General features: G+C 38.0%; 4 protein-coding genes and 2 pseudogenes across 6 annotated transcripts; 4 read left to right on the forward strand and 2 right to left on the reverse strand.

Moving 5' to 3' along the window:
* The first annotated feature begins 3,611 nt into the window (after positions 1 to 3,611).
* LOC137025224 (putative nuclease HARBI1) lies at positions 3,612 to 11,446 on the forward strand. The gene is made up of 2 exons (XM_067393249.1): positions 3,612 to 3,641; positions 10,400 to 11,446. Exons 1-2 carry the CDS (start codon positions 3,612 to 3,614, stop codon positions 11,444 to 11,446), a joined length of 1,077 nt encoding a protein of 358 aa, XP_067249350.1.
* A 14,387-nt stretch (positions 11,447 to 25,833) lies between these two features.
* On the forward strand, positions 25,834 to 37,448 carry LOC137024894 (tripartite motif-containing protein 16-like). The gene is made up of 6 exons (XM_067392847.1): positions 25,834 to 26,406; positions 28,661 to 28,756; positions 28,843 to 29,076; positions 29,976 to 30,135; positions 30,289 to 30,336; positions 34,715 to 37,448. The coding sequence occupies exons 1-6, from the start codon at positions 25,840 to 25,842 to the stop codon at positions 35,230 to 35,232; spliced, it is 1,623 nt and encodes a 540-aa protein (XP_067248948.1). The 5' UTR covers positions 25,834 to 25,839; the 3' UTR covers positions 35,233 to 37,448.
* A 25,795-nt stretch (positions 37,449 to 63,243) lies between these two features.
* Positions 63,244 to 75,180, reverse strand: LOC137024880 (tripartite motif-containing protein 16-like; annotated as a pseudogene).
* Positions 75,181 to 77,901: 2,721 nt separating this feature from the next.
* On the reverse strand, positions 77,902 to 82,112 carry LOC137024887 (tripartite motif-containing protein 16-like). The gene is made up of 4 exons (XM_067392831.1): positions 81,481 to 82,112; positions 79,809 to 79,890; positions 79,608 to 79,655; positions 77,902 to 79,392 (listed from the first exon to the last, which is right to left on the reverse strand). Exons 1-4 carry the CDS (start codon positions 82,051 to 82,053, stop codon positions 78,857 to 78,859), a joined length of 1,239 nt encoding a protein of 412 aa, XP_067248932.1. The 5' UTR covers positions 82,054 to 82,112; the 3' UTR covers positions 77,902 to 78,856.
* An 11,774-nt stretch (positions 82,113 to 93,886) lies between these two features.
* Positions 93,887 to 117,711, forward strand: LOC137024877 (tripartite motif-containing protein 16-like). 3 transcript variants are annotated; one of them, XM_067392817.1, is made up of 6 exons: positions 93,887 to 94,506; positions 96,920 to 97,015; positions 97,102 to 97,335; positions 98,951 to 99,110; positions 99,264 to 99,311; positions 116,579 to 117,711. In XM_067392817.1, exons 1-6 carry the CDS (start codon positions 93,934 to 93,936, stop codon positions 117,103 to 117,105), a joined length of 1,638 nt encoding a protein of 545 aa, XP_067248918.1. In that variant the 5' UTR covers positions 93,887 to 93,933; the 3' UTR covers positions 117,106 to 117,711. The 3 variants fall into 3 exon arrangements, with proteins under 3 accessions (XP_067248918.1, XP_067248916.1, XP_067248917.1); XM_067392815.1 differs by lacking the exon at positions 116,579 to 117,711 and adding an exon at positions 103,160 to 104,422; XM_067392816.1 differs by lacking the exon at positions 116,579 to 117,711 and adding an exon at positions 103,160 to 104,422 and having other exon boundaries at positions 97,114 to 97,335.
* An 8,924-nt stretch (positions 117,712 to 126,635) lies between these two features.
* On the forward strand, positions 126,636 to 137,196 carry LOC137024876 (tripartite motif-containing protein 16-like; annotated as a pseudogene).
* Positions 137,197 to 144,179: the final 6,983 nt, after the last annotated feature.

Raw genomic sequence — 144,179 nt, forward strand, 5'->3', positions numbered from 1 at the left:
GTCTGTCAAATCAAGCAGGGCGTTTGAGAAGAGGGCAAAACAGATTGAGTTTGATAGTACCCTATGCTGTGGCTAACTGGGCTAAAGCTAACATTACACACTGAGATTTATAAAGAATGAAGTTGTGTTTATGCATTATACAGACTGCAAGTGTTTAATAATGAAAATAACGACGGCTCTTGCCTCCATGAATACAGTAAGAAACAATGGTAACTTTAACCACATTTAACAGTACATTAGGAACATGCTAACGAAACATTTAGAAAGACAATTTACAAATATCACTAAAAATATCATGTTATCATGGATCATGTCAGTTATTATTGCTCCATCTACCATTTTTCGCTATTTTCTTTGCTTGCTTACCTGCATAAAGTCTGTTGATTCGGCTGTGCACATCCAGACGTTAATACTGGCTTGTCTAATGCCTTGAACATGGGCTGGTATATTCTAAAGTTGGGGGCGTACATATTAATGATCCCGACTGTTACGTAACCACTGTTACGTGTTATGTTGAGATTCGCCTGTTCTTCAGAGATCTTTTAAACAAATGAGATTTATATAAGAAGGAGGAAACAATGGTGTTTGAGACTCACTGTATGTCATTTCCATGTACAGAACTGTAATTATTCAACTATGCCGAGTAGTGTTGTCACGGTACCAAAATTCCAGTAGTCGGTACCAATACCATGAAAATTTTACAGTTCTCGGTACCAATTTCGGTACCACAGCAAAATCTGTTGGAACTATTTTATTATTTTATATAGCCTATTTTAAAAACATTAAATATGATTTGGAGCGTGTGTGTATGTTTGTGTGTGAATATATATATATAGGCTGCCTCAATGAAATAAATATTGAAATATAAAAAAAATAAATAAATGCTCAAACATCCATTTTGTACTGTTGGAAAAAAACAGCATATGCTGGTAAAGTAGGTTTTGAAGCTGGTATGCTGGTTTGAGCTGGTCCTATGCAGGTCCATGCTGGTCCTAAGCATATGCTGTTTTTTTCAACAGGGGTAACAGATGTGCGTGTTTATTTTAGCTATTCCGTCAGTGAAACAACACACTACAGCTTGTAAAACTAAGAAATAAATATCGGTAAATAATGGTAACCTAAATAATAAGAAAGTTAAATATTATTTAAAAAAACATTCGTTTTTTATTTCCACACAAAGATGCGTCATATAGCCTACCGCTCTGCGCTTTGAGAAGGATGTGGGACACGAGCAGGAAAGAGACCATTTCTCTTTAATAATATCTTCATGTTTTCTCCTGATGTTACAAGCAACTGACACTTGTTGTAAAAGGTCTGAAGAGCGAGTTTTATCTTCAGACATTCAGGCTATGTTTGATTTTGCGCTGCCAGAGAAAGCAAAATTAAAAATCACCAGCACGTGTGAAACGCGCTATATACAAATAAACTTGACGTGTCTTATAAAGTCTAATAACAAGCACAAACTGTATTAAATAGAAATTGACGTGCAAGCAAAAAGGTTTCTGTCCTACGGTGTTTTTTCTACTTTACCACAGTAAAGAATGCGAATAGCTTATAATAGGCCTAAATGCGAACGAAAGAAAGAAACGTTTATAATACCCTGCATGAGTGAAGATTTGGGAAAAGAAACTGGGATTTCATGTTCAGTGGAATAACTAATGGAATATTTTAATTTTAATTTTAATTCTCTGCTAATTGGGTGACCAGATCGCGATTCGCAAAACAGAATACAACACTTAAATTTATGGACTCACGTACCTCTGTCATTCGGCATGAACTAAAATGTTTCCATGGCTGTAATGTCACATTTAATTGCTAAGCTATTATTTCTTGAAGTGAAGCTTTGTGCTTCACTTGCTTCACGGTTCTACAGAAATGCGGGTATCATCACATTATTAAAATTTCAGTACCGACGTGGTACCGAAGTACCGGTACTTTTGACGACACTAATGCCGAGGTAAATTCAATTTTCAATTCTAGGGCACCTTTAAAAAAATAATTAATCCAGATCCAACTCCTCCCACTCATATACTTCGCTTCACCAGATGAACCAGCATATGAGAAGCATCTCGCTGCAGCCTGCGGTGGACATCTAAGTGTGATGTCAGAAACTTCTTAAGATTTCATTGGTCATGTCATTCACAGTACTGATTGCCTACACCAACATTGATCCCTAAACCTACCTTTATCCACCTCCTAGATCAGGATCCAACCTCGCCCCTGGATCTCATGTACTGCAGTGAAGAGCTACTGAATCTAACAGGTCCAGTCTCTTCCCGATGGGCCGACGCACTTTGGGGCCGATAACAGGTTTTTTTTTTTGTTTTGTTTTTTTTTTGCCAAGGACTGGCCCATCACGCAGGGACAGCGGCCCATTGGTTTGTCTTCTGAACTGACAGGCCAAAGTGAGAGAGACCTCCCCCTCCCGCGCTGTTTTTTGTTTTTAATTGGAGCGCATGAGAAACTGCAAAAGGCAAATATACCCGCTCACCACTGCTGCCCTATGAAGTAATAAACAGCACAAGTCGCTTGATGCCTTGATCCTTTCAGATTTGTCTCAGAATTTTGTTTAGAACAGTCGTGTGATATGGGAACATTACAGGTTCGGTGGTGAATCTAGCTGAAAACAGCCGCAACCATGTAAAGACATGACGAGGTAAATTGGAAAACGCCAATAAACACAACTACAAGCTTGTCAATCCAACACCACCACCACCTTTATAGTAATTTACCTTGCAGCTACTAACAGTGAAGAAATATGGTGTTTTGGCAAAAATGTATTTATTAAAAATGCTGCTATTATTAGACCTACTTATGTTTAATATTGCGGAATATAAATCACTTTCTTTCATAAAGAATGTTTTCGTGTTTACTATGCTTACAATATTTTATTACACAATCTATAGTCAGGGTTGGGAAGGTTACTTTTAGAATGTATTTCACTACAGATTACAAAATACATGCTTTAAAAAGTAATCGGTAACGTATTTCGTTACATTACTCAACTTTAGTAACTTAATCTAAATACTTTGGAATACCGTATTTTCCGGACTATAAGTCGCACTTTTTTTCATAGTTTGGCTGGTCCTGCGACTTATAGTCAGGTGCGACTTATTTATCAATTTATTTGACATGAACTGAGAGAAATGAACCGAGAGAAATGAACCAAGAGAAATGAACCAATAGAAAACATTACCGTCTCCAGCCGCGAGAGGGCGCTCTATGCTGCTCAGTGCTCCTGTAGTCTACCACTGAAAACAACTGAAAACTGTTAACTGAAATATTAACTTAAAGACAACTGAGAAAGACTGAATGCAAATAAAATGCCCCCAAAAAGAAAATCCTATTCTGCAGATTACAAACTGCAGATAGTAAAATATGCAGCCGAAAACGGTAATCGAGCAGCAGAAAGAAAGTTTGGAGTGAGTGAGAAACTTGTGAGGGACTGGCGTAAAACAGAGGTTACTCTAACTCAAATGAAGAAAACAAAAAAAGCTAACCGCGGGCTGAAAGCAAGATAGCCAGAGCTGGAGGAACGAGTCCACAGATGGGTGCTTGAACAACGCGCTGCCGGGAGAGGCTTGTCAACAGTGCAGTTGCGTCTCCACGCCATGGTAGTAGCCAAGGAGATGAATATACCGGTAAATGATTTTGCTGGCGGGCCTTCTTGGTGTTACCGCTTCATGCAACGCAACCGCCTCTCTATCAGAGCACGGACAACATTGTGTCAGAAACTGCCAGCAGACTTCCAAGCTAAGGTCGACAGTTTCCGTGAGTTCGTTAAAAAATTAAAAAATTAAGTTAATAAAAATTAAGTTAATATTTCAGTTAACAGTTTTCAGTTGTTTTCAGTGGTAGACTACAGGAGCACTGAGCAGCATAGAGCGCCCTCTCGTGGCTGTAGACGGTAATGTTTTCTCTTGTTTCTTGGTTCTAAATAAATGCGACTTATAGTCCGGTGCGACTTATATATGTTTTTTTCCTCGTCATGACGTATTTTTGGACTGATGCGACTTATACTCAGGTGCGACTTATAGTCCGAAAAATACGGTACTTTGAAATACTTCACACAAAGGACCATATTAACTTGATGTTCTGTTTTAAGTTTACAACCTGTAATTAAAAATGACCTCTGCCCATCAGGATTTGGTTTTCCACTAAATTCTATTTTTAACATCAGTTACAAAATATATATCTGCAATTTATTAGACATAACCTATGTGATCGTAAAGAATTTCAATATCTTGATAAACAAATTAAGAAAATATTTGTTTCTTTTAACATCACATCCATATATAATTACTATTGATATATATATATATATATAGATAGATATATATCATTCCTAAATTATATTTTTATATTTGTAAAGATGTGTATCAGAAGGATTACAAAATATTAAATAACAATAAAATATTGTTAATAATATAGGTTGTTTTATAGGTGTATAAAGTCGAATTGACACAGTGGTTTAAATTCTTTAACAAAGTTTGTTTGTAACATTTAGAATGTTTATAAAGAAAATGAAATGAAATGATATACCCAATAATCTCGAGAGAAGGCCTATATTCAAAGCTGTCTCACCTACAGTTTCTCAACAGTTTTTTTGCATCTCTCCACCACCACATTTTACAGGTTTGGAAAAAAAAATATGATCATTTTGTGTGAACTATCCCTAGTATAAATATGTTTATACTAATATTTAACCTTAGTGCACTGATAGCTGCATTAATATTAACCATATAAACAACAAACAGCAAAGAAAAAAACTATTTTTTAAAAAATAATCCTTTATTTAATTTTTTAAATTATTATTAGTGATGAACCTATTTTGATTTTTCATAGCCAACAGAAGCAAACTGGCTGATTCTGATACTGGTTGCAGATTTTTTTTAAAGCAAATTTATTTGTTGTTTATTTGTTCAAAAAATATATGTAGCTCTTTGATATTAGAGGCAAACTCTGCATTTTTTTCACAATCCCAACAAAGATGTTATGAACATGAGCATGATCAGTTGTTTTTCATTTAAATTATTATATAATATCAAGATTAACAGCAAAAACAGCATGGTCTGACTTTAGCTTTGTGAAATTATGCTACATAAGACACCTGCATGAAATGTAAATTCACTCTCTGACAGTAGGTGGCGCTTAAGGAACAGCAGTGATATAGCGTTTCCATGGTTACCACTATATACAAAGCAGCGCTGGAGATAAGAGGAAAAGCCATCAAAACCTTTCTGAAGACAGTTCCCTTCAGAGATACATTCATATCAACCCCAATTTAATATTTATATTATTTTTCCTATATTTGGCGAACAGTGAGCTTGTGCATGGTGCAGTATTTCCTCTGCGGCGCATCTGTTCTCCTCTTTGTGTCCGTTTTCAGCTTGTGCCTGTGTTAACATCCTGTTGACAGGCTTACTAAATATTTCCTGAAATTTTGGGAAATTATTACAAAGCAGTTTGTTTGCAAGCTCGGAATAAAGATCAAAATAAAACTAAAAAACCTTTGGATTTATGACCAGTGGACTACTGCATCTCTATTTTGACCATGAACTCGAGCGCGCCATAAAGGCCTAAGTTACCTAAACATTTGGAATGAATGAATTATTAAGATTTAAAGTTTGTCTGTAAAGTACACCAAGAAATTGGCTTTATAAAACATTATTTAATGCATGATTAAGTGGATGTTAATTCTATGAGGATTTTGTGTTATTTTTTCAAAGACCTAATAAATTCTTATAAATATTATACGTAGGCTAATGATAACCATACAAAGCTCAACGTACAAGTAAATAGGAAAATAAGGAGTAAATAAGGAAAATAACATTTTCAAAGACCAAGAACAGCTTAGGCCTACCTCAGGATGCTTTAGATGTTGATTGAAGCCGATGGAAGTTTTGTTGCAGGTAAACATAGCTTGCATTGCACTATGATGTTACTGTACGTCCTTTTTCATGTTTATAAGTAAAATGTTTTTCAATTTCTATTAGAGAGATGCATTATGCCCTGTTTTCCCATCCATTTTTTGTGTGTGATCTCATGTCTGCGCTCTGCTGGTTGCTAATATCTGAACAGGCTGCGCACGTTTTTTTTTTTTTTACAGACATCAACATTGGCTCGTTGGTTAAAAATCTTCAAACAGCTAGAGTGCCTCAGGGATGACGCGTTTTTGTATGCCAAACCAGAAGTTAGCGGCGCACGGGTTCCCTCGATTGAAAGCCTATGCATTTTTCCCATAGACTTTTTGAAAATCGCAGAAAATAAGCTCTGTGTTTAACAAAGGGTTATGACACTTACACGTTTTGTCTATCAAGACAATCTTTACAAGTTAACACAACATTTATAGATTTTGAAGCCTAAATAAAGTGGTCAGATATAAAAGGCTAACAGTAGGCTATAAACGGACTACAGCACACCATGGTCGCGGATCAACGTCGTTACCACCAAGCGTCCTCAAACTTTATTTAGAAAACAACTCTATTTATAAACATGCTCACTGATTATGATCTGTGCTGTGTATGAATACTTATCCACTTTTTCATGAGAAATGCTGTCCAAATGTCCCGTTTTTAATGATGACGTCTAAAGTCCCCGCCAAAGGAAGTAGTCCCTTTTAGCAATTTGTTAGCAACTGTCGATTTTAAGACACAGTAATAGTTTAAAAAATCACAAGTGGGTTAATAACTGGTGTGTTTTATATCATAGATCAAAACGTGAAAGTATTTAGAGGCTTTGTTAACCACAGACCTTATTTCAGGCGATTTAGCAAAAACCCATTCAAAAAACCCATAGACTTTATGGCGTTGGAACCGGAAGTCCTAAAATACTAACTCACTTCCAACAAAAATGCGTCATCCCTGAGGCACTCTATAGCCTATTAAATTAAATAAAAATTCAAAGTAATCCCTTTGGTAATCTAAAATACTTTTTGAATGTAACTGTAATTTGATTACCATCTATTTAAAATGTAACTGTAAAGAAATACAGTTACTCAAATTTTGTATTTTAAATACGTCGTTACATGTATTTCGTTACTCCCCAGCCCTGTCTATAGTTTATTATTTATTTTAGAAACCATATACCAAAGGTAATAAGAAGCATGGTTTTACCTGTGCTCTGTCTACCATGATCTTACAGTTAAACCATAGTAAAGGGCAATTAAAGGATAATTTAACAAAACAGCTGTAAAGCCTGTATCCCATGGGATAAGGACAAAGCTTTATTTTTTATTTCTTTAAATATGTTTTATGACATTTTTAATAGTTCTTATGAATTTTAATTGAAGTAAAATGTTATTTCAATGAGAGCATCATGAAAGATAGATATCAGTGTCTTACATAAATTAGGTGTTAACTCTTTAAAAATGTTATTGTTTTAAAGGAGTAGTTCAACCCAAAATGTCTTAATTTACTCACCCTAATGTCATTACAAACATGAATTACTTTCTTTCTGTGTAACATAAAAAAGAAAATAATTGGAGTCAAGGGTAGCTTAACCAAAATGGTTTGGTTAACAACATTCTTCAGAATATCTTCTTTTGTGTTTTACAGAAGAGAAAAAGTCATACAGGTTTGGAACAATATGAGAGTGAGTAAATGATGACAGGATTTGATAGCATTAAATTTACTTAACGGCATGAAAATCAGTGCTTTACTGCCAAAGTGAATTTCTATGTGACAAAAGTGCAGTATTAAATTTGTTGACTGCATTTGTAGTAAATTCAATAATATCCATCATTATTTGTCACTGTCCTTGTTTTATTTATTCATTTATTTACTCCAATTTAAGGCCCTAACCAAAGCAAAAACATTCACAGGGGAACTCATGGGCCGCATGGGCTGGGTTTGTCCAGGGCCAAATTTTAGCCTCAGTCCAGCCCTGGATTGAATGATGTTAGTAATGGTGATTTATTATTTCATAATGTAGCGTATGCACACGTATCAGGATAATCAATAAACTTTGGAATGTTCAGAACGCTTTTAGCATGCTGGACTGGGTTGTAAAACCATCCCGGCTCTGAACAGATCTGCCAAAGATGAGCCCACTTCACACTTTTGTGGACCTGCGAGGGTAAACAGAAAGTGCAACTTCCTCACTTTGGTGACTTCAAAAGGAGCACCCCCCCCAGAGACTGACCAGATCCACATTCCAACACCCCACACACACAGGGACACACAAAAACACACACACAGACACATATAGAAACACACAATCATACATTTTTGACTGTATATGTAAATTACAACTATGCTGAAATATATCCATCACGTAGTATTTTAGGGCCTATGCATGTTTCCTAGTGTTTAAATGAGTGTATTTGTGCTAGTGTGCATTTTAACGATATAATTTTGTCTGTAAACCATAACTTCTCTCCTATGCCTTTCTGACCTATCGAGTTTGGTCTCTCCGTAAAGCTCCGGACACGAGCTATTCACTGAGATATGTCACACAGCTGACAAATGCATTTTTCTATGTGTTTAATGATACTGTGAAGAACGCACTCCATTTCGAAATCTGATCTGGTAGTCATAAATCATTGGATTAAGTCGTGAGGCCAAACAAAGGGAAAGCTTTCCCGCCAACTTTGCACCCATGTTATTGGCTACCCCACCTCAAGGAGGTGTGTCGGCTTATCTGTCATAAAAGCAAAGACGCACAATTTCTTGTGTGTTCTCCCCCGATTGTCTCACGAGCATCTCGTGCACGTTTTTCCCGGACATCTCCGGTGACCACGCGCTGCCATCGCGCTCAGCTTCGGGACCGCCATCTTCCAGCGAAACTCACTCTCAAGTCCTCAGTTTAAACCTTCCCGCGGAACGGAGGAAGCCAACGAACTGCACCAGCGCTAACCTGAAATTCGACACACACAACCAATGCAAGTATACTGCCGTTTCTCAATCTTAGATGATGAAACTGATTTCCGTGCTGGCTTAGGACTGGTTGTGAGTTTGCTACTTGCCTTCTCTCTTTCCTTCTCTACTTCCACTCTTGTACATAGGTGTGTATTTCCTTGTATATATATATTTAGATGTATAACCTCTGTATTCGTAGTTTGCATATATTAAAACGTTATTCACGCTCGATTGTTCTGTTTGTTCTTTCAGCGGAAAACCAAGTCACTTTAACGTTTTTCGATCGCTTTATGCTTTGAGTTATTTTCATGGCCAGAGAATAACTCTGTTTATAATATTCTGTGAGGGACTTAGTTTGCTGGACAAACGAACAGTTTCTCTAAATAATCATTAAACCAGAACTAATCATATATGTAATTGATTATAATTCGTTGTAATTGATTCACAATATATGTTTAATTCCCCGTTGGGTCGATATATGAATCATAATTTATTCATAACCTTATGAATTATTATATTCATATTTCATCCATAAATTGATTCATAACCGCTACATTCGTTACAATAATCATTTGATAATAACAGTGTGGCTACTCCATAAAAGTTAACACTTAAGTTATTTAGGGTACTTTGTACTATAAATATAAAAAAGGTAGCTTATAAATGTTATAAAATCTTCCATCAGTGAGGGGAAAATATGGTAATATGCATCAGAATTCTGTACCTGCTAAACTCATTTGACTCAAGTGCAGAATGAATTAAGGGTTTATTAACACACAAGACACTGTGGCTGCGTCCGAAACCGCCTACTCAATGAGTAGGTACTTAATTTCATTAAGTACTTACTTAACGAGCACTAAAAGAGTAGGTACTTAACAGCCAAATCTCGTTGAGTATGCGAGATCCGGATATAATCCGCCATGTTGACGTTATCATGTGACCTACGACGTTATCACAAGCGCAACAATTTAAAAGATATGACCGACAGGTGCACTAACACCTGATTGATTTCATCAGTAGCTGGACAACAATAAAAAACCTTGTACGTTTTCTGCAACATCTGCCAAAATGTTTGCACTTAAAATGTTTAAAACAAGGAGACGTCGGGCAGCCGCTCGAAGATCTTGCCTTTGGAGAACACTGATTTTGTACTCTAAAAGTGTAAGTACGAATTGCTAAAATTAACATTAGCCCTGAATGATTGCACTATAATATTGATAAATGCTGACCAATACTTAATTACATTGCATATTTTCTTACTGAAATTATATATTTGTGTAAAATAAGCAAAATGTAAACTTAATTGTCATGACATTTTATGCATGAATAGTACACACATGCAGCCAATGTGAATACATCAATTTTCAGTTAAAAAAATGAATCAAATATAATTATTTTAATTCATGCATTAACTGACAACAAGATGAACATAAACAAAAATGAGTAAACAAATGAATAAAACAAATAAATACAAGTCAACAACACATGAAACAAATCTGTATTCAAATTTATTATTCTAACAAGCTATATCATATTTACAGGCGGACAACCCCACATCCTACTGCCATCTCAACAGAGCTGTGCCAATACTGCAGCTTTATTTCAATGAAGCAGCTGACCACCGTGCCCACCTTCGCCTGTCTTTGCCATCCATCATGTCCCTCATTGGTGCACTCAGGCTGGAATCTGACCATGGATGGGAGAGGGACATCGAGGTGCTTGTCTTCCTCTACTGGCTTGCCCATGCAGCATCCTACAGGGTGGTCTCACAGACCTTTGATATCCCCAAGTCCTCTGTGCATGACATTGTGCACAGAGTGAGCCAGGCAATCATGGGAATTTTGAGGAGGGTGATTTGCTTTCCGACCGGAGATGACCTGGAGGCAGTGGGAGCAGGATTTGCACAGCTGGCTGGGTCACCAGCTTTCAGCAGAGCCGTTGGTGCTATAGACGGCTGTCAAGTCCTGATTAAACCTCCAGCAAATGACTCCCACTTCTACTACAACAGGAAGCTGTTTCATTCCATCCAGCTCCAGGCCATCACTGATCACCGGGGGAAATTCCTTGATGTCTTCGTGGGATATCCTGGGTCTGTGCACGATGCCAGGGTCCTGAGGAACAGCCCTGTCTTCACTGGGAGCCTTTATCCACCACCAGGCAAGTGCATCCTCGGGGATGGTGGCTATCTTTGCCTGAGTGCACCCATCTGCCTCATCACGCCTCACAGAGAACCTGTACAGAACCCTGTGCAGGCTCGTTTCAACAACAAGCACTCCCGTGCCCGGAACATCGTCAAGAGAGCTTTTGGGATGCTGAAGACACGGTGGCGCAGTATTTTCTTCAAGGCCTTAGAGGTAAACCCTGCCTTCGTGCCTGAGGTGGTTGCGTGCTGTGCTGTTCTTCACAATCTCGCTCTTCTCAATGGTGACATCGTTGAGGCAGAAAATGAGGAAGACCATGATGACAGGCCCCCGGAACCACATAACTTAGAAGCAAGAGTGGGAGAAGATGTGCGGGACAATCTGGCTGCTGCAGTGTCTGCACCAAACATCCGTGTGCCTGCTCTCCATGAGCACGACTACCTGTAAAACAGTAAAGATTTACAATTCATGTCAGCATTCTGTTTGTTTACAGCTTCTTGTTAACAATTACATGCTAATTTTTGTTGTAGCTTTATTACTTTTGTGTTGTAGTGGGCTCAACTACTGAACTGGTAAGCAGAAGGTTGCAGGTCGATCTCTGCAGCCATCACCACCAGTGTGTCTTTATGCAAGCCACTTTACTCCAGGGGCATTGTCCCTGTAATAAATGCACTGTAAGTTGTTTTGGATAAAAGCATCTGCCAAATGCATAAAAGTAAATAAATGTACTTGAATTTTGTAAAGCCTTATTTAAATTGTCTTGAATAAATGCTTAAAGCTGCTTAGTTCTTATTTTATTCGAGATACTACTATAATACAAAATGCATACATTTACTATTTGTATTAGCTGGGTTAAAAAAAAACAGAGGGATCAACAACATAAAGGCGAGTAAATATTGACTGAATTTGTATGTTTGGGTGCAATAACACTTCAGCCACTATTTTACTGTGTGTAGTTAATGCAAAACTCTTAGGTCATTCAGGGCCATTGTCCTTCAGAGTTTTTCCTATCCTAATTCTACACACCTGAACAATCTAGTTAAACCAATTAATGACTAATTGAAAATGACTGACAGGTGTGTTGGAACTGAACCCTGCAGGGCAGTAGCCCTCCATGACCTGCCCTGAATATCCCTGCATGTGCTCTGTATGCATTTATAAGTCACATTATATACACAACAATAAAACTATTGTTTGAAGGCGTTTTTGTACATTACACCACACATATTCACAAAATATTCAGCACTTCATAAATATTTAATTTATGAATATTAGCATTATTTCAAAGTTATAACTTATTATCTAGAAGTCTATAATATATTGTGATTGCCTAGAAATGATTGGTTTATATACCTAGTATTGTGCAAAAGTCGTAAGTCACCATTTGGTATTGTTACCAAATTACCAATTACCTTTACACTTGAGCAACAGAAGAACCCTGGCTTTCTTAAACTTAAATGGAAAAGGACTGGAAACCCAAGAAAGGCCAAGAAAACTTCTGATTAGAAGTAATATGATAAGCTTCACAGAGTTTCTTGTTTGACATGTTTGTTACTGATGTTTGCCTAAACAAGCCATTTTGTACAGATTTTTTTTTTAATTCACATTTTATATATTTTTAATTGTAATGTTCATATTTTCTGTTTTTATCTTAATAAAGAGAAGAAAATATGGATGGTCCTTAAAGCATTGCTAAAACAACAAAGCTGGTTGTGCCTTATGATTTTTGCACAGTATTGTATGCTTTTATTTAATTCTATTTAAAAAATGTGTTTGTTCATATTACACAAACCCAAATGTGTAAATGATCAGAAGATGCTTTTGTGTTATCATTTATTTTTTAGCAAGGATTTCAAGGAGGGAAAGGAACCTTTCGTCCCTTTCCTTAGTCTCCCTATCTCTCCTTTCCTCTCTCTCTCTCTCTCTCTCACTTCTCGTTGCCATCTCTCTTCTCTATCCCTTGCATCTCTTTCTTGCCTTTCCTCTCTCACTTGTTGCTCTCTTTCTCTTCTGTCCTCCTTCTCCTCCATTTCTCTCCACCATCTCAGCAGCTTCCCGCTCTCTCTCCGCTTCCCTCTCCTCCATCTGTTTGAGTAGGTCTTGGAGGTCATCTGGCCTTTTTCTTTTAGCCCTCATTGGCTCTGGGCTCACTGAGGATGAAGAACTCACAGCAACAACTGGGCCAGATGAGGCAATAAGGGCAGGTGGAGTGATGGAGGGTCTCCCCCCAATTGCCTCATCCATAGCACTGAACCATTTCCAGGATGCTGCTGTGGGTTCTCCATCCTCAGTGCTCACACCGGTCTGTGGAGATTTCAGATCCTACAAAAATGCACAAACATAATACAAAAGCTGTCGTTTTAATAGCACAATATCATTTGATTTCTGTATTAGAAGTAACAAAATGATCTTCCTTTATATTTTTGTTTGAGGTTTTCCCATTTTTTTTTTTTTTTTTTTTACAAATGCTGCTGTCACTCTGCCTTGCAGGTCCTGCTCGGCCACAAAAGATCTGCAGCAAATAACAGAAATCAAGAATCAGAAAAGTGCTGTAAGGACTGTTTGAAATTACAATAATTGAAATAAACTACAAGTTACAATTTAAATAGACTTTTTATTGACTTTTGTAGTATACTCACTCAAAGCCTTTGATGGAAGCATTCCGCTTTTTGGTGAAGAGGGCTTCATTAGCTGCTCTCCACCGGATAAGCAGATGTGTGTGCTCATCTATCCCTGTAACATCCATACAAGAATCAAGTTATCTCTGAGATTTGTTTGCTCAATACTACATTTAAATGTTGAGGTAGTTGTTGATGTGTTAAGTAACTTTTTATCCAACACAAATGTTCCTAAATTTTTCAACAGAACTAGAGGACAAATAAAATAGATTACTTATATTTAGTTACTTTATGGAAATGTATTTACATTACTTTCATTCATCTATTGCAAACTGTGCTGACAACAGTGAATTGTACTAAGTTACACAATAGCATGTACATCACTCAGATGTCTACTTCATATCTAGGACCTAATAGACATACTCATGAAATTCATATGGACGATTTTCCTACAAGATATTAAATAGTCATTTAGTAATCGTATTTAAGATGAACATTACTGGAGCTCCCCTGTTAGCTATACATAATAAACCGTGTTTAACAGCAAAATCACAATAATACTATACCATTTAGCGCCTTTAGTTTCAACAATTTGCTATACTGTAATTCAACAAATGTGAATTTAAAACAAGGAACCGTGTTTTTGGTTTGTAATACTCACATTTGAAAACGCCCGCATCTATCTTTTCAGCCATCCTTCTTCTTCTTCTTGCTTTACGGTGGATCGCAGACATTTAAGTGCATTACCGCCACCTATCGCACAAAACGTATCCTCTTCTTCTTCTTCTTTATGATCCTCTCCCGTGGCCTCCTGGGATAGAAAAGTATCTATCGGATGACCACTCAAAAATCTAGGCGGAAGCAGTAGGCCATCTGGGAACTTCTCGACTACTTATTTATGATTACTTTGGTTTCTGGCATACTTATTTGCTCGCCTACTGCTTTTCCCCTATTATAGCGTTGGTAAGTAGGCGGTTTCGGACGCACTTTAAGTAGGCGCACGGCCGAATCTCACAAGAATTATTACGTCACCCAGGTAATTTTCGCCTACTCTTTTTGCTTCTGATATACTTATTCGCTCACCTACTGCTTTTCCCCTACTAAATAGTAGAGAAGTAGGCGGTTTCGGACGCAGCCAATGTCTTGTGAAGAGGTGATGTCCGATTCAAATGTCGCTGATAAGTATATCACCATGTGAGATTCAAATTATACATTGTCAGCAGAGCTGTAATTTAAGTAAAACAATATCCTAATTAAAACGAGTCCCACCATTAGACCTACTAGCAACAATTTTAAAGATGAACACAAATATAATTATAATCCAGCAATATAATCTGAAATGTGCCATTCTGCACTTTTACTCTTGGTATTTTATGTAAATTGTGATGCTAATATTTTTGTTTTACTTAAAAGGATGGTTCCCCCAATCAAGAAATGTCTGTTATCATACTAATCTCATTCATGTCTTTCCAAACATAGATGATTTACTTTCTTCTGTGGAACATGTCATTTTGAGACTTTTTATTAATGACTTTTCCATGTCCCTGAACAATGCGATTTTTGGCTTCCTTATGATAAACACAATGACTCATTTCACTGATTTACTCAAGTAAAGTCAACACCAACTAATATTGTTACACACCAACTACAATTGTTGTGGAAATGTGAATGTACAGGGAGCGGCCTACGAACTCTTTGTGAGACTTGAAGCTGGCTTCTGCTGATGAAACTGCAAACTATTCTTCATTAAATTTTTCTTCAATTTATTAATTTTTTTTTAAACTCTGACTCTGGTCTTTATTCAACATATCTAGTTTCAAGGGTCCTAAACTGTTTATCCTCAACAGTTTATGGTGGAGGAAGCACGAGCAATCATTCTTTGGTGACATCCCGGGCTAAACAACAAACAAGGTAGGAAGCTGTTTTATTATTTGGTTAGGGCTGTCTGAGTGGAAGAGATTGGGGCAGGAGAGCGGAAGAGCCTCACTCAGACGTGAGTGAGGAGTACCATGGAACCGGATTTGGAGGCCGGGGAGGTACACTAATTATACTAGCTTTATGATATCGATTATCATTGAATTTGATAGTATAAGAAGTCGCTGAAGCCACGTAACGGCAGGCAGCGCATCGAACGCACTCCAATACAGGGACACAAGTGATTAATACACGGCGTGGTGTACAGAGGTACCCCTACAGGGAGTGTAAGGCACTGGATTGAGAAGATCCAGTGGCACCGTGAACCTAACTCTGTCTCTTCCACATCAGATAGGGGTACCCCGAACTTAGTGATTCAGACAGTTAGGGACTAAAACTATTAGTTAATTACAAAATAAAAAATTAAATAGATATAGGGTTTCTTGTTTGCCTGGGATGCATCTGGAACGATTCCGAGAAAAGTAAAAACTTTGTGACCCTAATTGGCTTGGACCAGTATGTAACTGTGATTTTGGAGTATACTTTGCAGTTTCATCAAGCAGAAGCCAAAGCTGTGTTTTTCAAAGATGGCCGCCTCCATCTCTTTCAGGTGAGTATTAACTTTCAATTATGGCTGACAAATTGAGTAACTTGATCCGTAAACTTGATCAGTCCTGATACAGATAATGAGATGGAAGAGAGCAAAATGCTGTAAGCAGCTCTGCTCTGAAGCTCTCACTTCAAAGACAGAGATTATTAAAAAAAAAAAAAAAATGGTTAGTCAGGGTTTTCATTCTGATTGGAAAGTTAAACAACAACCAGACTGGCTACAAACAAAAGAAGGAAAAGAAACAAACAAACAAACAGAAAAAGAGACTTCCACTCTGTCTGAGAGCTTGTGAAATTGAGGAAAAACAAGAGATAACAACAAGGTCAAAAGATTGTAGTCTTAAGGAATTCCTTTTGAAGGGAAATCTATAATAATAAGTTATATTTGAAAAAATATTTGAACCGTCTGAAGTATTTTTTTTGTTTATGTGATGAGCGCATCGCTATCACAGGACCTTACATTTCTAAATGTTTGATTTATGATGGTCAAAGTGACATAGAGGGTTTAAATGGCAAAAATGAGACTGCCAGTGTCACAGAGACTCAACCTGATCTGAACGTTGTAATGCCTAAGTTCCCTGATATATGGGTGAAAGACAAATATAAAAATTCTGTTTATTTGAAAACGAATGTCAATTCTGGCAAAGTATTAGGCTGGGCCAGAGTTAAAAGACAGTAAGTAAAGTTTGATGTTAAAAGTTATAAAAAGGCAGTGTACCAGTCCTGAAATCCTCAGAGTCTCTCTCACTCAAAGTCAGCTAAATGCTGCTATCTGAGCTTGTGTCATAAGTGATAACAAACTATTTATAGTGAAGCACAATGTCTCAGCTGAAAATCATGACAGAGATGTTGAAAAAAATGATTGCCATAAAGAGGTTAAGTTGTTAAATTAGTTAAATTTGTTGTTAAATTTGTCAAAGGAAAACTCAATGAGTAGAAAGAGGTCTCTAAAATTGTAACACAGACCTTGAATGATATAAGTGACTATTTTGATGAATTTTTTCTATGACCAATAACTTTATGTCTGATCTTTGTCACCACCATGTGCAGGGCCGATGGCTCCGGTTACAGATGTAGCAGAACATTACACTGAATGGACAGTTGTGAGAATTAAATTCACAGAGTATAATCGCAGCACTGATATGTTGCTGCTGAGAGAATGCACAGTCTAATGATTTCAGTGATTAAATACTGCTGTCATTAACCTGTCTCAATGTTTTAACACTATTAGGCAGTCCAATGGCTCTGGTGGCTCTTGAATGCAACTTCCCGAAGCTGCAGAAAACACCTAATTATGTTTGAAGAAAACTATCAAAGATTTCATGATGGGAAAGAGCGGTAACCAGTGTGCACAAGGTGATTTCTCAATGACGGGTAAGATCCTCTTTGGCCAGACAGACGACAATCTAAGACAGGGGGTTGCCGTCGCCACTGGGCATCTACCCTGATGGGAGGTGTTTATGTGAGATGGGTATAAGAGTGGAGCAGATGTCTGTGAGGCCAGCAGCATCATTAAGGTGGGAAGACCTGTGAAAGGTACAGCAGTCTGACCCAAAAATGCTCCTCTATACCACTCACCAGAAACCGCATTCCCGAGAGGGCTTGTTTTTCATTGTGACAAGCAACTATGCCAGGGGACAAGACCCTGAGGAAAAAGATTATTGATAAGAGCTGGTGGGAATGAGCTTTCAAGAGCCGACTGAGACCATGAGGTGATTGTCCGTAATTTCTGGGGAGACCAGAGTAAAATTTAGTAACATAATGTTGGTTGCCCTATTGGCAAGAACTGTATAGAAGTTTCAGATTCAACAGTACTACGAATCCCTAAATCAATGAGGCTGTGTTGATTTTGAACTAATGTGTCTGTATTATAGTTTTTACTCCTGCAGGTCATTGGACATGGCAGAGGATAATTCGTAGACATGGTGGTGGTTAAAGATAAAGACTGATTTTGAAGATTCAAGAGACAGAAAAGTGCATTCAGCATTTAAAGTAAGATAACCTCAAAAATGGCTACTAGCATAACATATTTTAAATGGTGGAAATGGTTTTTATTTGAAAGATTAAACATTTACATTTTAACCTTTGCGAAAAACAAAGGGTTCTATATAAAAAAATAATCTGTCCTCAGTGTGTATATGTCATTAACCTCTGGAATGAGTGTTTTATCATTACAGATTAAGTGAAATGACAAATTTTGACAAGCTGATATTTCAGATTGAATCTTATGAAGAGACGATACAGAACATGGGACGAGCTTTAAGTGGATTGGATATCCAGCTCTGTCTGCTAATGGTAATTATGACTTTTGTCATTTATGATGTTGATTTTAATTATTATCTGGATTAGTATTCTTAAGAACATTTATATAAATTGGAATTGAAGATTGCTGTCCATGGGTTAAAAACCCTTGTCTAAATTCAACTGAGGGTCTAAATTTAAACACTGTTTTCTTTGTTTGATCAGAATGATAAACTTAGATGTTATAAGATTTGACGGCAGAGACAAAGTGACATATTGGCTAAGTCACTGGTAAATTATCCAGAGAAACCCCTCAAACTGAAGTTATATTAAAAAAAAAAAAAGTTTTTATTTTCCATCCATTAAATGGATGCATGACATTAGATGTCTAGAGAAATATAATTTATGTAATAAGGGTTGAAGGTGAAAGAAGCTATAAGGCTGTCTGTGTAAACCTAGGGATTTGAGATTTGAGAAAAACAATAATTTGGTTTCTGCAAAACAATAGAGATAAGTGGGACTGAGACAGTAACGATAATATATTTTTAGATCTGCAGGCTAACAATTTGATGGGATAGAGTGACAAAATTATAAGCAGTTGAAATTATTGTGATGAAAAAAAGTGAAACTGTTACAAAAACAGCTTTAAAGAAATTGATAATGTCTTATAGTACAAATTTGTATAATTTATAAGTGTTATGGAAGATTATATTTAAAAAAGAAAAAAAAAAAGAAAAAGAAAATCTATGTTTGACAATTTTGGTGCAGTGAGTAATGATGAAAAAGATCCCTGCCAAAGAAGAGGGTTAAGATTTTGGTCAGCCTATGCAATTATAATTGACAAGAAACTTGAGTTTAAAACTGACTTTAAAGGAAGTCTTAATTATTATTAAATTATTTTGAATGCTGTACTTTTGACAGTCTCAATACTGTGAAATGTTGTGAAAATTGAGTTTCAGATTAATAATAATTAGGTATTGAGTATTATTAACAGTGAATGTCATGATAAAGATATCAGTCAAGACAAAGAAATTGTTACTCTAACTAAATTTATATGTTTTGATTATTTCAGATTGATGAAAGGTTTTTAACGAAATGTTTTAAAATTTAACAGTTTAGGTTTATGTTTATTTATTTATTTTTTATTTTTTAGTGGGCTATAATGGATCTGATGTGAAAAGAAATCTTAACAAAGGGTTATTACATAAAAGTAACAATTCTATGTTTTATTGAAAAGGATAATTGAAATGGTTATGGTCATGTAAATTTGTTTTCTTTTATTTCTATTTTTAAAGGTGTTTAAAAAAAGAGATTTAAAAGATGTTCTGCAATTAAGGTGGTACATGATATGTCTATAGACTGTAAACTGAACAATGATTTAAGAAACTTAAAATACCTAGATGGATTATGAGGGGTCTTATTTATTTATTTATTTATTTGGTTGTTGTTTATTTTGAGTTAGACCACAATTTTGTTTTTAATCTTAAAAATTATCTATAAGGGTATAGTGAAAGGAGTGGATTTACGATCCATCACCTTGCAATATATAATGAATTGGAAATTATATTTTTTCTAAAAACCAGTGTATATATCCTGGTGTTTATGATTACAGGCAATGTCTGTATTTAGTATCTGAGGAGTGACTGAGGGTCTGGCCCATGCCAGGAATGCAGTAACAGTGTTTACTCGTTTAACCCGGCTTCCAGAGAATAAATATGTATTTGCTTTGTAGTCAAGGAATTTGATGATAAACCAAATAACAAAGATTGATGTAAAGACAACCATGTGTAAGGACTGAAGGTCAATAATGCACTATGTGCTCCGTAGGATCTTCTGTTCTAGTTAAGTCCTTTGAGGGAAAACCTATTGTCTATTTTATACCATTTTAACCTGCCAGGGGAACATAGGTCAGCAATATTAAAAATTTTAAAGCGGCCTACGAACTCCTTGTGAGACTTGAAGCTGGCTTCTGCTGATGAAACTGCAAACTATTCTTCATTAAATTTTTCTTCAATTTATTAATTTTTTTTAAACTCTTTCTTTTTTCTGTCTTTATTCAACATATCTGGTTTCAAGGGTCCTAAACTGTTTATCCCCAACAGTTTATGGTGGAGGAAGCGCAAGCAATCATTCAGCCCGTCTTGTAGAGGGGGAATTTGTTAGAGCTGCCCTGGAAGACTGAATAACGAAAGGATGATTTGGACTGCAGTACCTATTTCGACCACTGGGTGTCATTCCTACATAGAGCCCCTTTAACAAATCAGAGATTCTTGATTTTACTGCATTTTACACAATGTCCCAACTTTTCTGGAAATGGGGTTTGTACTTCTCATCTATACGTTGATGCTGTGTTTTGGGGATCATGTTTGTTCCACTCCTGTGTGCATATATATGTAATGTGAAAAAAGTCAAAATTTAAAAATGAACTGAAATGAAGGGAAACATGTTTTTTAACAATAGAGGGTATACATAGATGTCACTTTCCCGCCAGAATGCGCTCCCTCAGCTGGACTGAGTGGCTAAAGAAGCTGCTGCATGACTGGATTTAATAGGGGAAACTGCGAAAATGCGAGTAGAACAAACGATTACACTAAAGGTTGGGCTCGAAAGTGTTTCTTATGACCTGTCAAAGAAACCTAATCCATGGATATTGACATGCAGCAAGGAATCGTGTTTCCTTACATTTATATGTGCCTGATTTCGATGCCGGGGAAATACATAAAGCAAATCTGCCAATGAAAGCCTTATATAACTAAAATATAGGTAAGTTAGGTCTAAATCGGAGTGATCACTTGTATCAATATTATATCGTCATATCATCCAGCCCTAAAATTTGTGCAGTTTGTGTCAGTGTTTATATATATATATATATATATATATATATATATAAGATAGTAAATATTTAGTATAGTAGTATAGTAAATATTGATGAGTTGTCAACACAATATATAACAATACAGTATATAGGGTATGATTTTACCCCAAAATCCAACATTTTGACACAAAATGATAACTGCAAAACATGTTTCTCTGCCTGGAGTCCAGCTGTTTCTGTTAACTGCAGTGATCTATTTGCTTCTTTTTTCTGTAGCTTTCAGCAGTCTGTAAAAATATACCTCAGATTTTGTGTCAAAGCTATTTGTACAGTCAGTCGCAAAGCTCTTTCACGTTTTGGATGTGTTTTGTGTGTTTTTCGTGGCTGAAAACTAATGCTGCCACTCAGTCGTTTGCCACTCAATGGGCGTAACCACAGTCTTAACAGTCAACAGTGACGTCACGTGCATACCCTCTATAGAAACAGTCAAACGCGCGCCTCAGAAATGAGGCACAAGAGACACGCATTTAGGTCTGCGCATGCGCATTAGCTTGATACAGCTACATTTTTTTTTTTTTTTTTTGTCATGATTTGAGTGTTTGGAAAAAAAATTATGAGACAGTTGTCAGATTTTATTGGTGTTACAAATATGAAATTTAATCGAAAGCTTGGCAAACAGCTTTGGAGAATTTGATGTTTCCCTGTTCAAAGAGATATGAGTTGCACTTGCAAGCCAGAGAGGCGTTTCAAAGATGGCCACCGAGTGAACTGACTTGTCTTAAAGGGACTTTGAACATATCCACCTCGCTATGATCAGATCAGACGCTTTCTTACTATATTTTCTTTTTCACATAGGCATAATTTGCGGGTCTTCTCTTGGAGAACGTGTCTTCACATGGACACGTGCTTCAATCTATCGCGCTGTTGCGGTGACTCTCAATTCGTTCTGATGAAATCACAAAACAAAATGCACATTAACATGTCCCTGCTCTTGATATACACTCACTGATGAACATTTTTGGTTTTAATGAGAAAAAAATAAAATAAATGATACGAGGGTGGATTAGAACCCAGAACCTCTAGGACACTGAACAAAAACTCTACCCCTAGTCCACCAGGACATTCAAATGGAACTAGTGGATCCACTTATTTATTGACCAATGTAAATACTCTTGAGACTGACAATATCTTGTATTAAAGTAGATGTAAGGATGAAACTATCATATTAAGCATGGTGTCTACGTCAGTAAATGTCAATAAATCTGAAATAGGTGCTTTGCCTTGTTGCGGATGTCACAGAGGGTGGAAACCTGGTCGAAAGATTTTTTTAACCATTAAATTAAGCGCATGTGCAATGCAGATTGTGTGCCTCACTTGTAGAATCTTCGCACAAGCAATCATATTTGCTGCAGCTATGACAAGGCATCCCTTCATTTCCCACTCCTCCATAACCTTGTTTTTTACAAGGGTTATATTTTCAGCTGTGTGGTTATCTGGAAACAAGACAGTGGTCAGCTTAACATTTTCATCAATGCATTGGCAGGTTATGGAAAGGTATGCATTCATGTTAAGCGATGTCCACATATCTGAGGTTAAAGACACAGCCCTAACATTCTCTATTTCAGCCCTGGCCTTGCTCCTGGATCCAGGTCAACATTTTCTTCAAGGCCTAAATGTGCAACAATAAAATAAATGTAAAAGAAAGGTTATCTAGATATTATCCAGTGTAAATTTTATTTAATTATTTGTACACACACCTGTCTGTTTGGCAGTACATGGGAAGGATCCAGAGCATGGATGAGATCCCTGAACCCTTCATCCTCCACCACTGAAAATGTCTGAGAATCTTTGATGATCATGTTCTCCAGCGCCTCATCAACCATCTGCTTTCGAGAAGCTGAAGAAAAGAGCATTATGTTTTAATAACAAATACAAGTCATAGGTAAACTTCATAGTGAAATTATGATAATGCCTAAATGACACGTTTCAGGGAAGGTAATAGCCACACATAGTGTGTATAGGACTGGTCACATGCAGAGCTCGAAAGTGTCTGAGCATGGAGGAAGTATTATTTGAATACATGAACCTTGTGTTTCTCTTGTGTTTGGTCTCTCGATTTTTGCTGTTTTTGCAGATGCTTCTGTTCCCTGTGCTCTTGGTGTTCCTTTTGTTTTTAAGTTTGTTTCTTCAATAAACCCTTTGCACATAGATCCACCTCGCTTGCCATATTTTCAGCTCCAGCATCAATACATTCAGTATGAATTTTAATATTGTTTAAATTGTGTAATAATTGTTAAGTTGATTATGTACGTCTACATTTCTTTGTGAGTGCCGTCAAGATTCATCTCTGGCACTCCGAGAGCCCGCCCACATGCTTTCTGATTGGCTGTGGTTTTTGATTGATTTTGTCACATCTCTTAGTCATGTCACGTGTGGTGTGGACAGACAATTTGCTTGTCGCTGGAATCTTATTGCATCACGTCACACTTTATACAGGTGCTGGTCATATAATTAGAATATCGTGAAAAAGTTCATTTTTTTATTGTAAATTATTTTAAAAAATAAAACTTTCATATATTCTAGATTCCCTGCATGTAAAGTAAAACATTTCAAAAGTTTTTTTTTTTTTTTTTTTAATTTGTTGATTAGAGCGTACAGCTCATGAAAGTCCAAAATCCAGTATCTCAAAATATTAGTATATTTACATTTGAGTTTCATTAAATGACCATCCCTACAGTATAAATTCCGGGTATCTCTTGTTCTTTGAAACCACACTAATGGGGAAGACTTCTGACATGGCAATGGTCCAGGAGACAATCATTGACAGCCTCCACAAAGAGAGTAAGTCACAGAAGGTCATTACTGAATGGGGTGGCTGTTTACAGAGTGAAATATCAAAGCATATTAAATGCAAAGTTGACTGAAAGGAAGAAATTGAGTAGGCAAAGGTGCACAAGCAACAGGGATGACCGCAAGCTTGAGAATACTGTCAAGTAAAGCCGATTCAAACACTTGGGAGAGCTTCACAATGAGTAGAATGAAGCCGGAGTCAGCGCATCAAGAGTCACCACACTCAGACATCTTCAGGAAAAGGACTACCAAGCCACTTCTGAACCGTCTGCTGGTGTTGGTCCATTGTGTTTTATCAAGTGCAAAGTCAATGCAGCCATCTTCCAGGAGATTTTGGAGCACTTTATGCTTCCATCTGCTGACAAGCTTTATGGAGATGCTGATTTCCTTTTCCAGCAGGACTTTAGCACCTGCCCACAGTGCAAAAACCACTTCCAAGTGGTTTGCTGACCATGATATTACTGTGCTTTATTGGCCAGCCAACATGCCTGACCTGAATCTATGGGATATTTTCAAGAGAAAGATGAGAAACAGTCGATCCAACAATATACAGATGATCTGAAGGCTCAATAGTGCCTCAGCAGTGCCACAGGCTGATCACTTCCATGCCACACTTCACTGATGCTGTAATTTGTGCTAGGAGCAAGTCATTTGCTGTAATATGTGCTGCCGACCAAGTATTGAGTGCACAAACTCAACTTTAAAGAACATACTTTAAAGAACTTGAACTTTTCTGTTTTGCAAATCCATTTTTTGATTGATCTTAGGAAATATTCTAATATTTTGAGATACTGGATTTTGGACTTTCATGAGCTGTACGCTCTAATCATCAAAATTAAAAAAAAAAAAAAAACTTTTGAAATGTTTTACTTTACATGTAGGGAATCTAGAATATATGAAAGTTTCCTTTTTAAAAATAATTTACAATAAAAAAATGAACTTTTTGATGATATTCTAATTATATGACCAGAACCTGTATATCTCGACCCTGACATGATGTACAAACTTAACTCCTGACTTTCAGACAAAGACAGACACTCTCAACAAACATACGGCTTCTAAAGTTGAAGCTGTTGGTGTACATTTCTGAAAATAATAAATATTTCAGGAGGTATTAATGTCAGCATGATATACAAGGTACGATACACTGGGCAGGGCTTGATTTTGTCCATGGGGAATTGATTGGATGATCGTGGTTTGCTATTGGTGGATCTAATGTGAGTGACAGGTTGCCCCGTCCTAATCATGATCAGAGAAGAGAAGAGATGTCACTGCAAGAGGGAGGGGAAGTTATTTTGATTAAAGATTACGAGAGCACATGAATTTAACAAATAATGATATGCATGAATAAATCAGTCATAATAAATTCTGCAGTATTATATCAATATATAAGATATAAAAGAAAAAAAATAAGATTTTGATTTCATGGTGACTTTAAGGAACAGTAATTCAAGACACAGTTTTCAGTCCTGCAGTACCAGTGTAGTATTTAGGACAGAGATTTACTGAACTTTTAGGGTGTTGTCTTGCTTCTCTCTAACTTTTATTTTTTGAGTGTGTGTCTGAGACTGAGTAAACACAATGTGTGTGGGAACACCCACAGAAGCTAAACGCTTATCAGGAAAGAGGCTCTTCAGGATCAGGAATGAGGAAGCTGCTTTACAGACATGCCTGTTTTACACACGACACTCAAACACAGAACCAGGAAACTGGAATCACATGACTTCAGAGAAACTGAAACTGAAGTGTAGTTGAGCTGTTGTGTGTTTGTGTCTCTGTATTCATGCAGTAAAATGGCAGAAGCCAGAATTTCTCAGGATGAGTTTATGTGTCCAGTGTGTCTGGATCTCCTGAAGGATCCAGTGGCCATTCCCTGTGGACACAGTTACTGTAAGATCTGTATTACAGGCTGCTGGGATCAGGAGGATCAGACGGGAGTCTACAGCTGCCCTCAGTGCAGACAGACCTTCAGTCCAAGACCTGCTTTAGCTAAAAACACCATTCTGGCTGAAATGGTGGAGAAACTGAAGAAGATTAAACTTCCTGCTGACTGTTACTCTGAAGAAGTGCAGTGTGATGTCTGTATTGGAAGAAAACACAAAGCCGTCAAGTCCTGTCTGGTGTGTCTGAACTCTTACTGTCAGAATCACCTTGAACAACATGAGACCTTCTTTAAAGGAAAGAGACACAATCTGACTGAAGCCACTGGACGACTGCAGGAGATGATCTGCCCGAAACATGACAAGATCCTTGAGGTTTTCTGCTGCACTGATCAGAAGTGTATATGTGTGCTGTGTATGATGGATGAACATAAAAACCACGACACTGTATCAGCTGCAGCACAGAGGACAGAGAAACAGGTATGAACTTAAAGGGTCCCATTATGATCATTTACAGGTTCATAATTTAATGTCTGTTTTAATGGAGACAATGGAGGTGGTAAATGCCTTTAGAGTGACTTTGTAACTTTACAGAGATTTTTCATGCACAAACAGTCACACACTAAAGAAAGATGAACATGGGAAAAAAAGCATAATAGACCAGCAGTTCACCCCAAAAATGAACATTCATTATTTAGGAATACTATGTTATTCCGAAACTGGTATTACTTTCTTTTCTCTGAGGACCATAAAAGAAGGTATTTTAGGGAATGTCTCTGTCCGTATATTAAAAATCAGTAGGGTCCAAAAGTTTCAATCTTCAAAAAGAACATTAAGGTAGCTTCACAAGTTCGCCTGCCCATTCAGTCTGAATGGTAAATGGAGCTTCAAGTTAAACCCCCCTATAACAGTACTGCGTAGAGGGAGAATAAGAGAAATAGAGGAGGAGATGGGGAGGACGAGGGATGCTGGAAGAATTGTCGCTGGGATGACGTAATGACTGCTGCTTATATACGTTTGTAATGTTGATTGACAGGACTGAATGTTTAGGCTCCTCCCGAACATATGTTTGGAACTACATATAAAATAAATCCATACAACTCTAAGGGGGGTAATCTAAAGGCCTGTTCACACCGGGACGAATATCGCGCGATTTTCGCCGACGTTTAATGCCTCGTGACTAAACAACGGGCGCCAATGTGAGTGTGCACACCGACGCGAAAAACGTGAGGCGTAAAAGCATCATTTTTAAAAAAACGCCTCGGGTTCGTTTTTTTGGTTTGACACGCCGCGTTAAAAAATGGCCGACCAATGAGATTGGCGCTTTTGTTCACGAGCCTGGAGCTGCTGAAGTTACAGTAAAACACCACTTGGTGGCACTCAAGCACAAAACGGTCTTGCCGAGCACACAAGACGACGAAGAGAAAGTAGACGAGGAAGAACCCTACAAACTATCCCTGCATGTCAAACAGCTCCCTAGCTTCCTAGTGTATCAGTATACCATGTAAATGAATGTGGCCGACTCCCTGATCAGTGCCCTGACTAGTGAACTAGAGAGCTGATTGAGACGCACGCTATGGGTGCTCTGCCAGTTCTTGGCCACACCAATAGATGTGTATTATTTCTGTATTTTTACTTTTTTTTTCTTTTACATTCAAGAAATATAGTTGAGAATGTCTGTTTCATAAATATGTTTATTTACACTACCGTTCACTTGCACTACTGTCATTGTGACTTATTTGCACTACCGTTTCTGACTATATATATATATATATATATATATATAATATATATATACATACATACATATATATATAAAATGGCATATGCCATTTTATAGGCCTATATGCATTTTTTTTTATCTTCTTTAACTTTATTAATATCATATGTTTATTTGCACTACCGTTAAGCACAAGCGCCACATACTGTCAGGGAGTGAATTTGCACTTTCACTCGGCGCATCGCCGGTGAAAATCGCTTGGGTGTGAACACAAAAAACGTCTCGAAAAACGCTGACGATAAACGCGTGCGATATTCGTCCCGGTGTGTACAGGCCTTAAGGCTTCATCTGAAATCCCTACTATAGAGCACCTCAAAAACATGTATGTGACACAAGAAGTATGTCTGAATTCACAGTACTCATACAAGAGTGGGCAAAAAGTTCAGAGATTCTGAAGTGTCGTTCCCATGAGGCCACAGAAGCAACACAACTGATGCTGTTAGATCACATGATAATGACAAAATGGTGAATGTAGTATGTCTAGATTACATTCATACTATATTGAACATACTTTTTTAGCAGTCACAAAATAATTACAATTTAAAATAATTACCTACTCAAGAGAGTGTGCAATTTTGGAAGCATAAAGAAGAATTGTTGGCATGTTTAGTCATGTGACATGCATGAGCCAATGGGGTTTGATGTTGTTTCTGGTCACCATATTTGATTTGGGTTCTAGAAACAGAGACATTATTCAGAATATTATACAAGAGAAAATTACACAAGTTTGGAAAGACATGAGGATGAGTAAAACAATGAAAGAATTTACATTTCTGGGTGAACTATCCCTATAAAACTAGACATTGATGAAATAATGCTGACACTTATGACTGAACCTATAACCTTATCATGCAAGATCTTTAACCGCTCAATCTCAGCACTTCACTGATACTGGATTCATATCTGTTTACTTGATTTATGTGATGTTTCTCCTGTGATTGGTTTGTCCTTTAGCACCAGCTGAAGGAGACGCAGAGGTGGTTCCAGCAGAGGATCCAGCAGAGAGAGAAAGATCTTCAGCAGCTGAGAGAGGCTGTGGAGTCTCATAAGGTGAGTCTGGAGAAGAAGAGAAGTTTGAGAAGTCTCAGTCAGGACTCACTGAAGCCACTGTGTGATTGTGATGTGTGTCCTAACAGCGCTCTGCACAGACAGCAGTGGAGGACAGTGAGAGGATCTTCACTGAGCTCATCCGCTCCATTGAGAGAAGCCACTCTGAGGCCACACAGCGGATCAGAGATCAGGAAAAGACTGCAGTGAGTCGAGCTGAAGGACGACTGGAGCGACTGGAGCAGGAGATCAATGATCTGAGGAGGAGAGACGCTGAGCTGGAGCAGCTTTCACACACACAGGATCACATCCATTTCCTGCAGGTAACAGAGATCTAGAAGAACAGGATCATAGTGGACTTGAGCAAGAGACTCACAGAGAAACATTTCATGAGAGCAGAATGAGCCGTTGACTGAAGTGTTGATCTGTGTGTTCGGTTATTATATAATCATCAGTCAGACTCTCATCTGATCTTCTTCTTTTGAAAGAGACGCACTTACAAATGCAGTTCAGCTCTGGAAATCTCTTAGGAAACATTTTTCTGAAAGATATATTGAGCTTCCAGACAACAACAGCTCAAAATTTAATTAATATTTACTATTTTAGTTGAAGTTTCCACGAGCTAGATTTTTTTTACCCATCATCTATTTACTTATATTTTTACATTCTCTGACTTATAATTACACATTTTGGTTAATGTTTACCAAAATCATATAATCTTCAGTCCTGCTGAAACCTTGTATATTAATTTTCAGTAACACATTAATGAATTTGAAAGTGAAGTCCTCAAACAGGAAGTGAGGCCAAAAAACATTAGGATCGTGTCCTAAGAGTCCTTGTGAATTTCAGAGCCACTAACTGCTCAAAAATTATAAATAATGGTCAATCTACTCGTTGACTTTGAACTGCTTTTCCTGATCAAATCTACTCAACCCTGTCATGTGACTCCATTGATGCTCTTGATCTGTTACATTTATGTTATTGTCAGATGTTTGATCATCAAGTGTTTTCCTAGAAAGTTCACATATAGTGTAAGTGTCAAACACTAGATCTTACAGCTCTAACATGATATAATGAATATGAGAAGAATGAATCTGATGCTGTGAAAGTGCTGGATTGAGGAGAGTTACTAAAGATCAACAAGAGCTGCTCAAATCTGACAGTAGTGCAGGTTATTGGCTGAAGTGTGGAGGTGATGTACTTTGATTTCTGTTTTCTGTAGAGTTTCCAGTCTCTCTCAGCTCCTCCTGAATCCACAGATGTAAATGATGATCCCTTCAGTTCTCTCTCCTCTTTTGATGTTGTGAGAGAATCTGTCCTTCAGCTGAGAGACAAACTGGAGGATTTCTGCAAAGAGGAGCTGAAGAAGATCTCTGACAGAGGTAAAGTCCTGGAGATTCATCTGCTCTCAGAAATGATCCTCCATCATCTCATATCATGTAGAAGATCATATTAGAAATGTCTTAGGAACGGATGCAGGGATCATTTTCTCTTGACATGATAATCACACTCTTCATGTCTCTTGATTTCCACAGTCACTTTCACCAACATTGTTCCCAGAACCAGGAACGACTTCCTACAATGTAAGTCACTAAGAAACAAGCAAAAAAACTCAAAGTGTGGTCATGTTCTTCGTGCAGAGAGTGTGGGGGGGTCGATGGAAGCAATATCTTCAATAGGGGGGTGTTGAGGTGTTCTTAGGTGGCATTTGTATATGCCAAATATTTACAAGATGAAACTTGTAATTACTTGCAAAAGAAAATGATCTGCAACATTATAACAACATTCTACTCAACGTGAACGCTTCAAATGCATTTGCATATTACTATAATTTTTATTTTATTGCACATTTTCCACATTTACAAAGAGCATAACTATAAGCCCTACTTGGCCGGTAATTGTTTCTCAGGGGGACACAAGGTATGTTCACCATTTACAGGGGGTAGTCTGTGATTTTATTGCCATCCGAATCCAGAATGTCTGTGTTTTTCTCCGACCATCCGCATAAAAATCCCCAGCTGAAATAACTACTATTTTTTGACAAATGCCAAGGTCGTGTGGTAATTTAATTGATGTCTGAATCCACATCTCTGATTTATTCTGGCAGTAACAGGTGTGCGTTAGCCAACCTTTTAAAATATGTAGCCTATTATATTACATTAAAAATATAAACCAAGCAGCTTCAACTTATTTCCACTAGATTCCCCATTTTTAAAATGACAATTTGAGATAAAATGCAAGACAAAACCAATTTAACTATTTAGTTTGTTTGTCTTAGTGCTTTTAAACAGGAGATTTAAATAATCAAATAATAAATATATTACTACATTAAATATTAATTAATTCTAATTATTCCAAGCATGTTCCATTTTATTCACAGCAGACATTCATGCAACCGACCATGTGAGCAGCACGAGCTGTCGCAAAACTTGCTCCTCCACCGTGAATATCTGAATGCATGAGTTTGATGCAAATTTATTAATCGTGACTTTAACAAAGATGTGAATCAGGACAACACTGCAGGTGATTTAACATATTCTTCAAAAACAGGATATCTTCTAAAACTAATGAATAAATATGATTATTTTTCACTGAAAGCCAATTAAAAACATCCAAGATTTAGAGGGAAAATCACAGTAGAGAAAAAAAAAAAAAAAAAAAAAAACTTTTCAAGAGTTTCAGGAAAGAACAAACTGAAACCTCCTCTGGAAAATTACAACTATGATTTTATCCCAAACAGGATTTTATCTCTTTAAAGAAAGCTAAAGTCTACAACACTGAAAATCACCAACAGTAGACCTACAATGCTTAAAAAATGTATAAATCAAATTATTACACTTACTGTTGAATCAATTTAATGGACTCTTGCTGAATTAAAGTATCAGTTTCTTTTAAAAAAAGAATCATACTGACCCTAAACATTTGAAAGGTGTAAATATAATTGGCTTTTAAATTATAATAAACACAGATGTAGCGATTTCGTACAGTTATTAATTAATTTATGAGTTGGATATATGAATATAATAAAGCTTTATGATTTATTATTATGCCTATATCGACCCAAGGGGGAATTAAACATATATTGTGAATTAATTACAGCGAATTATAATCAATTACATATATGATTAGTTCTGGTTTAATAATTATTTAGAGAAACCGTCGGTTTGTCCAGCAAACCTTTAGCTCCTCACAGAATTATCGAAAGGAAGATTTTTCTCTGGCCACGAGAAAGACTTCCTATTCTAGCATCCAAACGTAAAGCAAGGATAGGATCGAAACGTTAAAGTGACCTGGGTTTTGTTGAAATGAGCAAAAAGAAAAATCAAGCATGAATAAGGTGTTTAATATATGCAAACTACGAATACAGAGGTTATACGGCTATACACAGGATATACACATACAGGTGCTGGTCATATAATTAGAATATCATCAAAAAGTTGATTTATTTCACTAATTCCATTCAAAAAGTGATTATACACAGACTGATGTATTTCAAATGTTTATTTCTTTTAATTTTGATGATTATAACTGACAACTAAGGAAAATCCCAAATTCAGTATCTCAGAAAATTAGAATATTACTTAAGACCAATACAAAGAAAGGATTTTTAGAAATCTTGGCCAACTGAAAAATATGAACATGAAAAGTATGAGCATGTACAGCACTCAATAATTAGTTGGGGCTCCTTTTTCCTGAATTACTGCAGCAATGCGGCGTGGCATGGAGTCGATGTCTGTGGCACTGCTCAGGTGTTATGAGAGCCCAGGTTGCTCTGATAGTGGCCTTCAGCTCTTCTGCATTGTTGGGCCTGGCATATCGCATCTTCCTCTTCACAATACTGCATAGATTTTCTATGGGGTTAAGGTCAGGCGAGTTTGCTGGCCAATTAAGAACAGGGATACCATGGTCCTTAAACCAGGTACAGGTAGCTTTGGCACTGTGTGCAGGTGCCAAGTCCTGTTGGAAAATGAAATCTGCATCTCCATAAAGTTGGTCAGCAGCAGGAAGCATGAAGTGCTCTAAAACTTCCTGGTATACAGCTGCGTTGACCTTGGACCTCAGAAAACACAGTGGACCAACACCAGCAGATGACATGGCACTCCAAACCATCACTGACTGTGGAAACTTTACACTGGACCTCAAGCAACGTGGATTGTGTGCCTCTCCTCTCTTCCTCCAGACTCTGGGACCCTGATTTCCAAAGGAAATGCAAAATTTACTTTTATCAGAGAACATAACTTTGGACCACTCAGCAGCAGTCCAGTCCTTTTTGTCTTTGAGTCGCTTCTGACGCTGTCTGTTGTTCAAGAGTGGCTTGACACAAGGAATGCGACAGCTGAAACTCATGTCTTGCATACGTCTGTGCATAGTGGTTCTTGAAGCACTGACTCCAGCTGCAGTCCACTCTTTGTGAATCTCCCCCACATTTTTGAATGGGTTTTGTTTCACAATCCTCTCCAGGGTGCGGTTATCCCTATTGCTTGTACACTTTTTTCTACCACATCTTTTCCTTCCCTTCGCCTCTCTATTAATGTGCTTGGACACAGAGCTCTGTGAACAGCCAGCCTCTTTTGCAATGACCTTTTGTGTCTTGCCCTCCTTGTGCAAGGTGTCAATGGTCGTCTTTTGGACAACTGTCAAGTCAGCAGTCTTCTCCATGATTGTGTAGCCTACAGAACTAGACTGAGAGACCATTTAAAGGCCTTTGCAGGTGATTTGAGTTAATTAGCTGATTAGAGTGTGGCACCAGGTGTCTTCAATATTGAACCTTTTCACAATATTCTAATTTTCTGAGATACTGAATTTGGGATTTTCCTTAGTTGTCAGTTATAATCATCAAAATTAAAAGAAATAAACATTTGAAATATATAAGTCTGCGTGTAATGAATGAATATAATATTCAAGTTTCACTTTTTGAATGGAATTAGTGAAATAAATCAACTTTTTGATGATATTCTAATTATATGACCAGCACCTGTATATACAAAAGTGAAAGTAGAGAAAAGGAACACACCTCCTTGAGGTGGAATAGCCAATGACATAGGTGCAAAGTTGGCGGGCAAGCTTTTCCTTTGTCTTGTCTCCTAGCTGAATTTGCATAATTTATGACTATCAGATCGGATTTCGAGATGGAGTACTTTCTTCACAGTATCATTAAACAAATAGAACAATGCCTTTGACAGCCATGTGATATACATAGGTGAATGAGACGTGGAAATCGCTTTAAAAGGAATCCAAACTTGACAGATTAAAAAAAAAAGCATATAAAAGAAGTTATGTTTACAGACAAATTTATCATTAAAACTAAAACTAACTCAACTATAGTTATTTAAACTAAGTCTAAACACTAGGAAACATACATGCCTTGACATACATGACGGGTACATTTTGGCATAGTCATATTTTACACATACAGTCTTCAGTGCATGTTTGTGTGTGTGTGTGTGTGTGTGTGTGTGTGTGTGTGTGTGTGTGTGTGTGTGTGTGTCTGTGTGTGCGTGGTGTGTGGGGTGTGTGTTGGAATGTGATCTGGCACTTAGTCCACATGAGGGGCCCTTTGATGTCCCAAGAGCTAGGAAATGGGGCCCTCTGTTTTACCTCGGAGGGTAACAAAGGTGTCAGTGTCTGTTTTTTCTGGACCGGCTGGAGCCGAAGTGAGATTACAACACAGTCCAGCATGCGAGAAGCATTCTGAAGATTCCAGTTTTTATTGACGGTCCTGATAAGTGTGCATATGCTACACAGAATAATAATCAACATTAATATTCAGGGAAGACTGATTAAACTGACCCAAAAAAGGTTGAGAGCCACTGATGTAAATTATGATTTTCACAGGATATCTGATAAACTGTACTGAGACAGCCTGAGACAGACATAATGATATATTGAACATGAAGAGTTCAGAAACATTAAAAGATCAGATTCATAATTCCTGATTCAGATGTGTTTTATCTCCATCAGATTCCCATCAGCTCAACCTGGATCTGAACACTGTGAATAAATTCCTCCGTTTGTCTGAGAAGAACAGAGTGATTACTGTCACTGACACAGTCCAGCCGTATCCTGATCATCCAGACAGATTTGATGTGTTTCAGGTGTTGTGTAGAGAGAGTGTGTGTGGATGCTGTTACTGGGAGATTGAGTGGAGTGGGAGATGTGTGCATGTATCAGTGTCATATAAGAGCATCAGAAGGAAGGGATCGAGTGATGAGTGTTGGTTTGGACGTAATGATCAGTCCTGGAGTTTGTACTTCTCTTCCTCCAGTTATTCATTCATACACAATGACATAGAGACTAAACTCCCAGTAAAGTCCATCAGCAGGAGAATAGGAATGTATGTGGATCACAGTGCAGGAACTCTGTCCTTCTACAGCGTCTCTGGAGACACAATGAGCCTCATCCACACAGTCAAGACCACATTCACTCAACCGCTCTATCCTGGGTTTATTGTTAGTCCTGGATCATCAGTGAAAGTGTGATGAATCAGAATAGACTGTAGAGAGATTCTACCCATAATGCTTTGAGCTCATGATGAATCAGTAACAGTGAGATGTTATAGAGTCTCTTATTTTCTCTTTATTACATTAATACTGTAGCGAATTAACTCAAAGGGGAAATATGAATAATTATTCATAACTCATTATGATTATTAATTATGATTAATTATGAATATGTAAATCCGTTAATCAGATTAACTGGATGTAGCTACATTAAGATTAATATTACAATCAATTAACCTGTTCGTCCAGTGAACACTCAGTGTTGATTGTTTATTAATTTTAAGAAATGTTAATTTCCAGGTTATGGAAAAATAACATTCTTATTGTACCATATCTAAATCGGGATCTAAATCACTTAAGAGGCAATTTATTAGCAGACGGAGTCAGAACCAAACATGTATTGTGCACAATCTTTATTAACTAACTCACAAACACATAACTAAACTAACAAACACAAAACATACAACAAAGGTCACACACATACGTACTGTAGGTAAGGATGAGTAATGATAGGGTTGAACCGGAAGAGGTACTGTTACTAGAGCTATAGGAAAAAGTCAAAGACAATCTGGAAATGAATCATCAGTTTCTTCAGCAATAGCAAAGGTAAGTCTTACAAATCAATACTAAATCGCTGTTTAGTGTTAAAATGTACGATACTTGCAAGATGCCTTTAGGCTGAGGAGCGTCGGATCGGCAGGTTGAGGAGAGATCTTGAGGATTTTGTCTGAAGTTGTTGCCAGTCTTTTCTATGTTGGATGTTGAGCACATGGCTGGTTGGTAGGCCGAGGCCGGCATGCCTAGGCCTACAGTCCTTGGCCTGAAGAGGCCTTCAGCAAGGAGACGTCTGTTCAGTGGTCCCAGAAGCAAGGAAAAGAGAGGGAGTGGCATTTTTCGCTGGCCTTTAACCTCTGGTCAAATTCCAACCTCTTAGGAATGATGGGGCCAATGAAGATATTGTATTTCCGGGTGACAACACACCCCCTTGTCAGGGTTTTTATGACCAAGCAGATTAACTGGTTGAGTTTTTGAAGAAGAACTATTAAAGATTCTTGTAATACCAATGTGTTGCACAGGTATGGACATACCGCATACACAAGCATTTAAATATTCTCGATATGAACCCATAGACACTAAACATGGCATGATTGAAGTTACCTTAAATGTATCATAAAACATACACATACATATGTGAATACAATGATTGTAATAAAGCAACAGTAATAATGGACACCATTTCCTGGGAATGTGCATGTTCATTTATAGAACAGTCTGTCTAAACATTAATGCAAGAGAGTCTGTGTTATGTGTGGATAATGCAGGAAAGATGCACGTTTTTGTGTGTCTCTTCTCTGCTCTCTATGCGGCAGCCACATTCTTTTGGGCAATAAAACTTGTAACTAAGAACTTCTCGGGGGATGGAAGCCAGACCCCAGAGTGAGCTTAAAACTACTGGTTAACTAACAAATAATTGTGTCTGATTTGTCTCTATAGTCATTACAATACTACAGCTGAACTTCTGTCAGTGAAATAACATGTCAGAATAAATGTGTGTAATGAATCCTCATATAGACAGTGAGATCAGTGTGTGTGTGTGTGTGTGTATGTGTGTTTCATGATGACTGTGTGTATCTGTGCTTTTCTCAAACTCTATTTGTGTTGATGAAAATCAGTCATTCAGTTCTTATTATAGTGTCACATCAATCATTTTATTATTACTATCAATATTACCTTCCGTTGAAGTGATTCATTTAAATGTATCATTCAATAAAAAAAAATATTTTTTTTGCAAAATCAATACATTTATTAATAAATGTGTAATATATCAACCCAGATCATGTGATCATACTGTAAACTCTTGATCGGTGAAAGTATGAGCACAATTATTCTAATCTAAGCCAGTTTACTTGAAATAAACCTTGTTGTTGTTTTATCTTTTCTCAGAGTTGTCAGATCATTCACTTCTGTAAATTCAATCCTGTTTAGAAGGTTTGAGTCAAATCATCATCAGTTCAATCCAGATAACATGTGGTCTGAATTCATCATGTAGTGTTGTGGTGAATAATGTCAGTGTTTTCTTTCTATATCTGTCATGTGATCGTCCCGCTGCTGCTCTCTGTGCTGTAATGAACACAAATAATTCAATATATTAATATACTTCACTTTCATCAGAGCAAAGAGCCTCTTCACCACATTCTAATGTTGATTCAGATCAGTACAGATGGGTGATTGTGCTCTTCCTCCATTTTTTCACATCTTCACATCCCCACCTCATAGTACGACCCCCCCAAAATGTATGTTACTGTTGAACTGATTCATACCTTTTGACATGTCATGCATCAAATATATTCTCTGGCTCTGTAAGCATCTTACAACAGTTCCCACAGGAGCCACTTATAGATTATCATAACAGAATATGCTAATTATTGACTTTAAGATAGTAAACTCCACATCAGCTACATAAATTCATCAACTAACCATTCAGAAACATCCTGTTGCATTCTACATGTTGTCACTTCTTCTTGAGTCTCCATCATTGTCCAACTTTAGTTTGAACATAAAAGGCTGAACAGTTTCTGACATTTTCAGTGAAACTGCGTGAGGTACTGTAATGTTAATCGGAACTGCTAAGTGCTAACACAAGCTCTTGAAACTCCACCCTCTTCTTGAGAGCAGCAGCTCATTTGCATTCAGGGACACATACACAAATGTAGTGTTTTTGCTCACCCTCAAAAAGTGACAAATTTTACATGCTATAAAAATGATCTGTTGGTATTTTGAGCTAAAACTTACCGAAAAGGATTAAAGCTGCAGTAGGGAGTTTTTAGAAAACGTTGACTTAGCCTGAAAATTTGAACAAGCACAACTCACAGGTCACTCCCCCTTGCTCTCTGCTGCGCTACAGCCCTCCCTCCACAGCTCCTCCGCCATCACAACGGAGCCTGCCGTGAACGCGCAGGCTAGTAAGCAAGCAGGGCCACCGATGACGGCAGATAAACAATTATGGCACATTCACTGGTATGGACGAAACATCAACAATATGATTTACATTGACTATGGCCTGCCCATACTTTGACTACAAACTTGGTCCTCAAAACATTACGTATTTTGCAATACATGTAATGTAACTATATGACGTTGCACTATTTCTATAAGTAATAAATAGCTAGTATGATAATATAATGGTAACTAACGTTACAGTATGCAAGTAATTATTCTATCGATATGTAATGCTAAATAAGGTTTGCTAGTACATTATTTCAGCAACATGACAAGCCAGTGAATTAGTAGGTTTCAATAGTTGCTTTGCACAGTGCGTGACATTTTATCTGTATGTTATGCGGCTAGAGTTTTGACACCGAGTCAATGGGCTCCGACGAGGAATTCACACCCACAGCGACTTCGAGGAGCCAACGGGCGGGGAGAAGAGGAAGCATCAGGCAGGGGACGGGCAGGCCTGTTTTGAAATTATCTTAGTTGTGTAGTTCTTAAAAAATGAAACAAATCAAGCAGGGATACTTACTTGTCAAGCAGAAATGTGGCTAACTCTGCATCGGTTTTTAATCCTTTCAGGACACGTAGCTCCCTCCACCTCGGAAAAGCCGCTCCGATATTTACCCTCGTTTTATTTCGGGCTCTATCTAATTCTTTCTTTTTGGCTTTTTTATCATCGTCATCTGTCTTTTTCCGTTTACCCGTCTTTATTTTGTGAGCAGGTGCCACTCGAGGAATTGGCAGTTTGGATTGTTTGTCCGGCATAAGCAAAGCTGCAGCACACCAGTAATCTTGAATTTGAACGCCTGTACGCGTCGCGCTGTGCATGAGAGGGGTGTGATCAGTGCACACGAGCTTGATTGACACTGCTAAGACAATCCTCCTGGCTCTGATTTGTTGTTTCTTACTGGGAATGGTGTATTTCTGCAAATGGCAATAGGACCACTGGGAGGAGCCAGAGGAGCTTGATTTTTTCACAGATTATCTGTCTCATATTCTACTGTCAGGACATAATGACAGGTTTAACAAATATGTAAAAAATACATTTTTACAAAAGTTACCTATTGCAGCTTTAAGGCCAACCAATAATAAAAAAATAAAACCATCTCAAGATTAAAGTCATTATTAAGCGAGATTAAACTCGTTAAATTTTGAGAAAAAAGTCTAAATAAAACTTCAAGAAAAAAGTCAATGAAATGTCGAGAATAAACTCATTAAACTTTGAGAATAACGTCATTATGTTTTGAGAAAAAACTTGTGTGTTTATTCTCAACATTTTATTGACTTTTTTTTTCTTGAAATGTAACGAGTTTAATCTCACTTAATAAGGACTTTAATCTTGAGTTGGTTTTATATTTTTTTATTATGGCTTGGCCCTAATCCTTTTCCGTGAAAACTTCACATACTCACTCTGAGTACATCAGAGACTTATTTTACATCTTGTAAAAGTTAAAATTATATGACCCCTTTAAATAAGAACTGTTCAGACAATAAAATTATTCAGAACATAACTCACCATCTAGTAATCATTAAAGGTGCCCTCGAACTTTTTTTACAAGATGTAATATAAGTCTAAGGTGTCCCCTGAATGTGTCTGTGAAGTTTCAGCTCAAAATACTCCATAGATTTTTTTAAAATAATTTTTTTAACTGCCTATTTTGGGGCATAATTAGAAATGCGCCGATGCAGGGCTGCTGCCCTTTTAATTGCTTGCGCTCTCCTCCCCCCCCAGAGCTCTCGACTCTATCACTGCATAAACAAAGTTTACACAGCTAATATAACCCTCAAAATGGATCTTTACAAAGTGTTCATCATGCAGCATGTCTAATCGCGTAAGTATGGTATTTATTTGGATGTTTACATTTGATTCTGAATGAGTTTGATAGTGCTCTGTGGCTAACGGCTAATGCTACACTGTTGGAGAGATTTATAAAGAATGAAGTTGTGTTTATGCATTATACAGACTGCAAGTGTTTAAAAAATGAAAATAGCGACGGCTCTAGTCTCCGTGAATACAGTAAGAAACGATGGTAACTTTAACCACATTTAACAGTACATTAGCAACATGCTAACGAAACATTTATAAAGACAATTTACAAATATCACTAAAAATATCATGTTATCATGGATCATGTCAGTTATTATTGCTCCATCTGCCATTTTTCGCTATTGTCCTTGCTTGCTTACCTAGCCTGATGATTCAGCTGTGCACATCCAGACGTTAATACTGTCTGCCCTTGTGTAATGCCTTTCATAATGTTGTGAACATGAGCTGGCATATGCAAATATTGGGGGCGTACACCCCGACTGTTACGTAACAGTCGGTGTTATGTTGAGATTCGCCTGTTCTGCGGAGGTCTTTTAAACAAATGAGATTTATATAAGAAGGAGGAAACAATGGAGTTTGAGACTCACTGTATGTCATTTCCATGTACTGAACTCTTGTTATTCAACTATGAGCCACAGAAATACATTATATTTTAAAGCATATTAAAATAGAAAACCATTATTTTAAATTGTAATAATATTTCACAGTATTGCTGTTTTTTTTTTTTTCTTTATTTTTGATCAAATAAATACAGGCTTGATAAGCATGAGACTTCTTTTAAAAACATATGCATGAGATCACAAAAATCATGTTATCTGTTAAGAGTGTACATAATATTAACATTAATACAGTAGTTTTATCAGCATGCTCACAGAGGGGGTTTTCTTTTATCTCACTGATTTGAGAATCATAGTGACCAGATAATGACCCACAGATAGATATACATCTCTTAAGTAGGATGTACTGTTATTTAATGTGTTTTTGGATTGTTCTGCTGATGAAACACTGCAAAAACATCTTTCTAAGGAATTTCAGCAGACAAAAACTCCAGACAACATGAGCTTTGGAAAATTATAAGTGATTTAGGAGCTTTATACAGCTTTTTACAGCGGATGCCATTAAGAAGACGGTAAGTCTCCCTCACAGCCTCGCTTTCATTTTTCATTCCCATTACAAATCAAAGATGGCGCTGCTCTGAATAGGGTCTATACGGGACATTATGCAGGTCTTTGTCTTTTCAGGTGTGAATTACAGCATTATTCATGAAGATTCACGCCTCCATGAATACTGTCTTACTCAACAAAAAGTGTCTTACAAAATTTAAATCAATATATTGTTTTATATGAACGAGTAGGCAGGATCATTTTGAAGCAAAAATTCTAGTCTATAACCTCCAATACCCAGAAGTCTTGTGAACACATATTTAATATTTGTTTTGTGGCCTTATTTCAGTGACATACGTTTTTTCAATAACCACGCCTAAATGTTATTCCTTCAAAAATACAAACATGTACATACATGTTCCTCACATATTATGGTAGCCTAGCTGGTAGTCATGCTGAATACAGTGTAATGACACTTTTGCCATTACTATGTTTATGAACAACTGAAACAAGCACAAATGTCAGGGCATGTCAACACTTCTCCAGGGCCCCAAAAATCCTCAGACCCCTGAGGGTTAAAGAATATTTGTAGGATGAGCGGGGGCCTCTAATGTAAATAGGTTGGGGTCTCTCATTCCACTTTTCAAAACAGACGAGATTCACAGCAAGAATTGATAAACAATATTGGTGCAGAGTTTGAAAATATTGAAGATGTATTGATCCCACCTGGGCGGAGAGCTATATGAAAACTGTATAAAAGATTGGGCTGGTTCTGCAGACCAACTAGGTTTTATTTGCTGGCATCAAAACTCCAAGTCTTGAATAGTGGTTTTTCACAGAGGCGAAAGAAACTACTATAAGACTTGTTTGGTTTGAAGATAAAAAGGTACCATATATATATATAATATATATATATATATATATATATATATATATATATATATATATATATATATATATTAATTCATGTAAAAGCATAATATCATCATCATTAGGCATACACAGCAGTCATAAATCATTACAATTCAAGTAATTTATTTATGGAAACTTGGAAGCCATATAAAGAACTTTTTTTATTTTTTTCCATCAAACGTACATTATTTACAAAGCAAAAAAAAAATGCTTTTACCATAGAATTTAGATTATTTTAAAGATATTTTTGTTTATTTAAAGCAGAATGCACTTAATTTAGATTTTTTTTGACTGAATGACAGTATTATGGGTACAGTCTCTCTATACCTCTGAAAATTGTCTCTTCAGTTGTGTTTTGCATGTTTCTGAGACAACAGGGAAACCTTTGTCATCATTTCCTTCTGATTCACTGAAGGCAACAACTGCAATTGAATGAATGAGCTCCCTTGTATCTTCCAGTGTATCAGATTGTAAAAGTTGTGCCATGGCTCATAGATAGAATTCTCTAACTCTGTTTTCTCTTTGTATTAGGCATTCCCACCGGCTAATGAGCTTGATGCAGTGTGCAACATCTACTCTGATGAAGCTAGGTGGTAGCTTTGGACTTCGGACTTCCTTGCCAGCACTCCAAAGCACTGATTGATGTCTGTTTTCAAGTCTGGGTAAGGAGTGAAGGCCTTAACCAGTGCTCCAAGCAAAGCCAAGGAGAAATCACAGACTGCCTCTTTGGGCACAGCAGCACCTGCTCATTGCCATTCAGTGAGCAAGTTGGCAATATAATTGATGGCGTGGCTCTCTGATAGCATTTTTTATTATATTTATGAAAAAAGCTAATTTTTTCATAAATATAATAAAAAATGCAAAAGGAAATGGCAAAATGATATGGCAACATCTAAATAAACTGCTTGGCCGTCAGTCAAATAAAAATAACAAGAAAATTAAGCTTCAAGTAAATAACATTATTATTAATGACCCCTTCTCCATAGCCATTAATCTAAATAGTTATTTCATAACCTCTGTAAAGGAGATTGCCCAACATTTTAGTCCATCTGTCTGCCCTGATAATATCAGTGACTCTGATCAGGCTATGTTCAGGATCACTGAAATTTCAGATCATGAAGTGGCCAAAATTATTACTGGCCTAAAAAACTCAAAAGCGCCAGATGCATTTGGTCTTAACTCAATTTTTCTGAAAGATTTTAAGGATTCTCTTGTACAACCAATCACCCATCTCCTTAACATGTCCTTTAAACATTCTGTAGTCCCAGCTGACTGGAAAGTAGCTGCAGTGACACCATTTTTTAAATCTGGTGCTAAAACAGACATGGTGAACTACTGACCTATAAGCATACTTCCTGTTATTTCCAAAATAGCTGGGAAATGGGTGGTTAAACTCCTCACAGCTCATTTGGAAAAGACTCAGCCCTCATTACATCCACTAAAATTTGGCTTTCGAATCCATCAATCCATCACACAGAAACTGCCCTGTGTGTGCTAATAGAAAACATAAAAATAACTTACTTGAAAGGAGTCCCTGTGTCGGGGCTGTCTTCTTGGATCTGAAGAAAGCCTTTGACTCTGTAAACAACCAGATCTTGCTGTCCAGGTTGACTCAGTTCAACATCTCTAATCAAGCACTCCAATGGTTAACATCATATCTTTCCCACAGGAAACAGTATGTGGTAGTTGACGGTGTAAAATCTTTGTTCTTAGACTGTGATGTTGGTGTCCCCCAAGGGTCTATCCTTGGGCCAATTTTATTCTCTCTATTTATTAATACATTACCAAATGCTTGTTCAAATGTCTTCTCGCAGATGAATGCAGATGACGCAGTCATCTACACTCAAGCCAAAAACTATCAGCAAGCTGCTGTTGATCTCACAGTTGCCTTGTCGTCTGTACAAGACTGGCTCAAGGATTCATGCCTCTTGTTAAACACCAAAAAAACGGTCTGTATGTACTTTTCAAAGCGTAATCCTGAATTGAATCGATCAAATATCTTTATAAACCGAGTAGAACTTGATCTTGTTCCAGAATTTAAGTACCTTGGGGTTACCCTGGATCCAACTTTGTCATTCAAAAGTCATGTAAAAAAATTGGTACAAGTAATTAAATTCAATAATCGTAATTTTCAACATATTCGAAACAATTTAAACATGAGTGCTGCTAAAACCTACTTTTATTCTATGATCATTTCTCATATAGACTACTGTTTAACTAGTTGTTCACTTGCTTGTTCCACAACACTAAAAACTATTGAAAATCTTTACAAAAAAAGCTTAAAAATACTTGACAAAAAAACCATTTCTCACCATCACTGTAATATTTTAAAAAAGCATAGATTATTGGATCTCAATAATATGATTAATCTTAAAAGAGCTTGTCTGATTTACAAGGCCCTACACTCCCTCGCACCACCACCGTTGAATGATTTTATTAAATATAAAGATAGCGCAGAAAGGATCACGCGAGCTACTACCAGAGGTGACCTGACAATACCCCACAGACGCACCACCTTTGGACAGACTGTGCTGTCTGTTCATGGTGGGAATCTGTGGAATTGTCTTCCATTAGCATTGAGAGAAATTTCTACGTATGATATTTTTAAAATTCAGATGAAGAATTGGCTCTGGTCAAACCAAACCTGTAGTCATTCTTAGTCGCAATCTATATTTCTATTTACATTTTTTTATTGGGAGATAACTGTATGTATGTGATGATTGTGCGTGTATGTGTAGAAACTTAGTGGAGTGTGTAATGAGTGGATTGTGTAATCATGTGAATTGTGTAAAGTGAGTAATGTGCAATGTGAAGTGTGTACAATAATTGTGGATTGTGCAATATGAGCATGTGCAATAATGTGATTGTGTAATTTTTTTTTTTGTTTTGTTTTGTTTTTTTGTTTTGTATATGAAACTTGGTTGTTTATGTATTGGCTCTTGTGATTACAGTCCTGGGGACAACGGATGGAAATTAGCCTTTGGCTACAATCCGGTGTGTTTACATCCATGTATTATCAATGTTTGTTCATTAACACACACTGTCCCTATTAAATAAATAAAATTAAAAATTAAAAATTTGCACTAATGGAACATGATCTCCCTGTGAACACAATACTCCTTGACACAAGAAGACATGCCCAGACTTTCCACAAGGTCTTCTCAGTCTTTTCACAACTGTACCTGTTGCATCAAAACTCACAAATGAACCAGAGTACTTGGATTTCATTTGATAAACTTGCATCTGAGATGGGGTCCAGTAATGGCAAAAAACCTATCAAGGCCTATGTCATGAATGCTTCCATTGTGGGGTACACTGTATTTTATTAGATGCAATGACATGATTGGGTCTTTGTCTCCAAGCTCTTTGTCACCCATCTCTTGTTTGACTTTTCTTAATGTTGCCAGATTTGGTTGGTGGCTAGGCTCTGGGTCACCAACGTCCATCATTTTGTAAGCCTTAGCTGCTCGCCATACATGTGCTGGTCTTCGGCCTTCCCAGAGTTCTTCAGACACACGTGTTCTCAGATCCTGATAACTTGCGTTTTGCTTTGCCAGTATGGAGACTGTCATCAACATTGCGAATTATGCATTTGAGAACAACTGGTTCATTATCTGCTGGCATGTTCTCTGCTGTTATACACATAATTGGACACTGCACAGAGTGTGATGCACATCTGTCTACATAGTGAGATGCAACATTTTGAAAAATATTTGCTCTCCTGAATCTAAGAGTGCATGAGGTCTTGATATTTTTCCAAATCTCCTCATACATGACGTGTGTCCATGCACCATGTTTCAGGATGGTGTATTCTCTTTTACATGTGTTGAGAGATTTTTCATTGTATGAAACTTTTTCAGGACAGATTTCTTGCCATCCTTGATGAGAGATACTTATCTCAAATGTAATGTTGCAGCACTGACCTTATGAATTTTTGTCTTCCTTTGACTCTGGTGACTGGAAATCATCCGAGCTTTCTTGTGAGCTGTTAGTATTTGGACCTTGATATGGGATTTTCAATTTTGCCTAGCTCAAGGATTTGCCATATGTTGTGCCTGTTTATTTTGACAATAGTGTAAATGTTCTTTGGTGAAACTTTGTTTAGTTTTTGGCTTAAATCTGCCCACACCTTTTCTGTTGGAACTGCTGAATCATCAGAAATTCTGCAGGTATTGTGAAGCAAGGACAATAGTGAAAAATGGCAGATGGAGCAATAATAACTGACATGATCCATGATATCATGATATTTTTAGTGATATTTGTAAATTGTCTTTCTAAATGTTTTGTTAGCATGTTGCTAATGTACTGTTAAATGTGGTTAAAGTTACCATTGTTTCTTACTGTATTCAGAGACAAGAGCCATGTCGTTATTTTCATTATTAAACACTTGCAGTCTGTATAATTCATAAACACAACTTCATTCTTTATAAATCTCTCAAACAGTGTAGCATTAGCCACGTTAGCCGTGCAGCATACTATCAAATTCCTTCAGAATCGAATGTAAACATCCACAAAATACATGCCATATCTACGTGATCTGATATGCTGCATCATGAATCCATTTTGAGAGTTATATTGTGAACTTCTGTAGTATTTATTCAATTTTTAATGGAGTCACGAGTTTGGGGGCGGGGAGCGCGATCATTTGAAGGTGTACACACACCAAATCAGAGCATTTTTAATCCCACCCCAAAATAGGCAGTTAAAACATGGTATAATAAAAAAATCTATTCTTTTTTTGAGCAGAAACTTCACAGACACATTCTGGGGACACCTTAGACTTATATTACATCTTGTGAAATCTAGGGAACCTTTAAATCTGGCCACTTCTTCATATTGTCTACGTTACCCACGTTGACGATGGATGGGACTATATGAGACCATCTTCAGGAGGCATCTGAAAGGAATTGTCATACTCACCGGAATGCTGCGGAGGAAGTGGCAATCCAGTCACCGTCCCCCGGATGAGTGTACCTCAATGGCGAGCTGAAGATGGCTTCTTGAAGCTGAAGGAAAAGATTCTGAGACAATGGAGTTCAGCGCCGCCCTATAGTGCGGAGAGCCCGCCTCTATTTCGCTTGAATGCCATTGGCGGGCGGATTCTTGCCCATGACATTTCATAAGGCCTCAATAGATTCAGGGAAGGAGGGGATAACCCCATAGCGCCACCTTCTGGACATCTGCATTATATCTGGTTTGAAATTCTATTATTTCTTCTATTTGTGTATTCTATGTATAATGTTCACTCATGTTATTATTGCTCTGGTTATTTTTTGCAGCTACAACCTTAAATATTAGTTTTACAGTTTGCTGAGATTGTGTAGCCTATAGGCCCTTCTGAATATATGTGCGATTAACACTTTCTCGCCATTTGTTTAATTACTATTCAATTGTAAATTTACAAAAATATCTATAATTCTGTTAAGCCATTCTGTTCCAAGAGCAAATATCACTGATTTCTGTGTAGCCTATAAGATACAATTTAACAGGCCTAATTTTCATAGAAAAATGTTGTTTGTGCTGAAATGAATAACTGATTCAATGTAAATACTCATGGTGTAGCACAAGCTGTTTCTGAAGAGATATGGGCTAACTCGTGGCAATGTGATCATGTGATGATACAAATTTGCACCTTAATCATAACCATTTGCCTTTTACACACACCAAAACAAAGACAGAAAAATAAGTGACTTTATTGAATCTTATACAAAAAATATGTACAATTATATACAGTAAAGTGCAGTAAAGGTCACGTGACTTCAGTGTTGATGATGTCTCCAGTGGCTCCATATTCATCATTTAATAGCTGTCAGCAAAGAAAAAACAGACAGTAACATATGCATTACTGCTGACATTTCTGTTCAGTGGACTGAATGATATCATAGGGTTTTTCCTGGATAAAAAATGGTCTTCGGTGGTGGCTGACAAACATGGTCATCCACCCACAAAGTAAAAAGTACCCTACTACGTAATCTGTGAGCCCAATACTGACAATAAATTTAAAATAAATGCAAAGAAACAGTTTGTGATTTTGATTATCTTATTTTGATATATTATGTATGATTTCTTACCTTGATGATTTTTTTCCCTTTTTTTTGGTCCAGCATTTTCTTCTACACAGCAAAAACTGTTTATTTGACTCCACACTTAACAGTGTTAAATGAACACTGAAGCAGTGTTAAAGGGCACCTATTATGCAAAATTCACTTTTACATGGTGTTTGACCATAAATGTGTGTTGGCAGTGTGTGAGCAAAACCACCCTAGAATGAGAAAAATCCACCCAGTGGTTTTTTTACAATCTTAATAATTCATAAGCACTGTCTCAGAACGCCCTGTTCTAAGATTGCTCTCACTGTGACGTAGAATTGCGCTAAGCCCCACCCACGTGGTTTGATTGACAATCTGGTTTTGGCATAGACCCCGCCATCGGTGATCTGTCAACCATCCTCCATTGTTTCAACGACAGCCGGTAATGTCTCCTAAGAAACATAAGTGTTCTGTTGTGGGATGTAATAATGAACATAGTAGTTTTCACTTACTTCCGACATCAGAGCCACTGAAAACGCAGTGGATGGATTTTATTTACGAAGGAAAGGCGCCACTCAAAATTCCAAAATACGTTTATGTTTGCGCGAATCATTTTTTGACTGACTGTTTTGAGAACGAGGGTCAATGTGTGTATCCACACATATATATATTTAGATATTGTATTAAAAACTGTGTATGTTTTCTGTAACGACAAGACATCAAAATTGCTATGTTTATACAAAGGCCAGCACATCGACACGAAGCTGTAGAACGAGGGATATTGGCGTGCAGCAACAATTACAAATGTAAATAAATTAATACCTGTTCTATCTCCCTGCAGCATATATTTTCTGGTTCTGTAGCCATCTTCTCACATTTGCCACATAAGCACCTGTACGACAAGTAATGTCAACATGACGCAACCGTTCCCTCGCATAAATATAATTTCGTTTGTACTTAGCAAACGTTATCACAGTATTTGTGTTTGTAGTTTCAAAAAATTGCGCGAACGTTATCACAGTGTGTGTGTGTGTGTGTTGCACATCCATAATTGCAAAGGGGACGCGATTAAAACTCTATAAATGTATCAAATAACCATTCAGAGACGTCCTGCTCCATTCTCAATTGTGTTTCTTCTGCCGGAGTCTCTTCATCATCTGGGTCTGATTCCGGTTCAAACATGTACGGCTGAATGCCATACAAAACAGCGGGTCTCTCACTCTCAGCCATTCTGCTTCTACCGACTGTTTATTGCCATAGGTATGCAAGTTACGCCCTCATCCAAAGGCAGGGCGGGGATATGCAGCTCATTTATATTTAAGGTGGTACACACCAAAACAGCTCTTTTTAAAACAGGCCCCAAAAATGACATTTTCAAATGGTTATAATAAATTAACTGTGGGGTATTTTGTGCTGAAACTTCACAAATACATTCTGGGGACACCCAAGACCAATATTACATCTTGTAAAAAGGGGCATAATAGGTGCCCTTTAAAGTTAATAAGAAAATTGAGTGGTGATTGATCATTATTGAAGATACCTGATGTTAACAAGCAGAATCACCAAAGGAGAAATCACAATTTTTTAAGTCACCATTGTGGAGATCAGTGTTTGCTTTAGTTGGGCTCTTGAGTCCATGTGACCTTTGCTGCTGCCAAAACTGGGCCATATGTGCCATAGTTGGCCCTGATGAGGCACGGATATGTATGCTATTGCCAGCCACACTCAGGTTGAGTCATCGCTGTCATTCCATGCAGTATGTGGTCCAGAAGAATGTGGGAGATGTGGGCCACAACTGGGCCAGATGTCATTTGCTATCTGGGATGTATTTAACATTAACTCACAAGGTCTGTGATATTCTTGTCTTGTAGAGGGTTGAATTGGTTCCATTTGTAGTAAACAAATGTGGGTACTTTGTATAAAAGTTTGAGAACTCAAGCTAAAAATTTAAGCAAGTTATAGGTGCTGAAGCAAAAAGTGGCACTTGCAATAACACTGCAATGATCAATGCAGTGAGAGCAGCTTTACTTTAAGCACCAACTTTAAAAAACAACCTGTTTAACATGAAATAGGCCTACAATTCTTCTCATTTGTTTGACTATATTTAAGGGCCACAAGAGAAATAATGGAATAAATTAAGACAGTTATATAGATTACCGTTATGAGCATATTATGTTGAAATTTGTCTCTCGTCGTCTCTGAGAGAATATGCTCAGTTAGCTTAATGCAGCGTCATACGGCTCACTTTTTACTTTAACTTTCTGTAATGAATACTGAGTTTAAGACATTTTCACCGGCATAACGGACTTTAGGCTTGCTGGGGGGCCCCGCGGATTTGCACTACGCCACTGTGTGTTAGATTCTGTTATTTTGTTGCATTAAGGATAAAACATGTCTTATTTACTTTACTGGAAAACATTTTTAAACATTTTCTGGATTTTGAGCTTTCAGCAGTCAAAAATGAGCCCATGTCTATATGAAATCCCAAATTGATTAGGCTTATACTGTGATTAAAATGTGTTTTTTCGAGCATTAATTGTTTGTTAAACTCCAATTATGGATATCAGTACATGCCAGAAATGTAATTAATTTCAAAATTCATTACCATTGATCCAGGATTACATTTTCATGGGCAAAAAAGATCTGATTCACCAAAAAAATGGTTAATTACATTCTTAAAATGAGTACATGTGAGTCATTCTACAAAACGGGTGCCAATTATTATACTTTGCATTTTTCAAAATTTTCATTAAGAACAAACTTTTTTTTAAACAAACCTACAACTTGAATGATATGCTAATGATATGCTAATCCTCCCAAAAACATATTTTCCCACCTCAGGCACAAAATCTTTATTAATATTATCCTATGGAAGCCATTCTTGTACCACCCCGTCACAGACAATATGTATATGCCATTGGAGTAGTAAAACAAGAAATAGGAAAACATTAGATTTTAAAAATCTAACAGTAAAATGTCCCTTTTTTGGAAACCATCAATAGAATTTTTCTTGAAATATGAATTTGACATTTCAATGGCTTCATTGTTTGTACTAAAAAATTAATTCACTTAAAAAATACAAATAAAGTTAAATTTATCAGATTAGTTCACACAACAAGAACATAATTCAACATTGATTTATGTAATATTTCATTTTTTTTTCATAAACTTTTAACAAAATGACCCTGTGACGGGGTGGTAAATGATGTGATGGGGTGGTATGGACAGTGTTTCTCTATATGATCTGCTGGTTTTAAACTTTAAAAACTGGGGGAGGGGAGACCTTTAAATTGAGTAAAAAGTGTATGAGTGATATAGTGAGTGAGTGAACCAAACAGTGTTGCCAAGTTTGCGGTTTTCCCACAGAATTGGGCTACTTTTAAACTCATGGCGCAGGTTGTTTTTCATGTCCGCGGGTTGAAGCGAGCCCAAATAACATGATATTTAGCCCTTGGAATCCACATTTTACCAAGGGAACCCCGCCAAAAAACATGTTTTACCCCCCAGAACGTGATTTTTATTGGGGGACATTTCAGGATGAAATTTACCACCCCGTCACATACCATACCATATAATCTTCTTTGTATTAATAATGTAAAAAATTAATAACAAACAGTGACAGGGTGGTAAGTTTAAGCTTGACGGGCCCTGCCTAACATGAAAAAGCAACAAATAAACAATGTAAAAAAAATGTCAGTGCTTGCCTGCTTTGTTCTTGGTGGCTATAAGGCACAAATTATGTCACTTCGGCTTTGTGATGTCATTTTAAGTGCATTATTTACCCTGATAGCACACGTACATCTCGGAGACGTCTATTTGATGTGTGTGTTTACATCTGGAAGACATATTTTGCCCATCTGTGTTTGCTTATCTGCAATACGTCTATAGGATGTTTCCTGTCAGATGTCAAATAGACATTTAGAAGATGTCTTTAAGATGTTTATGATTGTAAAACTGACATCTTAAAGACGTCTATTAGATGTTTGTAAACAGCAGATGCTTTCCAGATGAAGCGATCTTTAACAGACATCTTGCAGACGTACGTGTGCTATCTGGGTATAGATAAAACAAGTTAGCGTGACGGGTGGTAAGTCAAACTGAGGGACGCACACAAATTATAAAATATTTACAAAAAAATAAGGTTTATTGTGAATAAGTATATCTTGTGTAAACAGGGACACGCATATAATCATGAAAATATATGTTTGAAAAAATTATATAACTTATTTGGTGATATTTTAGATGCAACTGTAATAATGTAATAATGAAAAATGATTGAAACACACTTTGGGACATTTTTGTGCCTTATGCATCTGATCAAACGTTGCGGACCCACCCGTTTTGTAGAATGACTCGTGTCATTGCATTAGGCAAGGCAATTTTATTTGTATAGCACATTTCATAGACAATGGTAATTCAAAGTGCTTTACATAAAGAAGAACCAAATACATAATAATAAAAATGGAACGCATAAGAAATAGAAATAACAGTAAAAACAGAGAATTTCGCTATATCTGGATGGAAGAGCTAGGAAGTTTCAGGGAGTTCTTTGTTGTCCATCAGTGCGGATCTAAACGGATCTTCCTCACACGACCTGTTAAGACAATTCGAACTGATGCACACAGTTTTAGTCTCCCCTTTTGCCAAGACACCTCAAAAATGAATTACATTAATTAAATACAATTAAATAATAATTAAATATTTTTTTTCTCTCTTTCAAATTTTAAATCGTTATCCGTCATTCACCCAAAAACAAAAAAATTAAAACGATTACTTAAACTGTATCTGCAAGACTCACCTGTGTTGAAATGTATCTGCGGACAGGTCATGCTGATCATATCCGTATGGAAACCCGTTTCCGCCACAGTTGAGTAAAAAAATATAATTCTGTAAGTCATAATAATGAGAAACTTTCTCGTAATTATGACTTAGCATCTCATTATATTGAGAAAGTTTCTCATAATAATGACTTAGTATGTCAGAATAATGAGAAAATTTCTCGTAATTATGAGTTATTTTCTCGTAATAATGACTTAACATCTCATAATAACGAGAAACTTTCTCGTAATAATGACTTATTTTCTCGTAATAATGACTTAGTATGTCAGAATAATGAGAAACTTTCTCGTAATTATGACTTATTTTCTCGTAATAATGACTTAGTATGTCATAATAATGAGAAACTTTCTCGTAATAATGACTTAGTTTCTCATAATAATGACTTAGTATGTCAGAATAATGAGAAACTTTCTCGTAATAATGACTTAGTTTCTCATAATAATGAGAAACTTTCTCGTAATAATGACTTAGTTTCTCATAATAATGAGAAACTTTCTCGTAATAATGACTTAGTTTCTCATAATAATGAGAAACTTTCTCGTAATAATGACTTATTTTCTCGTAATAATGAAAAACTTCTACACATGCACATAGCAGCGGATCAGTGACACGCTAGCGACATCCGCTGGTCAAATGCGAGAACTCCGCAACCATGGCACGTTCTGCAAAAGTGTAATCTATTATATCATTAAATAAATAACATTATTGATAAATTATCAGTAGCCTGTATGAGACAGGATATAGTTGTTTATTCATTTGTAACATTCATTTGTATGTTTGTGTATGAACAAGCAGAAACACAGAGTAGTGATCCATGGATTTCAAACAGATAGAGGAATGATAAGACAGCACACACCTATATATCCAACTCTGTTAAAGAACGCTTCACCTGGACAGCTGTCTTTTGCATACATTCTAATGAGTCATAAACATCTTAAAAGGTGTTTTCTGTAGGAATATCGCTGGAATGAAGGTTTATGACTGGCCAAGTGCTTTAGGACCCGGTTTATATTAGAAAAGCTTTCCAGTGCCTATGTCTAGGCAAACCTGCACATCAAATAGCCTAGACTCATCCACGAAATACGTGTTAACGTTAACACATAAACCCACACATTTTATGAAGACGTTGCACTTGAACTAAACGAATAAATGTCATATTCCTTCATTAATCTGATAGTTTTGAAAGCCTTCGCGTTCATGCAGCAGTTTCCACCGTTACCACGGAAACCACTTTGCGTTCGTGCGCATGGAAAAGTATTGAAGATATACTGATAATTTATAACTGATGTTATTTAATGATACTATAGACTACACTTTGTATATTACACTGAATTTATCAAAAAAGAGGTGCACGAATGCAGAATGTGCCATGTTTGCCGTTCTCGCATTTACGAGCCTTTGACCAGCAGATGTCGCTAGCGTGCCACGCCCTTCTGCTCCGCTGCTCTGCGCATGCGTAGAAGTTTCTCATTATTATGAGAAAGTTTCTCGTTATTATGAGAAACTAAGTCATAATTACGAGAAAATTTCTCATTATTATGAGATGTTAAGTCATTATTACGAGAAAGTTTCTCATTATTATGAGATGTTAAGTCATTATTACGAGAAAGTTTCTCGTTATTATGAGAAACTAAGTCATTATTACGAGAAAATTTCTCATTATTATGAGATGTTAAGTCATTATTACGATAAAGTTTCTCATTATTATGAGATGTTAAGTCATTATTACGAGAAAGTTTCTCATTATTATGAGATGTTAAGTCATTATTACGAGAAAGTTTCTCGTTATTATGAGAAACTAAGTCATAATTACGAGAAAATTTCTCATTATTATGAGATGTTAAGTCATTATTACGATAAAGTTTCTCATTATTATGAGATGTTAAGTCATTATTACGAGAAAGTTTCTCGTTATTATGAGAAACTAAGTCATTATTAGGAGAAAGTTTCTCATTATTATGAGATGTTAAGTCATTATTACGAGAAAGTTTCTCATTATTATGAGAAACTAAGTCATTATTACGAGAAAATAAGTCATAATTACGAGAAATTTTCTCATTATTCTGACATACTAAGTCATTATTATGAGAAACTTTCTCAATATAATGAGATGCTAAGTCATAATTACGAGAAAGTTTCTCATTATTATGACTTACAGAATTATATTTTTTTACTCAACTGTGGCGGAAACGGGCTTCCATATATCCGCCTCAGATGAACAGGGAAGGAGAGGAGCCGGGCGGGCGCGTCACACGATAAAGTTCCCATTTCTGGTTTCTCGAAACAGTTTAAACAGCATGAATCTTTTCCTCTACGACTACATTTTAACAAATAGAGCTGATTTCCCTCAAACTATTATCGCGCTCGTTTGTGCGTCGAACTGGAGTAACAAAGAGGAAGTTTTAAATGTCAAACAACAAACTGTTTTTTCTTTTCTTTTTTTTCAACTGGAGTTTGAAAGAGTTAAAAATGCCTCAACTCCGTGCTGTACTCTGCAGGTCAGATCAAGAATCACAAGCAGGAGTTGTGAACATGCGCTCATCAAACAACCATAGTGCAAATAATACATAAAATATTTTAATAACATCCACGGATTTTTTGAATGTCCCAATCAACAAATAAGAGTTTGAACCTCATCAACAGCACATAAAATGGAGAATTATTTGAATAGACCTTCCTCAAAACAATGTTTATTAGTCCATTTCCCCCATGGAGACAGCTGGCTGTTGGTGATTTCAAGTTTTACTATCCTTGTGGGGACATTTGTAAACACACACACACACACACACACACACACACACACACACACACACACACACACACACCAGTGAGGTCACCATTCAGTTATGATTATAATATCTCTTTGGCCCCAAATACACCATCATTTGGTATCACAGTAAATTAAAAACTACAAATATGCATTATGGGACATACTGCTGACACATCTAGATCATCTTACCTTGTTATATGATGATATAAATCAATACTGCAGTGTCTGTGAATTATCTTTTAAAGGTGGTGTAAGCTATTTTTCAAAAATGCTGTTGGACTGTTGATATTTGAAATTAACTTGTTTTATTTAATAAATTTGACTGTTAGGTTTTACAGTACATTGCTGTTTTTGCATGATTACAGTACTCTACTGGAAACAGAGTTGCCAGTAAATTATTGTTTTTCTGCAGTTTGTTGCCATCAATTAATTTACAGTTTATTACTGTAAAAAAGTGTTTCACTATGCATGTTTTTTTCATCTTACACCTTTAACCCTTTAAACCCCACAACAAAATCCCCAATGTTTAATGAACACTTAAGGCCCCGATATACTTCAAACGGAATCGAAGAACGAACTGATGTGACATCATTTAGAACAAAATCAGGCCAAAACGAAGATCGTTTTGGGTTGTTTTTGGAAGTTCGAAACGGCTTGCCAAAGCGAACCTTCAGCTCCAGCTGCAAAACACCTTCGTACTACAATTGGTCTGTGACGATAATGTAACAGGAGGTGTGTGCTGAGTCTCCGCCCTCACTTGCGTGGGACGCGTCTTTGGCTCATTTCGTGTGTTTGAATTCGTTGAGGTAAGATTTCCGCGGGTGAAAACATGAACACACTGGATAGCCGCTTTATAGTACAAAATGAAGTTGTGCTTGGTTTGATACTGTAAAGCTGCTTGATTTTAAGCAATCTATTAAATAAAGTGCTATACAAATAAAGTGACTTGAGTGCTAATTTGCAGAGCTCGTGCTAACATACCCATGTTGTTATGATCAGATGCTTTTCTTATGCTCTCTATAAAAAATGCTTGCCGTTTTCTCATTTTTGTTGTGTTTATTTTGTTACTGAGAAGAAAGTGCATGGCACATATTTACATATTCATCTAACCGTCGCTCTCAGCAGTGTGGGCGGCGTCAGATGTTCGATTACAGTATATCGCTGGTCACGCATTTCGAACTTCGTTTTACCCCTAAACGAAGAATGAAAAAGAACTTTGTTTGAAGTATACCGAGGCCTTTATATGTATCCACACTACAGAGTGTTAGAGTAACAGTGAAGTTAATGAGATAATTCAGTGATTAATTAAGTGATTATTGAGCATCAGTGATGAACACCTGTCGTTAACAAGCAGAATTACTGAAAGGAAGAGAAACAACAGTGGAAAAAAAGAGATGAGACCAGCAGGAACACAAGAGCTACAACTGACTTCAGCCACAGCCTTAAATGAAATCAACTGACGATAAAACATTAAATCTCCCAAGATCTGATTAAACAACTCCACAAACAGCTTCACTTATTACTCACCAGTTTGACTTTATTTCTGTCATAGGTCTAAAGAAGTACTTATTGAGAATTAACAGAAGTTTAGATGTTATTTTATTGTTTTGTTTGACGTTTCCATGACGGAGATCTGTATTTGCTTTAGTTGGGCCTTGACTTTTTAACCTTTTTTAACTGTTTCTATTTGGATGTACCATATACCCTGTGCTGCAAAATACATTAGTTTTATATTCTTAGTTTAACAGCTTGAATAAAGTCTAAACAGATGATAAAATGATAATAAACATAGCCCTTTCTTTTATTTTGCTCTGTTGTGCCAATGTTAACCCAAATAACTTGTTTTGTTAACTTTTTCATTCGGGTAAGCTAGTTAATGCTATGGCTAAATTAATACTATTGCTACTAGTTGCCAAGACAACAGATACAACAAAACAATCACAGAACAATGTGATAAACAGAACAAATGTGATTGACAACCACATTTACTTACAGGTGCGAGTCTTAAAATGTCTCGTTTACACAGCAACTTACAGCAGCGTCTGGAACACTGTCTGTATGAATGTGCAGCGAGAGTCAAGCACATATTCTCTTACTACACTCTGAGAAGAAATGATACATACAGTTGCAAGAAAAAGTATGTGAACCACTTGCAGAATCTGTAAAAATTTGAATAATTTTAACAAAATAAAGGAGATAATACAAAATGCATGTTATTTTTTATTTAGTACTCTCCTGAGTAAGATATTTTACATAAAAGATGTTTACATATAATCCACACAACAAAACAATAGCTGAATTTATTAAAATATCTCAGTTCAAAAGTTTGTGAACCATTGATTCTTAATACTGTGTGTGGTTATCTGGATGATCCACGACTGTTTGTTTGTTTTGTGATGGTTGATCATGAGTCTCTTGTTTGTCCTGAGCAGTTAAACTGAGCTCTGTTCTTCAGAAAAATCCTCCAGGTCCTGCAGATTCTTCAGTTTTCCACCTTTTGCATATTTTAACCCTTTACAGCAGTGACTGTATGATTTTGAGATCCATCTTTTCACACTGAAGACAACTGAGGGACTCAAACACTATTAAAAAAGGTTCAAACATTCACTGATGCTCCAGAAGAAAACACGATGCATTAAGAGTCAGGGGTTGAAAACTTTTGAACAGGATAAAGATATCCAAATTTTTCTTATTTTGTTTAAATATACATTTTTCATTTAGTACTGCCCTTTCGGGAGCAACAGAAGATACTTTCATGTTTCGCAGAAGACAAATTAAATACAATTTACCTTGATCTTCAAATTCCAAATGTTTTCACCCCCTAATGCATCATGTTTTCTTCTGGAGCATTCATTTTGAATTAAATTTTTCAATTTCTGAATTCGGAGCGTGTATCAAACTGCCAAAGTCATGTGAACTATTGAAGTTTCAAAACACTTAGGATGTAACAAAGCTTCATATACTGAAATCACGTGACTTTGGCGCTCCGAACCACTGATTCGCAACAAAAGATTCGTAAAGCTTCATGAAACAGTGTTTTGACATCGGCCATCACTAGATATAGTTGAATAAAGTCGTTATTTTGTTTTTTTTGGCGCACAAAAAGGTATTCTTGCCGTTTTATAATATTAAGGTTGAACCACTGTTGTCAAATTAACTGTTTTAAATAGGTTTTAAATCTCGATTCAAATTAATGCACACACGGCACACACGACTAACTGTACGTCGTGTGTGAGACACCAGTAAATTTATTAGGCAATTATTTCCTCACGAATAAATCTCTCAACGAGTAACTGGTGGTGGTGTCTATATAGAGTACCTCAGGGATGATGCATTAATGCATTAAGACAGTGATATTAAATGACCAAAAAAGATATGCAGACAAGCAGGTCAGGCCGAAGGCAACGCGCTTTCAACGTTCAGCATTTTCCACTTATATAAAACCGTTATAAATGCTTAACATAAAAATATTGTCCTTCCACTTTGTTTGCATTGCCATTGTCTTTGCAGATGCTGTTGATGACAAGAAAATATGTGAGAAAATAGTTTCTCCCTGGTTGTTGTTTTAGTAGGATTAAGCCACATAAAGCATTAATGTCCCAGCGATGTGGCCATAACGGATTGCTTTCAATGATAATTGAGAAACATTTCATGTCAAATCTCCACTGAGGCACAGAGTATGGGAATTTTGTATTCATGAAAATTACATATTGAGGTATAATTTTGTCATCATAGTGTAACCCCTCACCCAGGTCCTACTCGCCCCGCTCTGTGCGGGCCTCGGCTCGAACCTGGGACTCCGGCGTGGGAGTTGGACACTCAACAACGAGGCTAAAGGCTGCAACCTCTAGCATCAGTCGCTAGAGCATCTCTTGAGATCAGAGGAGTAAGGTTTACTCGCACAGCAACTACTAGCTGGCCTCCGTTACAATAACATGTTGGCATCAATTTGAACAGCATAACATATAGCCTATAAAGTGACTCCTAATCCCAAACAATTTCTCAAAATAAAACAATATAAAACAGATGAAAAAGTCACAGTAAAGCCGTGGTCAGTAGACTTTGAACGTCTTCGGATGCTGTAACGGTCGTGATATGACATCATGGTCTACAGCGTCTTTTTTATAAACATGAATTCAACATATAAATTAAAGTTATACCTTCAAAATGTAAAAAATATAGAACATACTCAACTTCACTGCAAAAATATCATTCTTTTAATTCAGCCAAGAGGTCATGCTGTGACGAATCTATCTTCTACTGGTCACACGTCTTCACGTGATGCGAATTCGCAGGTCAGAGTTCACCAAACTTGAACTTTGGAACGCAGCAAAATGCAAAATTTTTCGCACGTGCTTGCATTTCCGGTCTGAGGCATTCGCATGCGTTTGAATGGAATTCAATTCAATTCAATGAACTTTATTGTCCCCAATGGGGAAATTTGTCTTGGACTCCGGTGCCCACATATACATACAATTGATCAAAGACATAATACAGAATACAAAAAAAAAAAAAAAAAAAAAAATCAATGAAGTCAATGGAACGAAAAGCGCAGTGTGACCGCACCTCAATTTAGATGTTGTTTTGGCCTTTATTCATATAAAACAGAGTAAAAAAGCAAAATGACGGAATTGAAACCACAAGCGGTCTGAACTCGATAATGTTAGAGTGCTAAACAAGATCTATAAGGTTTAGAAATGTGATGTTTAGGTTAAAATATAAATGTAAAAATAATAATATTAATTTAACGAATGAAAATTAATCAAATGTCATTTAGGCAGACTCTTGAAGCAAGTCATTCTATTGACACCAGAGGAAAAGGCACTAGAGGGCGCTTTAGCGTCTGTGTGTATGACGCAAAACACTGGAAAATTTAGCATTTTTACATATTAAAAAAAGTTGTATATTAATAAAGTTGTATATCATTTGTATTATTTTTAACAAAATAATAATCTTGCATAAGGAAAATTAGCTTGTATCTGCTAACTCTATTCATCACTGATAAAATAAAAAACAAAGAATCCGCATTTTCCATATTTCATTTCTGGTTTAAGAAAGGAAAAACGAATGGACGCAAAAGTACATGGACAATTTAACAAAATAAATAAATAAATATAAAGTGAGTCGGCAACATTAAGAGATTAGCCCAGAAACAGGAGAAAAATAATTAACAAAAGAATAAATTAAAAAATATTAAGTGAGTCATTAACATTAAGAGCTGGAATTAACACTCTAGGCAAGAGCACAACAGTACTAACTTGAACTCTATCACAGATTTCAGTTTTTTTTTTTACTAAGGATTAGTTAGTAAACAACAAACCATAAGGCAACAATTGTCTGGGGCTGCAGAGAAGGTCCATGTGGAGAAAGAAGTGGCTCTGTCTCTCTCCACTCCCCTCTCTTCATCTGTGCTTTTCCAATCAATTATCAATTTTTCAAATGGCTCACCTATGACCAGAATTGGGTTAAGGGGTGACAGTCTGGTTTGGTTTGCCTGCATGCTGGCAGACATCACAGGAGTGACAAAAAGTAGACACAGCAGATTTTACTCTGGGCCAAAAAAAAATGTTTAACAATGCGTTGAAATGTTTAATTGCCCAGCAAAAATATTTTCGTATGCCGATTTCAAAACTTGGAAATGATAACTGGCAGGCAACACAAGGTCAGACTTTAAGTTAACAGCATGTAATTGAACGCTTACGCAAGAACATTTGCACCGGTCAATGAGGCATCAGAGAAAGGTGGCACATCCTCCAAAATGAAGGACTCAGCTGACCCTGTATCTCAAAATTTGTATGCACTCAATATCAGGACTACCAGCTAAAGACATTTGGCCTGGCCAAAGAAATGGTCCAAAAAACAAGGTATCAGTGGCACATAAATCAGGAGCAGATTGTACTAATGCAACATTTTTAGTTTTCTCATTTGCCATTTTCTCTTTCCAAGCTCGACAATCAGAGGTCAAGTGGCCAGGATCAAGGCAGTAAAAACAAACTCTCCGTAAGATTATTTTAATCTCGTACCTCATTCTCAGTTTGTCTTTTTCACTCATTTAATGCATAGGCCTATGGGAAAAGAGTCATGAACATGAAGCCAATCGGTACGCAAAACCTTCTCTCAATCTTACTTTTGTACATGGCTTTTATACATGTTCAGAGGGTGGTGTAGCAACTGTCCAATATGATTATGCTTTCATGATATAGGAATGTGGTACATATAGAAAAACAAGTCTAAATATAGTCAGCTTCCAGTCAAGTAACCATGCCTTCCTGGGGCTACAGGAAGGCCTTATCCATTATTTTTAATACAAAAAGCAGGGACCCTTTCTTGACTGCTTTCCAAGAAACACACACACATATATATATATAGTTTACATTAAAAACAGATGTGTGATGAAACAATAACAACTTTTCTCCATTCTACCTTTGCAGCCTTAAAGACCAGGAGAGAGAAAATAGGGAGAAACAGAGAAAGAAAAGTCAGGCTGATAAGATTTCTTACACTCTTTTCTCCTACATTTTTTTAAAAACGATTTTAGCTCTGCTACCAAATTTACGGCCATTATCTCTCATTGTAACTTGAGCTACAGGCTCCGCAGATAAGGAAGTTTTCATCTGACACCCAGAAAGAAAAAACGTCCGATGGGTAAGAGCAAATTCATCAGCAAGTACTGCCGCTTCCGAGAGCTTTGTTGCTTTTTGTTCATTTAAATGAACTACAACACTTTCCGGCATGCCCGTCTTAAAATCTTCTAATAAGATTAATTCTTGCAACTCCTCAAGGGTGGTAAATTTGCTGGCAAAACACCACTTCTCAAAAAGAGTTTTTTCTCCCTGGCAAATTCAACGCAAGTTTGTTTGGCTTGCTTTGAACATGATCAGTTTCTGTTGATATGCCTCCAGCACCAACTCATATGCTTTCAAAACCACTCCTTTCACAGTGTCTTAGTCTAATGACTCCTCAATTGGCAAATCCACAGACACCCCCTGCAGTTTGCCAACAAAGTTACACTGAAGCAGCAGAGCCCATATGTCCTTCGGCCAACTCAATTTAGTCATGACACGTTCAAAGGCAATAAAATAAGAGTCTACCTCTGCTTCATGAAAGGGTGGCACTAACTTAACGTACTTGCCTACATCAGATTTTTGTGTAGCAAAATCAGTAGAGGAAGGCGATCTAGAGCGAGGTACAGTAATCGGTCGACTCTGTAAAGTTTGCACCTCAAGCTTTTTTTCTACAATGATTAACTCCTCCAATGTAGGAGAAAAACCAAATCTTCAAAACTTCACCTTACTTCCATATTTTATTTAATGTTTTCACAAACAATATGGAATTTATTCACTTACTAAAGTTTATAGCAGCCAAACAAACTCACCTATGATGAGAATATTAAATCCACCATAATCCATTGTAACTAGACGAATGAATTAATCCCGGACGAGCCCCCAATTGGAGCTTCTCATTCCCAGTCCCAGTAGTAAAGAACACTGTCAACTACTGAAATCTACTGCAGGGTTGATTTATTGTGTAAAGAAATAATAAGAACACAAAAATGGCTTCAGGAGGGGGCATAGACAAAATAACAAACAAACAATGTCTAACTCAATTTTAAATCTAACGTACCCATCCTAGAAATAAAAAAGAAACAAAAAGACAATAGCACTTTCTTAACTCCCTAACTTAGCCCAGAAACAGAAGAAAAATAATTAACAAAAGAATAAATAAAAAAAATATTAAGTGTGTCATTAACATTAAGAGCACAACAGCAGTACTAATTTGTCACAGATTTCAGTATTTGCACTAACAATTAGTTAGTAAACAACAAACCATAAGGCAACAATTGTCTGGGGCTGCAGAGAAGGTCCATGTGGAGAAAGAAGTGGCTCTGTCTCTCTCCACTCCCCTCTCTTCATCTGTGCTTTCTTGATGGCTTTTATAGCTGGTTTCCTCACTGAAAGAGCCAACAAATGAAATGCTAGTTGGCTATCAGCAAACGAGCATCAGGTGCCAGCAATCAGCTCCTGTTAGAGCAGCAGCACAGTTTGCAGTAATTTTGGGGCAGTTGTGTTTTTGTTTTTCTCTATGTTGTGTTTTCTTTTTCTTCTCTCTTCTATGTCACAGGACATAACATTATTAAAGATAAGAAAAAAAGGGCTATTCACACTTGAAATAGTTAATAACCCTGGGTCATTCTAAACCCGTGGTAAATGGAATACTGGGTTATCTTTATTCACAAGTGTGAAATGCTCCTTTACCCGGGTTTAAAAGCAGTGTTTAGAACGACAATAACTCCATTATTCTGCTATCAAAGCTCAAGCCTCCATTATGAAATGTTTTGAAATAAACAAAAATAACAAATGTCTTGAAATAAATCAGCTGAACAATGTCTTAAGGTGTGGTAACCATAGTATAAGCGGAATAATTGACGACGGGCCATTGAATTTGTCAATTATTCCTTACATATTGAATTATTTGTGTTTATTACAGCACTGAGAGCTGCAGCGGCACGATCACATGAGACTACATGATGAATTCAGAGAACATGGTTTTATCATGTCAGGCTACTTTCTAGATCAGGACAACCAGCATTAACCAACATTTGACAGAAGTTCAGCTGTAGTATTAATATAATGAAGAGAAAATAAGAGACTCTATAACATCTCACTGTTACTGATTCATCATGAGCTCAAAGCATTATGGGTAGAATCTCTCTACAATCTATTCTGATTCATCAACAGTTTCATTGATGATCCAATATAAAGAGTAAACCCAGGATAGAGCGGTTGAGTGAATGTGGTCTGGACTGTGTGGATGAGGCTCATTGTGTCTCCAGAGACGCTGTAGAAGGACAGAGTTCCTGCACTGTGATCCACATACACTCCTATTCTACTGCTGATGGACTCTACAGGGAGACGGATCTTCATGTTATTGTGACTGAATGAGTAATTGGAGGAAGAGCAGATCAAACTCCAGGACTGATCATTACATCCAAACACACACTCATTACGCTCACCCTTCCTGCTGATGCTCTTATATGACACTGATATAGACACACATCTCCCACTCCACTCAATCTCCCAGTAACAGCGTCCACACACACTCTCTCTACACAACACCTGAAACACACGATCAAATCTGTCTGGATGATCAGGATACGGCTGGACTGTGTTAGTGAAAGTAATGACTCGGTTCTCTTCAGACAGCCGGAGGCGTTTATTCACTGTGTTCAGATCCAGGTTGAGCTGATGGGAATCTGATGGAGATAAAACACAAAAAAACTGATACTTTAATTTAGCAAGGATCCATTTAAATAATTTTACAATAATTTTAATAATTTAATTTATCAATTTGAATTGATAAAGTTTTTAAGCATTGTAGGTCTATTGTTGGTGATTTTCAGTGCTGTACACTTTGGCAATCTTAAAGGTCACATATTATGCCCATTTTTACAAGATGTAATTTAAATTCAGGTGTCCCTAGAATGTGTCTGTGAAGTTTCAGCTTAAAATACCTCACAGATCATTTGTAAATCCATGTTGTAAATACCCATTTCTGATTACAGTAAAGAACAGGCTGTTTTCATGCATGCTGTGCTCCGCCCCCTCTCCACGATCACAGTTCCATGGATTTCTCACTGGCATAAAGTTGGTTTGAGTTGAGTTGGTATGCACATTTCTAAATTCAATAACATTTGAAGAAAACACTTTACAGCCATACACTTTACAGCTATCATGCACACCTTTTAATTTTTTAATAATTATTAAAATAAACTTTCAAATCATGTTCAAATTATTGCATTTTTCACTACTGTATATACAGTACAGTCCAAAAGTTTGGAACCACTAAGATTTTTAATGTTTTTAAAAGAAGTTTCGTCTGCTCACCAAGGCTACATTTATTTAATTAAAAATACAGTAAAAACAGTAATATTGTGAAATATTATTACAATTTAAAATAACAGTGTACTATTTAAATATATTTGACAAAGTAATTTATTCCTGTGATGCAAAGCTGAATTTTCAGCATCGTTACTCCAGTCTTCAGTGTCACATGATCCTTCAGAAATCATTCTAATATGCTGATTTGCTGCTCAATAAACATTTATGATTATTTTCAATGTTGAAAACAGCTGTGTACTTTTTTTTTCAGGATTCCTTGATGAATAGAAAGTTCAAAAGAACAGCATTTATCTGAAATACAAAGCTTCTGTAGCATTATACACTACCGTTCAAAAGTTTGGGGTCAGTAAGAATTTTTATTTTTATTTTTTTGAAAAGAAATTAATACTTTTATTCAGCAAGGATGCATTAAATCAATCAAAACTGGCAGTAAAGACATTTATAATGTTACAAAAGATTAGATTTCAGATAAACACTGTTCTTTTGAACTTTCTATTCATCAAATAATCCTGAAAAAAAATATTGTACACAAATATTTTGTACAATTGTACACATTAAATGTTTCTTGAGCAGCAGATCAGCATATTAGAGTGATTTCTGAAGGATCATGTGACACTGAAGACTGGAGTAATGATGCTGAAAATTCAGCTTTGCCATCACAGGAATAAATTACTTTGTGAAATATATTCAAATAGAAAACAGTTTTTTTAAATTGTAATAATATACTTTTTATTTTATAAATAAAAAAATCTTAGTGGTTCCAAACTTTTGGACTGTACTGTACACTCATACATAAATATGCCTTAATTTAAAGCTCAATAACATTTTAATTAAATAATTTATAGTCATAAAAGAATCTGTAAAGTGTTCATCTAGGTGTCAGCTATTGTGCACACCTAAATTAATTATATTTTTGATGAGCCCATATACAGTAGTGAAAAATAGCAATTTTTACATATTTGGCAGTATATTTTAATAAATAAATATAAAAGGTGTGTATCAGCTGACACATAGATGAACACTTTACATTTGGTTTTATGGCTGTAAAGTGTTCTCTTCAAATGTTATTGAAGTTAGAAACGTGCATACCAATGTTGGATGTAACTTTAGAGACTGTCCCTAAATTTGCGAATATCGAACGACCAATGTCAAACCAACTTTATGCCAATCGGATACTCCAAATATTAACAAGACATTTGTTTGGTTTTGATTATCATCTATATTGCAAACACTCTCGTGGATAACATAGTTCTTCTTTCATCATTAAAGTGTATTATTTCCACGGCTTTTAAATCGATATCAGTTTAAACATGTAATGGATCGTTTTCTGAATGTACTTATCTGAAGCGCACATACACAAAGACAGCTGTCAAACGTCAAGTCTTGTGAGTAACTTCTCTTTCACAATTTTTGTTTTGTTTAAACTGTCAAAAACACACACAGTTCACATAAACACAGTCAGTTATGTGAACGTAATTAGCAGGCAACGTTACAGAAATCATATGTGTATATTAGATCTGTGGTGCATTCCCTTCAAAATATAACTAATCCACTGCGTTCAGTGGCTCAGATGTCAGTAGACTAAATGAAGATTGCTATGTTCACTCTTGCATCCAGCAACAAAACATTTCAGTGACTTACCAGACATTGTTGGACAGCGTACAGCTCACTGAGGGTGAAAACTATTACGCTCCATCTCATTTCGGAGGCTGTGTCCTCCAGAGGTCATATTTGAAGGCTGTATATGTCATTGAGGTGGATTTAAAAGTGGATTTAGCATAATAGGTGACCTTTAAGCTTTCTTTACAATTCTATCTGTCGCCCCAAAGGTTAAAGAGACTTTTTTACAAAATCCTGTTTAGGATATATCCATTGTCATGTTCCTTGTCTGTGTTCCCTGTATCTCCTCTGTTTGTGCACCTCATGTTTCCCTGCTGCTCCCCTTAGAGACTCATTGGACCATGCCCCTTGTTAACTCATTATCTTGTTTGTGCCTGTGTATAAATAGTTCCTGTGTTTCACTCATGCCCTGCTGAGTATTGTTTAGCCTTGTAATCGACCTTGTCTCCGTGTTCCTTGTTCCTTGCCTTGCCTGTGTTTTTTGACCCGGGACTGTTTCCTTGTTTAAGGGACATTTTTCGTTTTGGACTAAATGAGCCCATAAAATCCTGGTTTCCAGAAGGGAAGTTTAAATGCAGTCTAAGAGACTTTATGGACTATGCAACCTACTGCCTGTTTGACTACGCTCTTCTACTTAATAAAGCCTGCACTTGGATCTCCTACTCCGTCGTCCATTTCCCTACATTACAGAATACTCAGCCATACCAAGATCCAGTGGCTTTTATGAGCGTTTCCAGTTCAACCATGGATCCAGTCGACCAGCTACTACAGCTTCGGCAGAGAGACTTACCTATCGAAGAATATGTTCACCAATTCTGTAAGTTCCTATCCTATCAAGTTCCATTTGATGATGTGGCTTTAAAGGACATTTTTCGTTTTGGACTAAATTAGCCCATAAAATCCTGGTTTCCAGAAGGGAAGTTTAAATGCAGTCTAAGAGACTTTATGGACTATGCCCTCATTTTGTATGGTTCATCTTTCACTGTGGGGGAAGAATAGAACTTTAAGAGTCCAAAGAATTTTTGGGGGGAGGGCCAACTTCAACAAGCTCCGGTGGTAGCGGAGCTTGTTCCCTCACCAGAGCCAGTTCACAACATGGCTGCCATGTCAGAGTCTCCAATCAAGATGGCCGCCATCCCTGAGCCAAGTCAAGTCACAGTTGATCTTCTTGAGCCAAGTCAAGTCACAGTTGATCTTCCAGAGCATCGTCACGGCTCAGCAGACCTCCCAGAGCCTCGTCATGCCTTAGCAGACCTCCCAGAGCCTTGTCATGTCTCCGCTGTTCTTCCAGAATCACGTCACGTCTCCGCTGATCTTCCAGAGTCATGTCACGTCTCCGCTGATCTTCCAGAGTCATGTCACCCCTCCGCTGATCTCCCAGAGTCACGTCACACCTCCACTGACATTCCAGAGTCTCATCCCGTCATGGCCACCAAGCCAGTGTCTACGGACAAGATGACCGCTCCGCCAGTGTCTACAGACAAGATGCCCGCTCTGCCAGTGCCTACAGGCAAGATGGCCGCTCCTCCTGAGCCTTCCAACAAGATGGCCGCTCCTCCTGAGCCTTCCAACAGATGGCTACCATGCCTGAACCCCAGAGATTGCAGCGCTGGCCATTATGGCCACAGCTATCTGGTGTGTGTGGGCTGTGCACACATCGGTTCCAGTCCCTGAATCCGCTCCAGAGCCCACTCCAGTCCATGAATCAGCCCCAGAGACAGCTCCAGCCCATGAGTCTGCTTCAGTCCGTGAATCCACCCCAGAGCCCGCTCCAGCCCATGTATCTGCTCCAGACTCTGCTCCAGTTGCCGACTCCGGTCCAGACCCCGCTCCACTCCAAGAGCCCATTTCAATCCACGAGCCCCCTCCATCCCACTATCCGGTTTCAGAATCTGCTCCAGCCCAAAGAAGTGCAGACCCTCCCAAAGAGATTTCCAAGAATCTCTCCGAGGCACCTGTCCTGCCGTGGCTCTCCGAGGCACCTGACCCGCCATGGCACCTAGAGTCCCTGGACCCGCCCTGGAGACCTCCTTCTCAGCCTGCACCACCCTGGCCACCTACCCAGCCTGCATCACCCTGGCCGCTTGCTCCACCCTGGCCACCTGCTAAACTTCTGTTGGCAGGCCCTCTTCCACTCCATGGACCTGGCCCTTCACTCCACCCCCTTGTTCACCTCTGCCCTGCCTCTTGGGAGTTGTTAGGAGCGTCTAGAAGCCGCTCCTTAGGAGGGGGGCTATGTCATGTTCCTTGTCTGTGTTCCCTGTATCTCCTCTGTTTGTGCACCTCATGTTTCCCTGCTGCTCCCCTTGTTTGTTACCATGGACACTCATTGGACCATGCCCCCTTGTTAACTCGTTATCTTGTTTGTACCTGTGTATAAATAGTCCCTGTGTTTCACTCATGCCCTGCTGAGTATTGTTTAGCCTTGTATCTGACCTTGTCTCTGTGTTACTTGTTCCTTGCCTTGCCTTGCCTAGCCTGTGTTTTTGACCCTGGACTGTTTCCTTGTTTAATGATCGTTTGCTGCCTGCCTTGACCCTTGCCTGTGTAAGACTAATGCCAGACTGTCTGGACTGAGAAAGGGCTACTCGTTGAGAAAACAAAGGAAATTAACATTCGAACTCTCTCTTGCAAAATTAGCATCCCCATTTGAGACGTAATCAGTGTAATGAGTCGATCACACCTCAGCAATGCCTTAATCTACATCTCCCTTCCTTCACCCCCTCTTCTCTCTACATGCAAAGATGACCTGAAATTCACCCAAAATCTATATGGTTTAATGTGAACAGTTATCATACAAAATTATACATGTTTGGTATCATTTGAAATGTCTCAGTGCAACTGGTACAAAGGTCTCATTCCCATAGTAGTAAACCAGAAGGTAATAAAGGTTTAAAGGTTTTAGAGATATTTTGCTCTCTGTAATGGGTGTGTCCACCTTCACAGGGTCTATCATGCAAATGGCCTTCTGTCCCCAAAAGGTGTAAACTACTCAGTCTGGGACCCTGATTAATGCAAATTACTATTGTAAACTCATGTTTCCATTTGAAAGAAGTTTCTGTCTTGGTCTGAGTATTTAAGAGATGTTGCAGGAGGCTCAGGGCTCAATCCTGTACAGATGAGCCCACATTGCTAGGTGTCCTTCAGACACTTAGCAATGTGCATTTTTCTAATGTCAGGTATGCATCTTTTACTCTGTTCCTGAGCATTTGATGTTTGTATTGATCATCTTTGAGATGATTATGTAATTGGCATGATACATTTACCTGACTAATAAATTGTTACATTTGACTTTATTCTGACTTACTCTGAAATTATTGACTCTAGTAGATTACGTTAAGTCCATAACCCCACAAATCTACGCTCAGGTTAGTAACGCACTGAAGTACAGTTTAGGTGGAGCAGTGGGGCACACCAACTGATATTTTAGAGCTCCGACTAGCACATTGGCATTAGTTAAGTATACTTAGACTGTGTAGGCTAATAATGGGTTTTTCCTTTTAGAGCAACAGAGTTTTGCTAGATCAATCTAAACAGGGTGGGCCTCAACCTCTGGTTATGGTGAGATTATTCTAACTAAGTGTCTGTGGGTAAACCACTGCGTGATTATGTAAAGTTACCACTAGAGGAAGCTAAATTGGTCAGCCTGATTTTATGGTAATGGTCATGGCCCCTAGTTAAAGTAATCTTACCTTAATTAGGTGTGTTCAGATCTATGGGGACTAAATAAACGTATTCTAAAATGAGCAAAGTGGGTACGGCCTCTAGAATATTAGTCATCGCCTCTGTCTAATGACCAAGACTGACGATACTGTGCGTATGAGATTGTATGCCCGGCCGGTGCGAGACTCAAAGCGTTATAGGAATCCGAATGAACGAGTACAATAAGAGTAAAGAGTTAAATAGAAAAAATTAGATAACTAGACTAGATAAATTATCGTATAAATTGTCAATTATCAATTGGCATTCAAACCTAAATTCGAGGTCATAATAAAATGGAGTCAGATAAACGTTTAATTGGAATTAAACTATTTTGCCACACTGAAAAGACGAACGCGCAAGAAACCTTCCCCGCCCGGTGGGAAACCGCCGTTGGGCCGATTGGGCGGGCCTTACACCTGTGTTTTTGGATTACCCTTTTGCCTTGTCTTCTTGTATCTGTTTGCTGGTGATCGACCTACTGCCTGTTTGACTACACTCTTCTACTTAATAAAGCCTGCACTTGGATCTCCTACTCCGTTGTCACGTCCCATATGTTACATCCATAGTGGAATTTTTCCAGAATAGTTTTCATTTTCTTACTTTCCCGAAACTCTTAAAAAGCTTTTACTACTGTGATTTTACCTGTAAATTTTGGATGAATGTTTTTAATTGGCCTTCAGTGAAAAATAATCATATTTATTCATTAGTTTTAGAAGATTTCCTGTAATTGAAGAATATATTGAATCCCCAGTTTAGTGCTGCCCTGATTTACATCTTTGTTAAAGTCACAAGTTCATTCCATTTCAAATGTTTTTATTTCATATTTCCAGTGCTTTAAGTGGGCCGATTTACACTTATCTATTTTTACCTTTAGTGTACCGCCAGTTCCTTGCATACTGGCTCTTCCCACATGTGTTATATTGTATTTGAATACTAAACGCAAAATTTGTTTTCACTGGAAATGAAACAGTCTATTCTGATAACATTGGTTTAAACTGGCAGGTCACACTCTGTCGTGAACGGCACTACATGTCACGACAAAGGCATATACAACCCATTATAATCGGTGATTTTTCTGTCTAAACTGGACACACGCCGACAGTAAATGGATGCTACGTTCAATTGCAATTGATGCAATTGATCTAGGCACTTAGAATGTTAGAATGTTGCAGAACATTTTCTTTTGCAAGTTTCATATCATAAATCTTTGGCATTTACACGCCTTAAACACCACCCAAGAACACCTCAACACCCCCCGATGTTCTCTGAATGCCCCGTTGAGAAACGTTAATTTAGATGATCAACTATAAAACTCTTCTGTCATGTTTTCTTTCTCCTTCTACAGGAAGAACATGAACACACTTTGAGTTTCTGCTTGTTTTCTTAGTGACTTACATTGTAGGAAGTTGTTCTGAGTGTGATTGTGATTGTGATTGTGAGTGTGATTATCATGTCAAGAGAAAATGATCCCTGCATCCGTTCCTAAGACATTTCGGTCCCACTTTTTATTAAGTGGCCTTAACTACTATGTACTTACATTTAAATTAATCTTTTGGTACAATGCACTTAATGTGTACATGTTTTTACATTGTACTTATATTTTAAAAACACCTGCCTGTAATTACATCTGTAATTCATTTCTGTAATTACGTTTATAATTACACTGTTGACCCATCCCTTATACCTTACCCCTACCCTTAAACCTACACATACCACCAAAGCTTTCCCCAACCTTACCAGAATCCACCTCAAGAGCAGCAAAAATTTTTTGCAATTCAATATGAACCCAATAAGTACATTGTGCTCATTTTTTGATGCAAGTACATAGTAGTTAAGGCCACTTAATATAAAGTGGGACTGACATTTCTAATATGATCTTTTACATGATATGAGATGATGGAGGATCATTTCTGAGAGCAGATGAATCTACAGGACCTTACCTCTGTCATAGATCTTTTTCAGCTCCTCTTTGCAGAAATCCTCCAGTTTGTCTCTCAGCTGACGGACAGATTCTCTCACAACATAAAAAGAGCAGAGAGAACTGAAGGGATCATCATTTACGTCTGTAGATTCAGGAGGAGCTGAGAGAGACTGGAAACTCTACAGAAAACAGAAATCAAAGCTCATCACCTCCACACTTCAGTCAATAACCTGCATTACTGTCAGATTTGAGCAGCTCTTGTTGATCTTTAGTAACTCTCCTCAATCCAGCACTTTCACAGCATCAGATTCATTCTTCTTATATTCATTATATCATGTAAGAGCTATAAGTTCTAGTGTTTGACACTTACACCATATGTGAACTTTCTAGAAAAACACTTGAAGATCAAACATAAATGAAACAGATCAAGTTCACCAATGGAGTCACATGACAGGGTTGAGTAGATTTGATCAAGAAAATCAGTTGATCATAACTTTTGAGCGGCTTTGAAATTCACAAGGACTCTTTGGACACGATCCCAAGTTCAGGTTTTGTGGTTTAAATACACTGAAGCATTGCTAATATACAGCATCACTTCCTGTTTGAGGACTTCACTGTCAAATTCATTAATGTGTTATGAAAATTATTATAAAAGGTTACAGCAGGTTTACATCTCTTTCAAAAGAAGATCAGATGAGAGTCTGACTGATGATTATATAATAACCGAACACACAGATCAACACTTCAGTAAACGGCTCTTTCTGCTCTCATGAAATGTTTCTCTTTGAGTCTCTTGCTCAAGTCCACTATGATCCTGTTCTTCTAGATCTCTGTTACCTGCAGGAAATGGATGTGATCCTGTGTGTGTGAAAGCTGCTCCAGCTCAGCGTCTCTCCTCCTCAGATCATTGATCTCCTGCTCCAGTCGCTCCAGTCGTCCTTCAGCTCGACTCACTGCAGTCTTTTCCTGATCTCTGATCCGCTGTGTGGCCTCAGAGCGGCTTCTCTCAATGGAGCGGATGAGCTCAGTGAAGATCCTCTCACTGTCCTCCACTGCTGTCTGTGCAGAGCGCTGTTAGGACACACATCACAATCACACAGTGGCTTCAGTGAGTCTGACTGAGACTTCTCAAACTTCTCTTCTTCTCCAGACTCACCTTATGAGACTCCACAGCCTCTCTCAGCTGCTGAAGATCTTTCTCTCTCTGCAGGATCCTCTGCTGGAACATCTTCTGCATCTCCTTCAGCTGGTGCTAAAGGACAAACCAATAACAGGAAACAGCTTTGACTATATAATTATGTGAAGAGTTATCCAGTAACCGTAGAGTTAATAACCAATGGCTGTAGGTTCAAACTCTTAAAGGGATGATTGACCAGTTTCCACCATTGTACATGAATTTATGTGAAGCATAAGGCCTTTTTCAGAGTGCAAGTGCCAGTATTATTAAAGCAAAACTGACAGAGATGTAAAGCTTCACACAGACAGTGTTTCTGCTGCAAGACTATATGATAAAAAACGAATTATTGGATGATTACGTTGAGTATTTCTGTTAATAACTGCTTTCAGTTATTAAATGTTAATTGAGGTAAGTTCAATGCGGGGCACAAACACGCACAGCAGTGAAAGTCCACATGCAGCTACTGTTCACTTCTGATGTCTGCAGCGTAAAGGATGTCACCTGATCATATGGATACCAATATAGCATTATTTCATCAGTTTCTAGTTTAAAGTTCATACCTGTTTCTCTGTCCTCTGTGCTGCAGCTGATACAGTGTCGTGGTTTTTATGTTCATACATCGTACACAGCACACATATATACTCCTGATCAGTGCCGCAGAAAACCTCAAGGATCTTGTTGTGTTTTGGGCAGATCATCTCCTGCAGTCGTCCAGTGGCTTCAGTCAGATTGTGTCTCTTTCCTTTAAACAAACTCTCATGTTGTTCAAGGTGATTCTGGCAGTAAGAGTTCAGACACACCAGACAGGACTTGACAGCTTTGTGTTTTCTTCCAGTACAGACGTCACACTGCACATCTCCAGCTCCAGCGTAACAGTCAGCAGGAATTTTAATATTCTCCAGTTTCTCCACCAGTTCAGCCAGAATGGTGTTTTTAGCTAAATCAGGTCTTGGACTGAAGGTCTGTCTGCACTGAGGGCAGCTGTAGACTCTCTTCTGATCCTCCTGATCCCAGCAGCATGTAATACAGATCTTACAGTAACTGTGTCCACAGGAAGTGGTCACTGGATCCTTCAGGAGATCCAGACACACTGAACACATGAACTCTTCCTGAGTAAATCTGGCTTCTGCCATTTTACTGCATGCTTCTGCCATTCAACTACACTTCAGTTTCAGTTTCTCTGAACTGAAGAGTTTCCTGTTTCCTGGTTCTGTGTTTGAGTGACATGTGCGAATGTCTGCAAGTCTGTAAAGTCACAGATCATAAAACTTCCACTAGATGTCTGTTTCAGACAGACAATATATGTTACAGAGAATCAGAACACCATTGATAACTGCAGTAGAACGGCATCCTAATGATCACATCTATGCAGTGCCATGAGTGTTTTAAACTATATAAGAATAGCTATTTGCTTTTTTTAACAGCTCTTGACTAGATTTATCTACAGTATGTCATGTATGACTGTCTTCAGATGAACATTACCTCGTGAACTTAATATCCAGGCAAATTATGTGGCATAGACATTGTTTTTATTTAGACATTTTAGACTTTCCCTTAGACTTTTTGAGACTACTATTGACAGATAACAAAATTAATGGACTGAAATAGCCTACAGCTACACTAATTTTACATGTATATATGCCAAGTTCTGTCATGAAACTCTAGATGGCACAGGCTGATGGGTCCTTACCTCAAACTGATGATATTCACAGTGTTAACTACTTGGCACAAGCTGATTGGTTCATGTTGCATTTGCAACCAATCAGCTTGCTACTCAACTTTAAATGTCTGGTTAGCAATCACTATAGCAGTTTCCAGTACGCTTTCAGAGTTCCCCAGCTCCACTTGTATAGATCTAATGTGTGTAATTTATATATACAATACTTACAGTCACTTACTTTCTTACTTTTTACCTTTACATTCAAAATTATAGCAGCCCTGCACAGATTTATTTTTTACTTTTTTTTTTTTTTAGACTTTGGCCAGCAAGAACATGGCATATCATCTTTAGGTGTCAAATAGCAAGCTGGTTACTGCTAACTTCTACCTCACCTCAACCTTGTAAGTCTTCTTTTTCATGGATGCCTGAACTCTACCCTTGATTATACTAACTGGAAGAACAGCTACACTCAATAGAGATCACTCTATTGGAGTTGAAAGATTTCAGACCCTTTTTAACTTTCAATGGTGCTTCATTAAAGAATGAAGTGATAAAAAGATTCACAGGTTCTACCATTTCTGTTCGCCTTTGGGATCTAAATGAGCGTTTGGACCCTGAAATTGCTTGTACGTTACGCGTGACGTCAGACTAAACAATCAAATAGACGGGTGAGCACTGAGGATGATGAACAGCATCCTAGGAATGGTATTTTGCCACAGAAGATGCCATTTGCATTGGACCCTCCATTACTCACCGACCCTTATTGCCTGATCTGGCTCAGATGTTGCTGTGACCACACCATCTTCAGTAAACCCAGAGCCAGAGAGAATGGTGGAAAATAAAAGACTCTGAGGACCTAATTTGGTAGATGGAGGAGAGGAAAGCTGAGAGAGAGAAGCAACTGAGAGGGAGAAGAGATGAAGGTCAGGAAAAATAGAAAGAGCAACAAGTGTGAGAGGAGAGATGAGAACAAAAAGCCAGAGAATGAGAAGAAGACACCAGGAAGCAACTGAGAGAGAGGGAAGCCAAGGAAAGGGAATAGCAATGTATTTGATGCAAATACAAAGTCCTTCCTCTTGGCTCAACTGAAGATCTCTTTAAAGAAGTGTCTGAAGCACTGCAACAGTGCCAACTAAGGTAATTTTGTGGGCAAAGGTACCAAACAGCTGTTCCCCAGAACCAACAGCTGAGGTCATCACAGATGAGACTTGGTGAAATCACTGTCAATATAATTACCCGCTGCCCCTGAGTCAATCATGGCAATGGTTATCCCAGACTTCTCAAAAAACATTAAAACTATGGGTAATTAAACACATGATGAGGAACGTGATATTTGATCATGAGAACTCACTGCATTGGTATTACGAGGAGATGGTTGGGTTAGACGAGGCTTTTAAATGTCTAGGCTGTCCACTGTACAAGAACAAATTTTGGCGAATGTATCTGTCTATTTCCTCTGAAGAAATACGGGTAAATCCAACTTGCATGAGTTCAGGGTCACTAGAGTTGGGTAATGTGGTAGTGCTGTAATCCATAGATCTCGTGGGCCATCATGATCAAATCAGGTTATCAATGTTAATGGCTAGATCGATTAATTGATCTAGAGTTTTCCCTTTATTGCGACAAGCGAGTTCAGATTGGAGCTCCAGATTCAGTTCTTTTCCTTAACAACAACTTTAACATATACTCTACCCATACCGTTTGAGCTGCCAGTGTCCGAAAAGAGAGCACAAACTCAGCTAATGTGTGCATTTCCTGCCAGAGAGCTAATAACTTATCACCAGCATTTCTGCCACCTTCTGGGTGTTTAAACACTTCACAAAATCGCTGCAGAACGTTATTAAGTGAAGGGAATGATAGTAGCAGATAGTACAGAGTATATTCAGGGAAACGAAACAAAATCACAATGGCAGGCACCAAAGAGTCGTAACAAGGGAAACAATCCAGGGTCAAATACAAGGCAATCAAGAAACAGGAGAAAATGCTCAGAATTGTCAGCAGGGCAAAATCAAGACTTCGCAAAGGGTGAAAGAAACAGGGCTGTATAAATAGTTCAGGGAATGAGCTTCAGGTGTGCAGGTAATCAGTACCAGGTATGGAATTATGGGAAATGGAGTCAATATTCCAGTGAGGGAGCCCTCTGGTGGTGAGCAGGAAGGACCACAGTAGCCTGATTTGTGACATATTTGTGCACATATTTTTATTCTTTTTTTTTCAAGCTGTCACTGATAAGAGATTACAGCAATACCAAACCCTGATATAATGGACTTCATAGAGAGCAAGCATACAAGTTTATCACTACTTAAGTCATGCAGGTTTGCACAAATAAAATGTACATAACTGATGCGGTTTAAAGACAGGCTACAGAGAACATTTCTGTTGTTGCTACATAACAATGCTTACTATTACACTCCACCTAACATACGCTTCTTGTATTCCCTGAGCTACTGGAGACCCAGAATGAGACATACTGTACGGCTTAAAGGAGAAGGACTGTTGGAATAAATTAAATATTAGTTTAAAAATCAGTTGTCATACTTTGTTGTCTTGTCAATTTGTTGTTGTTACCTCAGTTGGACTTTTGTCAACTCCGTCAGTTTTAGTCAACTCCATCAGTATTTAACACTTTCAAATGAACATTTCTGTTAATTTAGAAATATTTTATTGTTTTTTTCCCATTGTATTAAAATATTAAAACTACATGATAATATGTCTGATGTACCTAAGAACATTGGTTATACATGTTTAATATTTCACGAGTTCACATATACATATAATTAGATAGAGAAAGTAATGCATATTTGGCGTGCTGTCCAGGGGGAGGGCTCCGAGCTCGGAATTTTGGCCCGAACCCAAAGTACTCCCCCCGGATGTGGTTATGAGAGATAGAATTTAGAAGTGAGGAGATGGGGTGGTGGAGGGATGCTGATAAACTGTCAATCGCACGGAGGTAAGTCTGCAGTATATATACCTCCGTTGGTTGATTAGCTGAATGCTTTCCACCTGTGATAATTAGTCTAATTATCTGCACCTGCTCCTCCCGAATTTTGTTAATAAAACATCATTAAAAAGGAGGTTAGAGAATTTAGGAATTTAGGAACTGGTTTGTTCATAATAATAATGAATAAAAGTATTATGGGTAGAATCAATCAATCATTTTTCAGCAGTTTCAGTGATGATCCTATATATACCTTAAACCCAGGATAGAGAGGTTTAGTGAATGTGGTCTGGACTGTGTGGATGAGGCTCATTGTGTCTCCAGAGACGCTGTAGAAGGACAGAGTTCCTGCACTGTGATCCACATACACTCCTATTCTCCTGATGATGGACTCTACAGGGAGTTTAGTCTCTATGTCATTGTGATAGAATAAGTAACTGTAGGAAGTGCAGATCAAACTCCAGGACTGATCATTACGTCCAAACCAACACTCTTTACCCCGTCCCTTCCTGCTGATGCTCTTATATGACACTGATATATACACAGCAACAAGTCCACTCCACTCAATCTCCCAGTAACAGCGTCCACACACACTCTCTCTACACAACACCTGCTCACAATAATCAAATCTGTCTGGATGATAACGATACGGCTGATCTGTGACAGTGTTAGTAATCACTCTGTTCCTCTCAGACAGACGGAGCTCTTTATTCACTGTGTTTGGATCCAGAGTGAAGTGATGGGAATCTGATGGAGATAAAACAGAATCGGGAATTATGAATCTGATCTTGAACTCTTCATGTTCAATATCATCAGTGTCTCAGTACAATTTACCAGATATCCTGTGAAAATCATCATTAACATAATCAACAATAAAACTCTTCAGTCATGTTTTCTTTCTCCTACAGGAAGAACATGAACACAGTTAGTGAGTTTTTCTGCTTGTTTTCTTAGTGACTTACATTGTAGGAAGTTGTTCCTGGTTCTGGGAACAATGTTGGTGAAAGTGACTGTGGAAATCAACAGACATGAAGAGTGTGATTATCATGTCAAGAGAAAATGATCCCTGCATCCGTTCCTAAGACATTTCTAATATGATCTTCTACATGATATGAGATGATGGAGGATCATTTCTGAGAGCAGATGAATCTCCAGGACTTTACCTCTGTCAGAGATCTTCTTCAGCTCCTTGAGATTGTCATTTACGTCTGTAGATTCAGGAGGAGCTGAGAGAGACTGGAAACTCTACAGAAAACAGAAATCAAAGCTCATCACCTCCACACTTCAGCCAATAACCTCCACTACTGTCAGATTTGAGCAGCTCGTGTTGATCTTTAGTAAATCTCAATCCAGCACTTTCACAGCATCAGCTTCTTCTCATGTTCATTATATCATGTAAGAGCTGTAAGTTCTAGTGTTTGACATTTACACTATTTGTGAACTTTATAGAAAAACACTTGATGATCAAACATCTGGCAATAACTTAAATGTAACAGATCAAGAGCATTAATGGAGTCAAGGTTGACATTCAGGGTCGTTTTTAGGCACAGTTGAACTAGGCACTTGTCTAGGGTCCCATCAGCTGGAGGGGGCACCAATGAGCGCCTCAATGCCCCCGTTCCCACAGTGACATAATCACACTGCACTTTAGCAAGAATTCACCATATGTTAAGTGCATTTAAGCACAATATTAGCATAAGAAAGAAAATAAATATTTGATATTTTTGTTATCATTAATTGAATTTACTTAGAATGTTAAGTAGTATTACTTAATAATTTAATATATGCTTGGACTTGGGCTAATTTAACTTTTAATAAAGCTCTAGGTTTTACTGAAAAAAATAATAGACTACTGTTGCATTATTGAAAGTGAAGAAACAATACTGTTGTATTATTAAAGTAAATAACATTTCTCATTTTATTCTAAGCATTGTCCATTTTTTTGTTGTTGTTGAATACATTGTGTGTCTAAAGATTGGCATTATTTTAAAAGCACACTAAAATAATTTATTTATACAGAGGTTTTTATTGATCAAGCAGTGAGTGGTTGGGAGAGAGAAAATGCTCAACTAGAAGTCTCAGTAAAAAGTAAACTGGACAATCAATTTACAATAAATAAGTTAAAATTTGGATTCTGTGCACTCATAACATGTGAAGCTCTCATTGCCAACTAACTATGCTGAACCACAGAATGTTAATGTTGTTCCTACAAGCAATATGTATGTGCCACTGCAGTGAGAGCAGAAAAAATAATCAACGTATGTCAGTTGGGCTCATTTCAATGTTAAGAAACAAGTTATTTATATAATTTGTAAAAAGTATCATATTACTGCTTAGAAACATTGTTATTTAAGTTTTGAGTACGTTTTGAGAATGAGGGCCAACCCAGTCAATGCATGAGATCATGCGATAATCACAGTGACATTGCATCAATTCTCTGGGTGGGTCTGGGGGGTGGGGGTGTGGTTTGGGGAGTGGCATCACGATGGTGTCTCTCCATCTTGGTGTCAGTCAGCCAACACAATGGATGACATCATCATTAGGGCACAACCCTAAGCTACACACTGACAGTGTTTCTGCTGTGGCTCTATATGATTAAAAAAAATAAACATTAATTAATGGATGATTACGTGGAGTGTTTCTGTTAGTGACTGCCTTCAACTATAAAATGTTAATCAAGTTAATTTCAATGCAGAGGACAAATACGCTCAGCAGTGAAAGTCCACATGCAGCTACTGTTCACTTCTGTTTTGCTGTGTGATTGATGATCATATGGATAGCAATATAGTGACCGATATAGCATTATTTCATCAGTGTCTAGTTTAAAGTTCATACCTGATTATCTGTCCTCTGTGCTGCAGCTGATACAGTGTCGTGGTTTTTATGTTCATCCATCGTACACAGAAGACATATACACTTCTGATCAGTGTGGCAGAAAACCTCAAGGATCTTGTTGTGTTTCGGGCAGATCATCTCCTGCAGTCCTCCGGTGGCTTCAGTCACTTTATGTGGCTTACGTGAGTGAAATTCCTCATGACGGTCAAAATGAGTTTGACAGTAAGACTCCAGACACACCAGACAGGACTTGACAGCTTTGTGTTTTCTTCCAGTACAGACGTCACACTGCACATCTCCAGCTCCAGCGTAACAGTCAGCAGGAAGTTTAATCTTCTTCAGTTTCTCCACCATTTCAGCCAGAATGGTGTTTTTAGCTAAAGCAGGTCTTGGACTGAAGGTCTGTCTGCACTGAGGGCAGCTGTAGACTCTCATCTGATCCTCCTGATCCCAGTATCCATTAATACAGCTCTTACAGTAACTGTGTCCACAGTGGATGGTCACTGGATCCTTCAGAAAATCCAGACACACTGAACACGTGAACTCATCCTGAGAAATTCTGGCCTCTGCCATTTTACTGCGTGAATACAGAGACACAAACACACAACAGCTCGACTACACCTCAGTTTCTGTTTCCCTGAACTCATGTGATTCCAGTTTCCTGGTTCTTTGTTTAAGTGACGTGCATATGTCTGCAAGTCTGTAAAGTCACAGATCATAAAATGTCCACAAGATGTCAGTCTCAGACTGACAGTCAAAGAATATAAGTTAAGGAGAATCAAGAAAAGACCCCTAATAATTGCAGTAAAACTGCATCCTAATGATCTCATCTATACAGTGCTGCAAGTGGTACTGGAGCAGTTTGTTGCTTGGCTTCCACAGGGAACGGCCAAATGGGTCCAGTGTCACCGCCCAACATCATTGACGCAGGTATCCAGCTGGACGAGGATCATCTGGTGTTGGTGAGCCCCTACCTAACCTCTCCCTTCAAACCCTCTCTTTCACCCTATTCCTGCTTCCAGGTCACGTAGTAATGTGCCTCCTCAAACCCCACAGCGGGGAAGTTTCCAGGGGCTAGACCGGCAACACTAGGGGGCATGGTGGAGAGCGCTGCAGCCGCCACTCCTTCTCCACCTTTCTCCTCATCCCTTGGCCATCCTTCTGCCACTGGGGCGGTGGAAAGACCTGTGCCAGCCTGCTGGAGATGTGGGAACCCAGGTCATTTCCAGGACCAGTGTCCAATGATGATGGATGTTGATAACGACTCCCTGACTCCCCATATTTCTAACGTGCCCTTTAGATAACAAAAAAAATCCTGGTCAATGGCGCAGTCGTTTTCAGTTGTCTCAAAATAGCAATGCGCCAACAATGAACCTGAACACACCTCGTTTTCAGACCAGCACACCCATGGGCTCGAGTGCATTTGCTATTTAAACAACGTGCCGCGGGACAAGCTAAAAATAACTGTGTCGAGCTGAAACTAGCACAAAACACTTGCGACAAACCTGGTGTCGCATTGCGCTGGGTCTATGATAGGGCCCTTAGAGTCTTTGGCCGTTTCTCAATATGTATTATTGTCTGTGCTTGTGGACTTGTGAAACGTCTTCAGTCGCTGCCCAAGTACTGTTCCAATTCAAAGTTCACATATAGCCAAGTACAATTCAAATAGATAAAGCTATAGTTGCATATGTTCTGTGGTTGTGTAAGGAACTTAGAACAAAGGAACACGTGATGAATGAAAACCAAAACAAATAGAACATGACGGTATAATGACTGAGACAAATCAGACACAATTATTTGTCATATTTAACAAATAATCTTTAAAACTCACTCTGGGGTCTGTCGACCCATCCCCAATGGACCAGCTTGGGCAATGGCCTCAGTTACCATGGACACCATCTGATAAGACTTATTTTTATGTCCCGAAACTATGCAGAGCTCTGCATCAAACGTCATTGTGAGTCAGGCTACAGGGAAGACACACAAAGCCTGAAAACAGACCTTTCTGCATTCATTTATAAACAGACTCTTCTATAATTGAACATGCATATCCCCAAGACATGGTATCCTGTTTGTGTATTGTCTCTTGTATTGTATTCCAAATTGTATTTACATGTTTTACGATAGATCCAACACTTAATGTAACTTTACCTATGCCATGTTTAGTGTCTATGAGTTTGTATCGTGAAGATTTAAATGCTTGTGTATATGATATGTTGAAGTCTATGCAACATATTAGTATTACAAGAAACTTTATTATTGTCTTCATCTGTAACCAATCCAGTTACATATGCAAACAATCTGTTCAAGGCAAAGGATCGTAAAACTTTCCTTCTGAAAGCTTGAGTATAATTGGCCCACTGACCCCTAGGAGGTGAAGCCATCAACAGAGCTTAATGAGTGTTTGTTTGGATGTAATGATCAGTCCTGGAGTTTGTTCTGCTCTTCCTCCAGTTACTCATTCAATCACAATGACATAAAGACTGATCTCCCAGTAAAGTCCATCAGCAGGAGAATAGGAGTGTATGTGGATCACAGTGCAGGAACTCTGTCCTTCTACAGCATCTCTGGAGACACAATGAGCCTCATCCACACAGTCCAGACCACATTCACTCAACCACTCTATCCTGGGTTTTATGTTGATTATACTGGATCATCAGTGAAACTGTGTTGATCAGTGGAAGTATGAGCACAATTATTATAATCTAATCCAGTTTACTTTGAATAAACCTCCTGCTGAACAGAAATGAGGTTACAGATCTGATGCTCTGACAACTCTGAGAAAGAATAAAACAAGGATTGAGTCAAATCATCATCAGTTAAATCCTGAAAACTCAGAAATGTATGAAGTATGAAAGAAGTAAAATTGTAACCTGAGCGGTTCATGTACATTACGATCGTTTCATTTCCTATTTGGAGACCCCTTGAAGTGGAGCAAGAGCTGAACCCTGAAAGAGAACTTGGATCCTTTTTGGTCCACTTAAATAGTAATGTGGTCTCAGACCTCTTTGTGTTCATACTGTTGCTTTTTGGATCAAGTCCAAATCAGTGTTTTATGAATTTTTTTTTTCAAAATTTGATTCCATTAAAGGATTTAAAGGATAGTTTTATTTATTATTATTATTTTGTAAAACAATGTTGCTACAAATGCTGTTGATTGAGCTTAACTTTCAACATATGTTGTATGTTTTGCACAAAAATATGTTTTGTTGCAATATTCTTGCACTACATCACACATAAATCACGTTTAATTTGAATTGTTTTCTTTGAATCATGTTTATTTATTGCAAAAGGCGCCAAAATAGAAATACTCATTCTACTTTGCTAAAAATACATAAATGTATTTAAATTATTAGTTTTTAGTATGTTACTATGTTTTTGCAATATATCAATTAAATGTTATTGTCTCTTGTATTATAATTTTATTTTTGTTTTTTTATTTGGAATATTTCAAAAATGTCATTGATTATACAGTAATGCATAGTGATATAGTTTATTTAAATCTACTGGTGAAATCAGACATTATGAGAGCTAGCTTTCACTCCATACATTATTAAACACACATTAAGTCTTACATACAGTAGTTTATTAATTCATTAAATATCATATTGCATGCTTAACATGAAAATATAAAGAAGCCGTTGATGCGTCTCTCTCACTGTGTTTGTAAGTGGTGGGAATAACAGACAAGTGTATGTTATGAACTAATAATCTGGATAGATTTTCCTGCAGAAGCAGATATTATGCACAGGCTACTTGTATGAAGGCGAATCAAGTGAGTCCAGGGCGACTGGTGTTCTCGGTCAGTCAGTCCAGTTTTTTGCAATTGCTGAATAAATCACAAAACAATATGGGTGGTTATGTCTTGAGTGAACAAAGAGTTTGGGGGAAAAACATTTTGAAACATGTCTCAGTATTGGATCAAGCATTTCTTTAAGTCTTAAAGGCTTAAATGACTGAAGAAGGCTGATTGCAGAAACGTTTGATCTATATGTGCTTTGTTGCATAATAAAAAAGTAATAATTTATTAAGAAGACATAGTTGAGTGCAGATCTTTTGTTCTTTATTTGAAAGTATTGCAATTTCCATTGATCTTCACACCCAAAAACAGTTGAGTGCAGTGATTTAAGCTTTTTTTGATAAGTGACAGAAAATTAATGTACCTCTGAGCACTGGTACATTTTTGAACTTTCTTGTTTGTACCTCTAAATTAACAATTTTGCACCCCTAGTGATAGAAATGTAGCTTTAAGTTATGGTTTAAAATTACATCCTGGTATTCTCCCAGTGCATTTCACTAAGATCTTGTTGAACTGATTTGTCCTAAAAATAAAATACTGGATGAGTTAAAAAAAAAAAACCCACACACACACACACACACACACACACACACACACACACACACACTTGCATGGAGGGACTTAATTCCTTCAGAAGCATTAGGCTTTGTGAGCATTTTGTTAACCAGTTTTAAATACAAAACAGGGAGGAAGTGCACTATTTGTTTTACTATTTTTTCCCCCCACAAAAGTAACAAAATTCTGAGTATAAAATACAGAACATTCTCAATTCAGTTTTATAAAGCTTATACTGGATATTCTGTACCCAACATGAACAAAATTCCTTCAGAACTGAAAGCATCATGCCCAGTGAAGAGTCAATTAATCAGTTTTAAGTGCTGAACACATAGGTAGTGCATCCTTTACAAGCATTTAAACAAAATTTAACAATTCATTAGGAGTATAAAATACAGAATCTTAGCAACTCAGCTGTAACTCATATACTGGATATTCTGTATAAAACATGTTAATTTGAAATATTTTTGCTAACATGTACAATGCGTTTGTCCTTCAGAGCTTAAATACAAAACTGAAACCATCGGGCCAATGAACAGTTCATTAATCAGTTTTAAATACTAAATTCTCAAGCATTTTAACACATCCTATCCTCAAGCTTTTGCAGACTTTTTACTTTTGTCCCTCTTTAGACCAACCATCGCTAATTATCAGCATGTCAACTTGTATTTTGGACATTAAACCACATGTGTGACAAATCTGGACAGAAGACTTACATTAAACAGGTAGTTCACCCAAAAACTTAAAATTCTGTCATTTACTCATCCTTATATAGTTCCAAACCTCTATGAATTCTTTCTTCATTTGAACAAAGAAGGTATTTTGAAGAATGTTGGTAACCAGACAGTTGATGGTAGCCATCGGAAACTTCCTACTTCCCACTTTTGAAACCATGATTACGAGTTCATCGCATTCAAATTTTAACTTTTAAATTGTACCATCATGCTGATTGTCAGTTTTCTCCAGTAAGTGTCTGATGTCCATTTCCTTCTCCAAGGATGCTATAATTTCCCTGCGTTTTGGAATAATGGTCCCCTCCTATTTCCTGATGAGGAAGTCTTCTTTCCCCATCTGTAAGTTTGGAAAATTCAGTGTCCACCTTAAAACAGAAACAAATATTTCTAAATTATGGAATACAAGCTTTATATAAAGTTCTCTGCAGGTTAGGTAAGCACGGCATTACCAAGGCTGGCATATCCCAAAATAGGGATCTTTCCTGAAGATTTCACCAACGGATGGTGATTTTGACGGTGAATCTCCTAAAGGTCACATCCTCTTTATCAGGGTCAACCACTCCACTTGACACTGTTTCATCTAGAATTGACAAAGAAGGTTTCTGTGTACAATGATGGCATTTCATATTGTAGACCCACTTACCTTGAGATGAACCCATAGATTGGATTCATTTCTGTTAATTATTTTCAATTTAAACATTACAGTGTGTCTAAACACACAAAACTCCTGATGAAGTGACTGAGATCTACGTGACGCACTATTATAAAGATGGCATTATTAAAGAGAATAAAGACATGAAGATTGAAGAAACATTCAGAGTCGAATCACACAAGGAGAACAGAACTGAGAGACTTCCACACGTACATCCATGGAAGAACAACTGACAATGAACAAAGGAAACACAGGTGTACATACACAGAGAGAATAACACGCTAACAAGACACACCTGGGAACAATCAAAGAACTAATCAACAAGAAATCCACAAACTGACTATGAAATGGAGATGAGACAGAAACTTAAATGTTCACTCACACAAGTCAGGTAAAATATCTTCTACCGAGGAACAAACAGGCTAGTTTCATTCTCAGAGCTGAACTCAGTCATTTGATCCTTATTAAAATGTCCAGAAATTAATGATATTTTTGAAGATTGTCATAAGAGTGTCCTAATTAAAGTGTTTTTTTTTTGTTTTTTTTGACATGGAGCAGGTCACCTTATGTAGAGATCACATGACCATACAAAGGGCCTGTTTACACCTGGTCTCTTCATGCATTTTTACTGATCTGATATCTGTCTGATTTGTCAAAATGATTCCATGTACACTTGGTCACATAAATGTGTTTCTGCAAAACGGATATAAATCCAACCTTCAATTCCTGCACTGTATGCAGATTTCATGGAGTCACCGAAAGCAACAAATATGAGCTGCATTTTATTGACCATCAGCTAATTTCAAAATCAAAGAAAGCAATAGGAGAGAGAGCGGAAACAGCACTGGAAGATCATTTAGTCTCATTACTTTAATGAAGATGATTATGTGTTGACCATCTGCGACTTACTTTCAGCTTGATTTGTGGAAGTTTGTGCGTCGACTTGCTGAAGAGAATATCATCTGCGGTGATGAATGTTGCAGTAGTGCTGTCATATATGGCTATAACATGTTTTTTAGCCTATAACATGCTCTCACGTTTATTTTTTAGGAGGAGTAAAGGCTGATTTATACTTCTCCGTTGAGTGTACGGCGTAGGTTGTTTGTACCACGCGTAGCCTATGATGTAGCCTGACGTGCACCTCTTCAAAGAGGTAAAGGCTCCGGTATACTTCAAACAAAATCGAAGAACGAACTGATGTGATGTCATTTCGAACAAAATCAGGCCAAAATGAAGTTCGTTTTGTTTTCTTCTTGGAAGTTCGAAACGGCTTGCCAAAGCGAGCTTTCAGGAAAAGTTCGCCTCAGTGGCAACCTTCGTACTACCATTGGTCAGTGACGATAATGTAACAGGAGGTTTGCGCCGAAGCTCCATCTTCACTCGCATGGGACGCGTCTTTGACTCATTTGGTGTGTTTGAGTTCGTCGAGGTAAGAGCTCCGTGGATGAAAACATGAACACACTGGATAGCCGCTTTATAGTACAAAATGAAGTTGTGCTTGTAAAAAAATGAGGCACTAACACTGTTTTTCGTGTTTGATACTGTAAAGCTGCTTGATTTTAAGCAATCTATTGAATAAAGTGCTATATGAAGACGTGACGTGGCTAGAGTGCTAATTTGCAGAGCTCATGCTAACATTCCCATGTCATTATGATCAGACGCTTTTCTTATGCTATATATAATAAATGCTTGCTGTTTTTTCATTTTTGTTGTTTATTTTATTACTGAGAAGAAAGTGCACGGCACATATTTACATATTCATCTAAATGTCGATCTCAGCAGTGTGGGCGGCATCAGATGTTCGTTTACAATATATCGCTACTCACGCATTTCGAACTTCGTTTTACCCCTAAACGAAGAACGAAAAAGAACTTCGTTTGAAGTATACCGGGGCCTTACCCCTCCCTCAGGTCAAAAAACTGGCGTGGAGCACTCGGAAAAGAGCGAGCGTTAACAACTTCCATAGGAATGAAAAACGCTCTTTCAGGGGACACATGCAGTCATACTGCAATAAAAGTCATTACCTATTTGCCGCTCGAGGAGCAACGTTCAAATAATCTGACTAATCATCACGTCATTTCAGCCAGCTGTTAGCAATCGGTAATCAACATATCTACAATCAATATATAAACAATATACAATAAACAAGTGGTTCTTAAGTAGCACCAAAACATTGCTGGGCTAGAAGTAAGAACCGCTTGCGTCAGGGGCTGGGTTACCGTGACCAACAAAAAACTTGAGACCGCCATTTTTGAAATAGCAGCTAATCGAGCTAATAGCAGCTCCATCGTAATCTCCGTCTATATACAAATGGATACAGGTTCGCAAAGCCATGAGCATCAACAGTAGTGAAACATTTGTGATTGTTAAGGCTTGTTCGAGATGCATCGGAGCAGCGCGGACCGATTCGGCGGGTGACATCGGAGTGCTGCATCGGAGTGCTGCAGGTCCACGGGTGTGTTTGTAAAGCATACGACTCCTTGTGCTTTTGGATCGTTCTCGCGGAGCTTTAATGTCATGCGCTGATCGTTCTGGGGGAAGCCGATGCATCTCAAACAAGCCTGGTGTGTTTGTGTTTGGCGCTGCAGCGCTAGCTTTGCTGTGAAATATGAGACGTTTTTGTGACGTAAATCCTGGCTCTGTGCTGGCTCTCTAGCCCGTGGAAAGGCAAACCAGTTCTTAGAAGGCTCATCGGTTGAACCAACTCCGAACTGGCACTAACACTAGCTCTGGGGTCCGTGTACGTTTTGATAGTTTGTTTTCCAATTTGAAATGAAATACGCAGAAACGAGAAAACGGTCGTTTCCCGTTTTTTCGTTTGTTAAAAAAACGGGGAAACGAGGTTTTGACTCGATTTTTGTTTTTTTCGGGTCACGGATAGAAAACGGAAACACGACTTCAAAACTCGTTTTCCACATGTGGGCGGTCATTACACGCCCCTTTCAGCCGATTGGTCAATCAAATCTGAGCCAGTGACGTCATCTTCAGTTCGTTCAACAAAATAATAGTCCTCTGCCGCTATATCAGTAGATGTCATAAATCGGCTTTCTTCTGTGCAACCTAACGCGTATTTCATAGAAATATGTTTGCACAGATAAAAAAAAGTTTAAAAAACCTACAGTAAATTTAATAAAGTCTGTTTTTAAGCTGTCATTGTGTTTTTAAAATGTAAAATGTAAATGCCTCTACATCTGTTACCAAGCGCATGACATCCTTTGGGCTACTACCACCGATCAATAGGCTATAATGATAGACTATTCTCATTTTTTTTTCTTCCTTATTTTAATGTTTTGTTTACATTTTATACATTTAAGTTCAATCATTTAGCAGACACATTCCTTGCAGTAGACTATGCAGTCATATTAGAAAATAGGCTATCCACTAGGTGGCAACACCTAATAACGGTATCACCATCGGGGGGCTTTTTAGTTTTCCTTAGCTTATAAATGGCCATACAGATTTTATCTCTTAAAACACTTTTATGAACACAGTTTACTTGCTATCCTCACTTTTTCTGTCTTTCCTTCGCTTTTGAATGAATTAGCTATAAATGGCCCTGAACATTTTACTTTCAATTTCGATTTAACGGCTATTGGCGATTCTGCGTCAATTGCTTTAGTGGACAAAAGCAAAACAAAAACTCTCGTATATTAAACATAGAACTTTTATTATCTTTGTAATTATTTTATTTTGTAAATATTCGTGGCTTAAATAGCGGGAAAATTTACTGTATGCAGTTCTGTGGATGTTTTGAAAAACTTAAACTAAACGAAAATTATTGTTGCCTTGTCAATATAGGCCTAATTTCTGTTTTTTCCCCCTGACTTTCAACTGATGCGATCATCGTTTCATTAACCGACAAGATTATATTAAATTAGAATTAAACGAAATTTGATAAATGTCTGTGAATCATTAAAAAAATCCCAAGGGTTTAGTTTTAGCCTACATGAACAAACAGAATAAACAACAGAAAATGAGGATTCATCATCATCATGCACCTGCAGCGCTTCTGTGAACGGAGAACAAAGGATTCAATTATATAAAAGGAATAAATAGCCTATATGTCTATGCGCGAAATTGATATCACTTAAGTAATTAACATATTACAAAAATGAAAGGGGAAAAAATGCGACAATATGAGTGTCGGTTCATTTTTGAGAAGTTCACAGAAAGGAAACCAAGACGGCAGAAAATGTCTTTGTTTATTTTACGAGCAATGTTTTGTTTTTATTGTGAGTGTACAAAAATAATAGGCCTATTTAACCCTTCACAGATTCGAATGGTGTTACATATATTTGACCATAAATGTCTAACCTATTTTAAGTTGTTTCCGCTTTTATAAGAAAATTCAAGTGAACGCGTCGGCGCCTCACGCGCACAACATCAGTTTTAGTAACTTGACATCACAGCCTGTAACTGTCAAAATAACATACATTCAACCAAATATATAACAAGTTATAGGCTACTGCTCATTTTAAGTAGTCTGTGTAGGCTACAATAAAAGCGTTTAAATAATAAATATAGTTTAGCCTCAAAATCGTGAATATTGAAACATTTGGATTTGTGTCAAATAGAGAGGTAGTTATAACGCCGGTTTCTGTTTCAGTTCAGCTTTAAATTAATTCGTTTTGGCTTAACATTTACATATTATTTTTGTCATAACTAAAATAGCTATGTAGCTGTAATTTTGATCTTTAATGTTTGATCTTTACATATTCCCTCAATCTTTTATCCAAAGGGTTATTAACATTAGCCTATATTCAGCAGGCAATTTTAGGCTATATAAAATAAATAAATTAAAAGAGATGAGCTATTGTTCGTTTGTCAAAATTGCTTACACTACTTATTTATTGTGATTTATTCAAACTAGAATAAAATAAAAACTGTAGTTTTTTTGTTTGTTTGTTTGTTTTTTGTTGTTGTTTTTTTTAATCTGTGCTTTTCATTCGCTCCTCTGTGTGGGTAGTTTCACTATGCATATTAAACTACAAACAGCATTACAACAGTCTGTGTGCTGATTAACATTTCTGAAATAAATATTTCTGTGAAATAGTACGCGTTAGGTTACACAGAAGAAAGCCGATTTATGACATCTACTGATATAGCAGCAGAGGACTGTTATTTTGTTGAACGAACTGAAGATGACGTCACTGGCTCAGATTTGATTGACCAATCGGCTGAAAGGGGCGTGTAATGACCGCCCACATGTGGAAAACGAGTTTTGAAGTCGTGTTTCCATTTTCTATCCGTGACCCTAAAAAACGAAAATCTCGTTTTCCCGTTTTTTTTAACAAACGAAAAAACGGGAAACGACCGTTTTCTCGTTTCTGCGTATTTCATTTCAAATTGGAAAACAAACTATCAAAACGTACACGGACCCTCTGAACTAGTACCCGGTTCATGCTAGTGGAAAGGGGGTATGAGAGACCATTTAAAGGCCTTTGCAGGTGTTTTGAGTTAATTAGCTGATTAGAGTGTGGCACCAGGTGTCTTCAATACTGAACCTTTTCACAATATTCTAATTTTCTGAGATACTGAATTTGGGATTTTCCTTAGTTGTCAGTTATAATCATCAAAATTAAAAGAAATAAACATTTGAAATATATCAGTCTGTGTGTAATGAATGAATATAATATACAAGTTTCACTTTTTGAATGGAATTAGTGAAATAAATAAACTTTTTGATGATATTCTAATTATATGACAATCACCTGTATATCCGAGTGAAACGGCCTCTGGAACAAGAACAAATGTAGGGCGGCTCTTGATTTTGTCCATGGGGAATTGATTGGATGGTTGTGGTTTGCTATTGGTGGATCTTATGTGAGTGACAGGTTGCCCCGCCCTCATCATCAGAGAAGAGAAGAGATGTTGCTGCAAGAGGGAGGGGAAATTATTTTGATTAAAGATTACGAGCGCACATGAATTTAACAAAATAATGATGTGTATGGATAACTATAATTCATAATAAATACTGCAGTATTCAATAAAAACAAGATTTGGCATGTTAGATTTCATGGTGACTTTAAAGGAATAGTTCACCCAAAAATGAAAATTGTCATTATTTGCTCACGCTCAAGCTGTTCCAAACCTGTATACATTTCTTTCTTCTGCTGAACACAAAGGAAGATATTTTGAAGAATATGGGAAACTTAACAGTTCTGGGGCACCTTTGACTTCCATAGTATTTTTTTGTCCTACTATGGAAGTCAATGGTGCCCCAAAGCAGCCTGGCTACAAACTTTCTTCAAAATATCTTTCTTTGTGTTCAACAGAAGAAAGAAATGTATATAGGTTTGGAACAACTTGAGGGTGAGTAAATGATGACAGAATTGTCATTTTTGGGTGAACTATCCCTTTAAGGAATTGTCCAGCATTACACAGTTTTCAGTCCTGCGGTACTAGTGTAGTATTTAGATACAGATTTACTGAACTTTGTTTTGCTTCTCTGTAACTTTAAAATATTTTTTGAGTGTGTGTCTGATACTGATTAAACACAATGTGTGTGTAGGAACACACATGAAAACTAAAATCTTAGCAGCAATGAGGCTCTTCAGGACCAGGAATGAGGAAGCTGCTTTACAGACACACCTGTTTCACACACGTCACTCAAACACAGAACCAGGAAACAGGAATCACATGACTTCAGAGAAACTGAAACTGAAGTGTAGCTGAGCTGTTGTGTGTTTGTGTCTCTGTGTTCATGCTGTAAAATGGCAGAAGCCAGATTTTCTCAGGATGAGTTCATGTGTTCAGTGTGTCTGGATCTCCTGAAGGATCCAGTGGCCATTCCCTGTGGACACAGTTACTGTAAGATCTGTATTACAGGCTGCTGGGATCAGGAGGATGAGAAGAGAGTCTACAGCTGTCCTCAGTGCAGGCAGACCTTCAGTCCAAGACCTGCTTTAGCTAAAAACACTATTCTGGCTGAAATGGTGGAGAAACTGAAGAAGATTAAACTTCCTGCTGACTGTTACGCTGGAGCTGGAGATGTGCAGTGTGACGTCTGTACTGGAAGAAAACACAAAGCTGTCAAGTCCTGTCTGGTGTGTCTGAACTCTTACTGTCAGAATCACCTTGAACAACATGAGAGTTTGTTTAAAGGAAAGAGACACAATCTGACTGAAGCCACTGGACGACTGCAGGAGATGATCTGCCCAAAACACGACAAGATCCTTGAGGTTTTCTGCCGCACTGATCAGAAGTGTATATGTCTGCTGTGTACGATGGATGAACATAAAAACCACGACACTGTATCAGCTGCAGCACAGAGGACAGAGAAACAGGTATGAACTTAAGGAGGTCCTGTTATGATCATTTACAGGCTCATAATTTTGTTAATGGGGTCTACTAGAATACATTTACATAATTTAATGTCTGTTTTCACCCTCTCTGTCTGAACACTGTTTTAGTTTCAGTTTGTTTATAACCTGCCTTCCAAAAATCACAGTCTGTTCTGATTGGTCAGCTGGTCCCAGTCTGTTGTGATTGGTCTACTGCTTAGAGTGTGTGTCGGAAATGTAACACGCCTTATCATAACCAGTGATGAGGAGGTGGAGAGATGCCGGAAGAGTTGTCACTGGGACGACACAATAACTACTGCTTATATATGCTCATAATGATGATTGACAGGACTGAATGATTAGGCTCCTCCTAAACCTACATTTGTAACTTCATTCATAACATCTGACCTGCACCGAACTGCATGGTTCAGAAAGCAGTCGTTACAATAATGATGAGAACACAATAAAAGATTGATGTTGTGAACTGTTGAGGAAAGTGTTAAAAGTACATTTTAACCATCAAGTTAATCTGCATTGGGAAGGCCAAAAAGGGGGTTGGATTTGGGGTGGTTAAAACAGTGTCTCTTGGACATCATGACAACACACTACTAACACAACCAGTCCCCTTTATTTTGCTTATGTCTTATGAGGGGATTATTTAAATGAGGAATATTGTGTATTGAGAAATAAATTAGATAGGCAGTAAAGCTTCACAAATAGCAAATAATTCTGTTGGTGTACCCCAAGGTTCAATATTGGGTCCTTTGTTGTTCAGTTTGTATATTAATGACCTGTCTGACGTTTGTGCATCTACTGTTAATTGTCAGATGTATGCTGATGATACAGTTATATATGTTTAGCATGCTAAAAGCAAAAAGCAAGCTGCAGAAGAATTATCATAATAATGTATAATAATAATAATAGGCATAATAATAGATTCACAATTTACATTTATAAAAGTTTTAAAAGAAGAAGTTGGGAATAAAATTATATTAAATATTAATATTAATGCCATGATCTTTTCACATATGCAGACAGGTGGGACTACATTATAATCAATAGAAAGACTCTATAAACAGGCTTTGAAAATATTGGATAAAAGTTCTAATTTATATAATCAATGTTAAATTTTAACTAAATATGATTTTTTTTAAAACTTGGAAAATATGAATTTGCAGATATTTTACTTCTGTATAAAATTTTGCATGGTATGGCCCCACCTCTACTTAGTGAAGTTTCTAAATGTAATTTAGGGAGGAGCGAGCCCATCTAATCTTCCAATCAACAGCCAGAGCATATACGCAGCTGCTCACCTCTCTTCAGTCTCAGCTGTTCCAGCATCCCTCCATCTCCCCAAATTCCCTTGCCCTATGTAATCATTATATCTTATATTTATTTACTGTTTCAGAACTCGAGTTGAAGCTGCTTCATCGAGGCCCTCATAAGTAGACAGCGAGCCAAATAAGCTAACCTAATACCTTAAAGATTATATGGGCAAACAAACTCACTAAATGAGTTAATTAGACGAAATTACTAGAGGTCAAACACCAGCAATAACAATGGCCAAGGCAGAGATGAATCATAAACGGGGACAGGCAATGGGCCAGGGCAGGCAGCAGACAAGGCAGAGTAATCCAGTAAACAGGCAGAGAATCAACAGGGCAGGCATCAAACAAACACGATGATGATGATGATGATGAGCAGTCCAAGGTAATACACAAGAAAACAGGGAAAAACACTTAGAGTTGCAGCTGTAACACTAGACAAAACTTTGCAGGGAATGAGTGAAACACAGGGACTACTTATACACAGGTACAAACAAGCTTAACAAGATAACGAGTTAACAAGGGTCCAATGATTGTCCATGGTAACAAGGAGCAGCAGGGGAACATGAGGTGCACAAACAGAGGAGATACAGGGAACACAGACAAGGATCATGACAACTATATAGAACATACTTTTTTATTGATCACAGAGAAATTATATATTCAAGAGAGTGTGCGATTTTGGACACAGCCTTTGTCTTCTTAGTCTTCTGAAGCAATTAGAAAAATCAAATAAGGTGGCATGCATGAGCTACTGAGGTTTGGTGTTATTGACTTGTCACCTTATTTGATTTGGGCTCTAGAAACAGAGACATTATTCAGAATATCTTCATTTGTGTTCTAAAAGAGAAAATCATACAAGTTTGAAAAGACATGAGGATGAGTAAACAATGAAAACATTTACATTTCTGGGTGAACTATCCATATAAAACTAGACATTGATGAAATAATGCTGATGCTTATGAATGAACCTATAACCTTATCATGCAAGATCTTTAACCCTCAATCTCAGCACTTTACTGATACTGGATTCATATCTGTTTACTTGATGATTTATATGATGTTTCTCCTGTCATTGATTTGTCCTTTAGCACCAGCTGAAGGAGACGCAGAGGTCGTTCCAGCAGAGGATCCAGCAGAAAGAGAAATATCTTCAGCAGTTGAGAAAGGCTGTGGAGTCTTATAAGGTGAGTCTGGAGAAGAAGAGAAGTTTGAGAAGTCTCAGTCAGGACTCACTGAAGCCACTGTGTGATTGTGATGTGTGTCCTAACAGCGCTCTGCACAGACAGCAGTGGAGGACAGTGAGAGGATCTTCACTGAGCTCATCCGCTCCATTGAGAGAAGCCGCTCTGAGGCCACACAGCGGATCAGAGATCAGGAAAAGACTGCAGTGAGTCGAGCTGAAGGACGACTGGAGCGACTGGAGCAGGAGATCAATGATCTGAGGAGGAGAGACGCTGAGCTGGAGCAGCTTTCACACACACAGGATCACATCCATTTCCTGCAGGTAACAGAGATCTAGAAGAACAGGATCATAGTGGACTTGAGCAAGAGACTCACAGAGAAACATTTCATGAGAGCAGAATGAGCCGTTGATTGAAGTGTTGATCTGTGTGTTCGGTTATTATATAATCATCAGTCAGACTCTCATCTGATCTTCTTTTGAAAGAGACACTCTTACAAATGCATTTTAGCTCGTGTCCTAAGAGTCCTTGTGAATTTCAGAGCCTCTAACTGCTCTAAAGCCATAAATAAGATGTGACTCCATTGATGCTCTTGATCTGTTACATTTATGTTATTGGCAGATGTTTAATCATCAAGTGTTTTCCTAGAAAGTTCACATATAGTGTAAGTGTCAAACACTATAACTTACAGCTCTAACATGATATAATGAACATGAGAAGAATGAATCTGATGCTGTGAAAGTACTGGATTGAGGAGAGTTACTAAAGATCAACAAGAGCTGCTCAAATCTGACAGTAGTGCAAGTTATGCCGAGTTCAGACTGCACGATTTTCAAAGTAGTCGGGTCACTGTTCTTTTCACACTGCATGACTATCTTGGCCAGCATTCAGTTGCTGATGTGTTCAAACTGGGTCACTGTTCTTTTCACACTGCATGACTATCTTGGCCAGCATTCAGTTGCTGATGTGTTCAAACTGCACGATGGAGACAGAAGGTTTCACACTGCATGACTTTACAGTAGGAGGAATCGCCGACAACTCTGTCTGGCACGCAAACTACGTTTCACAACCAAACACACGCGAGGCATGACAAGGAAACAACGCGCTATCACACGTTCAAGACCGGAGTTCTCACGTGAGACTGGCCCTGCATCTCAATCAGCTCCCTAGCTCCCTAGGTCGTGAATCAGTATATAATGAAAGTGAATGTGGCTGATACCCTGATCAGTGCCCTGACTACTGAACTAGGGAGCTGATTGAGACACACGGTGGGATTATTATTAAAAATAGTAGCCCGCAAAAAGCTCGAAATAAGAAATGCCTGTGCGCTGATTTGCAGCGAATACAACATAAAGAAAAGAAGAATATGGAGGAGGAAATGTTTGGGGAGACGCGAAGAACAAGGATTGTGTGTTCTGCAACGACAGTTGGAGCTAAATACATAATTTTTCAATGTGCTGCTGTTGCGGATGGTCAAGCAAATGTTTGTGCTTTGGTTCTGTTTAATAGAATTGTAATGTTTATGTGTACGAAGTCATGCTTGCTGATATTGTGGTCTATAACTCCTCCCCGAACTCCCCGCTGCTCTGTATCTTGCTCTCTCATTGGCTGTCGGTCATTGCCGATGTAGTTTTCAGTCAGAACACTTTTCACACAGCAGGATTTTGAATCGCCGACAGGTCCAGATATTTAGCATGCCAAATATCTCACGGGTGTCGGCGAGTCGTCTGCGATTCTCTCAGATCGCGTCTTTGCTCATTCACACTGCGTGATTGTCACTCGCGTGAACGAGCACTGATTTGCCTGTGATTTCGGGCATTTGTCGGCGATTTCTCAACCTGTCGGCGAGTCAAAATCGGGGCTAAGATCGTGCAGTCTGAACTCGGCTTTATTGGCTGAAGTGTGGAGGTGATGAGCTTTGATTTCTGTTTTCTGTAGAGTTTCCAGTCTCTCTCAGCTCCTCCTGAATCTACATATGTAAATGACGATCCCTTCAGTTCTCTCTCCTCTTTTGATGTTGTGAGAGAATCTGTCCGTCAGCTGAGAGACAAACTGGAGGATTTCTGCAAAGAGGAGCTGAAGAAGATCTCTGACAGAGGTAAAGTCCTGGAGATTCATCTGCTCTCAGAAATGATCCTCCATCATCTCATATCATGTAGAAGATCATATTAGAAATGTCTTAGGAACGGATACAGGGTTCATTTTCTCTTGACATGATAATCACACTCTTCATGTCTGTTGATTTCCACAGTCACTTTCACCAACATTGTTCCCTGGACCAGGAACGACTTCCTACAATGTAAGTAACTAAGAAAACAAGCAGAGAAACTCACTGAGTGTGTTCATGTTCTTCCTGTAGAAGGTGTGTGGGGGGTGCTTTTGACTCGACATGTAGTGCCATTCACATCTGGTGTAGACAGAGTGTGACCTGCCAGTTTACTCTAATGTGACCAGAATAGATGGTGTATCATTTCCATAGCAATGAATATTTACTTCAGTGTTTCTGTCAGCTTTCTGTAGCACATCTGCTGAACTTACAGTGAAAACAACTTCTGTGTTTAGTATTCAGACTATAATAGAATAAAACACATGTCTTTCAATATTTTTTTCTTGTTCTTGTTTTCCATTGGAAAAATTAATATAAATGCTTCTTATTTGCTGATTGGCTGCAGTTTGTGATAATCTACTTAATTAAGATTTTAGTGCCAGATTTCTAAAGCATTTATTTAACACTCATAAATAGAATTTCTATTCACATGGCTTATTTTATCCATGGGAAACTAATTATAATGATATTTAAACTATCCAGTCAAATCTGCTATGTGACATTTAAAGGTGCCGTAGAGTCTAAGGTGTCCCCTGAATGTGTCTGTGAAGTTTCAGCTCAAAATACCCCATCGATTTTTTTTAATTAATTTTTTAAACTGCCTATTTTGGGGCATCATTAACTATGCACCGATTAAGTGGCGCGGCCCCTTTAAATCTTCCGCTCTCTGCCTCTTGAGCTCTCGACTATTATACAGTGTATTTACAAAGTTTACACAGCTAATATAACCCTCAAATGGATCTTTACAAGATGTTCATCATGCATGCTGCATGCATGGATCGGATCATGTGAGTATTGTATTTATTTGGATGTTTACATTTGATTCTGAATGAGTTTGATAGTGCTCCATGGCTAAAGCTAACATTACACACTGTTGGAGAGATTTATAAAGAATGAAGTTGTTTATGAATTATACAGACTGCAAGTGTTTAAAAATGAAAATAGCGACGGCTCTTGTCTTTGTGAATACAGTAATAAATGATGGTAACTTTAACCACATTTAACAGTACATTAGCAACATGCTAACGAAACATTTAGAAAGACAATTTACAAACATCACTAAAAATATCATGATATCATGGATCATGTCAGGTATTATTGCTCCATCTGCCATTTTTCGCTATTGTCCTTGCTTGCTTACCTAGTCTGATGATTCAGCTGTGCACAGATCCAGACGTTAATACTGGCTGCCCTTGACTAATGCCTTGAACATGAGCTGGCATATGCAAATACTGGGGGCGTACATATTAATGATCCTGACTGTTACGTAACAGTCGGTGTTATGTTGAGATTTGCCTGTTCTTCAGAGGTCGTTTAAACAAATGAGATTTATATAAGAAGGGGGAAACAATGGAGTTTGAGACTCACTGTATGTCATTTCCATGTACTGAACTCATGTTATTCAACTATGCCGAGGTAAATTCAATTTTTGAATCTAGGGCACCTTTAATGACAAGCTTTTTAAATTATATATAGGTGAATAATAATAATATTAACAACATACACTAATATATATGTGTGTGTGTATATATATATATATATATATATATATATATATATATATATATATATATATATATATATATATATATATATATATATATATATATATATATATATTTTTTTTTTTTTTTTTTTTTTTTTATTAATTAAAATATATAATATACACTGATCAAAAGTTTGGGGTCTGTGAGGTTTTTTAATGTTTTTGAAATGCTATTTGATCCCAAAATACAGTAAAAATGGTAATATTAAAGAACAATCATTTTAATGTCTTTACTGTCTTTTTAATTTTTTATTGCACATTTTGCACATTTACAAAGTGGCACAGTGAGCATAACTATATCATACTAACATCCAGAAAAAGCAAGACTTGAAATGTAATGAACTTGTGACTTTAACAAAGATGTGAATCAGGGCAGCACTAAACTGAGGACTCAATATATTTTTCAAAAACAGAATATCTTCAAAAACCAACAAATAAATATGATTATTTTTCACTGAAAGCCAATTAAAAACATTCATTCAAGATTTAGAGGTAAAATCACAGTAGAAAAAAGCTTCAGGAAAGTAAGAAACTGAAATCTCTTCTGTAAAAATTCCTCTATGGATTTATCCTAAACAGGATTTTGTATCAAGTCTCTTTAAAGGTGCAGTATGTAATAATTTTGTCTGCTAGAGGCCTATTCAAAACAAAGGCGTAGCTTGATGACGGCAAGTTTGAGTGTGGAATCTTGGGACATGTGGTGTCCACCTCAACAGACAGTGCGATAGGACTTGGGAAGAAAACATGTTAATGGATGCGATTATTAATGTTACTGTAGTATGAAGCAGAGCAGGACCGAGTGTTGTGGGAGCTGAACGAGGCCGCTGGAGCAATTGCGCAACACACGCCTCATGAGCAGCGGAACTTTTATTATGCCACAATCGCCGGCGCTGCTTCCGCTTTACCATATGTATCATATGTATTGACAGCACAATTTTTATTGTGAGGTTATGATGTAAAATTATGATAACTACACTGTAGCTGCTACAGTAACTAACAAAATCTATCCAATACTGGATTTCGTAAGTGTCTGAAAAAGACAATTTTCACATGCCACCATTACATATTGCGTCATGCTATATTGCAATACAATACAGCAAATATAGTTTGACAGTAAATTATCAAATTAATTGATTACCGTTTAGTCAGATGATATGATAACGATTACCACTTGTTCAACAAATATATACACTCGTGTACATTCAAACACAATAATTGGGCATACATGGCAAACGCGAGTTCAACGATTTGCGCGAGTAGATTACATACAAAGTCAATGCAAAGACGCAATCAGACTATGGATCAGACGCGATGCCCCGCGTTTGGCGTGTATGCCCCATAATACTAATCGTGTTGATCGTTATAATGGCATATGTTTTCTGTAAAGATACGAATCAAAACAACTCACCTGTCGAGTAAAACACAAGCGAGATCGGCATCTCTTTCTAGGTGAAGTTTGTCGCGAAGCTCTCTCCATCTAGAAAATGCAACACCGATATTGATCCTCGCTCTTTCTCTCGTCTTGTCCCAAACTCTTCTTGGGTCGTTTGGTTGGCCCGTACACTTATGTTTACGGGAGCTGTCCTTGTCGACAGAACCAGCGGCAGATGGTAAACAGTAATTATGTTCCATAAATAAGTAACACAATCCACCATAAAACGTGCAAGTAAATAAGGAACTGCTTGAAGCAAGCTAGTGGTTTGCTGGACGCTAGACACTACTTCCGCATTTGTCCACGACACTGTTGTCATGTGGTTTCTATGTCAGTAAAGGCGGAAACAAAGGGTAACTGACATCATTGACAGGCGACTGCACTGCCCCGTGTCACTGTTTAGAATGGGAATTTTCTCATGATTTACAAGTAGTTGAAAACATTCAGTTCAAGATCGACAAAGTCTACAGCACTGAAAATCACCAACAATACAATAGACATACAACGCTTAAAAACTTTTATTGTTGAATCAATTTAATGGATCCTTGCTGAATTAAAGTATCAGATTCTATTAAAAGAGAATCACACTGACCTCAAACATTTGAATGATGTAAATATAATAACAGACCTTTAAATTATAATAAATATAGAATAATAACCAACATTAATATTCAGGAAAGACTGATTAGACCGGCCCAAAAATACTGATGTAAATGATGATTTTCACAGGATATCTGGTAAACTGTACTGAGACACTGATGATATATTGAACATGAAGAGTTCAGAAACATTAAAAGATCAGATTAATAATTCCTGATTCTGATGTGTTTTTCTCTCCATCAGATTCCCATCAGCTCAATCTGGATCTGAACACAGTGAATAAACGCCTCCATCTGTCTGAGGAGAACAGAGTGATTACATACACTGACACGGTCCAGTCGTATCCTGATCATCCAGACAGATTTGATGTGTATCAGGTGTTGTGTAGAGAGAGTGTGTGTGGACGCTGTTACTGGGAGATTGAGTGGAGTGGTAAATATGTGTATATATCAGTGTCATATAAGAGCATCAGCAGGAAGGGACGAGGTAATGAGTGTGGGTTTGGATGTAATGATCAGTCCTGGAGTTTGATCCGCTCTTCCTCCAGATATTCATTCTGGCACAATAACATAAAGATTCGTCTCCCAGTAAAGCCCATCATGAGTAGAATAGGAGTGTATGTGGATCACAGTGCAGGAACTCTGTCCTTCTACAGCGTCTCTGGAGACACAATGAGCCTCATCCACACAATCCAGACCACATTCACTCAACCGCTCTATCCTGGGTTTAATGTTGGTTATAAATCATCAGTGAAACTGTGTTGATGAATCAGAATAGACTGTAGAGAGATTCTACCCATAATGCTTTGAGCTCATGATGAATCGGTAACAGTGAGATGTTATAGAGTCTCTTATTTTCTCTTCATTACATTAATACTACAGCTGAACTTCTGTCAGTGAAATAACATGTCAGAATAAATGTGTGTAATCAATCCTCAGATAGACAGTGAGATCAGTGTGTGTGTGTTGAGTCATGAGTGACGGTGTGTATCTGTGCTTTTCTCAAACTCTATTTGTGTTGATGAAAATCAGTCATTCAGTTCTTATTGTAGTGTCATATAAATCATTTTTATTATAACTATTAAAATTACCCTCAGCTGAAATGATCACACAGGATTCATAAAAATGTATCATTCAATAAAAAATGTAATTTGTTATAAAATTGATAAATGTGGAATATATCGACCCAGATCATCTGTTCATACTGTAAATTCTTGATCAGTAAAAGTATGAGCACAATTATTCTAATCTAATCCCGTTTACATAAAGGGTTAGTTTACCCAAAAATGAAAATTTTGTCATTAATTACTCACCCTCATGTTCTTCCACACCCGTAAGATCTTCATTCATCTTTGGAACACAAATTAAGATATTTTTTGATGAAATCCGATGGCTCAGTGAGGCCTCCATTGACAGCGAGATTAATTAACACTTTCAGATGCACAGAAATGTAAGGAGTCTGTTCGCGTGGGCCTCATCATAGCACAGAAATTGTGCTTATTTGTAATTTTAACGACTTACTTCTAGCTTCTGACCAAGGCTGTATCTCAATAGTTTTACTTGATCTTAGTGCTGCGTTCGATACTATAGATCACACAATACTCTTAGATCGACTACAAAATTATACTGGTGTTCAAGGACAAGCACTAAGCTGGTTCAAATCATACCTATCTGACCGCTACCATTTTGTCTATTTAAACAGGGAAAAATCTAAGATAACATCAGTAAATTATGGAGTGCCTCAAGGATCTGTGTTAGGCCCGCTGCTATTTTCAATATATATGCTGCCACTTGGTAATATTATAAGAAAACATGGAATTAGTTTCCACTGCTATGCTGATGATATTCAATTATATATTTCGACATATATATCCTCGACAGTTAAAGACCTGGGTGTTATATTAGACAGTAACTTGTCTTTTGAAAATCATATTTCACTTGTTACAAAAACAGCCTTCTTCCACCTCAGAAACATTACTAAGCTAGGGAAATGTGTTATCTATTTCTGATGCAGAAAAGTTAGTTCATGCTTTCATGACGTCTCGACTAGATTACTGTAATGCATTATTAGCTGGTTGTCCTGCTTCCTCAATAAACAAGCTACAGTTAGTCCAAAATGCAGCTGCTAGAGTTCTTACCAGGTCAAGAAAATATGATCATATAACACCAATTTTATCATCTCTACACTGGTTACCTATTAAGTTCTGTATCAGTTATAAAGTATTGCTAATGACCTATAAGGCTCTAAATGGTTTAGCTCCTGTGTATTAAACCGTTCTATTGCCCTATCACAAAACTGTGGGCTTCTGGTTGTACCTAGGATATGTAAGTCCACTAAAGGAGGGAGAGCGTTTTCACATTTAGCTCCTAAACTCTGTTTTCTGCATATAAAGATAGTTTGATTTTATTGGTTCAGACAGACAGCAAATCATAAATTAACTTCTGACTTCTAATGGATGGCCCTTTCACAAACATTGTAGTGCCATGTATATATTGCCATATATTCTATATTTTCTGCCATATATTCTGTGTGACTCTCAGGACACGCCTCTGTGTCCACGGTGTTGTGATCATACTCATCATATTCACATAGCAGTGGTGATGAGAGAACAGTTTAGAGAGAAGAAATCAATCTACATATAAAATATTGGTCACTTTCTAAATAATAAAAGTATAGCACATCTACTAATAATTATATTTAAACAAATCAGTTTATACTGATGCAAATATGTTAGAAACGATGCCTCCCAATACAAAAATATGAAAAAATTACATGTGGCAGAGATTTAGGGGCATCGTAATCTAGCACAAGCTTCAAATCGATAAATACATCCAACTAATCAAAAAAAGAAGAATCTCATATCTGGCTCAAAATCAATAAGCAGCTTAGTCAAACTATGAAAGACACATTCTTATGTGCTCTTAATATTCCTCCCTCTGAATCTCCTTACTATAATGAAAACATAGTTTTCCACAGTTAAATCAACCAGGCCCAGGGAAGTGTGCTAATCTGTGGGGATCTCAATGCAAGAACGGGATCCCTACTCGACTACACCACAGACAACGGGAATAATTATATATTTAGACAGAGCTTTCAACAAAACAGCATACATTTTTTAAGGACTAACTGATTCCCAAATAAATAGACTGAGGCTCAAGTAGTAGCCTCCCATTTTTGTTTCTCGTCAACAGCAGGGTGAGAGGGGATTCTCTAGGGAGATACACCTATAGTTCATTTCATGGTTGCACAACAACTGACTACATTATCACATATTTAGATCTATTCTCTTTCAGAGCCTTCACAGTCAAACCACTAAGACCCTTATCAGATCACAACCAAATTACTATGTATCTAAAAAGGACAGAAAATACTAACATACATCCACAACCCAGTAAGCTGTATAACATTACAAAGAATTACAGATGGGTCCAAAACAGCACAGAAAAATACCTGACTGCATTTGACCACCCCCAAGTGTGCTTATTTATGGATAACTTTATAGAAAATATTTATCCTCATAATGAAGATGGCAATCTGGCTGTAGAAAACATAAATTACATATTTGATTATTTAGCAACAATATCTAATCTTAAAACCACTGAGAAAACCCATAAGCAAAAAGAAAAAAACAAAAAAAAGAAAAATGGTTTGATTTGGATTGTAAAAAAAAAAAAAAAAATAAAGAAAAATTTAAAGGATTATTCCACTTTTAAATAAACTTTTCCTGATAATTTACTCACCCCCATGTCATCCAAGATGTTCATGTCTTTCTTTCTTCAGTCGAAAAGAAATTAAAGTTTTTGATGAAAACATTCCAGGATTTTTTTTCCATATAGTGGACTTCAATGGGCACCAAACAGTAGAAGGTCATAATTAGTTTCACTGCAGCTTCAAATTGTTCAACACAATCCCAGATGAGAAATAAGTGTCTTATCTAGTGAAACCATCGCTCATTTTCTGAAAAAAATTGAAAATTATATAAGTTTTAACCATAAAAGCTCATCTTGGACTAGCTCTCTTCTTCTCCTCTATTAGAATTTCAGCAGTGTAGACACTGCTAAGCGTAATACTGCCCTCCACAGGTCAAAGTTTGAACAACCTGTGGAGGGCAGTAATACACTTAGCAGTGTCTACACTGCCAGAATCCATATAGAGAAGAAGAAGAAGAGAGCTAGTTCAAGATGAGCATTTAAGGTTAAAACTTATATAATTTTCTATTTATTTTTTTTTTATTTATTTATTTTTTTTTTCAGAAAATGAACGATGGTTTCACTAGATAAGACCCTTATTTCTCATCTGGGATTGTGTTGAACAATTTGAAGCTGCAGTGAAACTAATTATGACCTTCAACTGTTTGGTGCCCATTGAAGTCTACTATAAGGAGAAAAATCCTGGAATGTTTTCATCAAAAACTTTAATTTCTTTTCAACTGAAGAAAGAAAGACATGGACATCTTGGATGACATGGGGGTGAGTAAAGTATCAGGAAAATTTTATTTAAAAGTGTACTAATCCTTTAAGACAGCTTGCAAATCACAAATACAGACAACCAGATGATTCAGATTTACGTCTTCATTATTGTGAGGAGTTTAAAAAATATAAAAATACACTCAGAAAAAAGAAAGAACAGTACATCCAAAATCAGCTCAAAACTATTGAAGAATTGGTCCGTTCAAACAGTTTCTGGGACAACTGGAATTTCCTGGATAAAAAGAATCATGAGCAAATAACTATTCAAGACGGTGGCACCTGGAAAAAACACTTTGAACAACTTTATAGCAAATTAAACATGAATATAGAACAAACACAGATATATGAAAAATTAAACCAGATAGAAAATATAATTGGCAAATACCAAAAATCCGCTAGATTACCCAATCACTGAAAAAGAGCTAATGGATAAAATACAAACCCTGCCAACAATAAAGGCAAGTGGACCAGATGGCATCCTAAATGAAATGCTTTTCAGACAGGACCACTTTGGCAAGTTACTTGAGTTTATTGATACACAAGGGAGGGTTGCGAGCAGTTTAAGCATACTTACCAAGCAGTAATGCCACGTTTATATGCCCCGTGTCTAATAGGAGAATGGTAGTGATTGGAGCGATTTGACAGCTGGTCACAGCACTATGCCTACGTAGCCTGACTGAACTAACGCTGCGCTCGATAAAAATACAAATCACAAATTCAGATTGGCCATAATGAAACTGTAACGAAGCGGGACTCATGGTAAGATCCATATGCAGCTTTATTAAATAGAAAGCGTGGTCGTACAGGCAGGGTCAAAACTGGAACAAACAGGAACAGCAAGGAGCTGGCAGAATCGTGGTCAGGGTACAGGCAGTAGATCGAAGCAGGCAGATATCATTCATAGTCCAGGAAAAAATACACAGTCCAAAGGTATGCAGCAGAGAATCATAAACAGGTAACCAGACAGGATCGGAAACAGATAGGCAGACAGGGTATAAACGCTCAGAATTGCAACATATGTTAACAAGACTTCACGATGAGGTGGTGTGTGCATGAGTCCTTTATAGTCCAAGTGATGTGCAAAGCTGTATGTGGCGACAGGTGATTGGTGTGGAGTGTGAGCATGTGACTGGCTGGGAGGATGATGGGAATTGGAGTCTGGGAAGTGACAGGAACTGACGTGATCGTGACATAACGCCCCCCTTCCGGAAGGCGCGTCCTCGCGGCGTAAATGGCACGAATAGGGAGGGGGGGGTGGGTGCAATGGAGCTACGGCGGGAACAGGTTCTCCAATGCAGGTTCCAGGGTAGCCACGGTGGATCAGGTGCCACGGGTAACCATGGCGGGTCAGTTGCTACGGGTGGCCATGGCGAGTCAGGTGCCACGGGCGGCCATGGTGGGTCAGGTGCCACGGGCAGCCATGGCGGGTCAGGTGACACGGGCAGCCAGGGCAGGTCTGAAGTGTCAGGAATCCACGGTTGATCAGGCGGCTCGGGGAGCCACAGTAGGTCAGGTGGTTCAAGCAACCACGGCAGTTCAGGTGGCTCGAGCAGCCACGGCAGGTCAGGTGGTTCAGGCAACCACAGCAGGTCAGGTGGCTTGGGCAGCCACGGCAGGTCAGGTGACTCAGGCAGCCACGGCAGATCAGGTGGTTCAGGCAACCACGGCAGGTCAGGTGGCTTGGGCAGCCACGGCGAGACAGAGTCCGTAAATGACCACGGTGGGTCAGAGTCCATAAATGGCCATAAAGAGTTATAGTCCTTAAATGGCCATAGCAGCTCAGAGGCAGTTGCTGGCCGTGGCCGGGCAGGGTTCCCACCCCCAAGCTCCCCCCCCCCAAAAAGTTCTTGGGGATTTCAACAGGGTCCGTAGCGGGTTTGTGGACAAGGAGTTCGGGTGGCGCCGGCAGGGCAAGGCATTTGGGCGGCGCCAGCAGGGCAAGACGCTTGAGTGGCGCTGGCAGAGCAAGGAACCTGGGCGGTGCCGGCAGGGCTAGGAGCTTGGGCAGCGCTGGCAGAGCAAGAAGCTTGGGCGGTGCTGGCAGAGCACGACACTTGGGCGGAGCAGAAGAGACCTCTGGAGTGGTCTCCGGGCCCACAACGGGCTCTGGGATGGCCTCCGAGCCCTGAAAGATGAAAGGAGCCTTCTTACTCCTCTTCCTCCTCTTGCGTGGACGAGGCGGCGGCTCTGTGTTCACCTCCTCGGTGTACACTGCAGCGAGCTCCCAGGCTGAAGCGAACTCTGGAGCGGACCCACTGACTGGGAGCCAGCTCTGGAACGGAATCACTGGCTGGAGCGGGCTCTGGAGCGGACTCAGCGGCTGGAACGACCCCTACATCCACAGACACCGAAGGGGCGGCTATCTTGCCCGTGGGCACTGGCGAACCGGCCATCTTGTCCATCGCATCCAGAGGGCCTGAGTGCGTAGCAACCGGCGAGCTTGAGTGCGTAGCACTTGAGAGCGAAGCAGCCGGCTGGCTTGGGTGCGAAGGGTGCGCTGAAATCAGCGGTGGATCAGCCACACTGGAACGCAGCACTCTCTGTTCTCGGACAGATCCAGAAAAGTGACGTGACTCTGGGCGATCAGCAGAGACGTGACGTGGCTCTGGAAGATCGGCAGATGCGTGGCGTGGCTCTGGAAGATCGGCAGATGCGTGGCGTGGGTCAGGAAGATCAGCGGAGACATGAACTGTTGTTGTTGTGATGGTAGCCGCCATTTTGTGCGTGTTCCTTGGCGCAGCAGCCATGACGTGATTCACCATGGTGTCGCATTTCTCCGCGACACCCACAGTAAACGGAGAGCCAACAGTCAATAAAGCGTAATCCATGAAATGACTTAGAGATGAACAGGGTCCCTCCCGGATGAGTTGTGATTTGAATGGTTGGTTCACGCCATCACAGAAGAAGTCTATGAGTGCGCAGTCAGGCAAATTTGAATACTGTGCAATGTCCAAATATTCCGCTACATATTCCTCCAATGATCGTGTGCCCTGCGTACTCCACAACAACAATTGAGCAATGTCCATACCGTACAAATGCTCTCTGGGAAAGATGCTGGATCATGGTGGCGGCAAAGTCTTCTGTAACGAAGCGGGACTCATGGTAAGATCCATATGCAGCTTTATTAAATAGAAAGCGTGGTCGTACAGGCAGGGTCAAAACAGGAACAAACAGGAACAGCAAGGAGCAGGCAGAATCGTGGTCAGGGTATAGGCAGTAGATCGAGGCAGGCAGATATCATTCACAGTCCAGGAAACAATACACAGTCCAAAGGTATGCAGCAGAGAATCATAAACAGGTAACCAGACAGGATCGGAAACAGATTGGCAAACAGGGTATAAACGCTCGGAATTGCAACATATGTTAACAAGACTTCGCGATGAGGTGGTGTGTGCATGAGTCCTTTATAGTCCAAGTGATGTGCAAAGCTGTATGTGGCGACAGGTGATTGGTGTGGAGTGTGAGCATGTGACTGGCTGGGAGGATGATGGGAATTGGAGTCCGGGAAGTGACAGGAACTGACGTGATCGTGACAGAAACTGTTCAACTTGGTTCTGAGTGTTGGTCATTTCCCTGACACCTGGAATAGAGGACTCATAACGCCCATATTCAAGAGTGGAAACAAATCAGACCCGAGCAATTACAGGGGCATCTGTGTGAGAAGTAATCTGGGGAAGCTGTTCTGCACTATCATCAACACGAGACTCAAACACTTCCTTACAGAGCACAATGTCCTGAGCAAAAGTCTGATTGGATTCTTACCAAATTATAGAACATCAGACCATATTTCACCCTACATACATCAGATCCATATTCACCCTACATATCCTGATTGACAAATACATTAACTAAAAGAACCAACATTTTTGCTTGCTTTGTAGATTTTCAGAAGGCCTTTGATTCAATTTGGCATGAAGATCTTCTGTCTAAACTTCTAGAATCAGGTATCAGGGAAAAGCAATGTACTCAAACAATCAATGCTCTATTAAAATTGGCAATAAACAAACAGAGTATCTACTACCACTATCAAGGACCCTCTTCAGTATTTACATTAATGAATTGGCGAAACATCTAGAACAATCAGCAGCACCTGGCCTCACACTACATGACTCCACTATCAAGTTCCTCCTGTATGCAGATGATCTGACTATTAACCCAACTTTAACAAAAATTCTAACGTTTCAGAAAAGACCCAGATGTCAGGGAAAGAGACACAATTTCAACCTTGGAACAACCACAATTGATCATGCCACAAGCTACACATACCTCGGGCTGAAAATAAGTGCAACTGGAAAACTATATTTGGCCGTGAATGAACTGAAAGAGAAAGCAAGAAGGGCCTTCTATGCCATCAAGAGTCATGAGAGTACACATCGAACAATGCGTGCAGGGCAGAATTAGGCCAATACCCTCTATTGATCCACATTGAGAAACGAGCCATCAAATTTTGGAAACATTTAAAAACGAGTGATCCCAACTCTTACCATTTTAAAGCCCTTAAAAACCATGAAATGAACATCGAAAAAAGGCCCCTGATTCAGATGGTCCTGAGGCTGCAAAAACAAATTAACACAACTAACAACAGCCAGCCTCAGGACACTGACACCGTCAACCACAGTTCAGTCAGGACCACTTAAGTCAAAAATTACAAGAGACCAAATTTAGTCAATTTTTTATTGGCATATTTGCTAAAGTTACAATTTGGCGGTATGGCTCTGTTCTAAATTCCCCGTCCTTTCATGAGCTCCATGAAAGCCAAGACCGGGAACAGCAGCAGCTTCTGGGGACAACCTCCCATTTTTTAACTGGGAGAGCAGCAGAAAATCCCCCTATTGAGAACAGAGCATGCATCAATGACAACAGAATGACACTGATTAAGTTATACACAAGTTTAAGGAGGAGCTGGGGAGGAGGTGGGTTGCAAGCAGCGTGCAGTGGAAGCAGCCAAGCAGGCAGAGAGACGGAAGCTGCGTTTAAGTAATGCGCCATATTTTAGAGTTGCCAATGGAGTCCATAGAAATTGGATCAGCTGATATGGGTGGGGTTGGAATTTGAGAATCAGCTGATAGAGGAGCTTGACTACGAGGCCCGCCTGAACAAACGCTGACGCTTAATAATTAGGCCCAACCAAATTATAAAAGCACAAAAAGAAAATGACCTGACCTATTGGTCTGAAACAATAGAAAAACAAAGTAATCTTGAATGTTATTTGGCCCTAAATAGAGACTACACCACAGCAGAATATCTGAATACAGTGAAAGACTGTAAATTAAGAAGATACATTGATGCCTGTCACAAAAAGAGGGATTCGACTAATCAGTAATGCGCACACACACACACACACACACACACACAAACAAACACTAACACACATTTGTTTTTGTGAATTGTGGGGTCATTCCATAGGCATAATGGTTTTTATACTGTACAAACCGTATTTTCTCTCCCCCTACACTATGCCTACCCCTAAACCTACCCATCACAGGAAACTGTGCACACTTTTACTTTCTCACAAAAACTCATTCTGTATGATTTATAAACCTTTTGAAAAGTGGGGACATGGAGTAATGTCCTCATAACGCACCCTCTCCTTGTAATACCTATGTCATACCCATGTCACTATACACATATTGGAGTGTGGATTCACATTTGGGATCACAACCATTTTTTTTTTTTTTTATTATTTTAAGTTATTTGCAAAGTAATTCATATTTTATTTGTGTACAAAGTTTTAATGCTGTTAAAATTTAGGGGAAAATTACAGAAAATGTATTTTTATTTCATTGGAAATCTGTTTAACCAATGAGGTGCTCTCATGGTGACCCCTCGAGTTTGAGGGACGGAGTCAAAAGGGATGGGGAAAAAATAATGGATTTAGAATGGATTTGGTTTGTGGATGTAGAAGTCTGGATGTGTTGTTCGTCGTCGCTGGATGCCTCCAGTTTGCTGCTGTTCTTTCCTTTGGGCTTCTTGATTTGGGATCGGTAACGATTTGGAGTCGCGTTTCTCTGGATCTGTGAGTACTCAGTGTGGTTAAATTACAAAGAGCTCCCACATAGCGCGCCAACGAACAAACTAAAATCCCATCTGGGTTAAGGTGACCAGATTTCTGAAAGAGGACCCGGGGACATTTCCTATTTGAGTGGTCAAAATACCACCAAAATCTCATTTGTTATTATCTAATAATTAAAAAAACGGGGACAGTACATTTTTGATTTTTTATTGTTGTGGGTTTCACATTTTACATTAATAAATATTAATTTTATTATTAGGATTCTATTATTAGGTTTAATTTTATTATTAGGATGTTTGGTCTGGTTTTAATACAATTCACCAAAATAACTAGCCAGGCCTAACTACAAAAAACTATTACACTATTTTGAAAAATCACATTACAAAATATGAGATAAATAACAAATAATATTTGCAATATTTATTATTGAATTTAATATTTTCATTTTCACAAGCTGTTTTATACTGTACGAAATTACAACTTTTGTCCAATGACATTTTAATTTTCTGTTAACAGCTTTAGTGACATGAAAGGACTTGGGTAAAGTTGGTTTTATATTCGCACATTTGGACATCCGTATTCAATAGCCTTGTTAATCACACTACATTGGACATTCAGTGGACATTCACAAGTAAATATGCCATTAAAACAATACTTGCCTATTTTGATCGACTGTGAAAAATGTTGTAAGTTGACAATCGTTGGTTGTCAATATCATGTCGCTGCTTAAAATTCGCAAACATTAATTTATTGCACATTTATTGGAAAGTCTGAATTTATCAGAAGTCTGAATGTGCGAATATAAAACCAACTTTACCCAAGTCATGAAAGGAGCTTTGTTGTGGTGTTCTTGAGTAAAGTTCATAAAAAGTAAACTACATGATTTCCCACTATAATTTGTAAAATGTTCGGTATACCTCCTTCTAGTGGTTGGATGTACAAAAAATTCTTTTACATTTTAAGGTTAAATGCATCAATCTGGTGCATTTTGGAAGCTCACAATTAAGAGCTTCAACCCATGTACAGTGTGCAAATTGACCAAAGAAACAACATTGACTTACCTGGACATTAAAGAGGGTTCAAACATCTTTTTAGTTGTGATATAAAGTCTACATCGTTTTAGGTGTTTTAGGATGCCAAACAATTATTACAATAAAAAAATAATATAATAACGTTTTAGGTCTATATTATTAATATGACAATAATATCCATTTAGGCTATTGTAACAAATGCTCACTAAAATAAATTATGTTTTTAGTCAGGCTAGTTTACACAACGTATAGAGAAATTAAAATAGTTTGTAGCCAATTTCTAAGATAAATCCTTGAGCTTTAATTTTGATCTCCAAATCGCCAGCTGATCGTGTGAGCAAAGTGCGCACTTCTCTTTAAAACACGCAGCACAGACAGACTGTATATGAACTTAATCACTGTATTTTGCTGTTTTATAAAGGCACAAAGCCATATGACGATTTCGATTTTAGTTCGTTGGCATAATACAACATAGAGACTATTTATGTTTTAAATTTTCGGTTCATTATGAAACGGTGGCAGCAGCAGAGGGTCATTAATGGGAAACACTGAATGAATGTTTAGCTGACACATGTGCTAAAGTTGTCATTTCAGGTGCTATATCATAACCCTTCAGCCGGCCCGAACGAGAGTCTTGAGGCCTGCCGCTGCTCAAGTGAGTGACAGGGGGTGTGCTGTGTTCAATGTGAACTCGCTGCCGGTGTATATGGATACATAGAAAAGCGGGATTGAACTGTTTAACATATTTTAATAGAGAGATAGGTTTAGAAAAAAAAATATTTTAACAGCACTATTAAGAAACCTCTGTATGCTGGCCGGACGTTTTTGCAATGTATTTGCGGATTATTTTGAACGAGATATAAAACGGGGACATTTCCGAGGACAGCTCCAGTCGGGGACGGAGCACCAAAAACCGGGGACGTCTGGTCACCCTAATCTGGGTAGAATACATTACTTTGGGTTTATTGTGGTTTAATGTGATTTTCTGGACTTCATGTGAATTGTGATTTCATTGATTGAATTTCATTTGGAGAGAAAGGGAAAAGAAACAACGACTCAAAAGAGTTCTAGTTTTAATAAATGCATGTTTATTGTTCAGTTCACATCCTGATGTTTTTTGTATGTTTGTTTTTCTACTTCCACTGTCTAATTATAAAACACTAAACTAACACTTATAGTGATATCTGAAGATCTGGGTTTTTTTTTAATGTAAATAGTAAATTTAGAATTGTGCCTCTCACCAGGTTATTGTTAATTTGGAAGTTCCCCTAGATATAATTCATTTGAGCCATATTTATTGGTGAGAGGGCTACACAAGAAACTTTATTATTGTCTTCATCTGTAACCAATCCAGTTACATATGCAAACGATCTGTCCAAGGCAAAGGATCGTAAAACTTTTCTTCTGAAAGCTTGAGTATGATTGGCCCACTGACCCCTAGAGCTTAACAAAGATATGAATCAGGACAGCACTGAACTGGGGATTCAATATATTCTTCAAAAACAGGAAATCTTCTAAAACTAATGAATAAATATGAATATTTTTCACTGAAAGCCAATTTAAAACATTCACGCAAGATTTAGAGATAAAATCACTGTAGTGAATAAAAATCTTTTCAAGAGTTTCAGAAAAGTAAGAACAAACAGAAAACTCCTCTGGAAAATTTCAACTATGGATTTATCCTAAACAGGATTTTGTATCAAGTCTCTTTAATCTTTGGAGCGACAGATAGAAATTTAAAGAAAGCTCAAGACTGCCAAAGTCTACAGCACTGAAAATCACCAACAATACAATAGACATACAATGCTTAAAAACTGTGTAAATCAAATTATTACTGTTGAATCAATTTAATGGACTCTTGCTGAATTAAAGTGTCAGTTTATTTTAAAAGAGAATCACACTGACCCTAAACATTTGAATGATGTAAATAAAATAATAGGCCTTTAAATTATAATAAACACAGAAAAATATCAAGATTAATGATTAGACTGATTAGACTGACCCAAAAATACTGATGTAAATGATGATTTTCACAGGATATCTGGTAAACTGTACTGAGACACTGATGATATATTGAACATGAAGAGTTCAGAAACATTAAAAGATCAGATTCATAATTCCTGATTCTGATGTGTTTTATCTCCATCAGATTCCCATCAGCTCAATCTGGATCTGAACACAGTGAATAAACGCCTCTGTCTGTCTGAGAGGAACAGAGTGATTACTTACACTGACACAGTCCAGCCGTATCCTGATCATCCAGACAGATTTGATCGTGTGTTTCAGGTGTTGTGTAGAGAGAGTGTGTGTGGACGCTGTTACTGGGAGATTGAGTGGAGTGGGAATGATGTGCGTATAACAGTGTCATATAAGAGCATCAGCAGGAAGGGATGGGGTAATGAGTGTGTGTTTGGACGTAATGATCAGTCCTGGAGTTTGTTCTGCTCTTCCTCCAGTTATTCATTCAGACACAATAGCATACAGACTAAACTCCCAGTAAAGCCCATCAGCAGTAGAATAGGAGTGTGTGTGGATCACAGTGCAGGAACTCTGTCCTTCTACAGCATCTCTGGAGACACAATGATCCTCATCCACACAGTCCAGACCACATTCACTCAACCACTCTATCCTGGGTTTAATGTTTATTATACTGGATCATCAGTGAAACTGTGTTGATCAGTGGAAGTATGAGCACAATTATTATAATCTAATCCAGTTTATTTTGAATAAACCTCCTGCTGAACAGAAATGAGGTTACAGATCTGATGCTCTGACAACTCTGAGAAAGAATAAAACAAGGATTGAGTCAAATCATCATCAGTTAAATCCTGATAACTCAGAAATGTAAGAAGTATGAAAGAAGTAAAATTGTAACCTGAGCAGTTTGTGTACGTTACGATCGTTTCATTTCCTATTTGGAGACCCCTTGAAGTGGAGCAAGAGCTGAACCCTGAAAGAGAACTTGGATCCTTTTTGGTCCACTTAAATAGTAATGTGGTCTCAGACCTCTTTGTGTTCATACTGTTGCTTTTTGGATCAAGTCCAGTTCAGTGTTTTATGGTTGAAATTATAGCCTCCAAAATTTGATTCCATTAAAGGATTTAAAGGATAGTTTTATTTATTATTATTATTTGCTACAAATGCTGCTGATTGAGCTTAACTTTCAACATATGTTGTATGTTTTGCACAAAAATATGTTTTGTTGCAATATTCTTGCACTACATCACACATAAATCACGTTTAATTTTAATTGTTTTCTTTGAATCATGTTTATTTATTGCAGAAGGCGCCAAAATAGAAATACTCATTCTACTTTGCTAAAAATACATAAATGTATTTAAATTATTAGTTTTTAGTATGTTACTATGTTTTTGCAATATATCAATTAAATGTTATTGTCTCTTGTATTATATTTTTATTTTTGCATGCTTAACATGAAAATATAAAGAAGCCGTTGATGCGTCTCTCTCACTGTGTTTGTAAGTGGTGGGAATAACAGACAAGAGTATGTTATGAACTAATAATCTGTATAGATTTGCCTGCAGAAGCAGATATTATGCACAGGCTACTTGTATGGAGGCGAATCAAGTGAGTCCAGGGCGACTGGTGTTCTCGGTCAGTCAGTCCAGTTTTTTGCAATTGCTGAATAAATCACAAAATAATATGGGTGGTTACGTCTTGAGTGAACAAAGAGTTTGGGGGAAAAACATTTTGAAACATGTCTCAGTATTGGATCCATGCATTTCTTTAAGTTTTAAAGGCTTAAATGACTGAAGAAGGCTGATTGCAGAAACGTTTGATCTATATGTGCTTTGTTGCATAATAAAAAAAGTAATAATTTATTAAGACAGTTGAGTGCGGATCTTTTGTTCTTTATTTGAAAGTATTGCAATTTCCATTGATCTTCACACCCAAAAACAGTTGAGTGCAGTGATTTAAGCTTTTTTTTTAATTTGTAAGTGACAGAAAATTAATGTACCTCTGAACACTGGTACATTTTTGTACTTTCTTGTTTGTACCTCTAAATTAACAATTTTGCACCCCAAGTGATAGAAATGTAGCTTTAAGTTATGGTTTAAAATTACATCCTGGTATTCTCCCAGTGCATTTCACTAAGATCCTGCTGAACTGATTTGTCCTAAAAATAAAATACTGGATGAGTTAAAAAAACAAAACACACTTGCATGGAGGGACTTAATTCCTTCAGAAGCATTAGGCTTTGTGAGCATTTTGTTAACCAGTTTTAAATACAAAACAGGGAGGAAGTGCACTATTTGTTTTGCTATTTTTTTCCCCACAAAAGTAACAAAATTCTGAGTATAAAATACAGAACATTCTCAATTCAGTTTTATAACGCTTATACTGGATATTCTGTACCCAACATGAACAAAATTCCTTCAGAACTGAAAGCATCATGCCCAGTGAAGAGTCAATTAATCAGTTTTAAGTGCTGAACACATAGGTAGTGCATCCTTTACAAACGTTTAAACAAAATTTAACAATTCATTAGGAGTATAAAATACAGAATCTTAGCAACTCAGCTGTAACTCATATACTGTATATTCTGTATAAAACATGTTAATTTGAAATATTTTTGCTAACATGTACAATGCGTTTGTCCTTCAGAGCTTAAATACAAAACTGAAAGCATCGGGCCAATGAACAGTTCATTAATCAGTTTTAAATACTAAATTCTCAAGCATTTTAACACATCCTATCCTCAAGCTTTTGCAGACTTTTTACTTTTGTCCCTCTTTAGACCAACCATCGCTAATTATCAGCATGTCAACTTGTATTTTGGACATTAAACCACATGTGTGACAAATCTGGACAGAAGACTTACATTAAACAGGTAGTTCACCCAAAAACTTAAAATTCTGTCATTTACTCATGTAGTTCCAAACCTCTATGAATTCTTTCTTCATTTGAACAAAGAAGGTATTTTGAAGAATGTTGGTAACCAGACAGTTGATGGTAGCCATCGGAAACTTCCTACTTCCCACTTTTGAAACCATGATTACGAGTTCATCGCATTCAAATTTTAACTTTTAAATTGTACCATCATGCTGATTGTCAGTTTTCTCCAGTAAGTGTCTGATGTCTATTTCCTTCTCCAAGGATGCTATAATTTCCCTGTGTTTTGGAATAATGGTCCCCTCCCATTTCCTGATGAGGAAGTCTTCTTTCCCCATCTGTAAGCTTGGAAAATTCAGTGTCCACCTTAAAACAGAAACAAATATTTCTAAATTATGAAATGCAAGCTTTATATAAAAAGTTATCTGCAGCTTAAGTAAGCATGTGCATTACCAAGGCTGGCATATCCCAAAATAGGGATCTTTCCTGAAGATTTCACCAATGGATGGTGATTTTGATGGTGAATCTCCTAAAGGTCACATCCTCTATATCAGAGTCAACCACTCCACTTGACACCGTTTCATCTAGAATTGACAAAGAAGGTTTCTTTGTACAATGATGGCATTTCATATTGTAGATCCACCGACTATCACTGACTCACTTACCTTGAGATGAACCCATAGTTTGGATTCATTTTTCTTTCTGTTAATTATTCTCAATTTAAATATTACAGTGTCCAAACACACAAAAACTCCTGATGAAGCGACTGAGATCTACGTGACGCACTATTATAAAGATGGCATTATTAAAGAGAATAAAGACATGAAGATTGAAGAAACATTCAGAGTCAAATCACACAAGGAGAACAGAACTGAGAGACTTCCACACATACATCCATGGAAGAACAACTGACAATGAACAAAGGAAACACAGGTGTACATACACAGAGAGAATAACACGCTAACAAGACACACCTGGGAACAATCAAAGAACTAATCAACAAGAAATCCACAAACTGACTATGAAATGGAGATGAGACAGAAACTTAAATGTTCACTCACACAAGTCAGGTAAAATATCTTCTACCGAGGAACAAACAGGCTAGTTTCATTCTCAGAGCTGAACTCAGTCATTTGATCCTTATTAAAATGTCCAGAAATTAATGATATTTTTGAAGATTGTCATAAGAGTGTCCTAATTAAAGTGTTTTTTTTTTGTTTTTTTTGACATGGAGCAGGTCACCTTATGTAGAGATCACATGACCATACAAAGGGCCTGTTTACACCTGGTCTCTTCATGCATTTTTACTGATCTGATATCTGTCTGATTTGTCAAAATGATTCCATGTACACTTGGTCACATAAATGTGTTTCTGCAAAACGGATATAAATCCAACCTTCAATTCCTGCACTGTATGCAGATTTCATGGAGTCACCGAAAGCAACAAATATGAGCTGCATTTTATTGACCATCAGCTAATTTCAAAATCAAAGAAAGCAATAGGAGAGAGAGCGGAAACAGCACTGGAAGATCATTTAGTCTCATTACTTTAATGAAGATGATTATGTGTTGACCATCTGCGACTTACTTTCAGCTTGATTTGTGGAAGTTTGTGCGTCGACTTGCTGAAGAGAATATCATCTGCGGTGATGAATGTTGCAGTAGTGCTGTCATATATGGCTATAACATGTTTTTTAGCCTATAACATGCTCTCACGTTTATTTTTTAGGAGGAGTAAAGGCTGATTTATACTTCTCCGTTGAGTGTACGGCGTAGGTTGTTTGTACCACGCGTAGCCTATGATGTAGCCTGACGTGCACCTCTTCAAAGAGGTAAAGGCTCCGGTATACTTCAAACAAAATCGAAGAACGAACTGATGTGATGTCATTTCGAACAAAATCAGGCCAAAATGAAGTTCGTTTTGTGTTCTTCTTGGAAGTTCGAAACGGCTTGCCAAAGCGAGCTTTCAGGAAAAGTTCGCCTCAGTGGCAACCTTCGTACTACCATTGGTCAGTGACGATAATGTAACAGGAGGTTTGCGCCGAAGCTCCATCTTCACTCGCATGGGACGCGTCTTTGACTCATTTGGTGTGTTTGAGTTCGTCGAGGTAAGAGCTCCGTGGATGAAAACATGAACACACTGGATAGCCGCTTTATAGTACAAAATGAAGTTGTGCTTGTAAAAAAATGAGGCACTAACACTGTTTTTCGTGTTTGATACTGTAAAGCTGCTTGATTTTAAGCAATCTATTGAATAAAGTGCTATATGAAGACGTGACGTGGCTAGAGTGCTAATTTGCAGAGCTCATGCTAACATTCCCATGTCATTATGATCAGACGCTTTTCTTATGCTATATATAATAAATGCTTGCTGTTTTCTCATTTTTGTTGTTTATTTTATTACTGAGAAGAAAGTGCACGGCACATATTTACATATTCATCTAAATGTCGATCTCAGCAGTGTGGGCGGCATCAGATGTTCGTTTACAATATATCGCTACTCACGCATTTCGAACTTCGTTTTACCCCTAAACGAAGAACGAAAAAGAACTTCGTTTGAAGTATACCGGGGCCTTACCCCTCCCTCAGGTCAAAAAACTGGCGTGGAGCACTCGGAAAAGAGCGAGCGTTAACAACTTCCATAGGAATGAAAAACGCTCTTTCAGGGGACACATGCAGTCATACTGCAATAAAAGTCATTACCTATTTGCCGCTCGAGGAGCAACGTTCAAATAATCTGACTAATCATCACGTCATTTCAGCCAGCTGTTAGCAATCGGTAATCAACATATCTACAATCAATATATAAACAATATACAATAAACAAGTGGTTCTTAAGTAGCACCAAAACATTGCTGGGCTAGAAGTAAGAACCGCTTGCGTCAGGGGCTGGGTTACCGTGACCAACAAAAAACTTGAGACCGCCATTTTTGAAATAGCAGCTAATCGAGCTAATAGCAGCTCCATCGTAATCTCCGTCTATATACAAATGGATACAGGTTCGCAAAGCCATGAGCATCAACAGTAGTGAAACATTTGTGATTGTTAAGGCTTGTTCGAGATGCATCGGAGCAGCGCGGACCGATTCGGCGGGTGACATCGGAGTGCTGCATCGGAGTGCTGCAGGTCCACGGGTGTGTTTGTAAAGCATACGACTCCTTGTGCTTTTGGATCGTTCTCGCGGAGCTTTAATGTCATGCGCTGATCGTTCTGGGGGAAGCCGATGCATCTCAAACAAGCCTGGTGTGTTTGTGTTTGGCGCTGCAGCGCTAGCTTTGCTGTGAAATATGAGACGTTTTTGTGACGTAAATCCTGGCTCTGTGCTGGCTCTCTAGCCCGTGGAAAGGCAAACCAGTTCTTAGAAGGCTCATCGGTTGAACCAACTCCGAACTGGCACTAACACTAGCTCTGGGGTCCGTGTACGTTTTGATAGTTTGTTTTCCAATTTGAAATGAAATACGCAGAAACGAGAAAACGGTCGTTTCCCGTTTTTTCGTTTGTTAAAAAAAAACGGGGAAACGAGGTTTTGACTCGATTTTTGTTTTTTTCGGGTCACGGATAGAAAACGGAAACACGACTTCAAAACTCGTTTTCCACATGTGGGCGGTCATTACACGCCCCTTTCAGCCGATTGGTCAATCAAATCTGAGCCAGTGACGTCATCTTCAGTTCGTTCAACAAAATAATAGTCCTCTGCCGCTATATCAGTAGATGTCATAAATCGGCTTTCTTCTGTGCAACCTAACGCGTATTTCATAGAAATATGTTTGCACAGATAAAAAAAAGTTTAAAAAACCTACAGTAAATTTAATAAAGTCTGTTTTTAAGCTGTCATTGTGTTTTTAAAATGTAAAATGTAAATGCCTCTACATCTGTTACCAAGCGCATGACATCCTTTGGGCTACTACCACCGATCAATAGGCTATAATGATAGACTATTCTCATTTTTTTTTTTTTCTTCCTTATTTTAATGTTTTGTTTACATTTTATACATTTAAGTTCAATCATTTAGCAGACACATTCCTTGCAGTAGACTATGCAGTCATATTAGAAAATAGGCTATCCACTAGGTGGCAACACCTAATAACGGTATCACCATCGGGGGGCTTTTTAGTTTTCCTTAGCTTATAAATGGCCATACAGATTTTATCTCTTAAAACACTTTTATGAACACAGTTTACTTGCTATCCTCACTTTTTCTGTCTTTCCTTCGCTTTTGAATGAATTAGCTATAAATGGCCCTGAACATTTTACTTTCAATTTCGATTTAACGGCTATTGGCGATTCTGCGTCAATTGCTTTAGTGGACAAAAGCAAAACAAAAACTCTCGTATATTAAACATAGAACTTTTATTATCTTTGTAATTATTTTATTTTGTAAATATTCGTGGCTTAAATAGCGGGAAAATTTACTGTATGCAGTTCTGTGGATGTTTTGAAAAACTTAAACTAAACGAAAATTATTGTTGCCTTGTCAATATAGGACTAATTTCTGTTTTTTTCCCCCTGACTTTCAACTGATGCGATCATCGTTTCATTAACCGACAAGATTATATTAAATTAGAATTAAACGAAATTTGATAAATGTCTGTGAATCATTAAAAAAATCCCAAGGGTTTAGTTTTAGCCTACATGAACAAACAGAATAAACAACAGAAAATGAGGATTCATCATCATCATGCACCTGCAGCGCTTCTGTGAACGGAGAACAAAGGATTCAATTATATAAAAGGAATAAATAGCCTATATGTCTATGCGCGAAATTGATATCACTTAAGTAATTAACATATTACAAAAATGAAAGGGGAAAAAATGCGACAATATGAGTGTCGGTTCATTTTTGAGAAGTTCACAGAAAGGAAACCAAGACGGCAGAAAATGTCTTTGTTTATTTTACGAGCAATGTTTTGTTTTTATTGTGAGTGTACAAAAATAATAGGCCTATTTAACCCTTCACAGATTCGAATGGTGTTACATATATTTGACCATAAATGTCTAACCTATTTTAAGTTGTTTCCGCTTTTATAAGAAAATTCAAGTGAACGCGTCGGCGCCTCACGCGCACAACATCAGTTTTAGTAACTTGACATCACAGCCTGTAACTGTCAAAATAACATACATTCAACCAAATATATAACAAGTTATAGGCTACTGCTCATTTTAAGTAGTCTGTGTAGGCTACAATAAAAGCGTTTAAATAATAAATATAGTTTAGCCTCAAAATCGTGAATATTGAAACATTTGGATTTGTGTCAAATAGAGAGGTAGTTATAACGCCGGTTTCTGTTTCAGTTCAGCTTTAAATTAATTCGTTTTGGCTTAACATTTACATATTATTTTTGTCATAACTAAAATAGCTATGTAGCTGTAATTTTGATCTTTAATGTTTGATCTTTACATATTCCCTCAATCTTTTATCCAAAGGGTTATTAACATTAGCCTATATTCAGCAGGCAATTTTAGGCTATATAAAATAAATAAATTAAAAGAGATGAGCTATTGTTCGTTTGTCAAAATTGCTTACACTACTTATTTATTGTGATTTATTCAAACTAGAATAAAATAAAAACTGTAGTTTTTTTGTTTGTTTGTTTGTTTTTTGTTGTTGTTTTTTTTAATCTGTGCTTTTCATTCGCTCCTCTGTGTGGGTAGTTTCACTATGCATATTAAACTACAAACAGCATTACAACAGTCTGTGTGCTGATTAACATTTCTGAAATAAATATTTCTGTGAAATAGTACGCGTTAGGTTACACAGAAGAAAGCCGATTTATGACATCTACTGATATAGCAGCAGAGGACTGTTATTTTGTTGAACGAACTGAAGATGACGTCACTGGCTCAGATTTGATTGACCAATCGGCTGAAAGGGGCGTGTAATGACCGCCCACATGTGGAAAACGAGTTTTGAAGTCGTGTTTCCATTTTCTATCCGTGACCCTAAAAAACGAAAATCTCGTTTTCCCGTTTTTTTTAACAAACGAAAAAACGGGAAACGACCGTTTTCTCGTTTCTGCGTATTTCATTTCAAATTGGAAAACAAACTATCAAAACGTACACGGACCCTCTGAACTAGTACCCGGTTCATGCTAGTGGAAAGGGGGTATGAGAGACCATTTAAAGGCCTTTGCAGGTGTTTTGAGTTAATTAGCTGATTAGAGTGTGGCACCAGGTGTCTTCAATACTGAACCTTTTCACAATATTCTAATTTTCTGAGATACTGAATTTGGGATTTTCCTTAGTTGTCAGTTATAATCATCAAAATTAAAAGAAATAAACATTTGAAATATATCAGTCTGTGTGTAATGAATGAATATAATATACAAGTTTCACTTTTTGAATGGAATTAGTGAAATAAATAAACTTTTTGATGATATTCTAATTATATGACAATCACCTGTATATCCGAGTGAAACGGCCTCTGGAACAAGAACAAATGTAGGGCGGCTCTTGATTTTGTCCATGGGGAATTGATTGGATGGTTGTGGTTTGCTATTGGTGGATCTTATGTGAGTGACAGGTTGCCCCGCCCTCATCATCAGAGAAGAGAAGAGATGTTGCTGCAAGAGGGAGGGGAAATTATTTTGATTAAAGATTACGAGCGCACATGAATTTAACAAAATAATGATGTGTATGGATAACTATAATTCATAATAAATACTGCAGTATTCAATAAAAACAAGATTTGGCATGTTAGATTTCATGGTGACTTTAAAGGAATAGTTCACCCAAAAATGAAAATTGTCATTATTTGCTCACGCTCAAGCTGTTCCAAACCTGTATACATTTCTTTCTTCTGCTGAACACAAAGGAAGATATTTTGAAGAATATGGGAAACTTAACAGTTCTGGGGCACCTTTGACTTCCATAGTATTTTTTTGTCCTACTATGGAAGTCAATGGTGCCCCAAAGCAGCCTGGCTACAAACTTTCTTCAAAATATCTTTCTTTGTGTTCAACAGAAGAAAGAAATGTATATAGGTTTGGAACAACTTGAGGGTGAGTAAATGATGACAGAATTGTCATTTTTGGGTGAACTATCCCTTTAAGGAATTGTCCAGCATTACACAGTTTTCAGTCCTGCGGTACTAGTGTAGTATTTAGATACAGATTTACTGAACTTTGTTTTGCTTCTCTGTAACTTTAAAATATTTTTTGAGTGTGTGTCTGATACTGATTAAACACAATGTGTGTGTAGGAACACACATGAAAACTAAAATCTTAGCAGCAATGAGGCTCTTCAGGACCAGGAATGAGGAAGCTGCTTTACAGACACACCTGTTTCACACACGTCACTCAAACACAGAACCAGGAAACAGGAATCACATGACTTCAGAGAAACTGAAACTGAAGTGTAGCTGAGCTGTTGTGTGTTTGTGTCTCTGTGTTCATGCTGTAAAATGGCAGAAGCCAGATTTTCTCAGGATGAGTTCATGTGTTCAGTGTGTCTGGATCTCCTGAAGGATCCAGTGGCCATTCCCTGTGGACACAGTTACTGTAAGATCTGTATTACAGGCTGCTGGGATCAGGAGGATGAGAAGAGAGTCTACAGCTGTCCTCAGTGCAGGCAGACCTTCAGTCCAAGACCTGCTTTAGCTAAAAACACTATTCTGGCTGAAATGGTGGAGAAACTGAAGAAGATTAAACTTCCTGCTGACTGTTACGCTGGAGCTGGAGATGTGCAGTGTGACGTCTGTACTGGAAGAAAACACAAAGCTGTCAAGTCCTGTCTGGTGTGTCTGAACTCTTACTGTCAGAATCACCTTGAACAACATGAGAGTTTGTTTAAAGGAAAGAGACACAATCTGACTGAAGCCACTGGACGACTGCAGGAGATGATCTGCCCAAAACACGACAAGATCCTTGAGGTTTTCTGCCGCACTGATCAGAAGTGTATATGTGTGTTGTGTATGATAGATGAACATAAAAACCACGACACTGTATCAGCTGCAGCACAGAGGACAGAGAAACAGGTATGAACTTAAGGAGGTCCTGTTATGATCATTTACAGGCTCATAATTTTGTTAATGGGGTCTACTAGAATACATTTACATAATTTAATGTCTGTTTTCACCCTCTCTGTCTGAACACTGTTTTAGTTTCAGTTTGTTTATAACCTGCCTTCCAAAAATCACAGTCTGTTCTGATTGGTCAGCTGGTCCCAGTCTGTTGTGATTGGTCTACTGCTTAGAGTGTGTGTCGGAAATGTAACACGCCTTATCATAACCAGTGATGAGGAGGTGGAGAGATGCCGGAAGAGTTGTCACTGGGACGACACAATAACTACTGCTTATATATGCTCATAATGATGATTGACAGGACTGAATGATTAGGCTCCTCCTAAACCTACATTTGTAACTTCATTCATAACATCTGACCTGCACCGAACTGCATGGTTCAGAAAGCAGTCGTTACAATAATGATGAGAACACAATAAAAGATTGATGTTGTGAACTGTTGAGGAAAGTGTTAAAAGTACATTTTAACCATCAAGTTAATCTGCATTGGGAAGGCCAAAAAGGGGGTTGGATTTGGGGTGGTTAAAACAGTGTCTCTTGGACATCATGACAACACACTACTAACACAACCAGTCCCCTTTATTTTGCTTATGTCTTATGAGGGGATTATTTAAATGAGGAATATTGTGTATTGAGAAATAAATTAGATAGGCAGTAAAGCTTCACAAATAGCAAATAATTCTGTTGGTGTACCCCAAGGTTCAATATTGGGTCCTTTGTTGTTCAGTTTGTATATTAATGACCTGTCTGACGTTTGTGCATCTACTGTTAATTGTCAGATGTATGCTGATGATACAGTTATATATGTTTAGCATGCTAAAAGCAAAAAGCAAGCTGCAGAAGAATTATCATAATAATGTATAATAATAATAATAGGCATAATAATAGATTCACAATTTACATTTATAAAAGTTTTAAAAGAAGAAGTTGGGAATAAAATTATATTAAATATTAATATTAATGCCATGATCTTTTCACATATGCAGACAGGTGGGACTACATTATAATCAATAGAAAGACTCTATAAACAGGCTTTGAAAATATTGGATAAAAGTTCTAATTTATATAATCAATGTTAAATTTTAACTAAATATGATTTTTTTTAAAACTTGGAAAATATGAATTTGCAGATATTTTACTTCTGTATAAAATTTTGCATGGTATGGCCCCACCTCTACTTAGTGAAGTTTCTAAATGTAATTTAGGGAGGAGCGAGCCCATCTAATCTTCCAATCAACAGCCAGAGCATATACGCAGCTGCTCACCTCTCTTCAGTCTCAGCTGTTCCAGCATCCCTCCATCTCCCCAAATTCCCTTGCCCTATGTAATCATTATATCTTATATTTATTTACTGTTTCAGAACTCGAGTTGAAGCTGCTTCATCGAGGCCCTCATAAGTAGACAGCGAGCCAAATAAGCTAACCTAATACCTTAAAGATTATATGGGCAAACAAACTCACTAAATGAGTTAATTAGACGAAATTACTAGAGGTCAAACACCAGCAATAACAATGGCCAAGGCAGAGATGAATCATAAACGGGGACAGGCAATGGGCCAGGGCAGGCAGCAGACAAGGCAGAGTAATCCAGTAAACAGGCAGAGAATCAACAGGGCAGGCATCAAACAAACACGATGATGATGATGATGATGAGCAGTCCAAGGTAATACACAAGAAAACAGGGAAAAACACTTAGAGTTGCAGCTGTAACACTAGACAAAACTTTGCAGGGAATGAGTGAAACACAGGGACTACTTATACACAGGTACAAACAAGCTTAACAAGATAACGAGTTAACAAGGGTCCAATGATTGTCCATGGTAACAAGGAGCAGCAGGGGAACATGAGGTGCACAAACAGAGGAGATACAGGGAACACAGACAAGGATCATGACAACTATATAGAACATACTTTTTTATTGATCACAGAGAAATTATATATTCAAGAGAGTGTGCGATTTTGGACACAGCCTTTGTCTTCTTAGTCTTCTGAAGCAATTAGAAAAATCAAATAAGGTGGCATGCATGAGCTACTGAGGTTTGGTGTTATTGACTTGTCACCTTATTTGATTTGGGCTCTAGAAACAGAGACATTATTCAGAATATCTTCATTTGTGTTCTAAAAGAGAAAATCATACAAGTTTGAAAAGACATGAGGATGAGTAAACAATGAAAACATTTACATTTCTGGGTGAACTATCCATATAAAACTAGACATTGATGAAATAATGCTGATGCTTATGAATGAACCTATAACCTTATCATGCAAGATCTTTAACCCTCAATCTCAGCACTTTACTGATACTGGATTCATATCTGTTTACTTGATGATTTATATGATGTTTCTCCTGTCATTGATTTGTCCTTTAGCACCAGCTGAAGGAGACGCAGAGGTCGTTCCAGCAGAGGATCCAGCAGAAAGAGAAATATCTTCAGCAGTTGAGAAAGGCTGTGGAGTCTTATAAGGTGAGTCTGGAGAAGAAGAGAAGTTTGAGAAGTCTCAGTCAGGACTCACTGAAGCCACTGTGTGATTGTGATGTGTGTCCTAACAGCGCTCTGCACAGACAGCAGTGGAGGACAGTGAGAGGATCTTCACTGAGCTCATCCGCTCCATTGAGAGAAGCCGCTCTGAGGCCACACAGCGGATCAGAGATCAGGAAAAGACTGCAGTGAGTCGAGCTGAAGGACGACTGGAGCGACTGGAGCAGGAGATCAATGATCTGAGGAGGAGAGACGCTGAGCTGGAGCAGCTTTCACACACACAGGATCACATCCATTTCCTGCAGGTAACAGAGATCTAGAAGAACAGGATCATAGTGGACTTGAGCAAGAGACTCACAGAGAAACATTTCATGAGAGCAGAATGAGCCGTTGATTGAAGTGTTGATCTGTGTGTTCGGTTATTATATAATCATCAGTCAGACTCTCATCTGATCTTCTTTTGAAAGAGACACTCTTACAAATGCATTTTAGCTCGTGTCCTAAGAGTCCTTGTGAATTTCAGAGCCTCTAACTGCTCTAAAGCCATAAATAAGATGTGACTCCATTGATGCTCTTGATCTGTTACATTTATGTTATTGGCAGATGTTTAATCATCAAGTGTTTTCCTAGAAAGTTCACATATAGTGTAAGTGTCAAACACTATAACTTACAGCTCTAACATGATATAATGAACATGAGAAGAATGAATCTGATGCTGTGAAAGTACTGGATTGAGGAGAGTTACTAAAGATCAACAAGAGCTGCTCAAATCTGACAGTAGTGCAAGTTATGCCGAGTTCAGACTGCACGATTTTCAAAGTAGTCGGGTCACTGTTCTTTTCACACTGCATGACTATCTTGGCCAGCATTCAGTTGCTGATGTGTTCAAACTGGGTCACTGTTCTTTTCACACTGCATGACTATCTTGGCCAGCATTCAGTTGCTGATGTGTTCAAACTGCACGATGGAGACAGAAGGTTTCACACTGCATGACTTTACAGTAGGAGGAATCGCCGACAACTCTGTCTGGCACGCAAACTACGTTTCACAACCAAACACACGCGAGGCATGACAAGGAAACAACGCGCTATCACACGTTCAAGACCGGAGTTCTCACGTGAGACTGGCCCTGCATCTCAATCAGCTCCCTAGCTCCCTAGGTCGTGAATCAGTATATAATGAAAGTGAATGTGGCTGATACCCTGATCAGTGCCCTGACTACTGAACTAGGGAGCTGATTGAGACACACGGTGGGATTATTATTAAAAATAGTAGCCCGCAAAAAGCTCGAAATAAGAAATGCCTGTGCGCTGATTTGCAGCGAATACAACATAAAGAAAAGAAGAATATGGAGGAGGAAATGTTTGGGGAGACGCGAAGAACAAGGATTGTGTGTTCTGCAACGACAGTTGGAGCTAAATACATAATTTTTCAATGTGCTGCTGTTGCGGATGGTCAAGCAAATGTTTGTGCTTTGGTTCTGTTTAATAGAATTGTAATGTTTATGTGTACGAAGTCATGCTTGCTGATATTGTGGTCTATAACTCCTCCCCGAACTCCCCGCTGCTCTGTATCTTGCTCTCTCATTGGCTGTCGGTCATTGCCGATGTAGTTTTCAGTCAGAACACTTTTCACACAGCAGGATTTTGAATCGCCGACAGGTCCAGATATTTAGCATGCCAAATATCTCACGGGTGTCGGCGAGTCGTCTGCGATTCTCTCAGATCGCGTCTTTGCTCATTCACACTGCGTGATTGTCACTCGCGTGAACGAGCACTGATTTGCCTGTGATTTCGGGCATTTGTCGGCGATTTCTCAAAACCTGTCGGCGAGTCAAAATCGGGGCTAAGATCGTGCAGTCTGAACTCGGCTTTATTGGCTGAAGTGTGGAGGTGATGAGCTTTGATTTCTGTTTTCTGTAGAGTTTCCAGTCTCTCTCAGCTCCTCCTGAATCTACATATGTAAATGACGATCCCTTCAGTTCTCTCTCCTCTTTTGATGTTGTGAGAGAATCTGTCCGTCAGCTGAGAGACAAACTGGAGGATTTCTGCAAAGAGGAGCTGAAGAAGATCTCTGACAGAGGTAAAGTCCTGGAGATTCATCTGCTCTCAGAAATGATCCTCCATCATCTCATATCATGTAGAAGATCATATTAGAAATGTCTTAGGAACGGATACAGGGTTCATTTTCTCTTGACATGATAATCACACTCTTCATGTCTGTTGATTTCCACAGTCACTTTCACCAACATTGTTCCCTGGACCAGGAACGACTTCCTACAATGTAAGTAACTAAGAAAACAAGCAGAGAAACTCACTGAGTGTGTTCATGTTCTTCCTGTAGAAGGTGTGTGGGGGGTGCTTTTGACTCGACATGTAGTGCCATTCACATCTGGTGTAGACAGAGTGTGACCTGCCAGTTTACTCTAATGTGACCAGAATAGATGGTGTATCATTTCCATAGCAATGAATATTTACTTCAGTGTTTCTGTCAGCTTTCTGTAGCACATCTGCTGAACTTACAGTGAAAACAACTTCTGTGTTTAGTATTCAGACTATAATAGAATAAAACACATGTCTTTCAATATTTTTTTCTTGTTCTTGTTTTCCATTGGAAAAATTAATATAAATGCTTCTTATTTGCTGATTGGCTGCAGTTTGTGATAATCTACTTAATTAAGATTTTAGTGCCAGATTTCTAAAGCATTTATTTAACACTCATAAATAGAATTTCTATTCACATGGCTTATTTTATCCATGGGAAACTAATTATAATGATATTTAAACTATCCAGTCAAATCTGCTATGTGACATTTAAAGGTGCCGTAGAGTCTAAGGTGTCCCCTGAATGTGTCTGTGAAGTTTCAGCTCAAAATACCCCATCGATTTTTTTTAATTAATTTTTTAAACTGCCTATTTTGGGGCATCATTAACTATGCACCGATTAAGTGGCGCGGCCCCTTTAAATCTTCCGCTCTCTGCCTCTTGAGCTCTCGACTATTATACAGTGTATTTACAAAGTTTACACAGCTAATATAACCCTCAAATGGATCTTTACAAGATGTTCATCATGCATGCTGCATGCATGGATCGGATCATGTGAGTATTGTATTTATTTGGATGTTTACATTTGATTCTGAATGAGTTTGATAGTGCTCCATGGCTAAAGCTAACATTACACACTGTTGGAGAGATTTATAAAGAATGAAGTTGTTTATGAATTATACAGACTGCAAGTGTTTAAAAATGAAAATAGCGACGGCTCTTGTCTTTGTGAATACAGTAATAAATGATGGTAACTTTAACCACATTTAACAGTACATTAGCAACATGCTAACGAAACATTTAGAAAGACAATTTACAAACATCACTAAAAATATCATGATATCATGGATCATGTCAGGTATTATTGCTCCATCTGCCATTTTTCGCTATTGTCCTTGCTTGCTTACCTAGTCTGATGATTCAGCTGTGCACAGATCCAGACGTTAATACTGGCTGCCCTTGACTAATGCCTTGAACATGAGCTGGCATATGCAAATACTGGGGGCGTACATATTAATGATCCTGACTGTTACGTAACAGTCGGTGTTATGTTGAGATTTGCCTGTTCTTCAGAGGTCGTTTAAACAAATGAGATTTATATAAGAAGGGGGAAACAATGGAGTTTGAGACTCACTGTATGTCATTTCCATGTACTGAACTCATGTTATTCAACTATGCCGAGGTAAATTCAATTTTTGAATCTAGGGCACCTTTAATGACAAGCTTTTTAAATTATATATAGGTGAATAATAATAATATTAACAACATACACTAATATATATGTGTGTGTGTATATATGTATATATATATATATATATATATATATATATATATATATATATATATATATATATATATATATATATATATATATATATATATATATATATAATATATATATATTTTTTTTTTTTTTTTTTTTTTTTTTTTTTATTAATTAAAATATATAATATACACTGATCAAAAGTTTGGGGTCTGTGAGGTTTTTTAATGTTTTTGAAATGCTATTTGATCCCAAAATACAGTAAAAATGGTAATATTAAAGAACAATCATTTTAATGTCTTTACTGTCTTTTTAATTTTTTATTGCACATTTTGCACATTTACAAAGTGGCACAGTGAGCATAACTATATCATACTAACATCCAGAAAAAGCAAGACTTGAAATGTAATGAACTTGTGACTTTAACAAAGATGTGAATCAGGGCAGCACTAAACTGAGGACTCAATATATTTTTCAAAAACAGAATATCTTCAAAAACCAACAAATAAATATGATTATTTTTCACTGAAAGCCAATTAAAAACATTCATTCAAGATTTAGAGGTAAAATCACAGTAGAAAAAAGCTTCAGGAAAGTAAGAAACTGAAAACTCTTCTGGAAAAAAAATTCCACTATGGATTTATCCTAAACAGGATTTTGTATCAAGTCTCTTTAAAGGTGCAGTATGTAATAATTTTGTCTGCTAGAGGCCTATTCAAAACAAAGGCGTAGCTTGATGACGGCAAGTTTGAGTGTGGAATCTTGGGACATGTGGTGTCCACCTCAACAGACAGTGCGATAGGACTTGGGAAGAAAACATGTTAATGGATGCGATTATTAATGTTACTGTAGTATGAAGCAGAGCAGGACCGAGTGTTGTGGGAGCTGAACGAGGCCGCTGGAGCAATTGCGCAACACACGCCTCACGAGCAGCGGAACTTTTATTATGCCACAATCGCCGGCGCTGCTTCCGCTTTACCATATGTATCATATGTATTGACAGCACAATTTTTATTGTGAGGTTATGATGTAAAATTATGATAACTACACTGTAGCTGCTACAGTAACTAACAAAATCTATCCAATACTGGATTTCGTAAGTGTCTGAAAAAGACAATTTTCACATGCCACCATTACATATTGCGTCATGCTATATTGCAATACAATACAGCAAATATAGTTTGACAGTAAATTATCAAATTAATTGATTACCGTTTAGTCAGATGATATGATAACGATTACCACTTGTTCAACAAATATATACACTCGTGTACATTCAAACACAATAATTGGGCATACATGGCAAACGCGAGTTCAACGATTTGCGCGAGTAGATTACATACAAAGTCAATGCAAAGACGCAATCAGACTATGGATCAGACGCGATGCCCCGCGTTTGGCGTGTATGCCCCATAATACTAATCGTGTTGATCGTTATAATGGCATATGTTTTCTGTAAAGATACGAATCAAAACAACTCACCTGTCGAGTAAAACACAAGCGAGATCGGCATCTCTTTCTAGGTGAAGTTTGTCGCGAAGCTCTCTCCATCTAGAAAATGCAACACCGATATTGATCCTCGCTCTTTCTCTCGTCTTGTCCCAAACTCTTCTTGGGTCGTTTGGTTGGCCCGTACACTTATGTTTACGGGAGCTGTCCTTGTCGACAGAACCAGCGGCAGATGGTAAACAGTAATTATGTTCCATAAATAAGTAACACAATCCACCATAAAACGTGCAAGTAAATAAGGAACTGCTTGAAGCAAGCTAGTGGTTTGCTGGACGCTAGACACTACTTCCGCATTTGTCCACGACACTGTTGTCATGTGGTTTCTATGTCAGTAAAGGCGGAAACAAAGGGTAACTGACATCATTGACAGGCGACTGCACTGCCCCGTGTCACTGTTTAGAATGGGAATTTTCTCATGATTTACAAGTAGTTGAAAACATTCAGTTCAAGATCGACAAAGTCTACAGCACTGAAAATCACCAACAATACAATAGACATACAACGCTTAAAAACTTTTATTGTTGAATCAATTTAATGGATCCTTGCTGAATTAAAGTATCAGATTCTTTTAAAAGAGAATCACACTGACCTCAAACATTTGAATGATGTAAATATAATAACAGACCTTTAAATTATAATAAATATAGAATAATAACCAACATTAATATTCAGGAAAGACTGATTAGACCGGCCCAAAAATACTGATGTAAATGATGATTTTCACAGGATATCTGGTAAACTGTACTGAGACACTGATGATCTATTGAACATGAAGAGTTCAGAAACATTAAAAGATCAGATTAATAATTCCTGATTCTGATGTGTTTTTCTCTCCATCAGATTCCCATCAGCTCAATCTGGATCTGAACACAGTGAATAAACGCCTCCATCTGTCTGAGGAGAACAGAGTGATTACATACACTGACACGGTCCAGTCGTATCCTGATCATCCAGACAGATTTGATGTGTATCAGGTGTTGTGTAGAGAGAGTGTGTGGACGCTGTTACTGGGAGATTGAGTGGAGTGGTAAATATGTGTATATATCAGTGTCATATAAGAGCATCAGCAGGAAGGGACGAGGTAATGAGTGTGGGTTTGGATGTAATGATCAGTCCTGGAGTTTGATCCGCTCTTCCTCCAGATATTCATTCTGGCACAATAACATAAAGATTCGTCTCCCAGTAAAGCCCATCATGAGTAGAATAGGAGTGTGTGTGGATCACAGTGCAGGAACTCTGTCCTTCTACAGCGTCTCTGGAGACACAATGAGCCTCATCCACACAATCCAGACCACATTCACTCAACCGCTCTATCCTGGGTTTAATGTTGGTTATAAATCATCAGTGAAACTGTGTTGATGAATCAGAATAGACTGTAGAGAGATTCTACCCATAATGCTTTGAGCTCATGATGAATCGGTAACAGTGAGATGTTATAGAGTCTCTTATTTTCTCTTCATTACATTAATACTACAGCTGAACTTCTGTCAGTGAAATAACATGTCAGAATAAATGTGTGTAATCAATCCTCAGATAGACAGTGAGATCAGTGTGTGTGTGTTGAGTCATGAGTGACGGTGTGTATCTGTGCTTTTCTCAAACTCTATTCGTGTTGATGAAAATCAGTCATTCAGTTCTTATTGTAGTGTCATATAAATCATTTTTATTATAACTATTAAAATTACCCTCAGCTGAAATGATCACACAGGATTCATAAAAATGTATCATTCAATAAAAAATGTAATTTGTTATAAAATTGATAAATGTGGAATATATCGACCCAGATCATCTGTTCATACTGTAAATTCTTGATCAGTAAAAGTATGAGCACAATTATTCTAATCTAATCCCGTTTACATAAAGGGTTAGTTTACCCAAAAATGAAAATTTTGTCATTAATTACTCACCCTCATGTTCTTCCACACCCGTAAGATCTTCATTCATCTTTGGAACACAAATTAAGATATTTTTTGATGAAATCCGATGGCTCAGTGAGGCCTCCATTGACAGCGAGATTAATTAACACTTTCAGATGCACAGAAATGTAAGGAGTCTGTTCGCGTGGGCCTCATCATAGCACAGAAATTGTGCTTATTTGTAATTTTAACGACTTACTTCTAGCTTCTGACCAAGGCTGTATCTCAATAGTTTTACTTGATCTTAGTGCTGCGTTCGATACTATAGATCACACAATACTCTTAGATCGACTACAAAATTATACTGGTGTTCAAGGACAAGCACTAAGCTGGTTCAAATCATACCTATCTGACCGCTACCATTTTGTCTATTTAAACAGGGAAAAATCTAAGATAACATCAGTAAATTATGGAGTGCCTCAAGGATCTGTGTTAGGCCCGCTGCTATTTTCAATATATATGCTGCCACTTGGTAATATTATAAGAAAACATGGAATTAGTTTCCACTGCTATGCTGATGATATTCAATTATATATTTCGACATATATATCCTCGACAGTTAAAGACCTGGGTGTTATATTAGACAGTAACTTGTCTTTTGAAAATCATATTTCACTTGTTACAAAAACAGCCTTCTTCCACCTCAGAAACATTACTAAGCTAGGGAAATGTGTTATCTATTTCTGATGCAGAAAAGTTAGTTCATGCTTTCATGACGTCTCGACTAGATTACTGTAATGCATTATTAGCTGGTTGTCCTGCTTCCTCAATAAAGAAGCTACAGTTAGTCCAAAATGTAGCTGCTAGAGTTCTTACCAGGTCAAGAAAATATGATCATATAACACCAATTTTATCATCTCTACACTGGTTACCTATTAAGTTCTGTATCAGTTATAAAGTATTGCTAATGACCTATAAGGCTCTAAATGGTTTAGCTCCTGTGTATTAAACCGTTCTATTGCCCTATCACAAAACTGTGGGCTTCTGGTTGTACCTAGGATATGTAAGTCCACTAAAGGAGGGAGAGCGTTTTCACATTTAGCTCCTAAACTCTGTTTTCTGCATATAAAGATAGTTTGATTTTATTGGTTCAGACAGACAGCAAATCATAAATTAACTTCTGACTTCTAATGGATGGCCCTTTCACAAACATTGTAGTGCCATGTATATATTGCCATATATTCTATATTTTCTGCCATATATTCTGTGTGACTCTCAGGACACGCCTCTGTGTCCACGGTGTTGTGATCATACTCATCATATTCACATAGCAGTGGTGATGAGAGAACAGTTTAGAGAGAAGAAATCAATCTACATATAAAATATTGGTCACTTTCTAAATAATAAAAGTATAGCACATCTACTAATAATTATATTTAAACAAATCAGTTTATACTGATGCAAATATGTTAGAAACGATGCCTCCCAATACAAAAATATGAAAAAATTACATGTGGCAGAGATTTAGGGGCATCGTAATCTAGCACAAGCTTCAAATCGATAAATACATCCAACTAATCAAAAAAAGAAGAATCTCATATCTGGCTCAAAATCAATAAGCAGCTTAGTCAAACTATGAAAGACACATTCTTATGTGCTCTTAATATTCCTCCCTCTGAATCTCCTTACTATAATGAAAACATAGTTTTCCACAGTTAAATCAACCAGGCCCAGGGAAGTGTGCTAATCTGTGGGGATCTCAATGCAAGAACGGGATCCCTACTCGACTACACCACAGACAACGGGAATAATTATATATTTAGACAGAGCTTTCAACAAAACAGCATACATTTTTTAAGGACTAACTGATTCCCAAATAAATAGACTGAGGCTCAAGTAGTAGCCTCCCATTTTTGTTTCTCGTCAACAGCAGGGTGAGAGGGGATTCTCTAGGGAGATACACCTATAGTTCATTTCATGGTTGCTCAACAACTGACTACATTATCACATATTTAGATCTATTCTCTTTCAGAGCCTTCACAGTCAAACCACTAAGACCCTTATCAGATCACAACCAAATTACTATGTATCTAAAAAGGACAGAAAATACTAACATACATCCACAACCCAGTAAGCTGTATAACATTACAAAGAATTACAGATGGGTCCAAAACAGCACAGAAAAATACCTGACTGCATTTGACCACCCCCAAGTGTGCTTATTTATGGATAACTTTATAGAAAATATTTATCCTCATAATGAAGATGGCAATCTGGCTGTAGAAAACATAAATTACATATTTGATTATTTAGCAACAATATCTAATCTTAAAACCACTGAGAAAACCCATAAGCAAAAAGAAAAAAAGAAAAAAAAGAAAAATGGTTTGATTTGGATTGTAAAAAAAAAAAAAAAATAAAGAAAAATTTAAAGGATTATTCCACTTTTAAATAAACTTTTCCTGATAATTTACTCACCCCCATGTCATCCAAGATGTTCATGTCTTTCTTTCTTCAGTCGAAAAGAAATTAAAGTTTTTGATGAAAACATTCCAGGATTTTTTTTCCATATAGTGGACTTCAATGGGCACCAAACAGTAGAAGGTCATAATTAGTTTCACTGCAGCTTCAAATTGTTCAACACAATCCCAGATGAGAAATAAGTGTCTTATCTAGTGAAACCATCGCTCATTTTCTGAAAAATTGAAAATTATATAAGTTTTAACCATAAAAGCTCATCTTGGACTAGCTCTCTTCTTCTCCTCTATTAGAATTTCAGCAGTGTAGACACTGCTAAGCGTAATACTGCCCTCCACAGGTCAAAGTTTGAACAACCTGTGGAGGGCAGTAATACACTTAGCAGTGTCTACACTGCCAGAATCCATATAGAGAAGAAGAAGAAGAGAGCTAGTTCAAGATGAGCATTTAAGGTTAAAACTTATATAATTTTCTATTTATTTTTTTTTTATTTATTTATTTTTTTTTCAGAAAATGAACGATGGTTTCACTAGATAAGACCCTTATTTCTCATCTGGGATTGTGTTGAACAATTTGAAGCTGCAGTGAAACTAATTATGACCTTCAACTGTTTGGTGCCCATTGAAGTCTACTATAAGGAGAAAAATCCTGGAATGTTTTCATCAAAAACTTTAATTTCTTTTCAACTGAAGAAAGAAAGACATGGACATCTTGGATGACATGGGGGTGAGTAAAGTATCAGGAAAATTTTATTTAAAAGTGTACTAATCCTTTAAGACAGCTTGCAAATCACAAATACAGACAACCAGATGATTCAGATTTACGTCTTCATTATTGTGAGGAGTTTAAAAAATATAAAAATACACTCAGAAAAAAGAAAGAACAGTACATCCAAAATCAGCTCAAAACTATTGAAGAATTGGTCCGTTCAAACAGTTTCTGGGACAACTGGAATTTCCTGGATAAAAAGAATCATGAGCAAATAACTATTCAAGACGGTGGCACCTGGAAAAAACACTTTGAACAACTTTATAGCAAATTAAACATGAATATAGAACAAACACAGATATATGAAAAATTAAACCAGATAGAAAATATAATTGGCAAATACCAAAAATCCGCTAGATTACCCAATCACTGAAAAAGAGCTAATGGATAAAATACAAACCCTGCCAACAATAAAGGCAAGTGGACCAGATGGCATCCTAAATGAAATGCTTTTCAGACAGGACCACTTTGGCAAGTTACTTGAGTTTATTGATACACAAGGGAGGGTTGCGAGCAGTTTAAGCATACTTACCAAGCAGTAATGCCACGTTTATATGCCCCGTGTCTAATAGGAGAATGGTAGTGATTGGAGCGATTTGACAGCTGGTCACAGCACTATGCCTACGTAGCCTGACTGAACTAACGCTGCGCTCGATAAAAATACAAATCACAAATTCAGATTGGCCATAATGAAACTGTAACGAAGCGGGACTCATGGTAAGATCCATATGCAGCTTTATTAAATAGAAAGCGTGGTCGTACAGGCAGGGTCAAAACTGGAACAAACAGGAACAGCAAGGAGCTGGCAGAATCGTGGTCAGGGTACAGGCAGTAGATCGAAGCAGGCAGATATCATTCATAGTCCAGGAAAAAATACACAGTCCAAAGGTATGCAGCAGAGAATCATAAACAGGTAACCAGACAGGATCGGAAACAGATAGGCAGACAGGGTATAAACGCTCAGAATTGCAACATATGTTAACAAGACTTCACGATGAGGTGGTGTGTGCATGAGTCCTTTATAGTCCAAGTGATGTGCAAAGCTGTATGTGGCGACAGGTGATTGGTGTGGAGTGTGAGCATGTGACTGGCTGGGAGGATGATGGGAATTGGAGTCTGGGAAGTGACAGGAACTGACGTGATCGTGACATAACGCCCCCCTTCCGGAAGGCGCGTCCTCGCGGCGTAAATGGCACGAATAGGGAGGGGGGGGTGGGTGCAATGGAGCTACGGCGGGAACAGGTTCTCCAATGCAGGTTCCAGGGTAGCCACGGTGGATCAGGTGCCACGGGTAACCATGGCGGGTCAGTTGCTACGGGTGGCCATGGCGAGTCAGGTGCCACGGGCGGCCATGGTGGGTCAGGTGCCACGGGCAGCCATGGCGGGTCAGGTGACACGGGCAGCCAGGGCAGGTCTGAAGTGTCAGGAATCCACGGTTGATCAGGCGGCTCGGGGAGCCACAGTAGGTCAGGTGGTTCAAGCAACCACGGCAGTTCAGGTGGCTCGAGCAGCCACGGCAGGTCAGGTGGTTCAGGCAACCACAGCAGGTCAGGTGGCTTGGGCAGCCACGGCAGGTCAGGTGACTCAGGCAGCCACGGCAGATCAGGTGGTTCAGGCAACCACGGCAGGTCAGGTGGCTTGGGCAGCCACGGCGAGACAGAGTCCGTAAATGACCACGGTGGGTCAGAGTCCATAAATGGCCATAAAGAGTTATAGTCCTTAAATGGCCATAGCAGCTCAGAGGCAGTTGCTGGCCGTGGCCGGGCAGGGTTCCCACCCCCAAGCTCCCCCCCCAAAAAAAGTTCTTGGGGATTTCAACAGGGTCCGTAGCGGGTTTGTGGACAAGGAGTTCGGGTGGCGCCGGCAGGGCAAGGCATTTGGGCGGCGCCAGCAGGGCAAGACGCTTGAGTGGCGCTGGCAGAGCAAGGAACCTGGGCGGTGCCGGCAGGGCTAGGAGCTTGGGCAGCGCTGGCAGAGCAAGAAGCTTGGGCGGTGCTGGCAGAGCACGACACTTGGGCGGAGCAGAAGAGACCTCTGGAGTGGTCTCCGGGCCCACAACGGGCTCTGGGATGGCCTCCGAGCCCTGAAAGATGAAAGGAGCCTTCTTACTCCTCTTCCTCCTCTTGCGTGGACGAGGCGGCGGCTCTGTGTTCACCTCCTCGGTGTACACTGCAGCGAGCTCCCAGGCTGAAGCGAACTCTGGAGCGGACCCACTGACTGGGAGCCAGCTCTGGAACGGAATCACTGGCTGGAGCGGGCTCTGGAGCGGACTCAGCGGCTGGAACGACCCCTACATCCACAGACACCGAAGGGGCGGCTATCTTGCCCGTGGGCACTGGCGAACCGGCCATCTTGTCCATCGCATCCAGAGGGCCTGAGTGCGTAGCAACCGGCGAGCTTGAGTGCGTAGCACTTGAGAGCGAAGCAGCCGGCTGGCTTGGGTGCGAAGGGTGCGCTGAAATCAGCGGTGGATCAGCCACACTGGAACGCAGCACTCTCTGTTCTCGGACAGATCCAGAAAAGTGACGTGACTCTGGGCGATCAGCAGAGACGTGACGTGGCTCTGGAAGATCGGCAGATGCGTGGCGTGGCTCTGGAAGATCGGCAGATGCGTGGCGTGGGTCAGGAAGATCAGCGGAGACATGAACTGTTGTTGTTGTGATGGTAGCCGCCATTTTGTGCGTGTTCCTTGGCGCAGCAGCCATGACGTGATTCACCATGGTGTCGCATTTCTCCGCGACACCCACAGTAAACGGAGAGCCAACAGTCAATAAAGCGTAATCCATGAAATGACTTAGAGATGAACAGGGTCCCTCCCGGATGAGTTGTGATTTGAATGGTTGGTTCACGCCATCACAGAAGAAGTCTATGAGTGCGCAGTCAGGCAAATTTGAATACTGTGCAATGTCCAAATATTCCGCTACATATTCCTCCAATGATCGTGTGCCCTGCGTACTCCACAACAACAATTGAGCAATGTCCATACCGTACAAATGCTCTCTGGGAAAGATGCTGGATCATGGTGGCGGCAAAGTCTTCTGTAACGAAGCGGGACTCATGGTAAGATCCATATGCAGCTTTATTAAATAGAAAGCGTGGTCGTACAGGCAGGGTCAAAACAGGAACAAACAGGAACAGCAAGGAGCAGGCAGAATCGTGGTCAGGGTATAGGCAGTAGATCGAGGCAGGCAGATATCATTCACAGTCCAGGAAACAATACACAGTCCAAAGGTATGCAGCAGAGAATCATAAACAGGTAACCAGACAGGATCGGAAACAGATTGGCAAACAGGGTATAAACGCTCGGAATTGCAACATATGTTAACAAGACTTCGCGATGAGGTGGTGTGTGCATGAGTCCTTTATAGTCCAAGTGATGTGCAAAGCTGTATGTGGCGACAGGTGATTGGTGTGGAGTGTGAGCATGTGACTGGCTGGGAGGATGATGGGAATTGGAGTCCGGGAAGTGACAGGAACTGACGTGATCGTGACAGAAACTGTTCAACTTGGTTCTGAGTGTTGGTCATTTCCCTGACACCTGGAATAGAGGACTCATAACGCCCATATTCAAGAGTGGAAACAAATCAGACCCGAGCAATTACAGGGGCATCTGTGTGAGAAGTAATCTGGGGAAGCTGTTCTGCACTATCATCAACACGAGACTCAAACACTTCCTTACAGAGCACAATGTCCTGAGCAAAAGTCTGATTGGATTCTTACCAAATTATAGAACATCAGACCATATTTCACCCTACATACATCAGATCCATATTCACCCTACATATCCTGATTGACAAATACATTAACTAAAAGAACCAACATTTTTGCTTGCTTTGTAGATTTTCAGAAGGCCTTTGATTCAATTTGGCATGAAGATCTTCTGTCTAAACTTCTAGAATCAGGTATCAGGGAAAAGCAATGTACTCAAACAATCAATGCTCTATTAAAATTGGCAATAAACAAACAGAGTATCTACTACCAC

The sequence above is a fragment of the Chanodichthys erythropterus genome, chromosome 8 (genome assembly GCF_024489055.1).
Source record: "Chanodichthys erythropterus isolate Z2021 chromosome 8, ASM2448905v1, whole genome shotgun sequence".
Lineage (NCBI taxonomy): Eukaryota > Metazoa > Chordata > Actinopteri > Cypriniformes > Xenocyprididae > Chanodichthys > Chanodichthys erythropterus.

Excerpts from the sequence above, each read along its gene's own strand:
- LOC137025224 (XM_067393249.1), top strand. The coding sequence starts at position 3,612 with ATGGTAGTAGCCAAGGAGATGAATATACCG. Across the intron at positions 3,642-10,399 it reads CCAAGGAGATGAATATACCG|GCGGACAACCCCACATCCTA; the intron begins GTAAATGATTTT and ends TCATATTTACAG.
- LOC137024894 (XM_067392847.1), top strand. The coding sequence starts at position 25,840 with ATGGCAGAAGCCAGAATTTCTCAGGATGAGTTTATGTGTCCAGTGTGT. Across the intron at positions 26,407-28,660 it reads CACAGAGGACAGAGAAACAG|CACCAGCTGAAGGAGACGCA; the intron begins GTATGAACTTAA and ends TTTGTCCTTTAG. Across the intron at positions 30,136-30,288 it reads GAAGAAGATCTCTGACAGAG|TCACTTTCACCAACATTGTT; the intron begins GTAAAGTCCTGG and ends TGATTTCCACAG.
- LOC137024887 (XM_067392831.1), bottom strand. The coding sequence starts at position 82,053 with ATGGCAGAGGCCAGAATTTCTCAGGATGAGTTCACGTGTTCAGTGTGT. Across the intron at positions 79,656-79,808 it reads GAAGAAGATCTCTGACAGAG|TCACTTTCACCAACATTGTT; the intron begins GTAAAGTCCTGG and ends TGATTTCCACAG. Across the intron at positions 79,393-79,607 it reads CAGGAACAACTTCCTACAAT|ATTCCCATCACTTCACTCTG; the intron begins GTAAGTCACTAA and ends TATCTCCATCAG.
- LOC137024877 (XM_067392817.1), top strand. The coding sequence starts at position 93,934 with ATGGCAGAAGCCAGATTTTCTCAGGATGAGTTCATGTGTTCAGTGTGT. Across the intron at positions 97,016-97,101 it reads AGGCTGTGGAGTCTTATAAG|CGCTCTGCACAGACAGCAGT; the intron begins GTGAGTCTGGAG and ends GTGTCCTAACAG. Across the intron at positions 99,312-116,578 it reads CAGGAACGACTTCCTACAAT|ATTCCCATCAGCTCAATCTG; the intron begins GTAAGTAACTAA and ends TATCTCCATCAG.